This window comes from Uloborus diversus, chromosome 9 (genome assembly GCF_026930045.1).
Source record: "Uloborus diversus isolate 005 chromosome 9, Udiv.v.3.1, whole genome shotgun sequence".
Taxonomy (NCBI): domain Eukaryota; kingdom Metazoa; phylum Arthropoda; class Arachnida; order Araneae; family Uloboridae; genus Uloborus; species Uloborus diversus.
In genome coordinates this window covers 102,227,844-102,372,022 of record NC_072739.1, presented here as the reverse complement: position 1 = coordinate 102,372,022, position 144,179 = coordinate 102,227,844, and the positions used below count along the sequence as shown (strand labels likewise).

The following is a 144,179-nucleotide window of genomic DNA, read 5'->3' as shown; positions in this document are numbered from 1 at the left end:
TTTGTTGTGATGAGTGTATCAGAGCTACAACAGGCCGTAACTTTTAACATCTGCTCTTAGTATTTCTTAAAAACTAAAATGTTGGGTAAAATCATCTTTGTGTAACAAATTTGTGACTTGTTTTGCATCCATTAGTTTCTGGCTTAGTGTGCATGTAGCGCGTCAGCGACCGTAAGTTCATTATGATTCTTTGCTTGTTATCCTCCCCTCGCACACCCCTTTGATTTTTGCTCCAAAGCTTGGATTCACTCTGTAAGCATGCATGTATATTAGGGGATATACCCGTGTACACGTATATGTACAGATATATACTAAATGTACGTATATACGTCTATACTGGTACATTATCGTGCTTACACGTAAACATACGTAAAAAATCGTTGCTTCTATATGTATGTACGTAAGTAGACATGTACAAATACGCACTGGATATATCCACGAAATAATTCGTGTATACCCGTATATGTAAGTATGTACTCTTTTCTATGCGTATATACGTCTACTATACACGCATATACTCAGGTATGCATGTATATACTGGAGATACAAGTGCATACATGCATATGATATGTGTTTATACGCGTATATACTCGTACATACACGTGACACGTATATACTCGTGTAAACACGTATACTGTAGGTAATCACGTATACATATTTATATACACGTGTGTACACGTATATACTTGAGTAGGCCCGTGCATGCATGTATCTGATGTATACATGTATCTACTTATATATGAACGTGTATATTCATGTTTACACGGCGCGTATATACTCGTGTATACCCGCATATACTCGTGGATATACTTGTAACTATACAAAAAACCGAAACATACATATATTATGGTTATTTGTGACGATTTTGCATCCATTTTAAACTATGACCACTTTACCCCATGCTATGACCACTTTCCCCCACCCCATGGGGTAAAGTGATCATAAATACATAGGGAAATGAAAGTGTTATAAAACTACTTAAATCAATATTTTTTTTTCCTGAAATTCAATGTACCGTGTTCTTTAATAATGCAATGTAAAATAACAACAAAAAAAGTTGACGTGTTTAAAGAATTTATTGTATATATTATTCTCATAAGTTGAAAACCTACGATTTTACGACCACTTTACCCCACCAGGTCCTAGATCGTTAAATAACTAAAAATTAAATGCAAGAAACCAGGGGTTCTCAAACTGGGTGAATTGGGGGCAAGAGTCAGGGCCCGATCAAGCCAAAGTGGTGCCCAGGTCCTGGTAAAATTTGATGCCCTACGCACCAGAAAATTCGCAGATTTTTAAAGAAGTAGTTCCGAAAAAAAGAAGGGGGGGGGGGGCAAGAAAGAAATTTACCATTTCTTAAAGCCTTTAAAATTATGGTGCTCAGGTCCAAGGATCCGTAGGACCGTGCCTTAATCAGGCCCCGGCAAAAGTATGGGGGCCGCAAGAATTGGCAAGTGCTGTTAAAACTACAGGATGCATTCGGCACCTTTCAGGGGAGAAACGCTTGTTCACCAGCGGCACCCAATACGGAGCCGAAATCGGACCTCTAAATAGGGTGAAAAACAGGCACCTTTTAAAAACTAGACAGCCGGAGTGAAAAAAAGGAACCTTCGGAGAGAGAAATGGCACCCCTTACTATAGATCCTCCTCCCCCCCTCCCCCGTATTGTGTGCGTTTTTGAATACAGTTGTGTATTTTTTTTTCTTTTTTTAAGTTTTGTTTTGATTTATGTTATTCTACGTTTTGGACATTTTCACATTGAACTCGGTATTGGGAATGATTAAAACATGTAATTACAGCATTTGATCATATTTCAGAGCTTTCAACATAGTTAAGAAGTGCTCATAGCTTTAATTCATCTGATCGGGCTCTAACTCAGTGTTTTTCAACCTTTTTTGACCCACGGGAGCGGTAAAAGCAAATGAAAAACTTTGCGGACCGGTGAAATCTTTATTGTTTTCTTAAAAATTCATAAAATAAATAATATGAATAATAACTCTGGGGCCGTTAAAAAACATGTGAAAAAATTCAGGGTTCTGATGGTTTTTTTTTAACAAAAAGTAATGTTGAAAATTAATAAAACAATAAATATCTACCCCTCCACTTGGTATCAAAGATCTGTCACAAATACGTTATAATTTAAAAACGAGTAATTATTTAAAACATGTGAGAAATTACACATTTACTAAAACATGACGTATTCCGAAAATGAAACATAACTGTACTTATGGATTATTTACATGATGAGCCAAAAATATTCAGGGATATTACAATTACGGAAGAACAAAATCGTTTCATAAACGTAAATCAAGAGTAACAAAGTAAAATGTACATAAAGTTTTTCAACCAGTTAAATAAAAAACCAAAAGGAATTTCTAACGCTATCGAGCATCAACCGCTAACAGGAAATGATTCTAACACTTGAATGAGAAAGCAAAAAAAAAAGAGCTAGACTGAGAGATATTTTTTTTTCTCGCTAGCTTTCTGTTACAATTACGAAGCAGAAGAAACATTTTTATTAAGGTTATTTTGGTGATTAATAAAAGCTGCTTATCGAGTATTCAAGAAAGTAATGACAGATATTTTTAGTAGTGTTTTGAATGATGGAAATTTCGCGATAGTAACGGTAAACGGGAACTAGAAGACTAACGGTTTCTGAAAAGCAATAAATGCACTTTTAAACACTTAACTATGCTTGAAAGCCCTAAAAGCTACAAAAGGATCAAAAGCTGTACTTACTTGTAATTTCGGATAATTAATCCTAGAAAAGTTGTATTTTAATCCAATAGTGTATTTCATTCAATGTGAGAGACACACAAACGTAATCGTTATTTGTCCGCCATATTGAGGTGGTTGAATGTATGTCTAAGGCAAAAAGCGCATGCGCAATGAGTCTTTCTGCAATTGCATGCTGTTTTGGCTCCTCTGCTCTATTTTCTGGCCTGCATTGCTCCTTCAGGCACTATGCTTTCACCTTAGAGGGAATATTTTCACTCGTTTGGAACCCCTGGTTCTAACAGTGTGGTGACGCGAAGTGGCCAGGTTTTCCAGAGGCGGCGATTAGAACTTACAAGTAGGGGGAAGGCAGGGGGGGGGGACGGCAAAAAAAAAAGGCCATAGGACTTTTAGCGACAGTATAAAAGACGGGGGGGGGGGGGGAAGAAAAATAAATAAATTTTTGGCACGGCTGGTTTGGAGAGCAGATAAGTGGTAATTGTTATAAATCTAACTATACTTAACTCACGTCTTTCTTAAAACACTTAGATATGAATTAGACTTATTTACCCCCAAAGTATTTTGAGGTGTCACAAACACTTGGTAATAATTTCATTGACCATGTGAAGCTTGTTTAAGTAAAACAATTGATTTACTAATGTCTAAATAATGAATACACAAGCTAAAAGTTACTACTTGTGCTAAATAATGTTTCGTAAACAGATACACAAATTAAAACAAAATAATTATATTCTGAAATTTTTGACATTTCTTTTTTTTTTTTTTTTTAAATAATTTCTAGTTTTGGTTCCTAAATTCGGAAATAAAACTAATAAATTAACCATTAAAAGTGGAGGGGAGTCGTCCCCCGAATCGCCGTCACTGGGGTTTTGTGCAAATTCCCTCTAGGGCTTGGAAGGTTTATTAAAACAAACATATTACAGCAACAACGTTACCTTTACTGGAGCAAGAAGTTTTGTTTTCCAAATATTCGATATGTGAACCTTTCGTAACTCGCAGATACACTGTAAAAAAAATCCGAAACGTTACTGGTTATTTCCGTGGAACGTTTCGGGATTTCAGAGGTTTTCACTTATTTCCTCGCAAAATCAAGTCTCTCGCAAAAAAGTTTCGTGAATTGCTAAAATATGCACGAATGCAGACTTTTCACTGGTGTGAAATTTTTTTTGCTACCAGTTTAAAGGTTGACTAAGCGTGTTTATTAAGAGTATCGGCATTAGGTTAATTACGGCTTGTCTGGATTGACTAAGCTGTCAATGGGAGCAAATAAGGCACTGCTTCGCGGCAGCCCTGTGAGGCAGGAATCGCAGGCAAGGAATATGTTTGGTTCTTGCTTGCGATTATTCGCGTAGCTTTGGCCATGGTTGCGCTAATGCTAAGCTTTCTTGGTAAACTGGGAAGGTTCTAATCAAATACATTAAACCTATTTAATTTTTGAAGAAGGTTCACGACTGGCTTTAACAGGGGAGATTTCCCAGTATTTCTAGACGGTTACTCAATTTTATCGGAAAACGCTCCTGGGTTTTATAAAATATGTTACTGGTTGAAATTGGACACATCAGCTGCCTATTATTTTCCAGGAACGTTTCTGAATCGCAGTATACCAAGTCTTCTGACTAATTCTGTCACTCGCTATCAGTGCCGTCCGAAGAGCTGACGGCGCCCGGGGCGAAAGTTTCCTCGCTCCATGGTTGCCCATATGCAAAATTTTAAAAGCAGGGGGGGGGGGGGGGAGGCTGAGAAATTTTCCCCATGGTTTAGCAGAATATTTCCCCCATGGAAATCGATTTCAGTACAGATTAGAGATATTAAAATTTGACATTTTTAATAACTTATTCATTAATGGCTGGAAAGGAAATTTTTTTGCATTTTTGCACAGCAAAAAGCACTAAAAGCAAGGAAGTTCTAATTTCTAAGGGGGGAGGGGGCTTGAGCCCGCACTTTCCCCCTTATATGGGCACCCTCCTCGCGCCCTCCCCCCATACACAAAGAAAAATCAAGTTAGTTTAACATCAGTGCATAATACCATTATACATATGAACGCGTTATACTTTTTACATATTAATGAACAGGACTATGCATAATACGTAAAGCATTTGATGATAAGTTCAGTAAAATGTCCCTTAGATAACTTAGTTGACAAATTCAACAAAAAAGTATCAGGAAATGTTTACTGTAATGAACCTCATTTCCACATCTTCTTTTTTTTTAATATTTATTAATTAAATCTTTTTCCTTTACAGAACAAAATAATCAAACATCAATCAGGCAACACAGCTAAAGCTTGGCCACCAGTTTTCTGCAACGAGGCTTTTGAAAAAATACTAGTCTTGTCCCTTGACAATTAAAAATCAAAATGTCAGATAAGTCAGCTCCCCTCATTAGTGACCTTAATTCCAGATTTTACCCGGCTTTTACCGAGAAGATTCTGAATTCTTCACATTCTTGGATAGTTTTAGGAAGGCTACTGACTTTTCGTGGGAAATATTCCTGTTTTTTGCAAAGATATGTTCCTGGCAGAAACTGAGCAGATAAGCTGCCTATTATTTTCCAGGAACATTTCTAAATGGTTCTTACACTTTGTGTTTACTCTTAATCATAGCGATAAGTAACATCAACCTACTTCAATCATACAAAAATTTAAGGTGATGATGCATTATTAGTGCTTTAAGAGTGAGAGATAAATTTCGTTTTTACTGACAATCAGTGTCATTCACCTGTTATCCTACGTTTAAATGACTCTTCACAATAGAAACGCCCAAGCAGAGTTCTCTCTGTCTAAATATTTGCTGTTAGTTATTCGATTCAAATCAATCGATTAGGTTTCCTTCTTATAATTCCCCTTTTAATTCAATATATATATATATATTTTATTCACTATTGAATGATAACAAACTTCTATCAAGATTCAGAATGCATAAATTAAAATTTTTGTAAGAGTCGGTTATTTACGAGTTTTCTCTTAGTAATGCTATAATATTTTCGTATCAATAAATGTATCTTTTATAATCTCAAGCTTGATTTTTACCAAAAAACTCATGTTTTTTTTTTTTTTTTTGGAAGGGTACAACTCTCAATTTTAATTTAATAATTTTTATGGAAGAATTACCTTACAAAAATAATACATATAGTAAAAATCCAGACATGCAACTGTTTCCGAATTTTAATCAATTTTCTGTCTCCTGAAAAATCATGTTTGTTACCTTTGTAGTTACTAACCTTTTAAAATGTTGTTGTTTTAGTGTCCAAGGACATTAAATTTTTCCAAAGATATACCTTTTTAAAATAAAACATTCAAATAACATGCCATATGAAGGGGGAAATGACTCAATGTAATTGCAGATACCTCCTTTACACAAAAACCAGTCCGACTCCGATTCTGGAAATTTTAAAACCTCCAACTCCTTTACACAAAAATCATTCCGACTCCGACTCTGGAAAGTTTAAAACCTCCGACTACTTCAAACAAAAATCAGTCTGACTCCGATTCCGAAAATTTTAGAACCTCCGGCTCCTTAACACAAAAATCAACGACTCCGACTCCGCAGCCCTGGAAATTACTACTGTGATATGATTGGGTATAATGTAAAACTAAGACCTCCGTGGGGTGTTTAAACCCTCCCTCCTCACTGCGCCACTGGTCGGGGGGTTTAAGATTAGAAGTAAAAGCCTACAAATGCTCTATTTTCACTAAATTGTTAAAACATCATTTCGATGTTTCTTAACTCAAGTTAAACAGTTTCTGCTACTTGGACAGATAATCAATGCAGGGGTGCCCACATGGGGAAGGGGGGGGGGTTGCTCTTAGCGGGGTGAGCATCCCCTGATCAATGCATTGTATTTCAACAGCAAAATATTGTTATTGTTATTATTATTAATATAATTATTATTTTATAGGGACGATGGAGTGAACTGAAATTTCCCCAGAAAAAGGAAACCGCGAGAAGACTCGTACTATTGAAGCGATATATTTGTGAAACTGAACTATGTATAAAACATGAACTATGTATTATAATGTACTAAAAATATGGAAAAGACATTACGCCACATTTCTGCGACTCATTTGTGTTGTTGTTATATGCATTGTTAAAAAAAATCCGAAACGCCACTGATTACTTCCAGGTAACGTTTCGGGATTTCAAGGGTTTGCACTAGTTTCCTGGGAAAAACAAGTCGTTTTACGAAAAAGTTTCCTGAATCGAAACAAGTTCCGTGAATGTCGATTTTACACTGTGGTTGAAACCATTTTTGTCTACCAGTGTAAAAATACATTAGATGTCTTTATTAGGTGCTTCTCCTACTTTAATGGAGCCCCTCCGAATTGATTCAGTCCCAGTCAACAGCAAAATTCAGTCTGCGATGATTATTGTAGCTTTAAAGGAATTGCTTGCATTAGCTCCGGTCTTATTTGTTTTCGTAGCTTTCCTGGTAAATCAGGAATGTGCCGAATTATCATTATTTAAAATTTTTCATTGAAGGTTCCTGAGTTATTCCAGAAACATGAGTGGCTTTGATTGGGAAGGTTTCTGAATTTTTCAGAAAGATTCAAGGTTAATTTTAGGAAAATTACTAACTTTTCTCCGTGTTACTGGTAACAATTAGGCGCATTAGCTACCTAACTTCTTTTACAAAACTTCCTTTTTTTCTTTTTTCTTTCTCTTTTTTACTTTTTTTTTTACAAAAAATGGAAGTATTGTATTCGCGAAAAAAATTTCACTCAAAAATCGACCTTAATTTCCATTTTACTCACCCCCGAATGAATATTGAGTTTTTTTTCGAGTCGACCAAACGCGGATAAGTGCCTAAGAACGTATAGACACGCGAAATAGCCATAATGACGATTCCCAAATTAATCACAACGAATTTTCTCGTGACGTCTGTATGTACGTATGTATGTATGTGCGTATATATGTCGCATAACTCAAGAATGGTAAGTCCTAGAAAGTTGAAATTTGGAACGTAGACTCCTAGTGGGTCTAGTTGTGCACCTCTCCTTTTAGTTGATTTCGGGTGTTTCTAAAAAGATCTTTTGCCTTTTTTTTTTGAGGGGAAATCACTGTTAATTTCGATGTAAAATCAAGTGGTGTTATAATTTGACGGACACTTGGCGATATATCGCCAGTCTTTTGGTCGCCAAGTTTTGTCGCCAACTTGGTGACAAATTTGGCCATTTTTTTTAATTTGTTTCAATCTGACCACTGTTGGTGATATTTAGAGAGTAAACTATTGAATCACATTATAATTGAAAGTAATGGGGAAATGACATGAAATTGGAGAAAAGGGAGTCGTGTAATGCACACATCAGCTCGTTTTCGGAACATTTCGGAATTTTTTTTTTTTTTTTCGATGTGAGCCACTCGGATCACCGAGCCAGAGAAATGCTACCAAATTCAAAGCCAAATTAGCGTCTTACGTTTTATGTGAGCACAGCATGGGGGGAGAGGGGGGAAATGCTACTTTCAACTGAGACAGCACATGAGAGATGGAAGCTCCTTGTATTAACATTTGGAAAGTTTCAACCCAGACCAGGGGCTAAACCGCTTGTGACCAGAGAGTCCCGGGTTCAATCCTAGTCGGTCGAAGATCCACCGTCTTCATTAATGGTGACTAGGGAACGTTAAATATGCTCGTGATCACAACGTCCTCCAATTGAAACGATACCTCTGGGGGTGCTGGCCCAGGGATTGCTTAGTTTCTGATCTGGATCAGAAAATCAGAGCTGTCTTCGGGTTCCCATCCAACACATTAAAGCACAAGTAGTGGTAGGTACGGAGGACCCTGGAGTGAAAAGTAAGGAGTGGGACCCTAAAAAACTTAGTGGCCCCGACAGTTTTAACGTGCACTAGTCACCCTTAGCATACACGGAGGGTTTTCGGTCGGCCAGTATCGAACCCGCAAACTTTCAGTCACGAGCCCGGCGTTTAATCGATCAGGCTACCTTGGCTCTTGACTCATTCTTATGACCGTGCATGTTACTAAAATTTTTAAATGTACGTATTAAGTGATTAGCGTAATGTAGGCAGTTATTATATGCATCAAATATTCAACATTAGGTATTTCATCTGACTGTCCTTGAGTTTTAAATGCAATGTATCGATCAGACGAAAGGAACTACATAATCAAAGGTCCCCCCCCTTCTTTTAGAATCGACTCTGCAACATTGCTTAGCAGCTGCATTATATTTTTACTATTTACTTGTAAACTACTATTGCATTAAAACTTAAGGGGGGAAGCATAAAATTAATTGGAAAAATACAGGGGGTCCATTGATGAATCAAGAGGTTTTAAAAAATCACGTTAACGGTATGAGTTCGTACTTTTCAAGAAATCAGTAACTCATCAAAATTTATGCACACCAGTTTTAGTTTGTTTTAAGCGAGAAGTGACGTTCAGAATTTAATAAATGGTAGTGTCCAGTGTGACACGTTACAGTACGTTTTCTCTTAGTTGATATTCGGGCGATGGGTCTTGTCTACTTTCAGACAAATGCAGATTCACCCCACTTCAGATTTCACGTATGAGAAATATTAGATACTAGTGGCACCCGCACGGCTTTGCCTGTAGTAGAAAATTAAAAGGTCTTTCGGTTCGTCTGTACATTTACAAATAACGTAGGGTGAATTTCTCGCCAGTTGGCTTGCCCATTTAACGGTTCCACGTTATGATAACTTGGTAATTTACTCGCCCATCTTATAATAATTTCGCTCGGGAAAATGTTCTTAAAATTGGAACAGAAAAAGAACAAAATCGAATTTTCGAAAAATCGCTTCGAGGTGCACACCCTTATGCTACAAACTAATTCTGTGCCAAATTTCATGAAAATCGGCCGAACGGTCGAGGCGCTATGCGCGTCACAGACAGACAGAGATCTGGACAGAGAGAGGTCTAGACAGAGACTTTCAGCTTTATTATTAGCAAAGATTCTTTGATTTGGCAACGAGTGTATTGGAAAGGCATTGTCCAATTTCTTGGCCTTCAAGAAACCTGGATCGAATTCCATTGAGCAATGGTCAGGCCCGGATCTATACATTTTGCCCACCCCATCCGCAAAAAATCAGCTGGGACCCTTAACCGTGCTCAGGATTGCTGTACTCCCTCCCCCCGCAAAAAATAAACGATTTTTTTTCTTTAACGAACGATTGTTGTATGCTTTTAACTGCTTCAATAATTCTACTTAAATTTTGGATTCATTTCTTCTTATATTTTATCCATTTAATTATTATTGTTTTAAGGTTTTTAACGTACTTGTTTGAAACGCTTCTGGCTAGCTGTGTGGTCTTTATTTATCCTGAGTTTTTGAATTAACTTATATTTCAGCAAGAAAACAAGTCTCTCGTAACTTTACATTCTACCTTCCCCCCCCCCCTTTTATGTGCTTAAGTAGTATATGCGCTGAGTGTCAGTTTTCCCTCACATTTTAACCCAGATTTTTAATTCCCCCCCCCCCCTTTTCAACCTTGAGCCAGTAAGAGACACGTGCCTCCCCACACCGCGGGGTCTGCGGGTACGTAGATCTGGGCCTGGCAGGGGTCATAGTCCATTTTCGGTGTCAAATAGTAGAAAATTTTCACAAAAAAGTAGAAAAAGTAGGACAATTTTACAGAACAGTAGGAAAAAGTAGTATTGGTATTTTCTTTTTAAAACAAGAATATAATGTAACGGATTCGGTGCGACTTCCACTTTCTTGAAAAGAAAACACAGTTCTTGATAAAAACACAGTTCTTGATAAAAACACAGGAAATTTATTTACACTATGTACAGGAAAGATCTTCAACAACTGCTAAATTATTCATCAGCAATTAAGCAATTATCACACAACACCGTAAACTCAACGTTTACACACGTATTTACTTCCAAATACGAAAACAACACAGCGAAATGCCTCGCTATAAACAGAGCAAAATGCTCTCCGTTTGAAATATCAATCGAAACTCACTGTTTATCCATCGCTAACGGCTTTTATAAACATCCAAGAATTTTCCACAACATTCTTTCTGCTTCGAGAAATGCGTAGACCGTTATCAAATTTTATCAATGAAAATAAAAAGAATAGGGGGTTGTATACTTTAGCCATATGTTAAGGGGTTGTATATTCATTACGGGAAATTATTTACAGGTTACGTTACTACAATAATTACTATTTACAGGATTTGTAACAAAAATTTAAAAAAAATAATAATAATCAGGTAAACACGAGCTTTAGGCCATGACTTACAAAAAAGAAAAGAAAAAAAGCCTGTAGCAGAATTTTTATGAATTTTTTGATGCAGAATCGCAAAACGAAAACTATTTTGTTCAATTCTAAAAAATGGTTCTACACCATTGGAATTTAAAATTCTTCAACTTGAGTACTTTCAGCCCAGGGAAAATATACCAGAGCTGCGGAATCCGAGTCGGAGTCAAGTTGATTTTGGGAAAAAGGAGTCGGAATTCGGAGTCGAAGGTTTAAAATTCTAAGAGTCTGAGTCTGTCATTTCCTCTCCAAGTTCAGTTCGCAATTCTGCCAGTGCTTGATGAGGAGCCAGAGTCGGAGTCGGATTGATTTTGGGGTAAATAAGTCGGAGTCGGAGACTTAAAATTGTCGGTATCGGTAATTTCCCCTCGGACTGCGATGTCCTGAAATATACTAGTTGGAATAAATTGTTTTTTAAATTTTTAGGTTTTGCTTTTTTAGTGTAGTTCTGGCGTTAATTTCACTCCTCGCACGCGACGTCTTGTGTTTAAATAAAAACTGGTTCAGTAAAAATCGACTTGATCTGTCCTAACTAAACTTGTTATAATTTTGATGAATAATTATTGGTATTCAAGTGAAGAGTTAAGATAATTTTCTGGTAAAGTTAATGATTTCGTATCAAGATGGCATTATAAAATGCTAAATAATATTGATGAATGTTGGTGGCGTCATCTAGTAACAATCAAATTCACTATACTAATATATGGGCGTTTGTAAGAATTTTTGTTCTTCAAATAAGCGACATCAACACCTTAGTATTAAGTAAATAAAAAATAGGCAAAAATAGAAAATACGATTTATAAAGAGAACGGTAAGGAAATTTCCTTTTTTGAAGATGTTCTATATTTTTGAAATTATCTTTTCAGAAAAGTTGGAATCATACAGAGCGAAAGTATAGTTCATACTTTTACAATTATTTCATATTTTAACGTTTACACTTTTAAAAGATAATTTCGTCTTTAGAATTGAAGGACAAACAATGTAAATAATATTTGACTGCCGAATTATCTACTAATTTCAAACAGGTATTGAATCTAACAGTATTATTTATTACCAATTTATAGCAAACTTTACGATATATCGTGAAGTATACATATTGTAACGGATTCGGTGCGACTTCCACTTTCTTGAAATGAAGACACAGTTCTTGATAAAAACACAGGAAATTTATTTACCCTATGTACAGGAAAGATCTTCAACAACTGCTAAATTATTCATCAGCAATTAAGCAATTATCACACAACACCGTAAACTCAACGTTTACACACGTATTTACTTCCAAATACGAAAACAACACAGCGAAAGGCCTCGCTATAAACAGAGCAAAAATCTTCTCAGTTCCAAATATCAATCGAAACTAACTGTTTATCCATCGCTAACGGCTTAAATACACCGAAAAGAAATTTCTCAAATATTCCACACGCTTCTGTAAAGTAGTAGACCGTTATCAATGAAAAGAAAGAAAATAGGGGTCGTATACTTTAGCCGAATGAAAAAAGGGGTTGTATATTCATTACGGGAAACTATTTACAGGTTACGTTCCTACAATAATTACTATTTACAGAATTTGTAACATTACCCCCTTCCCAAGGACTGCACGTCCCGGGCAGTACAATCCCCAGAAAGGGTGCCAAACTTCTATCACAAGTTTACAAATATACACATTAATTAATAACTAACAGATACAGAAAACACAATAATAACAAGAAATATTACTAAACATTAAAAGCAAAAATTATCTACAACTTTTATGTTATCAACCATGGGTGTTTACGTAATACTCATGAACTATGGCCATAGTATGGGGCTAACCGATCATAATGTACAACCCTAGGTTTTGTATTAGGTGATTTTTGGATCCTCACTACGACGTCATTTAGTCGGTTAACGACTTTGTAGGGTCCATCCCAATGCGACTGCAATTTGGGTGAAAGACCTTTCCGTCGGATGGGATTCCATAACCAAACCTTGTCGCCTTCGTTGAATTCATGTCCAGTAGACCTTGTGTCGTATCGGGTCTTCATCTTCTCCGCCGCGATGTTGATTCGCTCTCGTGCGAAGTTATGAACGTCTTCCAACCGGGCCTGGAGATCCTGGATGTACTCCTCAGGCGATGAAGGCGCATCCGGAGGACGACCGAAGACGAGATCACAAGGTAGCCGAAGCTCTCGTCCGAAGAGCATCTGAGATGGGGCATATCCGGTAGTCTCGTGGACAGCACTGCGGAAGGCCAGCAGGAACAAAGGTAGCTTCTTGTCCCAATCCTGTTGATTTCTGGATACCATAAGTGAGAGATTATTCAGGATTGTGCGGTTAAATCTCTCCACCATGCCGTCCGATTGTGGGTGTAGTGGTGTTGTCCTAGTTTTCTCAATTCCGAAAATTTGACATAGGCCCTTAAATACAGCAGAGATGAAATTCCTCCCTTGATCGGAATGAATCTGCAAAGGTGTTCCGTATCTCGAGATCCAATGTTGGACTAGAGTCTCTGCTACGGTAGTAGCCTCTTGATCTGGAATGGGATATGCTTCCGGCCATTTGGTGAAGTAGTCGATGGAAACAAGAATGTATTTGTTCCCATCAGCAGTTCTTGGTAGAGGACCCAGGATGTCGATCCCAATTCGTTCGAAAGGAGCTCCAACGTTGTACAGATGTAGCTTCCCTCTGCTTCTCTTCTTCGGTCCTTTACGAGCAGCACAGGCGTCACAAGAATGGCACCACTTCTCCACGTCATCCTTCGCCTTGCTCCAGAAGAAGCGCTCCCGAACTTTATTGAGAGTTTTCAAGACACCAAAATGTCCTCCAGTCGCACTACTATGTATTTCTTTCAGAACATCTGAAATCCTGGATCGAGGAAGTAGTAACTGCCACCTAGATGTCTTGCCGTCGTCAGATTCCCATTTCCGGTGTAGCACGCCGTTCCGTAAATGGAGTGAGTTATATAAAGCCCAGTATCTTTTTGTTGCAGGACTGAAGATGGAAACGTCCTGCCAGCTAGGGCGTCGACTGTCACTTTCCATGAACTCTAAAATTGGTTTAATGTCGGGGTCTTCAAGTTGATCTTTTCGAACTTGGTCATCACTCCATGGATCAGGTTCTGATGATGTTGGAGTCACTGTCACCTGATAGGCGGTAGGGCTAGTCGTTCCATACTGTTTCTCGATTCGGGAACAATAGTGGCAGTTCTCAGGACAGGGTCTCCTTGATAAAGCGTCAGCATTACCGTGAGATAACCCTTTTCGATGCTTGATCTCCATGTCATATTCCTGGAGCCGCTGTATCCATCTGGCTATCTGGCCTTCTGGATTCTTGAAGTTCAAAAGCCAAGTTAACGAGGCATGATCTGTCCGAAGCAGAAATTTTCGGCCGTAGAGGTAATGATGGAAGTGTTCTACAGCTTTCACTATGGCCAGTAACTCCTTTCTGGTGACGCAGTAATTTCGCTCCGACTTTGATAAGCATTTGCTCCAGTAAGCGATGACATGTTCATTTCCGTCAATTTCTTGGGATAAAACAGCTCCGATGCCCTCGTTGCTCGCATCAGTGTCCAGGATGAAGGATTTTTCAGGCTGAGGATAGGCGAGGATAGGCGTTGATGTTAAAGCCTCCTTCAGTCGTAGAAATGCATCTTCGCATTCTTTGGACCATTCAAACTTTTGCTTGCTCTCCGTCAGCTTATGCAAAGGTCGTGCAATGTTGGAAAAACCCTTCACAAACTTCCTGTAGTACGTGCAGAGCCCCAGGAAACTTCGCAACTGATGGATGTTTTCGGGACGACTCCAACTCCTGACCGCAGATACCTTCTCTGGATCGGTTTGCACACCCTCAGAAGAGATGATGTGACCAAGGTAGTTCACTTCCCGGCGGAACAAATTACATTTGGACGGGCTTAACTTCAGATTGGCTTCCTTAAGCTTTTGCAGCACCTTCCTAAGATTTGCCAGATGTTCTTCGAAGCTGCGTCCCACGATGATGATATCGTCTAAGTAGACCAGACAGGATTCGTAAGAGAGTCCTCTTAACACTGTCTCCATAAGACGCTCGAACGTAGCTGGTGCATTGCAGAGGCCGAAGGGCATAACTTTGAACTGCCATAAGCCTTGTCCAGTTGTAAACGCTGTCTTCTCTTGGTCATCAGGGTGTATCTCAACCTGCCAGTAGCCGCTCTTCAAGTCCAGGGTCGAAAACCACTTGTGTCCGGAAAGAGTGTCCAAGGTGTCGTCTATCCGTGGAAGAGGGTAACTGTCTTTCTTGGTGATTTCATTCAGTCGTCGGTAATCGACACAAAATCTGGTGGAGCCATCTTTCTTTCGGACCAAGACGATGGGAGAGGCCCAGGGACTGGATGACGGTTCGATTACATCATTCTCCTTCATCTCTTTCAGGAGGGTCTCAACCTCTTCCTTCTTGGCGAACGGTAGTCGTCTTGGATGCTGTTTAATAGGGAGGTGTTCTCCAGTGTAAATCCTATGCTGCGTTAAATTCGTACGGCCAACATCCTCCGATGTAGATGAAAACAGATGCTTGAAGTCGTCCACCAATTGTTCCGCAGCAGTTCTTTCATCTTTCGATAATGGCGCACTCCCAATTAACTTCGACGTCAAGGACTCAGAAGACACAGTCTCAGGGGAATTGATTCTTCTAATGATGCAGTTTACTGGAGTACAAGTTGCCAACACTTCACCTTTTCGGATATTCCTTGGCCTTTCACTCACGTTGGCGACTCTCACAGGAATTACATCCTTAGAAAGGTCCACAAGCGTAGATGCTACCAGTACTCCTTTTAGGCTATTGCTTAGGTTAGGGTATTCAATGAGTCCAAATCGAAAACTATTGCTTTCTTCAAGGGAGCCAGGTATTAATGATTCTGACCTTGAGGGAATCGATAAATCTGTTTGAGCTATTATTTGATGAGCGGATTTTACATCACTCTCTGCAGAGAAAACGGCTATGTCTTCTCTCATCGAGTGCAGCTCATTAGTCTTGAAGTCGAGAGTGAAGTCATATTTCTTCAAAAAGTCCAATCCGAGAATGAAGGGGTCCGTGATATTAGCGACGAATGCCGTATGATGGTAGGTGGCATTCCCAAACACTATTTCCAAGTCCAGTTTACCGTCAATCTCAATTTTGTCACCTGTCACAGTCTGGAGACTTACGCGTGGCGATGTCCACAGCAGTTTCAATCCAAATTCACGAGCAACATCTGTCCTAATGATTGTCACATTGGCTCCAGTGTCGACAATCAGTCTGCAGGGGTTCCCATTTACATGTGCGTGAATGAAAAGTCCATCACTGCCACTACTAGAAGAGGAAATCTGCAGAGCTCTAGTGGTGGTGATTTCCTTCCCTCGCGTAGCTTGGCGAGCCGGACAACTCCTTCGCAGGTGTCCTTCACTACCGCATTTCCAGCACTTCTGTTCTTGTTTCTTTTGGGCTGTTATGCTGTTCAGATGTCTTGCCAAGTCACCGAGTTGTCTCTCAAGTTCAGCGAGATGGGTCGACCTGGAATCAGACTCATCAGCTTCCTGAGTCCGGATTAGATGGCGATCCACACGGGTTGCTTCTTGGGTGGCCTCGTATCTCATCGCATATATCAAAGCGGATTTCAAGTCGTTTACATTCGCCATCCGGAGGGCCTTCTGGATCTCAGGATTCCGAACTCCGTCGATGAAGTAGTTGAGTGCCAGGTTGTCTCGAACATCCGCAGGACAGTCGCAAAAAGCAAGATGAGACAGTCTCTCGACGTCCGCCGCTAGCTCTTGCAGGGTTTCCCCGGTTTTCTGGAAACGGGACTTCAACTGGAGTCGGCTGAAATCTTTCTGGCACTTCTCACCGAAGCGAAGCTCCAACGCAGATGTGAGGGCGGCGAAATCCAGGCGCTGGCTGTCCGGAAGGGTCTGGAGAATGTCCGTTGCGTCACCTCTCAGGGATGCTGCAAGATGACAGGCCTTGGTAGCAGAGTCCCATCCGTTCGCTTCCGCCACTATCATGAATTGAGTTTTGTAAACCTGCCACGAAGTTTTCCCATCAAATGTGGCAAGTTTAATGGACGGTCGAGCAACCGATGTGGGAGCGCCAAACTGTACAGAGCTGCTTTCCGCGGTCGCCAATCTCCTTTCCACGTCCTTAAAGATCTCTTCTTTAAGTAGATGAAATCTTCTATCTTCATCTTCAAATTTATTTTCTACAGCATTGAATCGGCTTTCAACGGTATTAAATTTTTCTTCAATAGCATCAACTCGATGCTCTATGTCATTAAATTTATTTTCCATCACAGTCTTTACCGAAATAAGGTCGTTTTTAATTTCTTCTTGGTTAGACGTTAAGTCCTTTTTCAGCACCGTTAAATCGCTTTTTAACTGGTCTTGATTTGCCAACATACTTGCAGTCAGATCATTTTTTAATTGTTCTTGATTAGCCGCCATATCATTTTTTAATTGTTCTTGATTAGCCGCCATATCATTTTTTAATTGTTCTTGATTAGCCGCCATATTACTCTTCACAGAGGTGATTGCGTCAAGAAGTTGTTTTAATTGTTCATCCATTGCGCGAGTAATCACCATAAAAATAAAGTCCTAATTCAAAAAAAAGTCTTTATGAAAAAAATGTCCAAAGTCACTTACTCCAAGAAAGTCCAGAAGAAGCCCCACGTTGGGCGCCAAATTGTAACGGATTCGGTGCGACTTCCACTTTCTTGAAATGAAGACACAGTTCTTGATAAAAACACAGGAAATTTATTTACACTATGTACAGGAAAGATCTTCAACAACTGCTAAATTATTCATCAGCAATTAAGCAATTATCACACAACACCGTAAACTCAACGTTTACACACGTATTTACTTCCAAATACGAAAACAACACAGCGAAAGGCCTCGCTATAAACAGAGCAAAAATCTTCTCAGTTCCAAATATCAATCGAAACTAACTGTTTATCCATCGCTAACGGCTTAAATACACCGAAAAGAAATTTCTCAAATATTCTACACGCTTCTGTAAAGTAGTAGACCGTTATCAATGAAAAGAAAGAAAATAGGGGTCGTATACTTTAGCCGAATGAAAAAAGGGGTTGTATATTCATTACGGGAAACTATTTACAGGTTACGTTCTTACAATAATTACTATTTACAGAATTTGTAACAATATATATATATATATATATATATATATATATATATATATATATATATATATATATATATATACCTCACTATATATCGTATATCGAAGTAGTATATATATATGAAACTCGCGCCACGGTATGATAATTTGATAATATGTTTCGGTTACATTTAACATGCAGGGAAATGCTTTATCGTGACAAGGCTGAACTGGATCCGGTGACTTAACTGTTTTACTGGTGGCCGTAAAAATTGGTCAACAATGACCGCTTTCTACTGGAGTTAATGTTTAATCCACTGGAATAAGAGTTAAACTGCCAAATTTAACTTAAACTACCAAAATCTCACCAAACAGGCAATCGCTGCGTTCAAATGTACATAGAAGCAAATTTTCACCCATCCTACTATGACGGGCGACTTTCCATTAATTTCATAAAAACGAAAAAAAAAAAAAAAAAAACTACTTCCCCCAATTAATTCTAATTTTAATTCCGAAACTTTGAATTCAAATTATGTTTTTCGCAATCACGAGTTGCGACAAGACTACTGATTAGAGTTATTGTTTCTAGAAACGGCTCCCCCCCCCCAAGCATGGCCCTCCTCCTGGGTGGTTACGTGTGTATAGTTGTGTGTGTAGGCTTACGTGTGTGCACGTAGGCGTGTGTATGTGTGTAAAGGCGTGCGCACGTAGTAGTCCAGTTGCTTACTTAAGGTAAAAGACACTCCGTGGGAAATTTCGTGAGGAAATTATGAGACCAATTCTAATACATTCCTTATGGCCTATATAACTATACCTCACCGGGTGTTTTGTTTGAATTCGTGTCAGACGGCCTGTGTGACGTCATTAATCCAAGATGGCGGCTGCACTAGATATTGATGAAAGTTCTCGGTTTTAACACATTTTTGAGGCCTATTTATGATTTTTTTTTCAACTTGTATTACATATTTAATATTTTAATGCGATTACTTTTCAAATTTAAAAACAAATTGCCCATATAGAATAAGTTTTTTTTTTTCTTTCGTTATTTGTGATTTTCGATTCAGATTTTATGAACTTTTTTAGTTACCAATAGCAGTTAAAAATATTTTGGAAAGCTTTCCTCTTAAACCTGCCAAATCATGATGTTTACTCTTTAACATTTCATTTAATCCAATCATTGCTTTAGTTTTATCAGAAAGCCTTGCCAGCTCTGGAGAGGTCAAAAAATAAAAAAATAAAAAAAAAATCGCGCTTAAGTATTTTTCTTTTGAGTTATATTTACTATTCCACAATTACGTTCATTCTCCTATTCTCTTGCTCTAAAGCTTCATATGACCCTAAAGCACAAAATGGTACAGAAGACTTTTTAACAACCCAATTTCCTTCCATAAATTCATTCCAAAGATTTGGATGCTTAACTTTAAGACGCTTCATATCAATCAGGTACCATGATATCATACTTGCATAATTTGTTAAATCCAAAGCGAAGAAATAGGGAACGAAAGCTTCCAATGAAGAAATGTGTAATTCCCAATTTCCTGACCTAACAGACCGTACAAAAAGTAGCATAATATCAACCATATGCATATATAACAAAGCAAGTTTAAATATTGGTCTTCCACTTGATTCTGTATCCTCAAAACCTTTCATTTTTTTCATGTATTTTAAAATCTATTAATATCTGCATTACATTTGAGTGAAGTACTTTTGCTTCACCATACTTTTTTTCTTGAAAGCAATTGATTAGTTTTTGCACTTTATAATCGCTTTGAAATTTAATTTCTTCATTGTGTGTATAAAAGGCATCGAGATAACATTTGAATAGTGCAACCCTTAACGTAGAATGTGCTTCTATAGCCTGTCTAACACACTTTCCTGCAAGAATTTTTTACACTACAGTTTCACTGTATAACTCAGTCTAAGTGGAGTCGAGACCTGTACCATCTAAATATAACCCAATTGCTCGCAGCATAGCCATAATCGTATGTAATTCACCAGGCCTAATAATCCAATTATGGGACAAGTTTTTGTTTGCCACAGCAAGTTTTAAAACTGGTTTGTATAACCCAATATCCATGGTGACTACTGTCGGTGAATTTTCTCCTAAAATATGTTTAGTTACGTCTTCCAGTTTCTGCATGAAAGTAAGCTGTGTTGATGAAAAACTTGAGCTGCTATCGATGAGATGTAATACACAAACACGCGTTTCAGTGATATGCTGTTTTTTAACTATAGAGTTGTACGCAGACAAGTTTGGAATTTGGATAACAGGTTCAGGGCTTGATGCACTTCCATCATCTACTTCACTTTCAGATTCATGTGAATCATCATTAACAGATTCATGTTTTATTTGCTGAACGCGGGCCATCATTCAAAAAATATCCTCTAAGTGGAACTGATTTAATATCTTACTTTCTGTTTTCTTATCTTCTAATACTTCTCCAAATGCTGAACATTTGGGCTTACTTGTCTTTGCAATTTTATAAGACGTTATTTCAGTCAAGGACTGAGGTAATGTCGAAAGGGAACTGAAGGCTGCTGAAGGTGTGGTAAGAGAAAGTGAAATTTGTCTATCCGAGTCTTTTTTCTGTTGATAAAGTACCATTACTGTGCCACGCAAAGTAACTTTTCCATAAGATGTGCCTTCAAGGAAATCAATGTTATCTGCAGCACAAAACAGAAATCTTGCCTTTATCAGATCAGGAGGAATATAAATCCCGCCACTCTCATCCATGCGCCTTGTTACCTCATTCGCTATCTGTGTTTCCAAACATAGAACTTTACACTGTTATAACCAGAGGTTCCAGACGAGTGAATATATTCCCCCTAAGGTGAAAGCATGGTGACCAAGGGTGCCATACTGGCCAGGAAGTAAAGCAGAGGTGCGAAAGTAGCAGACAGTCGTAGACAGGGGTGCCAAAACAGCGAGCAATCGCTAAATGACTTGCTGGCGCATGCGCTTCCGGCATACATTCACCATTCAACCACTTCAATATGGCGGACGAATGATAGGTTGCTCTACGCGTGGCTTCTACGTCTTTCACATTGAATGAAGTACACTATTGGATTAAATCTCAACTTTTGTAGGATAATTCTTTAAAATAACAAGTAAGTACAGCTTTTGATCACTTTGTAGCTTTTAGGGCTTTCAAACATAGTTAAAAGTACGTTTAATGCTTTTCAGTTACCGTTAGTCCGTTACGATACCGTAGTACCGTTAGTTGTTTATTTTCAGGTTACCGTTACTATCGTGAAAATTCCATCATTCACACAAAACGCTACTAAATGTATCTATCATTATTTTCTTGAGTACTCGATAAGCAACATTTAATCACCGAAATAGTAACCGCAATGATATTTTCAATAACCAACAAGTGAGAACCGAAATAAAAATGATTCTTGTGCTTCCTGTAGCGAGCGCAAAAAATAAAAAAGAAATCTCTCTCCGTCTATCTTTTTCTTTTGCTTTTTCGTTCAAGTGTTTGAATCATTTCCTGTTAGCGGTTATTCGATAGTGTTAGGAGTTTCTTTAAATTTTTAACTGTCGAAAAATTTTATGCGCATTTTATTTTATTGTTATTTTGATTGAAATGTTGAACGTTTGAGAAACGATTTTGTTTTATCGTAACTTTAATATCCCAGAATATTTTTGGCTGTTCATGTAAATAATTCATAAGTACATTTACACTTTACTTTCGGTGCGGTTATTTCTCACAAATGATCATTAACTTAACTATGATTATTCAAATAATTACTCGTCTTTAACTTTAAATATATTTGTGACAACTCTTTGATACCAAATAAAGTCTGTAGATATTTATTGTTTTATTCATCTTTAATATTACTTTGTAAAAAAAAAAAACTCATCAGTACGCAGAATTTTTTCACAAGTTTTTTACCGACCCGTGGGTCAAAAGAGGTTGAGAAACACTGATGTAGAGAACGATCAGATGAATTAAAGCAATGTGCACTTCTTAACTATGTTGAAAACTCTGAAATATGGTCAAATGCTGTAATTACAAGTTTTAATCATTTCCAGTACTGAATTCATGCAATGTGAAAAGTGTGCAAAACGTAGACTATCATGAATCAAAACAAAACTATTAAAAAAAGAAAAATACACAACTGTATTCAAAAACGCACACAATACGGGGGAGGGGGGGGGAGGATCTACAGTAAGGGTGCCATTTCTCTCTCCGAAGGTTCATTCTTTTCACCCCGGCTGCCTACTTTTTGAAAGGTGCCTGTTTTTCACCCTAGTTAGAGGTGAAATTTCGGCTCCGTATTGGGTGCCGCTGGTGAACAAGCGTTTCACCCCTGAAAGGTGCCGAATGCAACCTGTAGTTTTAACCAGGGCTGTGGAGTCGGAGTCGGAGTCGGAGTCGAAGAGTCGGAGTCGGACTGATTTTGAGGTTAAGGAGTCGGAGTCGGAGTTGTTAGAAAACATGCCGACTCCGACTCCGACTCCGGGCTTCTTTTTTTCTTTCCCTTTCGCTGACTCTCCTTGCATTTTTTAAAAACTGACTTCCAATTGGTTCGATTACATGCATGAAAAGATACTAATGAGAAAATAACTGCCATTATGGCAATCAGCTAGCTTGAGTGCTTACAGAACTTTCTGTAGCCGTCCCCTAGTTTGCTTGCTTTTTAACTTAACTAATAGCAACTGTCAGCAAACGGTTTTGTTGCCTAACATTTTCAAGTAATCACTTACAAATAAAAATAGAAATATAGTGTTTGTTCGATCTCAGTTGTAAAATAGTAAAAGAAACGTAACAAATTAGTAAGTTGAGGCCTGTAGCTAATGTTGAAACGTTTAAGGGTGAACGGCAAATTCAAAAAAGTTCTGGCGCGAAAGCACGAATCCAAAAGATCCGACGAAATAATCTAATGGTTTTTTCTTTATTAAGACTATTTATAAGCTTGATTCTCACTAAAAAGTATGGAACAAAATAAGTGTAAATGATTTCTTGATTACAACACTCAATAATTGCAGTTAATCTTAAAATCTTCATATTAAGGTTAACTCTAAAGCAGCAAATAAAATTTAAATTAAAAATTTTGCGAATGAGAAAAATAGGTATAGTAAAAGCTATTCGTACAAATTTGTACACCGCCGCATTTTGCGTAAAATTAGCTCCTGATGTATATGCGCCCTATTTTCGTTGCAATTTTATTGATGAAATATAATTTAAAATATATTCGCGAAAATTTTCAGAATTAAAGTATTTATATTTTTTTATAAACTCTGAAATTAACTTTGGTTACCATCTACCAGATGGGTGTCACCCGGGGCAAACCACCCCCTCTCAAGAACTTGAATTTAGAAAAAAAGGTTTTTGTTTTCCCTTCAAAAATTAAAAGCACACGATTTGATCAATGTCTATTTGTTAAACATTAAAGGGGAGCAAATTACAGATAATCCTTTTCAAATTTTTTAAAAGGGATTTTTAAGTCATCTCACTTTTTAACTCGTAACTATTGGAAAATTTGATTTTTAAATTGAATTTCTGACGTTGTATGCGTCTTGGGTTTACAATAAAAAACAAAATGCGAAATTTTCATAAAAAGGAATTAATACTTCAATCTCTGTTTAGAGGATTTCCCCCTTCCCCTGAAGGGAGAGAGGGAGTTGAAAAAATACAATTTAAAAAAAATCCGGAGTCGGAGTTGGAGTCGGAGTCGGGCGTTTCAAAATCCAGGAGTCGGAGTCGGGGTCGGAGTCGGCCATTTTCCTTCCGACTCCGCAGCCCTGGTTTTAACAGTGTAGCATAATCAATCGAAACTCCTATTTTACGTAAAAAATCAATTATAAATTTGCTTCGGGTAGCAGAGTGCATTGTAAGGCCAACACCAACTTGCAAAGGCATGTCTCGGGTGTGTCGATGAACAGTTTCTTTTGAAGCTTGGTACGGAGACAGTATTTCATACATGAATATGTGTGACAGTCTTTTGCTTTGTTTAGCACGGTATTGTCCTGCACCTCAGAAGTAGAATTAATTTCAAATTTTCCGTTGCAGTGCCATTTAAAAAACTGGTCAACTTCAGTTGGAACGGCATCAACTATCTGATTCTGATCAAGAGATCCTGTAAATATCCATTTCTGATGAGATAAAACTGCTTTGCGTAAAGTGTTTGCTGCTTCAAAGATAGTTCTCATGTTTTTCCAATGTCTATAAAATCATCTTCTGCATTAGCTAGGTAAATGTCTACAGTTGCCTTTAAAGACACGCGTTGCGACTCATTTTACTCTTTTTGGATTACTAAATATAGCGTCATCCATTTCTTCTTGAATGAGATTTTTAATTTATTTTCGCGTTTTATTTTTTCCTTCATTTTTTTTTTTTTTTTGAAATTGACTGATAATTCATTTCAAGTTCTGCTATTGTAGTAACATTTCCCTCAACAAGAAAATCATTTAATGCACACAGAAATTCTACGTCTGTTGCTTCATTAGAAATGTCTTGCGACTTTGTTACTGCATCAGGATCGCGATGTTTTCGTAAAACATTATGTACATGTTTTGCCCAGCAAGATTTGTGGTATAAAATGAGGGTCTCCTGGATCCGTACAGTCACCGAGTTTAATTTTGAAAGTTTCATTTTTGGAAATTTCAATTGTTTTTTGTAATTGCTGACCTGCAGAACCTGTTTTTATCACCACCAATGGTTTTTTTACACTCCCATTTTCGAAGCAGAAAACGCTTATTTTTGTCACCAACGACAATTTCGAATCTCGTTGTGTAGCCTACAAAATTGTCTTCATGAATGGAAGTAGAACAAGGTGGTTCATTCTTATCCATTTCGTGTAATCTCTTACTTCTGTCCATACTTGCTTCATTAGTGCACTTCATGTAGCATTCTGCATGCCATGATGCGTTTTCATTTTTCAATTCTTCTACGGTCACATTCGTTAATCTTATCCTTAAGTAATGCATACTCTTTGTCATTCCATTCTGCTCTCTTCTTGATACATTCTAACACTGTATCATAACCAATGGGTTTAACTAATCGGTCTTTCTTAATCAGACAAAAAATACACAGCTTGTAATTAATTTGTAGCCTTGCTTTTTTTGAAGATGGAGGCAAAGAAACTTGTAAATGAGTTTCTGGGATAGAAGACATCGTGAATAAAACAGCAGAAATAGGTTAAGGAAAAAATAACCGTACTTGTAGATCAGATTATTCACCAACGAACCGGCAAACAATACTTTCTCTACTCAGAAGCTTTTTCTTCTACTCTCCCTACGAATTCCTTAAGAGCACCCCTGATCTAATACGATATTCACATCCGGCCAAAGAGGTCAAGGGTGAGGGTCAGAAAATCGTCCTGCACGGGACTGTTTTGCGTTACTGGGACGCGTTCTAAAGGATGTAAGAAAAGCTCCTCGTAAGGCGCAATTATACAGGTTATTAAGTATTCTGTTAAACGATTACACATTCGAACATCGTTAAAACGTACTCAAAGGGACATTCAAAGTAAATTTGTCTCAACAGTAGCTCGTTTCATCTGAAAAACAATAGTGATGAGTGTGTTAAGTGATTTTCAACAGAAAGACTGTGCCCGCAAATGTAGTTCGCTTTAGCAGTACTTCGTTATAATCGTGTTCGAATTAACGAGGTTCAATTGTACTAATGTTTAGAGATCTTAGCCTGAAAAATGAAAATATTTTTAACTGCGAAAGCTCACCCAAGATACTTTTAAGTTGCTAATTAGAGTGTGGCAAGGTAAAAAAATAGCATTTATCAGAATTTTCTTTAAAAATGAGTCAATAAACAAATAAATCAAATATTTTGTTTTTAATTTATAATAAGAAGGTGAATAAAATATTAATCCAGTAAATTCACCAGAAAATTATCACAAAATACCCAAAAATAAGCTTATAATTTCAAAAACTCATCAAAGCCGCCATCTTGGATTGATGACGTCATACAAGCCGTCTGACACGAATTCAAGCAAAACACCCGGTGAGGCATAGTTATATAGACCATAAGGAATATATTAAAATTGGTCTCACAATTTCCTCACGAAATTTCCCACGGAATGTAGTATGCCCCCCTACTATAGGGGAGTGTGTATGAGCATGCGTGTGTAGGACATGGACGCCACCGCCCAGCAAAAGTGGATTCCGGTGGACAGTGCTCAGGACCAGCCGCGCCGCCGCCGGTGGACGGTGGTGCTGCAGCCCTGGTCCAAGCTGAAAAAGGAACCGTAACGTCAAGGACAGTCAAATGAAAGCAATAAGCAATCGTGATTGCTCAAAAAAAAAAAAAAAAATAAATAAAATAAAAAAAAAAAAATAAAATAAAATAAAAGCACACGACTTTTTCACAAAAGTTAAAATAATCCAATTGAAATCATTTTCAACAAAAGAAAAGGATTTGGATCGCAAAATGAAGAACGTTTTTAAAAATGTTTAAAAAAAAAAACAATGATAAGGGGGGGGGGGAATTAAACGATCAAGGGAGAAAAAGACGTAACCACGACAACATACAAAAGTTGATTTCCGTTTCGAAACTAATTTCCATTCAATTTTTAATTTTATTTCCGAGCTTAAAGTTTCTGGAAAATAATGGGCAGCTGATTTGCCCAAATTCTTGTATCAGGAACCTTCGACGAAAATATCGCAGGTTTAGTGTATATCATTGGAACCTACCAGTTTTGCCGATTAAGTTCCAGGTGCATTAATGCCATCCCTTTACATGTAATTTTCTCCTATTTAACAGCAACTATCCAGGCGACTTACTCACTCTTATTGGGAGCGTACTAATTAGCCGTGCCGAGATCTGAGTTGGAGACGAAGCATTTAATAAACACTTAGTCAATTTTTAAACTGGTGGTTAAAAATAATTTTCAAAGTTTATTCTTTCAATTTCCAGCAATTTAAGAAACTTGATTCAAGTAAGTATATTATAATTAGTAAAGATACTTGATTTTACGGAAAAATAGATGAAATAAACCTGTGAAATCCCGAAACGTTAAGCAAGTAACATTTCGGAATTTTTTTACAGTGTATTATTAGTAAAAATTACACCGTTATTCAAAGGCGCCCATATGGGGAGGCAAGTGGGGGCTCAAGCCCCCCCCCCCCCTTTGTTTGAAATTAGAACTTCCTTGCTTTTAGTACTTTTTTCTTTGCAAAAATGTAAAAACTTTTCTTCTCCAGCAATTAATGAATAAGTTATTAAAAATGTCAAATTTTAATAACTCTAATCTGTACTAAAATCGGTTTCTAGGGGGAAAATATCCTGCTAAACCATGGGGAAAATATCTGAGCCCCTTCCTTAAAATTTTGTTTTTTTAGATCTCCACTACTCAAAGTTACATTTAAAAAAAGATTCTTCTTGAAAATAAAAAAAAAATTGTGTCATAAAGACACACGACGGTATCGTTTCTTTCTTTCTTTCTTTTTTTTTCTATTTTAACTGTCATTTCAGCCGCACGCTTTCTCTCACGCCAAGTTCTTGTTCTTTCTGTCCCTGATTGGGCATAGTCACAACAAAATTGTGTATTTTAATGAAGAAAATAGATTATAAACAACGAGAAAACTAAACAATACTCGAACTCCAATCTTTAATTGTTGCCAAAAAAAATGAAAAATAATGGTCATTATAAAGTTAATTTTGTAATAAAAGTTAACTAATGTCAAGGTTAAACAACCCTTGAAATTAGTTCTTTTTTTTTTTTTTTTTTTTGAGCAATGTGGATTACGTTTTTGAACTGACTTAATTTCAATCAAAGAAATACTTGAAAACCTGAATTATTTGAAAAGTTGAAATTGCCCAAAATACAAATTTATACTTAAGTTCAGCTTTAAAATTAGTTTGCTGAATTTGTTAACAAAACTAACTTTATAATTACTGTTATTTTTCATTGTTTTTTGCAAAAATTATCTGAATTTCGGAGACCTCGCAAAAAAAGTTTCACTGCGATTAAAAACTCATCATCAGTCTACAAATAAAATTTTTCGCTTCTCTGAAAAAATGGAAAGTGACAGGTAAAACTATTTTTCTCCAGATAATGGCACTCTTGCCTAAAAAGCTTGGCCACGCCTGATCAATATCAATGAATCTATATTAACCAACAACAACAAAAAAAAAAAAAGAAGGGGGTTGCAAAATGGTTGAATGTGGTTGTTTATGAAAACAAGTGAAAATTATACTTTAATAATTTAAACTGATCGTTGGCCGATCTCAATTTCAGCTCTTTTCTAAACAAGGAGTGCCCCCCCCCCGTATGAGCAAGGGCGTCCCCCCCCCCAAAAAAAAATATGCCGAAGACCCCTCAAGAGCAAGAGTCTACTCCCCGACAAAAGAGAACAAATACTCATCAAAACAACCTCCTTAAAATTTCAATGGCGCAGTCTGACCCATGACCCCCCCCCCCCCCCCCCCCGCTCTCCTCTTACGAGGGCACCCCTATCCAAACGTTCTAATTCTAACTCTTGGTTTTTCAAAGCTTGCCTTTATCCTCTTATCGCCCACTTTGGGGCGATATTCGTTTTGTGCAACATGGGTTTGTATCTTTAACAAAGGAGGGGGGAAAAAAACGAATATTTTCTTTCATTCCATTAACCGCAATTAACAGCGGACGATGACCTTAGAAATAATTAAACAACAATGACAGTTTCACACACACAGTTCTAAAGCAGTTATTCTTTAAGAAAATTATTTCGCTAAACTTTCAAACAGATTCAATAACTATACGAAACGCTAGTTAAAAGAAAAACAAAACAGATCATGTAAACAGTGACATATGTGCATTCCATTGCTGCGTTCATTTCCCCCGATATTCAAAACCTAAACAATGAACGGCAGGAAGGTTACGCCTCTATCACTCAGCTTGCCAATTCTTATGGTGAAAATGTCAGCGCCCTCACACGGGACGCGCCGCCGTCCGTTTGTTTTCCTTTCCTCTTTTCCCAGCTCGTTCACAGAATTTTCCAGAAAAAAAAAAGGCAACAAAAAACTGAAAAATTTGAATACGAATGACAGTTTTTCATGGTCACAAGTTTTAGAGGTCATCTGTATTTTTTTTTTTTTTTTTCATTTTCAGTAGCCGAAAGAGATACAGACAGTATATAAGTTTCTACTCTACGAATTTTTCCAATTAACGAATGAACTTTCATTTACAGATAAATGCTGCCCTGGATGTTTTCTGCAGGGTTCAGTTCTGAGTTTCTGTTTTCTAAAAAGCTCTTTTAGGGGTTCAAACCACTCCAGAGTAAATTATTTTTTAACACGCTTTTATTAGCTTCACCTGTATGTATGTATGTATGTATGTATCTTGTAATGGAATCCTGCAGCTCAAATTTCGCCCACTTCCTGCGATCGGATTCTTTTGAAATTTGGCACGCGATCTCAGACCCGATGACAATGCAATATTCTATAATCAAATTAATTAATTAACCCTTTTAATTGTTAGTTTCCTCCAATTTTAATCAATATTTTGGCATAAATCCAACAATGTGAAAAAGGAAAAATTTAAAAAAATACATCAAAAAATGCTCGCAAAAAATTATTTAAAAATATCTACAAAAACCTTTAATTTTTCTGCATCAGACAAAATTTGTTCCACTGTTCCAAGGTAATTAGAACATGAAATATAATTGTTTTTAACTAATTTCATGCCAAAATTTAGGTGAGCCTTCAATTGGAAATTCATTGCTGATCAGACCATTGTTGAACAAAACTTTTATTCAAATGCATCTCAAATTTTCAAAGTAATATAAATATGATTTCTGCAAACAGACATCGATGACTCACAGTAGCTTCCCATCGGGGTGCCCTTGTCTTAACTTTAAGATATTACCTTGCACTCGTTTTATAAATAATTTCGTCGCTTGATAATTCTCCAACATAAGACTAAAAAGCAGAAAAAAAAAAATAATAGTTTAAAAAACTAAAAAAACACGCTTTCGTAGCAAAATGAACTAAAAAGTGAAAAATAATCTTTGGATGATAGTAGTTGACCAATCACTTAATTTTAATGTAATACAAAAAAGCGTGGGGGGCTTCTTATGAATTGCCTTGAATTCCTTCCATTTGTTGTCCAAGCAAAAATGTAAATAGACAGCACCCCACGCTTTTTTGTATTACATTAAAATTAAGTGATTGGTCAACTACTATCATCCAAAGATTATTTTTCACTTTTTAGTTCATTTTGCTACGAAAGCGTGTTTTTTTAGTTTTTTAAACTATTATTTTATTTTGAGCAATCACGATTGCTTATTGCTTTCATTTGACTGTTTTGATGTCCTATGATTTTATTTTCTCGCCAGCACCCTCTGCAGCATCACCGTCGACCGGCTTCTCACGATGCTGCTCCTATAGCGAAAACCGTCTTCAGGTTGCATCCATATGCTACACACACGCGCATACATACACAACTACACACACACGCACACACACATACACCACACAAACACATACACCTACACACACATACACACATGCATACATACAGACGCCTACACATACACACACACAAACACATACACACAACTACCCACACATTCATGCCTGCACACAGACACAAACACATATGCCTACACACACATACACACACACAAACACATACACACACAAACACATACACACACATACACCTACACACACATACACAAACACATACACACATTTCGCTCCTATAGCGAAAACCGTCTTCAGGTTGCATCCATATGCTAAACACACGCGCATACATACACAACTACACACACACGCACACACACACATACACCACACAAACACATACACCGACACACACATACACCACACAAACACATACACCTACACACACATACACAAACACATACACACATGCATACATACAGACGCCTACACATACACACACACAAACACATACACACAACTACCCACACATTCATGCCTGCACACAGACACAAACACATATGCCTACACACATACACACACACAAACACATACACACACATACACCTACACACACATACACAAACACATACACACACAAACACATACACACATGCATACATACAGACGCCTACACATATACACACACAAACACATACACACAACTACCCACACATTCATGCCTGCACACAGACACAAACACATATGCCTACACACATACACACACACAAACACATACACACACATACACCTACACACACATACACAAACACATACACACACAAACACATACACACATGCATACATACAGACGCCTACACATATACACACACAAACACATACACACAACTACCCACACATTCATGCCTGCACACAGACACAAACACATATGCCTACTCACACATACACATACCCCGCCCCCACGCACACAAACACTCATACACACCACAACTACCAACACTCATGCCTGCACACAGATACAAACACACATGCCTACACACACATGCACATACCCCCTACACACAAACACACATACTCCCCCCCACACACACAAACACACACGCCTACATACACACACACACTCGTGATTGCGAAACACATAATTTGAATTCAAGATAACAAAACTCAAATTAATTAATTAATTAATTTTTTTCCCCCGAGTAAATTAGTAAAACTTGCGTGGATCGGTGCAATTTCCTCCCAATTCTTTTTGCTTAAAAAATCACATCTTCTCTTCAGAAAACTACGAAACTGAGTCTGAAACTTTTGTTCATGAAACACATAATATTGGTTAAAATATTGCTGCTGTTGTTTTTTTAAGTTTTGAACTGAGAGTTTTTAAAATTGGTAAAGTTAAGTCGAAGCGGTGACTTGATTAAATCACCGCTAATTAAATTGATTAATCGTATTTTGTTCATCACATACTTGACGCTCAATAGACTATTGCCCCCCCCCCCCAAAGAGAAATAAACAAAAGGACGCTTCTTTCATTTTTGTTTACAACGCAGAAAATCCGTCAAATGAGAGAAAAGAAAAAACAGTATGTCTGAACAAAGTGACGGGCGTTTTATCACCATTGAAACTGCATCCAATAGCTCTGAATTTAAAAAAAAAAAAGTAAACAAAACAGAGTTTTTTTTCAGTAATCACAAATTGGTTATTATCCTCGCATGACCAAAGATGATGTTGCTCTGATTTTTCAGCGAACCATAATGATGAGAATAAGCTAACTCGTTGTTTTAATATTTATTAAGCGGACAAATTTCCGTCGCCATGGTTACAAATTGATTATATTCATTCAAAGCTTAATTTGAGCAGATTTTGCCTTCAAGAAAGAAGAGGGGGGGGGGGGAGTGTTAAATCACGTTATTTCAGGAAAAACATCAACATAGATGAACAAAAAAAGCAAAACATCATCTGAATACAAAATTTCCAGATAACTACATCCCATCATTTAAGAAATAAAATTACATAACGTTACACCATGTAAATAATCTTTGCGATAAGTCTAGTAGTGGATATCGGCCATAAAATCTTTATTACCGCATTCAAATCATCATTCCTTTTTGCATGGATATGCCTAGTATTACCAATTCTCGAAAATCTCCTGTCATAATATGACTGGTGCAATTTCTTGACCATTTCCATTTCATTCCATTTGAAGAAACAAGAAACTCAACTAGTATGGTCCTATTGCAATTCGTGATTGCCAAACACACAATTTGAGTTCAAAAAATGAGTACAGTCAAGTGTCGCAACCATAGACTAATAATAAGAGTAGACCAAGCTTTCCCAGACTTACTGATGAAAACATTGGTTCATGGATACATCATGTGACTGGTGGGAGGCTTGGCGTAAACTTTGGCAGCATGGTTGCTAGATGGCAACATTATTTATAATTTGGCACTCGACATGTATTTTAAGACGTAATGTGTTTTCATAATATTTTTTTTCCAGGTGCAGAGATTGAACTGTTTTTCTTTTAGTAATGCATTATTTTGACATAAGTAATTAATTTTTGATCACAGCTTTCAGTAAGTTTTATTTCATTTGGAACTGCTACGTCAGCGTTGGCGTGAACGTAATGGCGTAAACGTTTTGCGTTAACGCAAAAATGTACTAATCGGTATCTTAAATTGAAATTGTAGGTAAAAATCTTACCGTTTGCCGATCTTTTTTTTGGGCGCTTGCATCTTTAATTGCTTAGAGAGTTATCGAAATTGAATAAAGAAAATGCACAATACTATCTAAACGAAAAACTCACTATATTAACTAAATATTTACAACTTGGAATAACAAATTTACAAATCGGACTCCATAAAAGATCATTCTTCCGTGTTCCATCAATTCAATTTATTTTATTTCTCGCGGGCGTAGATCGTCTGCTACGATCAACGCCCGCTGTTGCAAGGATTCGGAACTCCAGCGCTCGAATACGCTACCTTGCGGTGATTTACAAAACTGCAAATGAAACTAAAACATTGCCACGTTGCGTTCCACGTGTGTCTGTTGACGTAAACACAGGCAGTTTGTTCTGAGTATTTATTAACGCAATCGATGTGTCTTAGTTTGCTTTCAGCTACAGAAATTAATTCGTCCCTTAGTAGTATTCTTGAGCTTCTCAAAATAATGTTAGTTTTCATTATTTCCTTAATAATTGGTGAAAGCGAAAATTCTGGATTAACAAACTTGGATAACGTTATACAAGGTAAAATTTTTTATTGTTTTGTATGAATTTGTAAGAATATGGGTTTTTTTTAAATCTTAAATTAATTAAACTTACCATATTTAACAGCAGTATTTAGTTGGAATGGACAGTATGCAAAATATTTTCTTGAATATATTATCGTAGAACAAAATGAATAACCGAGAAAGAATTTACTTTATTCCTTTTATTCTCAGCTGAAAGGTTTCGCCAAATTTGTTTAGGGTTATAGTTTTAGTATAGTGCGAGCAAAGTAGCCTTGGCGAGATTTCGCGTTTTTAGTTAAACCATTTTTAATTTTTATCATGAGTGGAATAAAATGGTAGTAAGATTACAGAATTCGATAAGTGAAAAGAAATATTGGTCAATCAACTGAAAAGAAAACTACCACCGTATATCCGTGAGAATTTTGTTGATGATTTGCATAACATGACACAATTAAATCGTAACTCAGAAATTAGAAAAATCGAAACAGAAAATTTTTAAATTAACCGATTCGGGAATTCGAGAGAAATAACTCAGCTACAAATGGAAAACAATAAGCGCTAGCCAAGCAAGGCAAAAAAGTATCATCTTCTTTCGATAGCAATTTGTAATGTCATATTGAATTTTCTAGCATTAATTGTTATTCTTGTCAGGCCACAATTATTATTTAGTTTTATCAAGAATTGATAAATATCGAATTCAACATCGTGGAAATAGCTGCTTAGAACTACGAACTACGTAGTTTGCATTAATCTTTGACGTTTAGTAATGCTTCTTGAATTCTCATTTCTTTCTACGTCGGCCAGAATATCCACCAGACTTTGAAAATTAATTTAAAAAGAATAAAGCGAAAAAATCATACGTACGAACAAAAATCACAACACTTTTAGCATTTTCTTCGTTACCATGTGCGTTTGTTTTAGTTTTTAAGTCCGCCATTAGACAGTGACTTCAGTGCCCCCTATAGTTCGTTGGAGTTGCGAATTGGGATTGTCGTCAAGTTTTGGCGCGTGTAATGTTGTTTTTGTTGGGAATATTGCTTCCTCGTCAAGCATAGGGAGGGATCAGAATCATAAGAAAGATATAGAAGGAAGTTTCGTGATGTGATGGCCACAACATACTAGTTTACTTTGGCAAACCTATATTTTCAGGAAATTATTGTTCAATTCAGGGCCGTCCTAAGAGGGGGACGAGCCGGGCAATCGCCCCGGACGCCACGAAATGAGGGGGCGCCGCAAAGTGCCACTCGTTTCAACGGAACACGACGACATTCACACGAAATGAGGGGCGGGGCAAGGCGCCCCTCATCGTATAAAATGCCCCGATTGCATAAAATTAGGGGCGCCTTGCGGCGCCCCCTCATTTTATGTATCATAGATACACAGTCGAAAACACAAAATACAGAATCATTGCAATGATTCTCTATTTTTTTTTTTTTCTAGAGCACGAAAATATTCCTCTCTATCTCCAAAACATTAGTTTCTTTTGTGCCATTGAAGCAGATACAATTTCTGAGAATATAACTGTTTCGAATCAAACAAAAGGCACTTCTCCTTTATCTAGTTCCCACCAAATTTTCTTGAATTCTGCCCCTGCTTGCATTGACGTAACCAGAAAAAATTTTAAGGGGGAACATTGAAAAAACAAAAAACAGAATTCTTTTTTTTTTTTTTTGATCTGATAGGATAAAAGGTCAAAAGGTGTCCAGTCAAAAGTTTGAAAGTTCTAGTTTTGAAAACCCAATTTTAGCTTTAAAAACGCGACTATAGGCCATGTTTATTGACGTTAGGGAGGGAGCTCAGAAACTGTTTCCGATTATTTTTTTGAATAGATTGAAATCAATTCCTTCTCCCCCTACAAGTTTTCGAAATTGAAGTTTCAAAAACGCAACTTTAGACGAACTTTGAAGATTTTATAGACGGGAGAATCTGGAGCATTTCCCAAGAAAATTGTTTAAAATTATTATTCAAAAACTTTAAGGCCTGTTTTACATTCAGGGCGAATTCCACTTAAATTTTTTGTAAGTGTTGTTTAAAAAACTCATTTTTTGTGATATTAAAGAAAGGCGGCATGGGGACCCTTGCACGAATATTTTTTTAAACTTAAGTCTTAAAACGCAATTTGTAAGGCCATATTTTGTAATATTATGACCAGTGATTTTTCGAAATTAGAGCTCCAAAACGCAATTCTGAGCGATTTTCGATGTTGTTGAGTATTTGTGTGCTTCTCCTTAAAACTTACAATTATTTGATGCAAAAGAATAACATCTTTGTTTATAACACATATGAAAGTTGGTATTAAGTTGGTACAAGTAAAACCACAAAAAACTCATGAAAAGAATCATTGGATGAGTCCATATCGAAATCAAATTTTGATGTAATTTACTTCGATAAATACATTTTCTATTTACAATCAGCAACTTATTTATTTGTGTTCTTAGTCTGATCAATATGAATAACCAATTCAGTTTTAATTGTTAGTTTTTTATCAAGTGCGATAACATTTTACTAGATAAATATTTGGATTTTTAACATTTCCATTTTTCGAAAAGTTTTCGGAGCATGTTTCACAAATGTTAGAAACATGTTCATTGCTTGTCTTTTAATTTGCACTATGCATTGCCCTCTGATTGTTCTGTTCATTAATATGTAAGAGATTCAAGTATGCATTAGGCACTAATGTTATAGCTAACTTAATTTTTCTGTGTGTAGGGGGGGGGGGGGGGGGCGCCAGGAAACTTTCGCCCCGGGCGCCGTCAGAGCTTCGGACGGCCCTGGTTCAATTCAAAGGTATGAAAAATTATCTACTTTGATCAGAAAAAGGACCTTGACTAAAGAATTTTCACCCCCAACGCTCCTGTGTTTTTTTTTTTTTTTCAACGATCTGTTCATTAATTTTTTTTCTTCCGTGATATTCGCCCCTAGGCCACTGTCCTAGGATAGCCTAATGGCTAATCCGGGCTCACGGGAAGTCACTGCAGGGCAGGGGTGATGGAGGACTACTCAAGTAAAATTTTCTGAAAATTGTGAAATTTTCGGAAATTCTTCAAATATGCATGCAAAAATTATTGAAAAAAAAAATAAATAAAAATTTTTTAATTGGTCAGTTTTAGAATGTGCTGTCAGCCCAAAATTTTCGGAAATTTCGGATCATAAACACCCCTACAGTCACTCTGACCTCTTAAAAAGTTTTTAATCGGCAAATTTGGAGGCAATATTGCAACCCTGATCTTTTCCCCTCCTTTCTTAATTTTTTTAAATTTGTTTTTTTAATAATTCCTAATATTCCTTCTCAATCGATGTTATGCGTGTACGATATACGTGCATGCTCATATTTTATCATTCGGTATAGTTCAGGGGTGATTGTGAGTTCATCAAAAAATACCTGAAAGTTTTAAAGCGAGAACGGGGGGGGGGGGTAATCTTTGGCCCCTATTACTTAAGTCACCTTTCCCATAGTATTAAATGTAATAAATAGTTCTGAGTCAAAATATTGTGTGTACATTTGGTTAAATTTTTAATGGGTTACAAAGTTACTTTTGAGCTGGTGTTGTACAAATTATCTTGACATTTGTCCATCTTAAGGGATAGGTGTCCATTTTAAGGCTCTTGCAGGTATATTTGATGAGTATTATATAATTTAAAAAGATTGCGGAGGTATAGGGAGATAAAAGCATAACAAAAAAAAAACACATAATTCCGGTATTTTCGGACATAAAAATACCGGAAATACGTCCGAAAATACCGGAAATTCGATAAAATACCGGAACACAATATCACCCCTGTAATAGTTGGAATTTCATTCGTCAAATTGAGAATTTTACCCTTCCCAAAATTTCAGTTCGAGGTGCCCCTGCCTTCGCTATCCCGGCAAATTTCGAAATGACTTGCTTGCAGGGGCGCCCTGATAGAAGGTCACTGTGACCTCCCAAAAAGTTCCTTATTCGGCAATTTTTTCTGACGATTTGCCAAAATTTTCATCATTCGGAGAAATTTGTTGTTCCATTCGACAAAATTTGGAATTCCATTCTTTGAAATTTGGAGTTCTATTAGGCAAAATTATCATCATTCGGGATAATTAGGAGTTCCATTCCGCAAAATTATCTTCGTTCGGCAAAATTTGTTTTCGTTTGGCAAATTGAGACTTTTCGCCCTCCCAAGAATGTAAGTTTGGGGGGCCCTTGCGGGCTTGTTTAGAGCACTTTAGAAATAAACGGTTTCAAAACAAGATTGTTCATTTCACTTTCGCTTCTTAATTCTCTTATTGAACATTCTAAATTGAATCTTCATTTAAAATTTATTATAACAACACAATATCTCTCAACTGGAATTTATTTCTCACCAACGTAAATTGTCGACGAACAGCATAGCGGGAACATATGCTCGGCAAAAATTCACAAATTCCCAATTAGCCAAAATGCTAACATATGGTTTGGAATTCTTCAGGAAAGTAACAGATGGCTCCAAGTAGTAAATCGAATTTTGTTTAACGAAGAGGAACAGAATCCCCCGTGCCTGAGCGAAATCCTTTTCCGACTGCTAACGAATAAATTCCCGCGCGGTGATTACAACATTCCCCCGCTAGGTGTCGCTGACCCGAGAAGGAGAAAGAACAGGCAATCCGGACGGGTTTCAAAAAGTTTCTGAAAGTCAATTTTGTTTTTATTTGCACAAGTTGTCGCGCGGTTCTGTTTTGGAATGGATTTATCGTAGCTCTCTTCAGATAACCAGGATGAGATGGATGCTGGCCGCAATATTATTGTGGATTTTTCAGGACCATTGTCAGGTAAGGATGTTTTTTTTACACTTTGACCTTACTCTCTTCGTTTGTTACAACGTTTTAATTTAACTAACTGCTACAAGGTTTTTTTTTTTTTTTTTTTTTTTTTCAATTTTTACCCACAAAAATTGAGCTCTATATCCCTGAAAAAAGAAAAAAAAAATGTGACGAATGTTTCCACTACAGAAAAATAATTTTTGTCTGAAATAATATTTTTTTTTTTTTTTTTTTTTTATTTCATTCACTTGTGACTGAATTATGCGAAAAAAAGGATTTTTTTTTTTTTTTGGCTTTCAATGTAGGTATTCTCAACCAGTGGTGCCGATCCGCGAAAACCCTTGACTGGTCTTTAAATTTTTGGCTCCGCTTTGAGAATTTTCTGATTCAAAAAACAAATGATCTCATAATAATAATAATAATTTAAAAACAAATTGCGATATGTTTTTCATTGATGCTATTGTTCTGGGAACTGGAATAAAAAATGGGGTTGTTTCCGAAATTTTAAAAGTTTTTATTTCTGAAAGAGCATGCACATGACGTCACTAGTGATGAAATGCCATTCACAGATGCCATTAGCGCACAGCGCTAATTATCATAACCTGGCAACGCGGTTGGCAGCAAAGCGTAAACATTTAGCTCAGCAATGGAGTAGCGCGCCAAAGTATATCACTTGTGACGTCATAAAAACCACGCCTTGTTTCTAAAATCGTATTTTAAAAAAAAATTAAATAAAAAATGACTGTTCGGAAAATTAAAATTTTTTTTTGGCTCCGTAATTTTTTTTGCTTATTCTATCAATTTCAGGGATTAAAAGTAATACTTTGACTGAAGGAAACAACCCCATTGTATCTTGGAAAGTTGGCGACACCGCAAAATTGTACAAAAATTTGTCATTTCTTACGTCTAGCATTTTTAAAAACCCGTTCGTAAATTGTGATTATTTTTAATAATTTTCTGTGATTTTTTTTTGTTAGCTTATTTACTAACAAATAATAAATCCTTTAATTGCTTGTCTTTAAGGTTTAAACATTGATGTAGGGAATAATTAAACTTATTTAACATATTTTTAACGCCATGTAAAATCTTTTGAAAAGAAAAAAAAGCAGAGCTTTTTTTTGAACCTCAAATGCAACCTATTGCATTAGTTTTCAAAGTTTTAGGAAATAGGTTTTGTTTAAAAACACATTTTGCACATTGCAGATTAATTCTCATAGAATATCACCTTCTGCACTTATTTTTTTTTTTCAGCAAACTTTTAGAAATTTAGATAGTAAGTAGCGGAGCTTATCGATATTGCGCTCCGGAGCCCCCATTGTGAACCCTACTCTTGCAGTCTACTAACTACAAAGTCTACTAACTACAACTTCTAGTTGAAAGTAAACAAAGGTTTTTTAAATAGTATGTTTTGAAAGTTTTGGGAAAAATATATAATTTTTATTCTGTTTTATTGCATAAATCCAACATTTATGGCAGTAAATGCAGGACATTTTTTTAAAGCAATTTTTGCTTTAAAAAAAATAAACAAAATAAACTCACGAAACTAGAGGGTTTTTTCTGCAAAAGATTGTTTTTTTTTTTGAAATAAATTAATAAAAGTTAGAGTTTCTAAAAATTTTATGAAAATGTTTTTTATGGATTTCAGCTGTGTAATCTATTTTATTAAATGTAAAAAAGTTACTGTGTTTTCTGAAACTGCACATCCCTTCATGTTTCCACATTCATCAAAAGACACTTAATTTTTTTTTCAAACCATCAGAAAAATGATTATTCTTGTAATCGTATAGTTTGGGAATTTTTTTTTCTCGGAAACTTCAAGTCACATATCAAATTAAAGTATGTACGTGCAATTTTCTTTCGAATGAGCTATTGTAAAACTTTATAGTTCCCATGGAACTTGAATTATAACATTTTAAAGCATTGCTAGCAAGGGAAAAAAACGGTACTTTCTAACGAATTTCAAGAATTAACTACTCATCAATTTTGATACATAGATTTAAAAAATATACACATAAATTAAGAAAGAAGAAAGAAGTGAAAGAATATTTCTGAAAGTTCTATTAAAATTTCAGATAATCAGGTTGAATTCCCTATACGCCAGTTTAGGAAACTTTTCGAAACTAAAGTCATAAAAATGTAACTAAGTTATCTTCAGTAATAAAAAGGAGGCACTTGGGAGTCCAGGCGTCCTCCACTAAAAATTTTCCGAAGTTAAAGGACTAAAAAAAAAAAGGCTTTTTTTAATTTTGTCAACTAGGGTTATAAACAGGGCTACCAAAACTTCGATTTTCCCGCTATATCTTTGGGTATTCAATATTGATCTTGAATTCTTGGGATTTTGTTTGAAATTTTCGGATTTTTTGAGTTTAGTGATGGAAAAAGATGCATTATATATTTCAACAAAAAACCTTATTATTTTCAATAAAATATAATTTTTTGACTTAGCAATCTAAAATGGAGGTTTTTTTTTTTTTCATGTACTACATGTTGTAAAAGCGTGTCCCGTTTGAGATGCAAGACCTTTGTTTTCACAACCGTTAGTCCTAGATCGCAACTTCCTATGAGGTTGTTTTCTTCAGTCAAAAGTCCTACTTTTAGTCACTGAAATTAATAGAATAAGCAAAAGAAAAAAAAGGACCCAGAAAATACTTTTATTTTCCCAACAGTTATTTTTTAATTATTTTTTTTAAATGTCCGATTTTTCGAACAAGGCGTGGTCTTTATGACGTCCCAAATGATGCACTTTTGCTTATCTTTCTAACACGTTTCCATGTTATGATAAGCAAGAAGCGAATTAAATGTTGCGCTCTACGCTTGCAATCAACCATAAAGTTGCCAATACACGTGAGTAAAGATGCGAATTAAATATTTTGCTCTGTGAATGGCGACAGTGACATTTCATCATTTGTGATGTCATCGGCAGAAGCGTAAACAATGAAAACGCACTGATTAAAGTAATTTTTTAAAAATATTAAAATTGAACAAAGTGTTTAAAAATGGTCAAATCCTATGTGTTTAAACATGCTCTTTCAGAAAAAAATACTTTTAAAATTTTGGAAACGACCCCATTGCAAAATGGTCCAAATAAGATGCAGAGATAATATAAAACAACGGTTCCCAACCTTTTCCCCCTTGCGAATCCCTTCCAATTTTCGAAAGAAAATGGCGAACCTCTTGGCTATTAAGTAATAAGCAAAAAGCAAAAGAAAAAAAAAAAAAACGCACAAACACACTCACACACACACATAGACCATAAATTTGGGAGTTTTTTTTTGTTTGTTTGTTTGATGCTGCTCCATAGTTAATAACAATAGAGAAAACATAATTGCAAAATATATAGAATTACAAATATTGCTGCGAACTGAAATGATCGCTAAAAAACGAATGCAAAACAAATTCACCAAAAAAATAAACACTGATTATTCTGTGTTGAGCTTCAATCAACTTTTAAAAAATTTTGAAAATGGGATATTTGTGGAACAAAGAGGCTCAAAAAAAAAAAAAAAAGTTTGGCTGAAATTTTTCTGACACAAGGGTACATTTAACTCTATTTTCACTAAATGAGAAGTCAATTAAAGAATGATCTTTAAAATACCTTTCAGGGAACTGTCTCAGATTAACTAAATGAACTTTTTTCTTACAGTAAAATGCGAAAGATCTCTAGGTTTAGGTCTTCTTGAAAAGGATTACGAGCTTAGCTGTTTGATAAAGATATACTGCGTACATTAATCGTTTGATTGCTGAAGAATTTTTTGTAATTATGCTATAAGTGCGAAGTAAAATGCGTGTATTGAAAAATATTAGAAGTGTATATTTTCAAAATACGCATTTACTCTAACTTTTACACAAAAGGTAATTTTTAACAAAACAAATATTTTTAAGCTCATTTACCACAAAAGAAATTTTCTACACAAATTTCTTTCATTCTTATTTACATATAGCGCAAATTAAGTTGCATAATTAAATTACTTTGATTTTTTTTTATTACTGCGTAAACCTCACACCGCTAAACTTTCATCCACAAAAATGTTCTATAGTAATTAATTTTTCATACTCCCTGTAGGATTTTTGGGTTGATAACCATTTTTTCTCTTTTTCGACAATAAAGCTCGAAGTGAATTGTTCTCTATGTAGTGTGAAAATTGTGAAAATTATAGAAACAAGCAGCAGCGTGATCTCATGTCTATGCATTTTTGACTCAACGCAAGAGAAAAGCGATAGCTCTTCGTAAGACTCAAATTAATGGTAAAGAAACTAAACTTCAAAATATTTTAGACGCTCGCATATGCTCTAGTTAATGTTTTCATCAAGTTTAATCAAGCCTTCTGATCAAAAGCTTCAGAGGAAAAGAATGCCGTCAAATTCTTTCATCTGAGGAATGTATTCATTAATCATTAGTAGAGCTTTTTCAGCACGACTTCATTCTCAATGGAAGTTCTAAAACCGGCCCTTTGCAATTACAGACTGAATTATTTAAATGTAAAATATGCCACAGGAAGTATGCAAATATTTTAAGTATTGAATGTACGAGAGACAAATGAGTAAAAAGGGAGCAAAATTTTCTTGAAACCGATTGAACATGAGACTTCATCAGACACAGGCATATTAAAACTCCGACATTACAATATATTTTTCGCTAACCCCTGAAAACCTCTCACGAACACCACACACAGGGGTTCGCGAATCACCGATTTCTACAGCTGACTTTCTCTTTTCGCCTAAGTGTGCTTTTAGTACAGTAAAAATAGGGGCCGGACCCAAACATCCAAAAAAAAAAAAAAGCTAAACCTGGTGCAAATTGTTTATTACCCTCCCAATAAGAACAGGTAAAAAGTCCCACCCCATTGTGCGTCGGGTTTCGGAATGGGGGGCATCTGAAAATTGCTGTTTTGGGTATTTTTCCACAATTTTTAGAGTAAATTTAAAGTGAGGATATTATGTCATACTAAATTTAAAAGCATACAATTAAAGGTGTTTGACCCCCAAGAGGGATGACATAACCCACCAATGCTACAGAGCCCCCTCTCCCCGTAAAACGAAGCAGTACCCCCAAACCCCCCCTCCATACATTTCATATGGAAATATTATTTTATGCAAAGTTAAAGTTAGAAATCAAGTGTGTCCATCCTCCAAGTGCGATGGTGCACTTACTCCCAAATCTACAGCACCTCAACTCCGCCAAATAAAATAATACCTCAACCCCCCCCCCCCCCCCTTCCATTTCAAGTAGAAGTATTATTTCATGCAAATCTAAAATGCATTAAATCAGGACTGTCCACCCCATAAGAACAGTAGCTCACCTAACAAAACAAACTTATATACTAAAAGAACCCCCCTCTGATGGCGCACATTTGATTAAATGGTCAAAAAATTGAACTGTTTTTTTGCTTTTAAATGATTTCTCCTAAGCTTGTAACAAAAAGTCTTCGTTATCAAGATCTTTTTTGGAATCTAGATCCTCAGCAAAATCGTTATTGTTGCAGCTATGTCTAACACAGTTTGTGCACATAATTGAGCACTTCAGTCCACTTTCAGACTTTTCAAACATTCACTATATCCAATGAACCCCTCAGAGCAAGCACAAGATATGAGGCGCAGAAAGTGTTCTAGAGCAGAAGGCTTGGCTGTTGTAATAGGACGCAGATTATATTTCGGTGGTGCTTTCTATGTACCCATCAAAAATGACACTAGTTTTCCAGTACTTACAAGTGGCCTATACACTACATTGCTGGGATATTTCCTTGAAGCTTGCAGATCATTACCAAAAAATATGATCGAGCGGGTATCTTCCATCTATTACATATGAGACAGTGAGAAGCAAAGGGACGTATGTGACAAAATTAAAAATTTGGAAATGACCAGTACAAATGGTAGGTGAACCTCTCCTCTGATCTTGGTGCAAAAGATGGTACTAGTAGACCTGGTAGTTGCTGCTGCTATACAGCATGATTTAAATAAAAAAAAATCAATGAAAGCCTACCTAGGAGCTAATCTTTTAACACGTTTTACTCAAAACTTGAAAATGTCCACTTACACCCCTTTGTTTCTCACTGCCTCATATATGACACCAGCTGTTCGTTCTGTGATGGTGTATGAATCTTTTGCTTCAGATAATAGCACTTTAACGATACAGGATTTTATTTTTCCTTCTGAAACCAGATTCATCGAATACTGATGGAGGATCAGCGCATAAATTATACTAGAACTTTTTAGCAATTTGTTTATTCCATCTTTACTGTTCATATCATTCGGTGTAAAAGATGGTTTGGGCTTACACATCTTTACAGATAGTCACTACTCCCGTAACAGAAGCTAAAGACATAACTGCTTACCTTCTTTACAAAGAAATGCCACCAAATTGTTTGCCTTCCATATCCTTTAATGTTACTACCGCAACGTTAAAGGCAACGTCACAACTCACCTTATTATCAGCGACCGACCAGTATCAGCGAGCAATACCACTACCAACTTGAGTCAATACACATAGAGAGGGGAGAAACTTCTGGTGGCTTTAGAAACGGATTGTGATCTCCAAACTGAGAGACAAAAAGGTGTAAATATTTAGCATTCTACTGTTGTGTTGCTCATTGCTCTCATCAAGACTTGTTCCACCGTTGAATCACTACAGGTTCTGGACCACCTGAATTTGTCCCTTCGTTAGATCGTTGGATAACTGATGTTTTAGCTGATGTTTGAAGTGATATATATTTTTTTTAATTACGTAATGTACTCTAAAGTTTCAGATAGTGTTGGAAGTACATGTGAACATATTTAGCATAATTCACATAACCTGCTGTGTAAAAGAGAGACAGCTTGGTGTTTGCAAATGAGAACCCCTACCGACTTAGAGGGTGCAGAATTGCAGCATTTATCGTCTCACTATTGGCAATTTCGGTTTGTCCCCCTTACGGTGATGGCAAAAGATTGTAGAAAAAATGAAGTAAATTATTCAAGAAATAGAGAAACTTTAGTCAATTTGGACTTTTTTTTTATGCTGCACAGGAATTTGGTTTTCCAGCGCTCTAAACAGTTTAATAACTCCAGTCACAAATAATTTGGTTACTGAGCTCACTTAGATCTTTTAGAATTATCCTTCTGACATTACTATATCATTGTGTGGCATTTTGTACTTCGGAAAAGTTGAAATCAGGGAAATTTTTTCGTAAACTTAACTGCAATCGTTGATTTTAGAATGCAAATTCAGGGTCCACCCCCCCCCCCCCCAAAAAAAAAAGCGATGGCGCACCCCTTAAGTGTGAAGGAGTATCCATCTAGAATAAAAGCCCTCAAAAAAGAAAGAAATGCCCCTTGGAAAAACTGCCTTAAAAATTCCAATGACGCAAATCTGCTACATGGACCCCTCTCCACATCCCCCCCCCCACCTGTGCACTCCTGTTAATTAGAGTTTTTTTTTCAGTGAGAGCTTATTATTTTACTATTATAGACTGGTTTCTGCGTGGTTTGAGATTTTTTTTTAAGTAACAGAAATTATTTTTAATTAAATAGAGGGTTTTTTCGCCCCCCCCTTCCCCCCAAAACCCGACGCGCAAAGTGCTGGGACTTTTTGCCCCTTCTTGTTGGAAGGGTAAAAAGTAATTTGCAACATGTTTCACATTTTTTTTTTTTTTTTTTGGATGTTTGGGTTTGGCCATTTTTTGGCCTAATTTTACTGTACTATTAGTGAAATTTCTGGCCGTTACTATATTCAAGGTTATACATTTAATATATAAGCTCAGGTAGTCTTTAAACTGGTAGCTAAAAATATTTTTCACAAGAGTGAAAAGCAAGTACCTTATAGCAATCCAGGAAACTTTTGACCAAGATATTTGATTTTCACAGGAAATTGATGAAAACCTGTGAATTCCTGAAACGTTGCCCAGAACTACTCGGTGACGGTTCGAAACTTTTTAATAGCATAACGGTTGCGATCTATACAGGTTGTCTAGCAAAGGACTCCTTGGTTTCAAAATTAAATATCTCGAAAACAAAGGACGATATTAGAGTAAAATGAACGGTATGTTTATTGTGAAATCCATAAAAATCATTTACATGAACTTGGAAATTAGTTTACAAAGTTGCGAACAGGTGGCGCTGCACGCTGTAATTGTAATAGAAGTCTCGGATATGCTTACATAGACGTTAAAAATTATTGTCAAACCTATAGCAGCACTATTTATGAAGATTTCTATTGCAATTATTTCGTGCAGCGCCACCTGTAGGCAACTTTTCAAACTAATTTGAAAGTTCTGTATATGATTTTTATGTGTTTCACAATAAACGTACCGTTTTACTTTATTCCAATTTCGTCCTTTGTTTTCAACGTATTTAATTTGAAACCAGGGAGTCCTTTGCTGGACACCCTGTAAGTCGACGTGGATTGTATACAATCGAAAGCAAAAAAAAAACTGATTAACTTAAAGAATACGTTTACAAAGTCAGAAAAAAATCAAGCCAAGGCAAGTAAATCACGCCGTTCCATACAGTTCCATATCGCATAAGTTCTTTTTTCACGATAAATTGATAAAATTCTGAAAAGGTAAACTGAAATTTAAGCAAAATTATAACTTTTAGAAACACAGAGTAATCTCTTTTTTGAATTCTTGATTGTAAAAATTTTCCTTTGTTCGAGATATTCAATTTGTCTTTTTTTATTTTTATCATTGCAAAGTCACCTCCCCCCCCCCTTTACATCACTTAGAATTAATTGGGAGCACCCCTTTGACAACGTCCCTGTATTTAAATATAAACTGGTGCACGCAAAGTTGTCTTCAAAAATGTGATATAATATCTGTCCTGTACCAGTTCCCATTTCACATAGTTAGCTTTTAATCTGACGAATTGTGATGAAAACACTGATAAAATACAGTCGAACCTCGATTTAACGAAATCATAACCGAACTTTTATACGTTAAATCGGGGTTATTCGTAATATTGGGGTGCAAAAAAAAAAATCATTTGTATTATTAGAAAGTGTAGACTTTTTATGCAGCATTCCGTGACTTATAACATACTAGTTAATTCGAAACTTTTAAGTAGTGACTAATAAGTGTTTGACAAATTCCTTGATAATTGACTTGAAATAGTTCTCTTTCAACTCTTTTTAGAGGAAAAAAATACTGTGTCATCTACAGCCTGCTTCATGAGATATGATTTTACAGTTTCCTTTCCATGTAAAGCCTTAGAAAAGGAAGGTTTAATGGGAGTTTCATCTTCGCTTTCTGCAGCATAATCGCTATTCATTGGTAGCCCCCCCCCCCCCCCCTCGCCAGTCAAAATTAGCTGATTCCAAAAAAAAAAAAAAGTCTTCTTCTGCTTCGGACACGATGGATGTATCATTTGGAAAACAATCCAGTATTTCCAAACTCAAATTAACAAAAAAATTCTTTTCGACTGTTAAAATAATTCATTAATTCGGGGTTTATTATTCGTTAAATAGAGATTTTTGCTTTCATTTTACTCGGGCAAAAAGAAAAATTTGCTAAATTGTGAAATTTGTTAAGTAGAGGTTTGTTAAATCGGGGTCCGACTGAATTATAACGGATACGGATCATGATTTTTCTTCGGTGGAGAGCGTGAGCTCTTTTGCCGGGTATGAGGGTATAGGGTCATAACATGGAACAGATCATTGATGGTATGAGGGGGAGGAGGAAAATATATATATATATAAAAGGAATCTTTTCAGGGCCACTTGAGTATATACAATATTTACAAGCACATGTGAAATAATTGACAAGTATGAAAAACGAAGGATAAATATGAGCAGATAAATAAGGATTATTTACAATATGTACAGCGAAAATCAAATGGAAGATCAGTGCGGGTAAGGCCTGTCCTACCCGCAAGGAGAGTTCGGAAGTCGAACCATCTGCCGAAATGGCAGAGAAGAGATTTAGCCGTCGGAGACGGCAGGGGGAGTGCGCCTGGGGCGCTTTTCCCCCTTGAGTTGGTAAGTAATGAACATTGTGTCCGAAGGGAAGCCTGTGTCTCCCTTATTGTATGTGTATTGTATTTGGTCTTGTATCAGTGGGTTGGGGTGGTAGGTGAGTCGAGTGAAGAAATTTGTTGCCATGTCAATAATGAAATCTGTTAGATACACAATGTGGGAATCATTATGGATCGTATCATTGGAGACAAACCAAGGGGCATTAAAGACCTTTCTCAGTATTTTGTTTTGGATGACTTGGAGCCCCATCATGTTGGTTTTTGCAGCATGACCCAAAACCGGGATGCTGTAAACCATTGCTGGGCGGATGATGGTAGTATATATGGCGAGTTTGTTCTTAGTGCTTAATGAGTTGGTCTTGCTTAGTAGACAGTACATGTAGCCAATTTTTCTTTTAGCTTTTTTAATGGTCTCTCGAATGTGATATTTGAAGGTGAGTTTTCTGTCTAAGCTGACGCCCAAGTACTTAACATATTTAGAGTACTTGATGTTTTCATTGTTGACAGAGAGGGGTTTGGGAGCATAATTGAGGTCATTTTTGGAGAAGTAAATGGCCTGTGTTTTACCAGGATTGATAGCAATTCTCCATTTGTTGAGGTATGAAGTGACATTATTTACGTATTTTTGTAATCTTAACTGAGCAAAGTTCCTATTCCAGTCACTAGCCATGAGACTGGTGTCATCTGCAAATAAGCAAGTTAAGTGTGGATCAATATTGGGGAAATCACTAATATAAATGTTATACAATGTTGGGCCAATCGCAGAGCCCTGGGGCACGCCGGCCAAGATGTTGTGTTTGCTAGATAGATAATCACCAATGCGCACTTGAAACGTGCGTTTGTGGAGATAGTGGTGAATAATTTGGATTATGTATCTGGGGAAATTTAGTTTAATGAGTTTGTAGATAAGACCTTCGTGCCATACGCGATCGAAGGCCTTACTGATGTCAAAGAAAATGCCGATGGTGATTTTTCCGTCTTGCATATTTTTTGTGATGTAGTTAACCATCCAAAGTAATTGGTGGGTAGTGGCATGAGCTTCTTTGAACCCAAATTGAAAATTAGGAATCAGTTGGTGCTGGGTAATGTGGTTTTTTGTCTGGTTTAGGATAATCCGCTCAGTGAGCTTTGAAAGGGAACTGAAGAGGCTGATAGGCCTGCAGTTGTTAGGCTGTGAGAGGTCAGCATTTGGTTTGGGGATTGGGATTACGATCGCATTTTTCCAGAGATTGGGAAAGTAGCCGTAAGCCATTATCTTATTGATAATTTTTGTGATTGTAGAGATGGAGCTGAGAGGGAGATGTTTTAAGTGTATGTTCTTGATGTTGTCCTCTCCACCCGCTTTTCTTTCTTTTAGTTTTTTGATCTCGATCATTATCTCAAGTGGGGAGACAGCAGGAGGGGGGGGGGGTGGAGGGAGAGGGGTGAGTGAAGAAGTCACTGACCTCCTTATTAACAATAGAGATAGTTTGGTCATCATAGGCGTCAGCATTTAGCTGGAAGTTATCCTCGAGAGCTCCAGCAAGTACACTGGTCTTATCATTGATGGAGTAGACCAGGTCCCCTTGTTTGTTGCAGAGAGAGGGAATAGGCTGAGTTTTTTTGGAAAATTTGCGAACAAGTGTGTAGAAAGCTTTTGAATTGTTTTCAAGAGACTCAAGGTAATTGTTGAATGTCTTGGACTTGTGGTCCGAAATGATTTTTTTGATGTTATTTGTCATACTATTTAGTGTATTTTTCAAGCTAGGGTCTCTGGTGAGGTGCCAAAGCTTTTTGATTTTGTTCTTTTCCTTGATTTGGTTGGTAATTGTTTTGGGGAGACGGACATAATCGTCAGGAAGAATTTTAGTGCATTTTGCCCTCTCAAGAGCAAAATTTATGTCGTCGGTGACTTTGGTGATGCAAGTATCAATGTCATTGGGATTATTGATAACAGGATTGTCCTTTGATCTGTCATGTAGCACTTGGGTGAAATAATTCCAGTTAATGGTGGTAGTGGTGTTGAATTTTTTGGGAAGTGCGGTCTTGAGACCAATGTCCAGTACGATAGGGCAGTGATCAGAGCTTAAAGCAGTGATAGCTTCGATTCGACAGTTGTTGGAGAGGTTATTCAGGAGAGCCAAGTCAAGGGTGGTATTTGTGAACTTGGTGTAATGGGTTGGGGAGTCAGGGGCAACTAATGCAATGTCATTATCAATGATGTAGTTGGTGAGAATTTTGCCATTTTTGTTAGGGAGACCATTGCTCCAAATTTCATGCTTACAGTTGAAGTCACCGATAATGGGGGACTGATTATTTATGGAGAATAAAGATGTGAGATCATTGACTAATAACTTGGAGCTCGGAGGCAGGTAGATTGAAGATATAGTATGTGGGGAACCATTAATAACACAGACAATGGTAGTGTTTTCAATATTATGAGTTTGAACGGGGCGTTCAAAATGAGGAATGCAATATTTGACAAGTATGGCCGTGCCACCGCCTCTGGTGTGCGTTCGGTCATTGCGATAGATTTTATAGTTTGAGAAAAACAGTTTATGGGAGCCAGATAAGTGTGTTTCTGACTGAATTATAATGAATATTTGAAGCGTCATATAGTAGCAAACGGATTCACGATACTGGTAGGCTGTTTGTTATATGAACTCAGAATTTTCAGTGTTGTTCGTATTAGTAGCACCTAAGCACAAAATGAATAAACAAATTTAAATAAAATTTTAATAAAATCGAGAATAAATTTGTAATTATTTCAAAAAATATATTATTTTTGAAGATAGCTTTTTAGAAAAGTAAGCCCCAAGGAGAGAAAATTAGTGATTTTAGTTTTGTCTTTTGAATCTATTCACATTTCTAAAAGAAATTTTCGAGTTTACAACTGACAATTAATCTTTGTAAACAATATTTGAATGATCAATTACTAATTCACTACTTATTTCTAAATGCGCATTAAATCTACCAGTATTATTTATTACCTATGTTGTATGAATTGCTAAAGCTGTATCATCTTTACGTGTTTCACTTGGAATTTTCCGCCATAGAAAATTTCTGGAACGCCTGCTTTTAAGTGAGCGATGGTAACAAAGAATATCTTCTTAATCTACTCTTACTTACACTTACACCCATAAACCGAGGGCCAGTCAAACTTTCGAGATGTGGAAAGTTCCCGCCGCCTTCTCAAGAATTTGGTACTAAACGAAAACGTTGAGGTAAATAAATGTTCGGGTTATCGACACTTGACTATATTGCGAATGGTCGAATGTAAGGCACCACTTTGGCGCAGAGTTCAGCTGGGTTATGACATGAATGATGTTCTACCGATGTTTATGTACTGTGAAGGTTCTTGAGACTTCAAAGCAACTGTGTACCCCATTCAACATAACTGACGTAATGTTGAAGACAAATAGAACGTGCGCCCCCTTTTGTATCATTCTGTACATGAAAAGCATAAAAAGCACAAGATGGGGCAGACAAACGAAATAATCTGTTTTACCAATTTAAGAGCATTTTCGCTTAAATCGATATTTTAGTTTTAGAGACACATAAAAATAATTTAGTATACATATACTCACAGCAGCCAGAACTTACCCTCTGGGGCTATTGGCATAAGAAACCTTACCTGCATATAAACTACCATTTTAGGATTGGCAAAATGCGTAAAATCAAGAGCTGCGCACTGTAAGAAAATTTCGAAACGTCGCAGGTTAGTTTCGGGTAACGTTCCAGGATTTCACAGGTTTTAATCAATTTCTTGTGAAAATCGAGTATTTTTGTCAAAAAGTTTCCTGAACTGCTGCAAGTTGCACGAATACAGACTTCTCACAGTTGCGAAAAATATTTTTAGCTACCAGTTTAAAGCTTAACTGAGCGTATTTTTTTATGTGCATTGCCTTCAGCTCGACTACGGTTCTTCTAGATTGATGTTTGAATCTTCGTATGAGAGCGAAATGCATGTCTCTGGATTCCGTAGCTTAGCAAGAATTGTTGGCAAGTAAGATGGTTGAGACTAACTTGCAGTTCTGTCTCGGTGTTGGCAGTGATACTTTAGTAGCTTTCCTGATAAATGAGGAAGTCGTCGAACGATTATATTACACGTACTTAGAACCCCTGAAAAGGACAGGCCGACATTTTGGTTCCAAGACGGCATTGGATCCAGCCTTGTTTCTAGTTACTTTTCTCCGCACACACCCCACCTCTTAGCCGTAGGCCTTAGGTTCCATCTCACGGGGGGTCCGCATTTATAAATACGGTATATAAATACCAGTATTTATAAATACGATATAACATTCGTTGGTTGGTATGTCGTAAAACAATTGATGACAAGTTGAGTAAAATGTCACTTAAATTGAATCTTTCACATCTTATTTGTTTCAAATTTGTATTAAATCTTCTTTATTTACGGAATAAAATAATCAAACATCAATCGGGCAACACATGCAAAACTTGGGCACCAGTTTTCTGCAACGAGGCTTTTGTACAAAGACTAATTTTGTCCTCCGATCGCTTTAGAACCAAAATGTCGGATGAGTCAGTTCCCCCTTATATAGAAGCCTTACACCGACCTATGCGTTTATGGGGTCATGCTGCAAAAACCAACATGATGGGGCTCCAAGTCATCCAAAACAAAATACTGAGAAAGGTCTTTAATGCCCCTTTGTTTGTCTCCAATGATACGATCCATAATGATTCCCACATTGTGTATCTAACAGATTTCATTATTGACATGGCAACAAATTTCTTCACTCGACTCACCTACCACCCCAACCCACTGATACAAGACCAAATACAATACACATACAATAAGGGAGACACAGGCTTCCCTTCGGACACAATGTTCATTACTTACCAACTCAAGGGGAAAAAGCGCCCCAGGCGCATTCCCCCTGCCGTCACCGACGGCTAAATCTCTTCTCTGCCATTCCGGCAGATGGTTCGGCTCCCGAACTCTCCTTGCGGGTAGGACAGGCCTAACCCGCACTGATCTTCCATTGGATTTTCGCTGTACATATTGTAAATAGTCCTTATTTATCCACTTATATTTATCCTTCGTTCTTCATACTTGTCAATTAGTTCACATGTGCTTGTAAATATTGTATATACACAAGTGGCCCTGAAAAGATTCCTTTTTTATATATATTTTCCTCCTCCCCCTCATACCATCAATGATCTGTTCCATGCTATGACCCTATACCCTCACACCCGGCAAAAGAGCTCACGCTCTCCACCGAAGAAAAATCATGATCCGTATCCTATGCGTTTCCCCAGAAGGTTCCCGATTTGTTCCACAGACATGACTGCCTTTTTACCAAGATGTTTTTCCGAATTCTTCAGAACGATTCCAGGATAATTTTCGGAAGATTGCTGACTTTTAGCGGCAAACGTTCCTGTTGTTTGTTCCGAATATCTTACCAGCAGAAACTGGGCACATTAGCTGCCCAGTATTTTCCAGGAACGTTTCCGAATTGTTTTTACAGTGTGGGAGGAGGGACGACTCACCAACCTCAGCGCCAATGATTCCCAACTATAACTGCATTTGAACACCCTGCTACGATTAGATCGTAAGTCGCGTTGTTTTCGAAATTTTAAAAGCATTTTTTTCTGAAAGAGCATGCTTAAGAGCATAGGATTCAACAAATTTACAAGTAATTTGACAAATTTTGATGTCTTTTAACAATAATTTTAATCGGTGCGCATATTCAATTTCATTTTTTACGCTTCTGCACATGACATCACAAGTGATGAAATGCCATTCACTGTTGCCATTAGCGCAGAGCGCAATATTTAATTCGCTTCTTAATTATCATGTCCTGGAAACGCGATAGACAGCAAGCGTAAACATTCAGCGCACCAAAGTACGTCACTTGTGTCGTCATTAAGACCACGCCTTATTTCCAAAATCAGACATTTAAAAAAATGTATTAAAAATTAAGCGTTGGGAAAAAATAAAAGTTTTTCTTCGCTCCATGTTTTTTTTTGCTTATACTACCAATTTCAGTGATTAAAATTAGTACTTTTCTCTGAAGGAAACAACCCCATTACCAAAAAAATATCCTGCAATATAAAATTTCGAATTTGAAAGAGTTAAAAAAAATGACGATGAATTAAAGTTTAAGTTTTTAATTAGGAACTGGTGCTAATTTGAAGAAAAATGTGTTGAATAATTATCCTTTATTGCATAACAAAAACAGAGAGAGAGAAGATCTTCTCAATCGTTGCCAAATAAAACTAAATAAATGAATAAATAGTGACAAATAAAACAACATTTTTCATCTCGACAATCATTCATGTTAAACGTAAAACCTTCCTTTTGCGCAAAAGTGATGCGTTTCGAAGTTCAACAAACTGATAGAGAAACGTTATAGCCTCTGATCTAAAAAATACATCACTAAAAAAGAGGAAAAGAAAAGAATAGAAAAAGGAATTAGACCGTCCATTAAATTAGTTAACTACTTTGGTGAACATCTACAACAAAAATTGTTCCGAATTTCATGCACAACATTTTTCTGTTTCCTAAAGCAAAATACTAGGGATAAATTCAGAATTTTTCATGAGTCATGACCCGCTATGGGGCATGTTAGAACAGTGTGTCGATAGTTGCAGTAACGTTCGTGATTTTCCTACGTAAAGTTTTTTTTTTTTCTTTTCAGTAAATATTTGATTTAAAAATTTTAACTGAGCATTCGTAGCTATAATATAAACTTGAACCAGGGGCGTGCACAGGGGAGTGGGGGGAGAAGGGACACCTGTTGGCCTGGGCTCGAGCCTGAAGAGGGCCCAATATGTTTAAAATTAGGTGTGAAATATACGGATAAACAAAATGGAAGGAGTTCGGAAAAGTCTTTTGTGACGGGCCCAAAATTTCTGTGCACGCCCCTGACCTGAACCAATATTCTTTATTAACTAAGTTACAGACCAAATTCGGCCAATTTCGTCTGACTATTCGGCAAAATTTTCGTCATTCAGCAAAACTTGGAGTGCTATTCGGCAATATGATCATCATTCTGTTAAATTTGAAGTCCATTCGGCGAAATTATCATCATTCGGCAAACATTAGAGTTCTATTCTTCAAATTGAAAATTTCAACCCTCCAAAAAATTTGAGTTCGGGGCGCCCCAGTCTAAGCGTGTTCCAACGAGCTCCGCTCTCTCCTACTATTTCAGCACATCGCTCGCATAGAACGTAACCTTGTGGACACTGATTTTTCTTTTGACCACAAAGTGAAGAAATGACTGCAAAACTCCGTAAACTGACGTCCACGAAGACGTCAAACGCTGCAGGTGTCTGTCAATTAATTGGAACATGTGATGCAAACATTATGGCATTTCCCGCCATACATTCAATACAGAATTTATAACATGTATTGCATTCATTTTCCCTAAACCTGACAGCAAAAACTCGTTTCCACTAATTAGGATTCGCAGGTGTAGACCAGTTTTAAAGTGGTTAATAAATCTTCACTCCTTCCTTGCTTCTGGGAGGGAGGTAAAGAAAGTGATTATTTAAATGGCTTACGAAAGCTATTTGGAAGAGGCAAAGGGCTAATGAATTGCTTGTTGTGGGTTGTAATTATCAGTGCAGAAGCGAGATTTGTCTGTTGCTCTCAAGAGCACAAAATAATAACAATAATAATAATAATAATAATAATAATAATAATAAATAAAATAAGATAATAATTTTGACGCCATGACTTCAAGTTACAGTACCTATAACCTCGATTTAACGATTTCCTCAATTTAATGATACATTTCACTGGTCTGGATTTGACTGCCTTGAATGTGTAAGCATCTCGATTTAACGATATCCTTGATTTAACGATAACTTTTTCCATTCCCTTGCCAATCGTTAAATGGGGGTTATACTGTATGTAATAATCCCGATTTAACGATTGTAAAGGGATGGAAAAAGTTGTCGTTAGATCAAGGATATCGTTAAATCGAGGTGCTTACACATTCAAGGCAGTCAAATCCAGACCAGTGAAATGTATCATTAAATTGAGGAAATCGTTAAATTGGGTATCGTTAAATAAAAGTTGTACTGTATTTTGAAATCACAAATTGCGATAGGGTCCTACACGTTGAGTTTCTTGTTTTTACAAGTGGACTAGAAGAGAAATAAAGAAGAAGCATCCGTCATATTATAACTGGTGGTTTTCTAGCATTACTTAATACGAGACAATCATCAATAAAAACAATAAGTGGTGATTCTGATGTGGTGATAGATAAATACCTTGGGGCCGATATCCATCAGTACACTTATAATAAAGATTATTTACAATTGCTTAAAAATTAATATTACATATTGCTTTTAAATTCAAGCGTACAAACCTGCAATATTAAGAGCAGATTGATGGCAAATATATGTTTCGGAGACGATTTTGAAGGATGTGCCCAAAAAAGACTTTCAGCAAATATTTGAAGACAGGAGAAAAAAAAAAGCGACGAGTACATTCATTACGTCAACATTTGAAAGATTATTTATTGCACATACATATTTTTTATTAATTTGTGATCACTATTTACTGATCAGCCTTGGTATACGAACATAGCTGAACTATAAATTCGACATAACAAAATTTCTCCATTGCAAAATAACTTCACTGGCCCTAGTCCCGTTGACTTCGTTATAACAAAATTCGCCTGCAGATAGCGACAAAGAAATATTGCATCGAAATTTCTATTAATAGAAAGTAGTGCAATTTTGAACAGCAAAGCTCTTATCCAAATCGATATTTTACAGTAATCGACCGAAAATATCAAAGAAACCGACAACGTCTGCCCATTCTTTTATCGTGATATATCAATCGCACAAAATTCATATATTGGAAAAGGAAGAAGAGACAGCAGGATAACGACCTGTGGATGAATAAGCATTTGCAGAAGAGAAATAGATTTCCGAAACAACTATAACGTTTTTTTTTCTTGGAACGTGCTAAAATGGATAGGTTGGAACAATGGATTGTCATTGGAGACACGTGGCAGGAAGACAAAGGAATTGATGCGAGAAAAGGCAATGTTTTTGCGGAACTGAAATATTTTCCTTTTCTGGAGTGTAAAGAGTTGAAGCGTTAGTTTAAGGAGAATATGTAAGAACAATGGCGGCTTCTGCCTAAAGTGAGGGGCCAGATCATATGGGTACACTCCCCCCCCCCCCCGGTTTTTGAAAAAAAAATATTTTTTTAATATTTAAACTTTTTAAAAATAATAATTTGTCTTAAATAAATAAAAATTAAACTCATTTTAAACACAGGACAAGCTACAAAATACTTTAACTACTAAGTAAATCACGAAAGATATTAATATCATGTTTATGTCCATGATTGCCGGCAGGGTGGTTCACTTTTACCCCCTGAATTTAAAAAATAAAATTCAATTAATCAGATTGGGAAAAGCTACAAAATACCTCCCTTTCAATCTCTGTCTTTTCAAAATAAATAAATAAATTTTAAAAAGCAATATTAATCTAATATTTTAATAGTAATACTATTTTTAAACTTTTAATAACTAATAATTTTGAATGAGTAACGTTAATTTTATCTTAAGTTAGGCCAAATTACAAAAGTGCAAAAATATTGTGATCAGAGAAATATGTAAAAATTATAAATTAATTAACTTTAACAAAGATGAAACTACATTTTAGTATTCACTTTAAAATAAATAAAATAATAACAGATCAACTAAATTAAAAAAAATATATATATAAGGATGAATGAATTAAAAATTTAGTAAAATTTTTTTAGCGATTTACATGCGGATGTACCGCATGCATATGAATCTGCCGCGCCCATGGGTCAGATTCAGAATTTTTCTGCAAAAAAAGAAAAAAAAAATCGAACTATTTTTATTTCCTTCAAATCATTGATAACTGGCCACATTTTCTTTAAAACCACATGAGCAGTAATTTAAATTAAAATGATAATTTCTGTGCAACAATGGGAAGAGATTTTTTGAATAAAAAAAAATCTTGTAAAGATACACACATGTACATACAACACAGCACACAACAGTGGCGCAACTAAAAAATAATTTTTAGGGGGGGGGGCACAATAGGAAAAAAAAATCTGATCAATTTGATTTGCTCATCAAATCGCTCATATTTGAAATTTGTAGTTTTAAAAACGCAATTTTAGACGGTCTTTGGTGATGTTAGGGGAAAGAACGGTTCAGGGGACAAATGTTTAGAAATATAAGATTTAAAGCGCGGTTAAATGAATATTTATTGACCTTTAGGGTAAGGGATGGAGCTCCGAGACTTTCCCCTTTTGAGTAACCGAATTGTTATGATCACCCCTCTAATTCAATGATGAGCCCCGCTTTGTCTTTAATATTGCATGGATTCATTTTGGCTTGGACTCTATGACAAATTGGTGGGGGTAGGGGTATGAGGAATTTGGGACCATTTGCGATGGGATGGACGGCACTTTCCAATTCCTTAGGTTTTAAAGGTACTGAATCCAGGTGCCCGATGTCTCCTTCAATCTCAACACACAGATTCTGAATTAGATTGAGATCTGAAGTTGCTGAAGTACTAAGCACGGTAATGTCTGCCATATTCTTAGCACCATTTGTGGACCTTACCAGCTGTATGACTGGGTGCAGAGTATCGCTGAAATTGTCCATCTTCGGCAGGGTGCATTATGAACAAAAAAGGATGCACTTGACCCGCGATAACATTTAAGTGCTCTTGGAAATTTAGACGTTTTTCCACGCGGATCAAAGAATCCATACATTGCCTATAGCACATACAAGCCAAATCATAGTCCTCGAATAGCTTGACGATGCAGTGGAAGTCGTTGTTTTCATGCTGTTTTATCCACAGTTACAATACTTGCTACTTGCATGATGGTGCATGTGAAAATGTGATTCATGGAATCACATGACCCTTATCAACTATCTTCTGTCCAATCTTTGCATTCTTTTGCAAATTGGAGTGTCTGATTTTGTTCAAGGCATATAGTACAAACTTTTGAACAGGTCATCTGCTTCCAAAGCCTATTTGGTGTAATGTGGAACGAACACTTCATTCAGAGACTTTCGTAGCTGTTCCTACTGGCAATTTGAAGTACTGTTGCTGTTTTGCTGGACTGGACAACTCTGGCAAGACACCTTTTGACTCGCGCACTAAGTAGCCAGTGACGACCACACATCTGACATAAGTCATGGTTTTTTTCCCAAGTAGTTCACTTTCTGTAAACATTAATAACTGCTGTTCTCAAACACTTCTTAAGTGTTACCATTTACTGATTCCGATGCTCCAAGAGTCTACCATCACCCCCTGTTCAAACTTTGTTAAACCACGGAGCTGAGTTCCCGCAAGCTCCCAAATTAATTTTAAATACATTAAAATGCAGACATTTTTTTAAATACTAATTTTACTGAAGCTCACCATTCCACTTTCTTCTTACAGATATTTTTTTCCAAAAATTTAGCAAATGGTATGCATGAAAAATTCTGAGCAGGATTGTATCTGAAAGAAAGAAAGAAGAGAGAGAGAGAGAGAGAGAAAAAAAAAAAAACCTGTGCTATTCCAACGGTAAATAGTCGAGCACAGCATGCATTCCATGCTTTATTCAAATTTTACTTTCTCAGTATCCATTGACTTTCAGGATTTCCGGTCGGACGAACGGATGAAGCGCCATCGAACTAGTTGTGCAATCTCCCACCCCCCATTCGAATCCTTTTTATTACGAAAGATAAACAAAGATAGCGATTTCACGAGAGCAATTCTCGTTTTAGCGCTTGTTCTGTGGTGTGGAACCCGTTTTCTATCGTCTGCCCGGAAAACATGACAATAATTGGCTTCCTCCAACCATTTTGTTTATGATTCGTGGATATGCGCCATTTTTTCCCCCGATTCCTGTATCTATTTATTGTTTGGAATAGCCGTGTGCCGGCATTCTTTTGATGTCTATGAAAAACAGGTTGAAAGTTTGTTGCGACGTCAGTTGTTGCATTGGTGACGCAATTTCTGTATTGGCTTCTCGTTAGGTTCAACATCCGACAACCATAGGTGTGAAATCGAGAGCTGTTTTGTCGATTTCAATGATGACCTTGAATCTTTTAAGTGAGAAAATTCCATTGTCACTATCACATGGCTCCTACTCAAATTCAAAGCATATTATTATACTCCAAATCAAAAACGGATTTTGTTAGTCTGTCGCTTTCTACTCAAAAACTGAAGTGGCGGACGAAGAAAGATTGCTGCCCACTTGACGGAAACTGCGTGAACTCAAGAATACTTAATTCGATTAAAATTTATGATTTATTACTTTCAAAAATCTGGCCATTCTTTTTGAAATACCCTATGCTTTATTTCACACTTCATAGTCCCTCGTTCCTACCACTATTTGGACACATATCAATTGCACATAGTATGAACGAACTGCTCCAGCCTGGGTAGTTATTTGAAAAAAAAAAAAAATCTTACTTTTGCGTCTATCAAATCAGAGGTGCCTACCCCCTTAAGAGATAGGGTTCACTCCTCCTAAATTTCATTAAGAGCCCCCCAGAAGCAAGAGTCCCCCTAAAAATGAGAAAAAAATACCCCTCAAAGCACCCCCTAAGCATTTCAATGGCGCAGTCTGCGCCATGACCCCTCCTAGGTGGGCACCCCTGATTAAATAATACATATTTTTTAAATAAGTAAAAAATCACTAACAAGGAAACACTTTACATATTTTCTTCACTAGTTTGTGGCGAACCGATGCAAAAAAGTGTTTTACAGAGATTAATTTTCCCTATATCGACAATTTTAACGTGATTCAATGGATAATTCTCCAAATATCGCCAAATTGAACTCAGATTTGAAAAAAAAAAAAAAAAAAATCAGAAAATTTTCGCTAACTTTGCGATTAAAAGCTTGATGATATATCGCCAAATTATAACATCACTTGAGTTTGCATTGAAATTTGCACCAAGCGTGCTTCACTGTAAAAAAAAAAATCCGAAATGTTACTGTTTATTTCCGTGGAACGTTTTGGGTTTCCATAGGTTTTCATCTATTTACCCGCAAAATCAAGTATCTTTGCAAAAAAAGTTTCCTGAACTGCTGCAAGTTGCACAAATTTAGACGATTAACTGTTGTAAAAAATATTTTTAACTACTAGTTTAGAGATTGGTTGAGCGTGTTTATTAAGTGTAATCGGCTTTAGTTTGAGCACGACACGTCAAAATCGACTAAGCTCTCAGTGAGTGCGAATAAGTCACTAGATAGCTACAGTCTTATGCAAGGCATGCAATTGTACGCAAGGGATATGCTTGGTTCCTACATGCAATTCTCTCGTAGTTTTGGCCATGGTTGCCTTAATGTTTTTGGAGATTTCTTGGTAAATCTGGAAGGGTCTAACAATTACATGAAACATACTTAAATTTTCTTGAAGGTTCTTGAGATATGACTGGTTCTAACAGGGGAGGTTTCCCTATTCTTCAGAAAGTTTCAGGGATAATTTCAGAAAAGTTACTGACTTTTAGCGGAAATTGTTCCTGGTTTTTGCATGATATGTTACTGGCAGAAATTGAGCACATCAACTGCGTATTATTTTCCAGGAACGTTTCTGAACTGTTTTTACAGTGTTTAAACACTGGAGGTTCCGTGTTCGAATGACCACCTAACTGGAACATCTGCCTTCGCACCCCAGAGCCCTCGGTCAAGAGAACTGAGTTGAGAGTAGTAGGCTTTGTCCTCCGCGTAGTGTTATAATACCGATATTTAGCGATGTGAATACAAAAATTTGGCTCTATATAGAAACAAATTACCACAACTAAGAACAAATTAGCTCTTTATTCTAGAAAGTTTGCCGATCCCTACACTAAAAAGAAATTTCGAACACGAGTTTTTTGGAGTGAAATTTTAAAATGATAAAACGTTTAGATATTTTAGGTAACAATATTAACTTACCAGGAGCTAGGCTCGTTCAAAATTGCTTACGTTCTGTTTTTGAAGTCCTACATGTTAATTTGACATTTCCTATCTTTCTTTTCTTTTTAGTGTTACCCATCAATGCAGTTCCCAATATTTGAAAGCGATGATCAAGAATATGGTAAGTTTCTTGAAGCATTATTTATCGTCAAAGCAAACTTTAAAAAAATAATAAATAAAATTTAAAAAAAAAAAAAAAAGAAAGGAAGAAAAAGAAAAAAAAAGACTTTAAATGTTTCTGTATTGTAATCATATAATATTTCAAAAAAAGTGATATAATTTTTTCTGCAACCACAGCTTTCAATTTATTCCATTAGAAGTATTTGTGCCACCCCCCTTCCCCTCTCCAGATGTTAAATATTAGTAAAAATTAGAAACTTAGAAGTAGGATTTTTTCGCATATATTGAATAAATAGAAAAATGTTAATCATTTGTTCCCTTTTGGTTTTTATATTTTTTCCGGAACTCTATTCGAATGTAATGTTTCTTATTATGCAGTTTAGACATTATTCAGACGGTATCTCTAATATATTCCTAAAGAAATAAAATATTGCAAATTATCACACCTTTCCTGATGATATTGATGAAATTCAGGAGTGAAATATGATTAAAATTCTTGGAGAACCAACTTTTCACCAGAGTCGACCATCAAAAACGTATTTAAATCAAGTTAAAATCCTCAAAAGAACTAGGTGTGTTGAACATTATAAAAAATTACGGTTATTTAGGATGCATCAGTTTTTTTTAATTATGACCACTTTACCTCAAACCAGGTCATTAACACACATGAAAAAGAAAACGCCATTAAACTACTTAAATCAAATTTTTTCTTCCGAAAATTCAGTGCAGCATGTGCTTTATTAATGTAATGTAAAATAACGACAGAAAAATGTAAAGTTTTGAAATAAATTCCTGCATTTATTCTTTATCGTTGAAAAACCTGCATTTTATAACCACTTTACCCCACCAGACCCTAATTTGCATGATGTTCTGTATCTTTCCACAGATGCACAAGAAATCGTCTACCCAAAGCTCATCACACCTGTATCTTTGCACGAAACCATTCTGAAATCGAACGAAACCCCAGTGGCTGTAATAAAAACGTTGAAGCATACTTTCTATATCAAGCTGCAACCCAACTCAGACCTTTTGCGGCAGAATACAGCATCCAGGAACAGTTCAACCAATGGGTCATGTCATTATTATGGAACTGTCTTGTCCCACCATCAAGGTCGCGCTGCTTTATCAATGTGTGGAAGTGGACTCAAAATGGTAAGACAACTTTTTTGGGTGTTAAATACAGGGTTCGGACAACATAACGTTCTTATTTCCAAACGCCGATTCTGTAAAATGAAGGGAAACAGTTTGACGAACTTTTATACAGTCAATGTTACTCAACTGATATTCTCCACAATTCTTTTTGGTGCTTTTGTTGAATTTTAGTTACATCCAGTGGCACAAGCAATGAGACCAGGGGCGGATACAGATTACCATTTTAAAGGGTAGGCAATGCTGAGGAATTGGCCCCCGTCCTCCTCCCCTGCGAACGAATTTACGGTTTTGGTTGAGAAAAATTTCTGAAACTGCTTGGGTGCGAATGGATGTAGTGCACTAAATAGGATGAAAATGTTGCAATGATTTCATAAGCAATGAAAAGAAGTAGTGTTTCAAATACATTCTCTTCTCAAAATTTATAACGAATTTAAAATATTACTGCAGTTGCTTTTATTTTATTCATAAATTGTGTGAACACAATGTGCGTGGATGCATAACTGTGTCATCGGTTTAGGGAGGGGGAAGGTGGTCATGATCCCCATGACCCTGCCCCTGAATCCGCCCCCGCACAGTAAAGCAGTTCCGAAATGTTACTGATTATTTATGTGAAACGTTTCGGGATTTCACAGTTTTTCATCTATTTCCCCATAAAATCAAGTATTTTTGTAAAAAAATTCTCTGAATTGCTACAAGTTGCACAAATGCAGACTTTTTACTGCTGTGAAAAATATTTTTAACTACCGTTTAAGCATTAACTGGACTTGTTTATTTAGTGTATCGGCTGTACCTCGATCACAGTCCGTTCAGGTTGACCGATATAAGTCATTAGATGGCTTCAGTTTTGCAACGCAAGAATTGCAGGTGGGGAAGATGCTTGGATCTTTCTCGCAATTCCGTCTCAGCTCTGACCGTGGTTTCAATAATGCTTCTGGTGCTCCCCTGGTATATCAGGAGGGTTCTAATCAAATGCCTTAAACCTTCTCTAATTTTTCCGGAAGGTTCCCGTCACATGTCTGGCTTTAACCGGGGGACTTTCTAAATTCTTCAGACAGGTTATTGACATTTAACAGAAAACGTTCCTGGTTTTTGCAATATATGTTATTGGCAGAAATTGGGCATATCAGCTGCCCATTTTGTACCAAGAACGTTTTTGAATTGTTATTTCAGTGTGAGTGAGACACTGAACTCCTGCATTGTTGGTACAGTCATAGAAAAAAAAAACGAAACTTTTAATTATTAGGCCATTATACATGCTAGAAAGGAAAAAAAGGTGTTTTCCGACTTGGTTTGAAGTCTTCTTTAAAACTACGTAGGTAAAATTTTGATGAGGGACCATATACAAAGCAAAATGAGCACCAAATCTTGATTTTCAACTGGGAACCCCTATTTTTTTGCTACATAATTATGTTTAGACAGCAAAATACAGGCAGGGTACGAAATTTCACTGCATTCCGTGCAGTAGAACATGAGTTATTAACGAATAACACTTTTGGGACCGTCACCACATTGAAAATGCTTCTTTCAAGGTCTCGGCTTATGCAGCAACGGAATGTAAACAAAGAAAAGATCGAGATTATCTAACTCAATTCAAGATTTTTTGAAGTTCTCTTTTTTTCCGCAATACGATACTTTTTGGCCGATAATGTTGCGCCAAAAAGCGATTTACGGTCGAAAACTTTTTTTTTTTTTTGAAAAAAAAGTTAAAATATTTACTAATTTTTGTCTGTCTGGATTAACCTAAGAAAGACGGATGGGTTTTGGCTGGTCCATCGCAAAGCTTATTGTTTAATAAATCGAATAATGACAAATTAAAAGTAATGGAACTTTTTGCCTTTTCTAATATGATCCTATTGGATTGCTTATATAATCATTCAGCAATTTAGCCACATAGAAATGTAAATATCCAAGCTTATGCCTAGAATTATGATGTGAATATGTTTGATAAATGTATTGTACCTATGTTACAGGTTTATTTTGGAATGAATAAAAATTCTTTTGATGTGAAATGAAATTGCGCGCTTTTAATTTCGCAGAACATCGGCAGAAGTTTGGGCCATGACACACAAAAATATAAAAAATGTACCGCACAAAGTGGGAAGACGCAGCGTTAAATAGATTGGAGACTTGAGCGAAGCAAGGTCCATTTGTTCCGTGAAAATTTGCTCTAAATGCATAAAATAAACCAAGTATCAATCTAAAAAATAAAACAGAAACAGGAGAATATAAATACCCGTTAATGAGCAAACTGTTCATACTCGAACTTTATTCGGGAGCGTTTGGCTATTTGAATTAACACACTGCACAGACAGAGTAGTTGTTCTAGGGGCTTAATTTTAATCGACAAACGACAATTTGTTTTAAATCCAAATTCGATGAAAAAAAGATCACAATGCGTGGTATTATTAAAAAAGCATAACACAATCGGCGGTTTTGGTTGAACATGTAATGTCGCTTAAAAGCAATTTATGTAAGTAATTTCCCCAATGCTGTTTTAGCAACGAGATTCGAGATGGATCCAACACGTAACTAAAATTCGGAAGTTACTTTAACTTAAATCAAGGTGAACCGAAATCAGACCGTCTTTCTCGGATTTCGTAACTTTGCACTTAAAAACAAAGCTTAGCATTCTTTGATTTTGTTTTGCGCACCCATATACTTGTTTGTGAACATTATCCTTAATATCAGGCAATAGGCTGTCGCACCTATCGCAAAACTACGCGCAGCATACCGACAACCGGGTGAGTCTATCCAGAGGCCGTAATTTCGTCCCTGTTGTGGACTTGAGAGTCGGGGTTTGGAGCTAATCGTGCAAGAGGCAGAAGTCATGTCATTGAAACTGAGAGTGCGAACAAACTGGTAGGTAAAGTAAATTAATCTGCTGTATTATTACGGCCTCTAGACGGTGAGATAAATTTTCTTTATCCACCAGTTTGTTGGAACTCTCAAGCCTCAATGACATGACATCTGCTTCCTTGCTCGGTTAATCCCAGTTCAGGGTTGTGCTGCCAATTAATAGGAAGAATCTGATAGTCTTTGGCAATTAATGCAGCGGTAACGTTCAGCTCCGCCACACTGGTCCGTGTGGCCCGTTCATTGTGTAAAGTGAAAGATCAGAGTCCAATTTTCAGAAATTCGTTTCTGAAAAACATGCATATAATAAAATAGGCATCCAGTTGTTGATAACAATTATTTTTATTATAACTTTCTTTCATTTTCCATAATTTTCCATGTTATTCAAAAAAGAAGAAAAATTTTGAAAATTTATCTTTGGCTCAAGAAAAGATTTTAATGTGAAATGCACGGACAATGACAGAAAAAGTAAATAGAAAAATAGTATTTAAATTACAATTAAAAATAGACAAAAACTCTACTTAATCTTACGCCCAAATTAATGTTTTGTTAAATCTTTGACGAAGTCGAAAAAAATAAATAAACAAATAAAATAAAATAAAATAAAATAAAATACAGTTGGCTCTCTGTTTAACGACTTTCAAGGGACGACAAAAAAATCGTCCTTAAGTAGAAATCGTTCTTAAATAAAATGCTTTTAAAACTAAAGCGCACTATCTGGGACCGCGAAAAGCCGTCGTTAAATAGAGAAAGTCGTTAAATAGAGGGTTGTTAAACAGAGAGCCAACTGTAAAATAAAAAGTTCACAATTAGCCACAACTACTACTTAGTGTGCCGAATTTGGTCTCAAAGCACGTGGGTCACCACTGCCACTCTGGCGACTGACATGTCCTCTCCAAGATCTTAATACATTGAAAAGAATTCAAGCACTTTACATAATAATAATAATAATAATAATAATAATAATAATAATAATAATAATAATAATAATAATCCGTAGAAATCAGCAAACTGATCTAAGAGTAAATATCATTTACTGACCCATATGGATAGCGTTAAAGGAGAAATTTCACGCTGTCGGCTATTTTTCGAGTGCTTTTCCCCGATTTAGACATTGCAATAATTTTCCCTTTTAGCAAATTATCATTTAGACGAGCCATTCTACACTGCCTATTGCAACATGACAAGCAAGACAATGAGGTTTATTGTAGGTCTGTGTGAAAGAGTTGTGTATGTTAATTTTTTTTGAAAATTATTTTTTTACAAAAAGCATTGAACGACGCAGAAAAAAAAAAAAAAAAAAGAAAAAAAAAAAACAGAAATATTTTACGTGTAGCTTTTAGTTTAAAATGTTCTGTAAAATATTCTTTTATTAGGCAATGAAATAGTATTTCACATTATTTACATATTGACGTTTAAACGATATCCACAAAAAACTGACGATTGCAATATTGTGTTATTCTTCTGCAGAGACAGCGAATAAATTTATACAATAAAAAAATTCATAGACGTAATTCTAACGTAGAAAAACCACGTTATAATTGGCTTGCTCATTTTGTTGAACAATTTTGTTCTTTTTTTCCGAGGAAACTTACTTTCATAATTTCTGTTTTAAAAAGGTATACGGTCCCCTAAAGTGGGAAAAAATGAACTTTTAAGCATAGCGCGAAAACTACTGAATATTTTGAGCTCAAATTTTGGATTCCCGCATGAAAGCTCATCTAGATTGTTTTTCTATTAAAATTTAATGTAGTTTCAGATCATATTTTTTTCAAAAAATATTATCATAATTCATAAAAAAATCTAAATTTATATTTTAGTTGTTGTAAATGATGTTTTTAGTATTGGGCCGATTCATATTTTAATATAAAAAGCAATATTTGCCGTTCCTAGTCTAGTTTATGTGTTATGTGTAACAATATCAAAAAACGTTTTAACATTACGAGAAGGATTTTTCAAAACTCAATTCTGAAGTAACGGCTGTATCAAATTAAACAAAATTTTGTATACAAAGTTAAAAATGAATGCTAATTGCAAATATGTGATAAAAAAGGAGGGTTCCCATTGAAAATTTTGAAGTTGATGCTCGTTTTAATACGAAGACGACCCCTTAACAACAATTTATCAACATAATTATGTAGAACACATTATTCCTGAAAAAATAACACCTTACACTTGTCTCTAGTGTCAATAGTCTTCGAATACGAACGAGTGTTTCGTTTTTTTTTCTATGACTGTATAACAAGACTCCCGGATTGTTGGTCTGACTTTGATGGATGCTACTGATCGGAATAGTCTTTCTTCTGTTCATTTCCTTATGATTTGGAATCCAGCTTAAGCCGTAGGTCCCCCATCGACTCTTCAAAGCAATTACTTAAAAAATAAAAGAAAAGAAAAGAGAATGACAGTTGAAATATTTATCTTTGTGCAACAAGTTAAAACTTTATGACAACATTAATGTTTCACAATGAGCAATAAGAATCGACACGGGCTTCAGAGTAACAAGGAACCCTTTTTGAACGAAAAGAAATTAGCTTATGAATGAAAAGGCACTGACTAAAAAAAGCCAAGTTTTTGAATTGAAAAACAGGTTCCTTGAAGTCTAGAAACTGGCGTCTGAAATTCGTACTGCTAATTGTGCAGTATTTGTCATATTTCAAGATTTTAACAGAATAAATCGCTTAAATCTAAAAATTTTCAAACTTCACAAAGATAAGAGTTTGTTTTTGCAAAATACATATTGTATAGTATTAAGAATAAAAATAACTTTTCTTGGTAATTAAATAATTGAAACAGAATAAATCGCTTAAATCTAAAAATTTTCAAACTTCACAAAGATAAGAGTTTGTTTTTGCAGAATACATATTGTATAGTATTAAGAATAAAAATAACTTTTCTTGGTAATTAAATAATTGAAATGCTGATATAGCAGTTATTAGCAACAGCTACAATTTTTCGAAACTACATATCATGCATGGAAACAAATCATTCTAACAAATGAAAGTTCCTTTAAAGACATTTCTCCCAATCCTGTCCCACTAAAAGCAATTGCACACGGAAGTGGGCTTAGTAGCTCTTTCAAAGCAAGGATCAATGATCCCTTTACTTCATACAGAAGCACCTTAAATGTCGACGCTTTGTCGTTCACTGTATTTTATTGCCAATTGCTTGGCGACAGAATAATTGCGATGTTTAAGACATTTATGACAAGTGATGTATGGAATTGGTGCTTTCTTTTAAGAATCTATGCAACGAATTTTATTGTCAGAAATGGACAACATATGCAAAACCATGAAAATTTTCATGCGGATGGCATTTTGCGAACTGCTGTAGAATAAAAGCCAACAAAAGATTAAAAACCTGTTTATGTTATGTTAGTCAAGGAAAATTGCTGAACCCTTATTGCTTTCAATGGGATTTCTTTTCCTCAGAAAATAAAAATTCGTTTAATAATTAAAGATTTTTCATTATCTTTATTAATCACTTGACTTTTTGCTCTTAATGTAGCCCACAGAATGGCCAATATTGCAATTTTCACACCAAACTTAAGTCTTTCTTTGGTTTTGTTCAAGGGCAATTCCATATTTGATGGAATGACATATTTTATGGCTTGCCCATGCCGGAATTGAATCAAGAATCATGGTGCGTGGAGCATTCTGCTCTATCTATCGCCTATGCCAGTTGTGCTCAACCTTTTTCTACCTGGAAGGCACACCTCATATTGAAATCATTTCCGCGGACCAGAACGCGAATAAACTTTCAAAATAGCTCATTCAATTCTGAAAGATTACAAACCAATGATTGTTGTTAACCATTACTTGATGCTTATTTTATTAATTGCATCTGTTTTTCAGAAACCAATTTTTGAATACTTGTTTCCAAGTTTGTGTCATTTTCAATAATCATGCTTTTCAATTTGTAACATGGAAAAAACAACGAGTCATACGGATCAGCTTCACAGGTCGGATGTTGCCCGTGTGCCGTAGGTTGGGCACCTCTGGCCTATGAAATTGAGCATCTAATCTATAAAATGTTGCAAAATGTCATTGAAGGTAACTAGTGCAGTGGCATTTTCATAGGGAGGGCAACGGGGAAAGTTACCCCATCCAGGAATGGGATTTTTTTTTTTTTTCAATTTTTAATTAAGTAATACGTTTTTAGTATACTTTTTTGTTAAAAGTTTTTGAAAAGCATAAACGAATTGTTCAGTATCACTTAAAAACATCGCTTAGAACAAACATGGTTAGCAATGAATTGATTATTTCAAAATACGCTGAGAAATGTAAAATTTTATGTAAAGGTTGCCTTTACGTCCAAACCTAATAACCTTTGAGGGAATAGTTCTTTTTGGACCAAACTAGTTTCAAGCTGTTAGGCAGGACTCGCTATTTAGCAATTTTTTGCTGAACAGTTGAAAGAACTTCAGGTTAGAGCACACGGATAAATTGGAATTCTTTGTGAATCCACATCTGATATGAATTGCTTTAGATAAAACTTTGGCAGGTAGATCCGAAGATATTTTATCTTCTGATATAAGAAATGTTTAAAAAAGAAACTGTGGTATTGATGATATTTATATAATTTCCACATTTTATTTTAATTTCACTTTATGTTAAACTTTCAGACATTCATACCCTTTCGAAATTATAAATGAACTTTAAGTCCAGGACCGCCCTTGAACTGGCACCACAAGCGTCCCGAATGGGCACACATGCACACATTTACTTGATTGAAAAGCGAATACTTGTTGGAAGTTTCATGATAGAAAATTTTCTGTCTATTTCAGAGTGGAGTCATCATGTTGGAGAACGACACATACGTCGTTCGCCCGCTGGAAGGTGACAAGAGCACATTTCCTGGGAGCCATGCGAACAGTACTTATGCGGATAATGCTCATGTTCTTAGAAAAATGGAAACCCCTACAGCCTCTCATTGTGGAGTGAATCATGAAAGTAAGATAGTTGATTTCAGTTGGCAGCTATTGAAGCTATCCTCTCTTAGAAAATCTTACCATTTATCCATTCATCTTTACTAGCTATAAGGTTGTAAAAATGAATGCTATCTTATAGATACTATCCTACCATCTTGAAAAGATATCAGTATACGAGGGCAACTTGGAAATTAAAGAACATTTCCGTCTCACGTCGCCAGGGGCGCGTCGATTAATTATATTTTGGTGTCCACGTGCTCAGCACCTCAGTCGCCACCCAGCCCTCACAACGGGAACATCTCCACACTGCCTGTTTTTTCCGATATTCAAATTTAAAATGTGCTAAAAAAAATCCATTGAGTTGTGAGGAGCGTTCTGTGATTCGGTTTTGTTGGCAAAAAAACTAACACTTATAAAAAAAAAATATCGGCTACTGTATGGAGAGTACGGAAACAGCGTAATAAATGAAAGTACCGTCCGAAAATAATGCAGTTTGAAAATGGCCTAACTAGCATTCACGATGAAGGAAGGTTGATGATGATAGATTTTCCCCCATCCGCTCTATAGTCCCGATTTTGTTTCCGAGAATAAAAACCGGCTAGCAACACAGCGCTTTGACGACGAGGAGGAGGAGGTTTGGTTGCGCATCACTGAGTGGCTGAGATCACTGGCTGCAGAACTTAACAAAGAAAAAATTTCAAAGCTTATTCATCTCTTTGATAAGTGCCTCAATTTGTGTGGTGACTATGTAGCCAGTCAATGAATGCTCAAAACAGGGGTGTAGCCTGCATGGAATATGCGATAATTTTTAACTTAAGAATATTGTTATGGGTAATTAGTAAGTAAACATACTAAAAGTTCCCGACCCTAGGGAGTGAGCTAAAGTTGTAAGGGAGGGGGGAAGAAAATTTTGGGTGTTTCGAGAAAATGCCGGAAACGGTGGGAAAAATGCGTTTAAAATATAAATTCAAGCTAAATAAACTTCCTAAGAAACTGTCTCCACACATATTTGTCAAATTTCCAATAATTTTCTGGGTATATGTTATGAAAAATCGATATTTTTTGGAAAAATTCTCTCATTTTGTTAGATATTTGCTCCTAGGGCCTCCCAGGATCAGTACTCATGAAAACTTTCAATAACAAAGTTGTAGAGCTTTAAATTTCCTTCAATTTGATGTGCTGTTTTGTTATATTTTATTCAACCAATCAAAAGTTACAGAACTTCAAACACTCACTTTCATGGAAAAAAATGGAACACTTGCCTTTCACAAATTTCAAACTGACTCGAAAGGATCGCGCACTATCTCTTTCTTCATTGAATTTGACAATGCAGATCTATAATAAATAAATATTTGTGGATTACTTCAACACAAATGATGTTTGGGGGGGGGGGAGGGTCCTGAAATTGTGACTTTGTGACAAGGGGGAAGGAAAGAGTAAAAAGTGTGACGACATCAAGCATTTTTTCATGTGAATATATTTATGAAAAGTAGCTTGCAAAACGAACTTTGTGACAAGGGGGTTCAAAAGGGGGGAGGGAGTCAAAAATGTTGAAGGAAAAAAAATGTAACATCATTTAAGGACAGCCCCTTACCAAGAAATTGGACAGAGATTTGCAGTACTACGTATATGCAGTTTAAATTAGCTCCATGCCCATGGCATTGTTTAACGAAAGTGAACTGAGGAAGTGCAGAAAGCCAGCACTTCCTCAGTAAGAAATTTGTTAGAAGTAATTAATATGTAAACATACTGAAAGTCCCCGACCCTAGGGAGGGGGAGTTAAATGTGGGAAGGGGGAGCTGAATTTTGTGGTTTTCGATTATATCTCGGAAACGGCAGGAAAAATGTGTTTCCGAATAAAAATGAAAGTTAACTAAATTTGTTGTGAAATTTTTCATACATATATGTCACATTTTCAGTGGTTATTTAGGTATAAGTTCTTGAAAACCAATACTTTTCGAGAAAAAAAAAGAATTATCTCGTTCTTATTGTCTTAGTGTGTCTGTGCCAAGCAGGCGCTCAAAGGATCTTGTGCAGCAATCATGTGACAAGGACCCTGACGGTTTTCTGTGTCTTGAAAATCCACCAACCGAACACTTGAACTGCAGATTCAAACCTGATACCAAAGAAATACGAAGCCTATTCCCAATCACCGCGACACCCAGCTGACAAGCAATCAAAAACTGTAAAGTTCTAGCCTGTACTCAATTTCGTTATTCTTACTGAAATGAATATGTGACGCTATGGCATGATAATGAAAATTTTAGTAATAGAAATAAGGTAAATTTAGCTGACCGGCAGAAAATGGAATTTGGATTGACAGTAATTAGAAAATGAAAAGATCATCTTCAAGGTGACATCTTGGTTTTATTCTGAAACAGAGGGATCATATCACCAGCAGTGGAAAAGTTGTTCTAAGAAATTGGTAATGTATTGATTCGTCGTCCCCTTCGTCCTGGATAAATATTTTGATTCCGTTGTTGCCACTGCCCGTGCAATGTAAGCTTGGGACAGATTAGTTTAACGATGGGGCCGTGGTAGCCTGATCGGTAGGGCGTTGGACTCGGGGCCGGAGGGGCTCGGGTTCGATCCCCGCTGGTCGAAGACCCGCCGTCGTCATTAAAGGGGACTGGGCGACGCTAAATATGCTCGTGGTCTCAATGTCCTCCAAGTGAAACGATACCTCTGGGGGTGCTAGTTCCAGGTAGCTATTAGCTCTTGGACTAGTTCTAAATTCTCATTAACTGTTCGATCCGGTGATGGTGCTGCCATCTATCGGTATATAAAATAATGGAGGCAAGGCACTAGTATGCAGACCTCGACATAAATACAGTTGAAGTCAGTTGTGACTCTTGAATAGAAATAGAAATAGTTTAACGATGTTTCCGGTCACTTGTAGAAAATCATCAAGTCAATCATCAAGCTTCAATTTTCATTGTTCTAAAGGGCTTGAAAAATCAACACAACCGCAAATACGATAACTGTAAATCTTTTGCAGTCTCAGATCAAGTTCGACTGGATTAACGAATTAACGTTATCACTAACAGAATCCTATCGAAATTGCTCTGATGTATTTTGATTCTTGCAACCTTATTTTGTAGAATGAACGTGTCATTGTCGCTTGTGAATGGATATGTTTCTGTGAAAGTCCAAAATCTGGTAAAGGAATATCAACATTAACCAATGAATATCAATATCAGCCGACGAACATCAGCATACCAAAGACATGAGCGAAAAATGAATATTTCCGATGAATCACCAGTGTATGTCAACATTCTCCTATTTTTGTCTTTCACAGTAACATATATATTTAATCAACCATCAATTATTAAAGATTAGTTGCATACAAACGAAAAATTTTGTTTTCGATTCTAATTTTTCGGTTGCACAACTGCTTCAATTCTTCGCTCCGAAGCCCAGTAAGTTTTAAGTTGTTTGTTTTAGTCATTGTTGCTTCTCTGGGAAGCGTAATATTTTGAGTTGATTGCAGTCTGTTGAACAAAAGGTCTTAGAAGTAATTTATGGCTCATTTGTTTTCTCAGGCTGAATAATGTCTTTTCTTTAAAAATCCGCTTTCGAAATATGAAGTCATCCTTTAATTGTCTCTTCACTTACATGTCAACTGGATTATTTAATAGTGTCTATTTCATTATGAATGTGAGCTTTTTTTTAAAATCGGTAAAAAAAAGAAAAGAAAAGAAAAGAAATAGAAGAAAGAAGAAGAAGAAAAAAAAAAGGAAATGGGGGGGGGGGGGGAATAAACATTTCCCATCTTTCGGTTCCCTCTTATAGTGATGTTTCGATTTGTCTCAATTGTACATTTCAAATCTAAGTAATTTTTAAAATTATTTCAATTTTTTTTTCATTTCAGCTTCAATTCGCACTCATTTTATAAATTAAATGGACTTAACTTTTTTAGTACACGAAAAAAGCATCCAATCATGATTCCGTTTGAATAATTTTAAAAGCCCTTAAAATCATTTAATGGCTCTAAACCAATCACTGGGTGATTGACAGCTTACTAAACCAAAAAAATGTTTCTTTATTGGTTGGAGTGACTTCAGAGCTTTCCACTATACTTTCTTGAAAGTCCATAGAATAAAATGAGTCACTGTGATAAAATAAATATTTTTATGTCCAAAATTCGGGTAATTCCTGTTAACGCACAGTTACTTTTGAAAATTATTAATACTTTTAAGTTTTGAATGTAATGTTTACTTTTACTTTAAAAAGAAAAAACCCTTAAATGTTTATTTTAATTCGATGTCTCACTTAAAACTAAACACATGTACATTACACATATATAAACGTTGATTTTGTTTTCTTTTTTTAAATCTAGATGTTCTCAATCATGGAGACGAAAATTACCTCAGCAAGAAGGAAATGCGATTTCGCAGATCAGAAACTTCCGCCCGAAAAACAATCGAAATAGCAGTCTTTGTGGACAACAAACTGTACGATAAGTTCATCGAAGAGAGGAAGCAACCAGTGTCTCAATTAAAAGACACCGTGTTGGCTATACTCAACGAAGTAAGGAAGTTTAAAAATTAGCATAGTTATTCAAATTTAAAAAAAAATTCACGGCTTAGCACATGCGCAAACAACTTCTGCCGTAGCCTACTGGGATGCAAACAGCCGTTCCATGCTCTGCTAGTATCAATGGTTAAATCCTCGTAGGCTACGTTTCGCCCGTTAACTTTAAGTTGTGTAGCTGTTGTCCGTTTTTCACAAGAAGGCACTTGACTCCTCCCTCGTCACGTGGTATCCGATGATTCTATTTCGCTGTTTTCGGCAGTAGGTATATTCGGATCATAGCATTTTGTTGTAAAAGCAGCAGTTTTTAAAATGTAAGAATAACTTAAATGACTACAGACAAGTAAAGCAAGTGAATTAAAGGACACTAGAACTTTTTTGCACATTAAAATGCACGCCCAGGTTAAGGCTGTCTGGTTGTCTCCTTTAGAAGCGCGTGGATTGCGCAACGATCACCCCCGCGTAAAATAGAACTCTGCGTTCGAAGGGGCGTGGCGAAGTGCCTTCTCCTGAAAAACGGACAATAGTTATGTAAGATCTACGATTTGACCCTTGCTTGCATGTCAGACAGTGGTTACTTACCAGATGGCGCCACAGAAGTTAACACTTGGTTAATTTGGAAGTTACCGGCTCTACCTATGAAATAATTCACTAACTTAATAATCGAAACGCTTCCTGCACTATTACCATCAATGGCATGTTTTTCAATGCAGAATTACTGTGAAGGTCTGTCTTCTTGTCACCATGTTGCGGGCGTGACCTCAAATCATTAATTTTGAAGTACAAGAAAACTTTTTAGGAAGTTGATACATCATAATATCATACGTAATAGTTCCTTGTAGAAGGTGTTTTTTTAGAAGTAGAGAACTTTAGGTTCAAATAAAACACAGTTAAATGTCGTTAATTGCCATGAATGTTGCTTTATTCGGAAGATGATTCTTTGCCATTTTTATTTAAATATGATTTCTGGCATATGGCCACCTCGGCTGGCTCGGAGAAAGTCCAATTGGAAAGTCCAATTTTCTCACTTTTTGCAGCAATACAGGCCGTATGTCAGTAATAAGGTGGCCAATGTTCTCTTCAAAGGCGTCAATCGTCTGTGGCTTATCGGTGCAGACCAGAGACTCCACATAGCCCCACAAAAAGTAGTCCAGCGGTGTTAAATCGCATGATCTTGTAGGCCAATTCACGGGTCCATTACGCGAAATTATTCGTTCACCGAACGTTTCTTTCAATAAATCAATTGTGACACGCGCTGTGTGACATATTGCACCGCCCTATTGTCTATTTATGATGAAATGGCAAACCAAACTGAACGCAAAACAAGTGACAGCTAACAAAATGGCACACATATCAAACAGTGTTGCCAACTTAAATTTCTACACCTCTAAAAAAACATTCATCAATATTAAAAGCCAAAGTAAAAATTCCGGGAATGAAGAGCCAGTAAATGCGTAAAAATGTCAAACCCACGCTAACGGATTGACCAAGGTTTAACTCTACTAACTACATATAAAACTTAGTTTTAATAAATCTTGGCTCAAGTTTTAATAAATCTTGGCTCGAAATTTCATTATACAGGAATTAATATTGAATTTAACATTTTTAAAAACACCGACTCAAATGTATCATGGCAAAGATCACTCTCGACCAACTCATCTTTTGAAAGATAAGACTCAAAATCGGTTCTTCCCTTTTTAGAGCTATGTTGCCTAAAGCCCTGTATCCGTCTCTTAAGTGGCGACACACTTTGATCTATGCACTGCGTGCCGCTTTCGACTGCGATTGGAAGTGGGCAATCACGTGGGCTCAGTCCGCCATTTTGTGTCGCTGCCTGTGTGATTTCACTGTGCGGAATACCAGATATTTTCTCTTTGCTATTCGTAATTTTCATCAAAAGCTATTTTAAATGTGACGATGCCTTGGTGTAGTGCATTTGGATGTTCAAGCAGTTCAAAATCGGGTCACAAGTTGTATCGATTACCTATGGGTAAATGAAATGAAGTGCCGCCTCACACATTATGTAAATATTTTATCATAAAGAACTGACATCTATTTGGTATTTCAAATTAATTTTAATATATCTACCTACTCCATGTATGTATCATGTACTTTTCGCACATTGCTTAACGTAAAAAATAGTTTGTGTGTAACATCATTTCAAATTTCAAACACTTTTCCACTAATAGTGAAATACTGTTGCAAATACAGATATATTCTGTTTTTCAATTCAATTCTGTGCAATTTCAGATACTTTTTGAAACTATTGTTGAAATCGTAATACTTTTTACTTTTCATGAAAATGTCGGTTAGTTTGTTGATTTTTTTGGTATGATAAGGATATTCACTAAAATTATATATAGTTCCTTCAAGTATTGTAAAGCTTAACTATGTAACGGCTCCAAATAAATTGCTAGCAGCGGTAAAATATTTGCCCAGTTTTTAAAACTGATAGTTCTGAGTTTAAGAGAACAAAGCCGTCAAAATTTAAATATGCTAATTATTTTTATTTATTTCTAGTGTAAATTTTCTATTGTTTAGTTAGTTTCAAAATGTCTCAATAACTGTAGCAAAATTGTTTTAAGAAAACATAGTTTTGCTTTTAATTGTGTCATAGGCATGAGTTTCAGTGTGTTGCCAAGTTAATTATTCATCTATTTTGTGCTAAAATCTCAAGATATTAAAAATGCGAAATTATTTATTAAAAAAATTAAGCTTCTTTGAGATTGCAGTAACATATAACTCAAGTCAATTTATACAATTATATAAAGATTTTTTTTTTTTTTTGGTCCGGAAAAATGCTGTTTTCGTTTAATTATTACTTCGACGTGAAAATTTTTCAATAAAAAAAATATATATATGGTTTATTCTAGTGTCTGTTGATTTATTAAAATTCATTATTTCAATTTATAACAGTTCGTCAAAGATGTAATCTGCACTCTTTTATTTGAATTCCTATTGGTATCAAATGATTCAATTAATATTATTTTTTTAATATTGATTTAAAACTGGTTAAAACACTTTATTATGATTTTGTTGATTTTTTAAGAACTAGTAGTATCTTTAAAAATTTGGTTTAAATGAAAGGCATTTTTTAATGTAAAATCGTCATGAGAAACAAGCAAGTGTTGGTAAAATGCAAAAAAAAAAAAAAAAAAAAAAAAAAAAAAAAAAAAAAAAAAAAAAAAAATTAAGAGTCCTGCTGAAAATAAACCTTATTAGTTAAGGCAAAAAGAAATTTTGCAATTTTTTAGATGTGAATAATTTTCTATAAGAAAACTACACACATCTATATATATAATTCTCTTACGTGCCGGCAAATGAAGGGGTGAATTTCTAAACCTCTGTTGGCAACACTTCGCCGATAAATCATGTAAACAAACTTCTACGTTGTTTTGAAATCTTGAATCACAGAATACTCAACGAACTTTTTTTTTTTTTTTGAGATGAGTTTGAGTCGGGCTGTGGCCCATTTCAACCTTAATCAGCAAAGAAAAGCTCAAAGAAGGCAGGAAACCGTTCTTGAATCCAATTTAAGACGAGCCATTTCCAGAGTTGTATTCTCTGATTCGCTGCCGATAATTTTTAGCGGCTGGGGAATTTTCAGTCAGCAGTTCCTTCAACAGATCAGGTGCGTCACACAATGCCGGTAACCGCACCTTTCCGTCATGGCAACATTTAGTATATTTATTTGCAGTATTACGCTCTTTCTGCCAATAAAGAGCACCACAAAATTCGCATTCTTCACACATTGCTCCACAATCATGTTCATCGGCAATGTTGTTTTGAACGCGTAGGCGCTTTGAGCGTCGTCTATTCTCTGCTTCAGTACGACAGTTCAGTTCAAAATGAATAACCGAGAAAGAATTTACTTTATTCCTTTTATTCTCAGCTGAAAGGTTTCGCCAAATTTGTTTAGGGTTATAGTAGTTTTAGTATTGTGCAAGCAAAGTAGCCTTGGCGAGTTTTCGCGTTTTTAGTTAAACCATTTTTTGTTCGTGACGTGGCAAGGATTCAGAATAACAACAAGAAGGACAAACGTTTGAGAAAATATGTTTGGTGCTCTCTGAGCCTGTTTTTAGTCATGGCCAGCTCTATGTGGCATTATCAAGAACAAGATCTTTTGAAGCAGTGTCAGTTGTGGCTCCCAAACGGGACATTTTTAATTGTGTATATGAGGAAGTTTTCTCAGATTAGAATATATAAGAGTGTAAATATGTAAATATATAAGAGTGTAAATAATGTAAATACATCCCTCGGGGGAGCCTGTAACCCCTAGAGGGCGCGTCCCCAGGTGGCGGATAGGGGAATGCCTTCATTGGTTTTCCAATGGGTGGTAGAAGGGAAATAAAATACCTTCCGCGGACCAACAGGTAGAAGTGCAATCTCTCCAAAGCAATGACAGACACTTTTGTATCTATAATGGTAAAGTTGTGCACATTGCCAAGGCAGTCATCTTACATACAGCAAAGTTAAACTGTCGAAAATCTGGCTAAAGCAGACAAATTAACATTATGAACGTAATTTTCATATTGGTTAAATGGATGGTGACCTAAATGCAATTACCAACTTTAATTTTTACGGAAAATTTTAGCTAGGCTAATGTATTGGCATACAGCGAGCGAGCGAAGCGAGCATGGATCGCGAAGCGATCCACAGGGAACTGCGTAAGCAGTTCCGGGGGTTGGCGAGCGATAGCGAGCAGGAGGCGATAGCCCCCTAGTTAGTAATATAAATGATACATGAATAAGTTATAACTCTTGCCCAAGTTACAAACAATTCATAACGTAGTTAATTTAGCTCACTACTTTTCTACTACACCAAATTTCTAATAATAAATCGCATATTCAAAACACTTCAGATAATTTGTAACTCAGAAGGTCTTTATGGTAGAAAAAAAAAAGAAATTACTCTTAAAAATATCGAAAATTCCTTCGAAAGACATTTTTACTAATATGCGGTTTAATAATAAAAAATACATTTTACTAAGATAAAATTCAACATTTTTGTACGTATATTGTCAGTTACATAAGTTACCCTTAAAAACCTGCAAACATTCGTTGATAAAAAGATACTTTTCAATGAGCGAAACTCAGTATTTTTCTACTATTGAGATAGGGAGAAAGTTGCGGAACGACACAAAATGGCGGACGCTGGAGCGTGTCGCCACTTAAGAGACGGATCGAGGGCTTTAATGTTGCCCACAGACAAATACCTTTTTGTTCTGGGAGTTAAAAACGATTGCCAGAATAAATAAATAAACAAAACTACAAGCAGGTTTTTTTTCCCATTTTTATGTTTTCTACAGGATATTTTCCCAATGGGTCTAAACTTATATTACATCTCAAAGAAGTGATTAATGATAATATATTTACAAATAAAAATATGACAAGCCATGTTGCGTCAAATATTACAAACAGTATGCCTTCAGCCTAAACCACGAATTGTATGGAATTGGCAAACGTCCAGTTAAGAGGAGTCTATCTGAATGAGTGGGAAAAGTAAAATTTTGAGACGCGAGTTCCGCTCATTTGAGTGAGACTCTGCTTAATTAAGAGGTTAAGTATACGTCTGCAAAAGCTGACATCTTCTGAAACTAATAGATATGTCCATTTCCGCACGTAAACCGGATGTTTGCCTTTCCATACAATCCGTGGTCAGACAGTTTTTATATGAAAGGTTATTTTACTCAAAAAATAACTAACAACCAACGAGAACGCAGTTATCAAAATGAAGGTCTGACATTTAAGTACAGTCATAGGTATTTTTTGCAATACCGTCTGTATTTAGAATCAATTATGCGGAAGGTGAGAGTGTTCAGAAAGATGTTAAATTTCATCAAAAAAAGCAGTTTAACTCCATTTCATTTTGTGTATCTTCATCCCTTACAAGGCCATATCAAACACAGAGAGCAACAGTTTTTTTTCGTTTACTATGTGATATGAGCGTCAAATCTAATATTTTATATATCTCTTGCAGGTTGAGCTCATTTACAATTATCAGTCACTCAAGACTAAATTCAAACTAGTAGTTGTCAAGCTGGAAATTCTTGCTTTCAGCAAAGTAAGTATAGTTTAAAAATTATTATATAGACATATTACTCTCTTCCGAGGTCTCACGAACTAAAGCCCTGAATCGTAGAATAAGTAGCGACACGTCCACCACGTGGGGGCTAAACGATGCCTTCACTGTAAAAACGATTCAGAAACATTCCTGGAAAATAATGGGCAGCTATAGTCCGACCACGGATTGTATAGAATTTTCAAACGTCCAGATAAGACAAATCTATCTAAATGAGGGAGGAAAGTAAAAATTTGATACCGGTATTCCGCTCATTTGAATGAGACTCTGTTTTTGCAAAAGCTGGCATCGCTAAAAAATAATAGATTCGTCCATTTCCGGCCGTAAAACGGATGTTTGTGTTTCCATACAATCCGTGGTCAGACAGTAATGTTACCAATTTCTTCCAGTAGCATATCATGCAAAAACCAGAAACGTTTTCCGCTAAAAGACAGTGACCTTCCTGAAATTATCATTGAACTTTTCTGAAGAATTTGGAAATATCCCTGGCTGAAGCCAGCCTGGGACCTTTAAGGGAAATTACGTACGTTTAACGAATTGTTAGAACCCTCCTGATTAATTGAGAAAGCGCCAAAAGCAACCATGAACCAAGCATCTACTTTGCCTTGCAAATCTACAGCTGTTCGAAGACTTATCCGCTCTCATTGGGAGCTTAGTCAATCTGGATGGGCCGTCATCGAACTAAAGCCGATATACTTGTTAAAGACGCTCATTCAATCTTTAAGCCGGTAGTTAAAAATATTTTTCACAATGACTGCGTTCGTCCAAATTTCAGCAATTCAGGAAATGGTTTTGCAAAGATACTTGATTTTACGGGGAAATAGATGAAAACCCGTGAAATCCCGAAACGTTCCTCGGAAATAGTGACGTTTCGGAATTTTTTTAGTGTTCTTCCTATGTCTGCTATGGCGAAGTAGCGTGTTTATCTTCTTAATTGTGGTTTCTTATTAACTCCGTATTAATCCACAATCAAGAAGGAAAACACGCTACCTCATTATAGCAGATAAAGGAAAAAAAAGCGGCATTTAGCCCCAAGATGGCGGACGTGTCGCTGCTTAAGCTTCAATCTGGGGTTTTACCCTGAACCTACATGTGGTCTAACCGGTTGGATAGGGCCCTGAAGACAACTCATTTTTTGATCTAGACCAGGCGTCGAACAACCCCTATTGTATTGACTTGAAATGGGAACTTACACGACTTTGTGGCCAAAACAATTTCAACAAGCACCAGTTACCATTACCGATCTCCGACCAACAGGCAGTTAGCCCGTGATACTTCTTATTAATGCCGACTGTTTGCTGTAAAGGGTGTCTCAGTTATTAACCATGTAAGAACTTCGGGGAGGAGTACATGGTGAATCCTGTCGGCTCGGAAGCAACTAGCAATGAAAAGTCGGAAATGCTTTCCTGACTCTGTGGTGTTTACATAAACAACGGATGTAAAAAGACATCACATTAGCTAATATTGATTTGGTGATACATTTAGAGGACCATGGGTCAAGAATTGTGTTGGAACTTTCCTTCAGAAAAGCATTTCCAAGCTTTTATTGCTACATTATTCTGAAACATTGAGATTCCAAATCCCTTAACACGCGAAAATCTGCAACGATTAATTGGGACATCATGTAGAAGTATCTATTGAATATGTAGGACGTGTCACAATTCTCTCCTGTGTTTGGAAGTTTAATTAAAACAGATATATTACAAATACAGCAATAGCATTGACTTAGCTGGTGAAAGGAACTGTACAAGTTTTGTTTCCAAAAGTTTCGATCCATGCGTACCTTTCGGAACGCTTCAGGTATCAAGTCTGAAGTCTAATTCTTGTCTTACTCGCATAACATGTCACGATCAATGGTCGCTCAGTTTCCAATGAAATGGAGCAGCCCCCCCCCCCTGCCCACGTCCGACAGACGATATTTTTTATGGGGTTACTATATCAAAGATCATGTGCTGGTGTCCCATGTGCCACGTGATTTACAAGATTTAAGCCAAGGGATCCGAATTGAACTTGCTACCATTAATCGTAATATATTAAAGCGTGTGAATTAGACTCTAGACTTGACATCTGCTGCATTACGAGAGGTTCACATATCGTGCACTTTGGAACCAAAACTTATGCAAATTACTTCTCCAGTAAAGTCAAGTTGTTGCTGTATTGGTTATACAGCGTTTTCTTAATTTGTGTTCCGTGAAAGCCCAGGGTTTCGTGAAGATCAATCAAGGGTATCGCGTTTTTTTTAAAATTCACTAGGGGGTTCTGCCCCCTGCTCACTAACGCTCCCCAATCCCCGAAGATTGCTTCGCAATCTTATTTGATTCGCAAAGATATAAATCGTCAATTAGAAAGAAACAGATTGAAAATGCATTATGAGCTCCCTTTGGAACAAAAAGCACCCCTTCCACGGGTTTCAAAATAATTTGTACCAACTTGCAGAGTGATAAGGGCTAGGAGACTCTTGAGCATTGCAAAACTGCAGTTGTGTAAGTTTGAAAAGTTTCTTTCATATTCCTGGTCTCTAGTATTATATTTTGCTTTTTAGCTCGAGGATTGAATTAAGTTGAGCCTAAGATTTTCTGTTAAAATCGAAACCCTTAAAATTTGTGAATAAGAAAGACGAATCGAAAAGACGTAACTATGGCAACGCCAAGTAAAGCATCTATCAAACTTGAATGGAAATGAGAGTTTTCGAACTTGATTAAAACTGCTTGTAACTTTTTTTCTTTGGATATAGATGCTAAGTTTTTTGACCATAAGTCGAGTTATATCTAGAGTAAAAAAAGCCGCTATTTCTAGTGATGTCAACAAGAAAACTGTGGGACAATTCCTTCACTTTTTACTGATAGATTTAATGAAGAAAGTAATGCCTAAATTTTACCTAAGCATAAAAAAAGTTCGAGCTAAAACGCAAATAACTTCCGCCGTATTTAAATTAGAGCATTGAAACAAATTGCGTAGAACGCGAAAAATTCTACCTTTTCCAACGATATATAATATTAATATATGCAAGTAATTTTTCACCACTTTAATAGGTAATAATGTCCAATTTACGCGAAGTTTGAGGCTTAAAAAATTAATTTAAAGAAACTAATTTGAATTTTAAAAAACAAAACCCTAAGTGCAAACCACCGGGGCTCGAATTAGTTTAGTACAAAATTTCAAAGCTGTAGGTGCTATGGGGTCTCCTGGACGCAGGCCTGCCACAGACTTTCTTCCAGAATTTCTTTGAAAGCTTACTTTTATTTAGTGTAAAGAGAAAATACTCACTGAAAAAAATCGATCGAAATATGTTTCGAGTTTATTCTATCAATATTTTTTGAATGAATAGCAGAGAAAAAAATCAAAACGCATTGCTAATTATAAACACAATTATTGTCAATTTATGACCGTCAACTTTGTTAGCACAAAAATACGAAATGTTTATTGAAATGACATTTATTGCAATAATAATAATAAAAAAAACTGCTACTTTTTGATCATAATAATTGGAACATTTTTCGGATAAAATTGCAAGTAAGTCATTCCTGGGCAACTCATTTAAACTCTAGTAATGAGGACAAACCAGGGGTTTCGTGAAGAAATGGGACATTGAAAAAGGATTCCACTTTAAAAGAAATTAAGAAACGTTAGGCTATAGGTTTGTTTTAATAATTCTTCCAAATCCCGGAAGAAATTGTGACACAACTTGTACACACGGAAACGGTTTTGATTCAGATATCAGATTTCAACAAAATATTTTTCTATTTTTGAATATCAACTTAAAAAAATAGCAGCAAATTTGAAAAAGCGTATTGAAAAAGTGTGGCTTTGTAAGTCAAAAATTAAGAGCACATATGGGCAGCTAGTTTACTTGATAGTTCAGTTGAATCAAAGCCAAGTGTGCCTACATAGGTGTGTGTGTGTGGGGGGGGGGGCATGGCGTGGTCTGCGGCATTAAAATTTTTAAAGGGAGGGTGTTGAGGGGTAGTTTTACTTTTCTGACGAACTTTGGGTTTTGGGGGGTCTTTGCAATTTTTGGTGGAGAGCGCGCATGTTCTTAGGGGAGTGGGCGCCCCTGCCAAAACAATCCGCTTACGTAGAACTTTTTTTTTCCAGATTTGTAGCTAAGCAGTGGGAAAATCTAAGGATAAGCATAATTATTGCACGTGTTAAGTTTTTTTTTAAAATCTATAATTCTCTTTTTACAAATATTTAAATTGTATGTAGCTGGAAATCTGTACCATGTTTTCGTGTTTTGACAGCTTAGTAGTGTCTAAAATTAGAGCATGCATAGACAAATTATTAATACTGATAGTTTAGTAGTGTCTCAAATCGTTAGAACTAATCATGATTTTTATTCATTTGTGGTAGATGTGCAAACACTTTATTTTAATAGCTATGTAGCTTCAAAAATTAAGAGGGTATTTTTCAAGTATAACTCAATTTTATATGTATTCATTTGGTGAGCTTATAAAACTCAAATAATAAACGTGCGTAGCACTTTCATTCATTTTGAAAAATAATTAAGAGTAAAAAAAAACACGCCGAACTCAAATGCTTTAGTAATCTTGATCGCTTTTGGTGTCAAAAGTGTTAAACTTCATGCATCTGAAAAAATCTTTCCACTTGCTTTCAGCGCAAACAATGCAAGCAAAACAGCAAAACAATGAATTCATCATCAAAAAATACTATTTCTGTGAACTTTTCCATAAAAGAGACGAAACTAAATAAATAAACTAATCTATCTACGCACAGAAAAACACAATGGTGAGTTTTGTTGCTTAATTGTTTTTCATTCATAATCAAACGTTCGAATTCTTTCAACCATCATAAAATTGTTACAATAAATCTTGCGTGATAAAGCACTAAAACTTCCACTATTTTACAAGGCTTTCTGCGAGTGTTTATTATGCGTCATCGCATTGAATAGAATAGATAAAAAATGTAAGACCTTCGAACAAGTTAACTGAATGCTCATAGTTACAGTTACGGTCTGTTTAGTTTTTGCAGACCAGTGAAAACGTTGAATTACTCTTCTTCTTTAAGTTTATTACTAGTCGACCCGTGCGGAACTCCGCACTGTACTTCGAATCGTTTCATAAGGCATTTCGCTCTTTAAAAATTTCAAAGAAAGAATATTATGAAGAAAAACCGAAAAAAGTAAACGGAAAAAAGTAAGCGCACAAGAGAAGGCATGTAATTTGAAGACATCAGTAAAAAAAAACCTCGTTAAATACAACGTTTTGATAATTTGATCATCGCTCCCCTTTTGGTTGTACGTATCTTCAATGCAAATATAAATATCATTAAAAGTGTGGCTGAGTGACCCGTGAAAAATCAGTAATTTTGCATGTGAAAAAACAGGTTGTGGCAAATACAGTCCTGCCCATGTGAGCATCTGACGGGAAAAAAAGAAACATTAAAGAGATATTTAGTGGCACGGATTCGAACTGGCACCATTCTGATTAACAGTACGACGCTCCAACAAACCTAGCAACTGTGCTTTTCGAATGCTATTCATTGAAGAAATGCGTAATAAAACACAGTAAAAATGTTTTTTGCCAAAAAAAATATTATAAGATCATGCGTCTATGTTTTGTCATTAGTCAGCATGATACGATTTAAAATTATTCGTCAAACAATGCAGAATTTGATTAAAGAATGAGGAAGATCTCACGTAGCGATTGAAATAAACATTCTAGAGAAGTAATAAATTCGGTTGAAAAAATAAGTGTTTTTATTTTAGAATATTCAACAATTTCCCATAGCAGGCTTCTTTAACCTGTACTGCTTAAAAGCCCGCACTTGTTTTTCTTTTATTTAAACACTTAAAATTCAAAACCAAAACCAGTTGAACTGAGTCCGTTTTTTAAGTGTAATTTTTCGAACGTGGACAAAATGTTTTTTTTTTCTCCAGCCGAAAGCAGAGGAGTAGAAAATGATTTCTTACTAATGAAGTTGATAATAATTTTAATGTTTTATATCGTATTCGAATAAATAATTAAAGATTTACTGATTGAAACTCGTAGTTTTAATTTGGCGTAGTATTTTTTCATTTGTACAAAAGTTCGAACACTGCTATTAGAAAAATCTACATTTCAGCATACAATGAAAATGTTTTTCTGCACAAAAAGGATTCCCTTGAGGTATATCTAATACTTTTTTTATGCTTACATTATGCTCAGTGGTGTGGACGGAGTCAAAGCTTTAAAAAAAAGGGGGGAAGAACACCCTTCGATTAGCAGTCAACTTATCTGAATGATAACTGTAACCTGCATAAAGGAGTCGAAACACAAAATAGCATTCCCACTGCATTTATTTTATTACCTGTGTTATCTGTTGTACGTTATGAGTACATGTAATCCGTAATATTACTGTAAATTTGCTATTATGTCGGACAGCCCGAACTGGCCCGAAGTTCAAATAGTTTATAGCCAAACGCTCTACCGAAAAAAAAAAAAAAAAACCCCACAGGTAATTTTAAATTTTTTTTCTTGCCGAGAAATGTTTTTATCATTGAATTTTTTTTTTTTTACAATTTGTTATCGCTGGCTGTTTGAACCGTTATGACTTAGATGGCAGCACGTGTTCATCATTTAACAGCACGGTTAAAATACAAAATAATTTGAACTAAGTTCTTTTTTAAGCGTAGCTTTTCAAATGTAGTAAAAATGTGATACGCTATTTATTTATTATTTTTTTTTTTTTGCAAAAAGAAGAAAAATATATATATTACCCTTTAAATTGAGGTAGTATTTTTTTTTATTTGTACAAAGAGTCAAAAACTCATTAGAAGAATCTATATTTCAACATACGATTTATTATATTTTACTGAACAAAAAACAATTCCAATGTAGTCTGAAATCTTAAACCTGATACTTATATTTTCGCTTACATTATGCTTTAATTTTTCTTCTCAGAGCCAAAGCTTAAAAAAAAAAAAAAACCTTACAATTGAGTGTCAATTTAGCTCCGTTTTGCATCAAGTTTTCATAACAGCTAGGAGCGTTTCTACCTCATGTATTCCCTCATTTTTGTTATTCATTGTTCATGTAATGCGCGATATTTTTCTAATTTTTTAATACAGATTGTCCGGACGTGGGCCCGAACACGCATTCTCCTGTTTACCAGTCGAACGCTCTGCCGATCATGCCATTCAGCACTGTCGGTAACAGTGCAAGTTAAAGTTATAAATTTAAACGAAAACCTCATTCTGGTTCTTTAAAACAGGTTTTTTTGCCCGAAAAAACAATTTTTAGACCGTGGGTCTATTTTTCGTCAGTAGCCTGCACGATAAGCTTTAAAATAAGATGTAAATCAAAGAAATCGACCAAGAATTGAGGAAAATCTCGCGTAGAAACCAAAGACAGGCTACAGAAATAATATATAAGGATTTTATAAATTAAAAAAAAGGGCTAAGTAGAAGTTTTGATATCACTCATAAGGGTAACCAAAGTCTGAACAATCAAACTTTCTCACTTTTCTTCAATTAATGCTGTCAAGAATAGGTTCATTCCATGTGACGGAACGGGACATTTTGAGTAGTTTTAAAAGTAGATTTTTTTTTTCCATAAGCACTAATAAAACAAGCTAGAAATGTTATTTTTGATAGCAATAGTAAATGTTTGGCATAAGAGTTACGAGGAACATTGAAAGTTATTGTTTTTAGACAAAATATTTGCAGAATATGTAATAAAATGCCCGTGACGCGTCGCAGGCATTACATATATTGCATATTGTTCAGCTATTTTCTTCAAATGATTAACTTTTAATGTACTACATCAGCGGTACTCAACCTTTTTGCACCTAAGAGCCAATGGCGTACATGGCATCCCAGCACCCACCGAAGTGAGAGGGGGGTGCGCAAGAGGTGTGAGGGCGCATGCTGTAAAAAAATAACACTATGTTAAAAATATATACAAAAAAATCTTACGGGGAGGGGCGCAAGAGATGTGAGGGCGCATTCTCTGAAAAAATAACACTGTATTCCTATTCAGAGTCACAACTGACTACAACTGTATTTATGTTGAGGACTGCATACTAAGTGCCTTGCCTCCATTATTTTATATACCGATAGATGGCAGCACCATCACCGTATCGAACAGTTAATGAGAATTTAGAACTAGTCCAGGAGCTAATAGCTACCTAGTACTAGCACCCCCAGAGGTATCGTTTCACTTGGAGGACATTGAGACCACGAGCATATTTAACGTCACCCAGTCCCCTTTAATGACGACGGTGGGTCTTCGACCATCGAGGTTCGAACCCAGGACCCTCCGGCCCCGAATCCGACACTCTACCGATCGGGCTACCACGGCCCTAACACTGTATTAAAATTATAAATAAAAAATTCTTGCTGGGGGGGGGGGGCGCACGGACGTCTGTATGCGTTACTGCTGAGCAGCGTGCACATAGTAGAATGCGTGCATACAATGAGGTAAAAGATCAAGTAATCCTCTTATATATAACAGCCGATGATCGAGTAACCCACGTGTTTCAACAATGAAACTCGCGCCACGGCATAATTTCATAATATGTTTCGGTAATGTTTAACATTGCAGGGAAAGGTTTTATCGTGACAAGGCTGAACTCGATCCGGTCACAATTGTTTCACTGGCAAGACTGTGTCATTTCAGGGTGATGAAGAAACGAAAAAATGGTCAGCAATGAACGCTACCCACTGGAGTTTAGGGTTAACCCATTGGAGTTAGGGTTACAATTTCAACTATCAAAATTTCACCAAACAGACAATATCTTCGTTCAAATGTAGAAGCAATTTTCATCCGTCATACCTTGACGGGCGACTTTCTAGTTTTTAAATAATTTCTAAAAGAGGATTTCAAAAAATTCTTACATGTAAAATAAGTAACTACTAAATAATGAAAGCATGAAAGCAAACTGTACAAAATCCGAAACATAAAACGTGTAAAGTTCAAAATCAACATGATTTTTCTTTGAATCCTTAACATTTCTTTTATACATATATCAGTCACGGTATGAACCGATTAGTGACTTGTAGTGATTAGCGATGAAAACTAATCATCACCAGTTCACGAAGGGTAAATATATGTACTTCGGTAGATTTCATGAGTTACGTTTTGTGTCGGAGCAACCACAAATGTTCGCTCAAAAAAACAGACATTTTTCAAAAATAGTGAATGGGCTCAGCAATTAGCAAACCTTAAAACCTGTAAATTTGTCAAAATTCAAAAATGTTCTCTAGTCCAATATTTTATTCTACATTTTGAAGCTAAAAGTAAGTAAAATCGAGCAAATGTATTTGAGAAAAAAATAACTCCCATGTATCAAGAATTTTCTTTCTTTTCTCCTCTTTTTTTTTTTTTTTGAAGTGAAAACTTTTTTAGGCACGTTGAGCACTTTTGAGGTGGGAAAAAAAACAGCCTTTTCACGACACCGAAAAGCCGTCCCCTTACCAACACCGGAATATAGCGCATGCGCGTCTTCTCTCTGCTCCTTTACGTGCGATTTTGTCAAGATTACGAGGCTCAATGGCACGAACGGCAGCGCATCAGTCTCAAGAATCGAATAAGCTACCCATCGTGAGTTCGGTCCTCACCCTCATATAATATTTTTGAGATGAGAAAAACAATGTTTCTGATATCGATGAGACATTGTGCTTGCCGTTGCCACTCCGAAAATGGACAACTAATTGTTATGGTTGAGGTTTATATTTCACTGGATAAGTCTTCAAGCGCTTTACGAGAATTTCTGAATGAAAATTTATTTATTTATTCCAAAGACGCTTTTGCATTACTTCAAGATAAAATTGGGTAGAGCTTTGATGATTTGTCACTGAATTTGGGTGGGGATTTCACCATCAGCAGATGATAAAAATCTACCATTAATTGAATATGTAAATGGAGAATTTAATTTAACGATGTTCGATTACTGCAATCTTAGCATAACGAGTTATAAAAGTGCAGTTGATGCAGTCTTTAAACGATATTTAAACATATTCGAATAAAAGTTTTTTATTTCCTATTTTGGCTAGCATAAACCTATTATATCAGTTTTGGAATATAATTATGATGATGATGATAATCATGGCATAAGAAAATCATGATATTGAATATGACTGATGTACATAAATTTGAAAAAAATAAAAAAATGGAATTTTTTTTATTTAAATCATATTTTTTTAAATGAATTAATTATTTTTTTGAAATGAACGCCGAATTATCTGGCATGCTTCAAAATTCGAATTTTCCGGCATACTGGTCAATCTCACGGCATATCGGCTTATCCGCCAAGTCAGCTAAAGAGGGTTAATGCAGTAAATTGATTACGTGTAGGGATTGCAATACCGGTATACCGAATATCGGGATTTCGAGCAATTTTGCAATTTCATAATACCGGTATTTGCTGAGGTAAAATACCGGTATTTTCAGTATTAGCTGAAAGTAATTAGTTTAAATTATAGATTTTACAGTTTAACTCATTAAATAGCCACTTATATTTCAAATGTACATTTCTTTTTCCATAAAAATTGGGCTTCAAAAGCACGAACTAATAGAATATCATTAAACAAACTTAGCGGAAAGATTACAAAATGATATTGTCATTACTAGATGGTGAGCTGAATCGCATTTTCGTACGCTTTTGTGCATCATACTTTTATTTTTACTTTCTTCTATATCTAATATATAGAAGAAAGTATTGGATTCGTGCAAATTTTCGAATTTCGAATTTTGACGGATTCCAACGTTTTGAGGTGTGCTGAGTCCATTTCGACCATTTTTGGAAAATGTCTGTCTGTCTGTATGTGTGTGTGTATGTGTGTGTGTGTGTATGTGTGTCACGTCTGTGTGTGACCAGTTTTTTGTGGCCGCTCTACAACAAAAACTACCGCATGAAATCGAACGAAATTTAGTACACGTATGTGCCCCTATGTGAACTTGTGCCCATTAGTTTTTGGCGCGAATTCCTCCAAGGGGGGTGGAGCAATGGGACGCTTTTCCAGTTACGCATGCTTGCTATTCCTCGGGAAGTAACTGGCGGAATCAAACAAAATTTGGTCCATATGTTGGTATTAACAGGAGCAGGTGCTGATTCAATTTTGGTGTCAATAACTCAAACGGGGGTTGAGCTATAGAACGTTTTTTGTCGTCAATTGTGACTGCTGTATCTCAAGAAATAATGAACGGAATGAAAGAAAAATTTATCGGCAAGTAGCCCTTAGTGGGTATAAGAACAGATTTTATTTTTGTGTCAACAGCTAAAAAGGGGGTAGCGCAATCACCCGTTCTTTTTTTCCATTTTGAGTGCCCTATCTCAAGAAGTAATGCTACGTTCTGGTTGAAATTTGGAATATATGTGAATCCATATGTAAACAGGCTTTGGTTCAATTTTGGCGCCAATCGCGCCAAGAGGTGCTGATTTATTTTTATTATCATTATTTTTTAGCGAATAAAAATAGTTTTATTAATGCAACAATAAGAAAGATAAATCGTAATAGATTGTCGTCTGCGTATTTCTCGTGATTTTAATTGAATGGAAATGATCGGAAATATTATCTCAATGATTTAAAATTTTTAAATATTGCCATCTTATGTTTGTTAATAAATAAAATATTTGTAATTAATTCAAGCAAGGCTTTTAAAATAACTTTCAATTTTCGCTCTTTGCTTTGCTTTTGCTATAATTCAGACAGTGGGATGGTCGTCAAGTTTTTTCATGTGAAATTTTGTTTTTGTTGGGAATATTGCTTCCTCATCAAGCATGGGGAGGGATCAGAAAAAAAAAAAAAATATAGAAGAAAGTTTCGTGATGGCCACAACATACTAGTTTCCATTTTATTTTGATCACTTTCCCTTTTGTGAAAGTTAATTTCAAGTGTAATTTTGAATGCATTTTTCCTATGAACAATTTCTTATAACTATCAGTTGCAGTAATACTTTATGATTTTCATTAAAATATTTGTCTCAACTGTACTAAATTTTGACAAAAGGTTTTTCTTGTTAGCATAACGAATGGTAATTTGTTGTCACCAGCATTGGTTTGTTGTCCTGTCTCGCCTTATATAGTGCCTTGAAAATTTGCATAGAGGTAACGCATAATCAATTGAAACATATTTTGAGATATTCACATAATTATAACTGTAAAAATTTTTTGAAAAGAAAGTGAAAACGAATATAAGATAAACTAACAAGATCAAATTTAGTCAAGTTTATCGTAAATTTCAAACCAAAGGGCTACTAATAAAAAGCAAAACACAAACAACTCCTGCTCAAGCACGCTCAAGAGGAAATCATGTTAATATAGGAAAAGTATCGTCTTTCGGAAAGAAATTACAACTAGCTATAAATTAACAACTTACAATAATAATTCACACATTACAATACACACACACGCAAAAGGAGTTATCCGAAAATTACATAAGAGACCAACTTACTTGAAGATGAAGGACTTCTAGATAATTAGAGGAGGTGTATCGCACATTGTTAGCACTACCACCGACCTGCGTCAATTCAGAAAGAGTATTTTTAACTGTAGGAAAGTTCAGCACTAAAATGAGTTCCAGGTGAGACAATTCGATAGATGCGTTATGTTTTTTACTATTATTGATTTTTTATTATGACATTTTTGTTCCTTCACAATATGTTTACGTAAATTATACAATTTTTGTACAATATTACGAAATGTGGCAAAAAAAAAAAAAAAGTTTCAAGCATTTTTTTGAGAAATTTCAAATACTGGCATTCCGGAATCACGTTTTAAAAATACCGAATACCTGTACTGAGTTTTTGGTCCGGCATTGCAATCCCTAATTGCTTGGAAAGTTCAGTATGTGTATTGTTTGTTATTTTTATGCATGGAAAACTGAATATGCAAATATAGGAAATATTATTTTATAATATTTCCTATATTTGCATCAATATTTACTTTGTAAACGAACAGAAATAGGCCAACCAAAATGTATATAATTGATGCTCGCATTGCTGATAAACGTTAAAATTAGACTGCAGCTGATATTTTGAATCTACAAATTATAAAACTTTAATTTTTGAAACTACAATTAGTTATAAATGAAAATTAAACACACACCACACACGCGCGTACAATCATACCAAATTTTTTTGGTATTACTAAATTTTCACTTCTGTCAGCCGTCCCATGAATACATGAAATACACTGCCAGCTCAGTCAATTCCAGCCGAGGAATGCAGTTTCGTGCTCATTAGCACTCATCAGCTCGGCATAGGAAAATGTCTGAGTGGGAGGTGGAAAACCTCTTAAGGAAGCCAAGAGTGCCCAACAAACTGGTAGCTAATACAGACTTAGCACTGACTAATAAGCACGAAACTGCAGTCCTCGGCTGGAATTGACTGGCGATGTATTTCTGCCTGTTAGCATTGCTATAGGGTGGTGACTTACTGAATATAGTTCCATGACTGCCTATTTTCTTTCTTTTTTTTTAACTAGAAAATCGTCCATCAAGGTATAACGGGTGAAAATTGCTTCTACATTTGAAAGAAGCAATTGCTTGTTTGGTGATACTTTGATCTTTGAAATTTTAGCCCGAACTGCAGTGGATGAACCCTAAACTCCAGTAGATAGCGTTCAATGTTGACCACTTTTTCATTTCTTCATTCCCCTAAAATGACTGTCTTACCAGTAAAGCAGTTAAGTTACCAGAATTACAAATAGCTTACTAATTTTTTGGTGCCTCAACAATGAAATAATGCCGTCACGCATGCTATGGCGCGAGTTTCATTGCTGGTGACGTCAGAGCGCTACTCGATCAGTGATTTTGGCTATTAAATATGTGTAGATTTCACCCATCAGCTCATAGAATTTTATCATCGTTGAGTTCAAAACATTAATTCCTTTAACTAACTAGATTATTTCCCCCGCACAGGACACTCCAGATCCTGCAGATGGGAATATTGACGTGTATCTGGACAACTTTTGTTTGTGGCAGTCGACAAAGAATCCCCCAGAATCCTCCTCTCAGCATTGGGACCACGCTATAATGATGACAGGGTAAAGTATTGCTACGTTAATTCGTGAAACCTTTCCGGAACTCTCCCGGAAATTCGAATCTCTTAATTGAGAAATCCAGGGAGTTCTTGGCTTTTTGATTGTCAAATCATTGTATTTCTAATTTTTTCATGGACAAATATCAGAATCCCTCGGGGTTTTTATTGACAAATCCTGGAAATTACTAGTTATTTTACTTGACAAATCAAGGTACTTCTTCTTTCTTTTTTTTCATGAACAAACCCCGGGTTCTCTTGGTTTTTTAATTGACAAATCATTGTATTTCTAATTTTTTCATTGACAAATATCAGAATTCCTGGGTTTTTTTATTGACAAATCCAGGAAATTACTTGTTCTTTTACTTGACAAATCAAGGTATTTCTAATTTTCTCATGGACAAACCCCGAGATTTTTTGTTTTTTTAACTGACAAATCATTGTATTTCTAATTTTTTTCATTGACAAATATCAGAATGAATGGTTTTTTTTTATTGACAAATCCCCGAAATTATTAGTTTTTTTTTTAATTTACAGATAAGGGTATTCCTTATTTTTTCATTTATAAACCCCGGGAAATAATGGTTTTGTTATGAACAAATCTTTGTAGCACTAATTTTTTCATTGGAAAGTCTCAAAGTTCCTGTTCTTTTTTGACAAATCCCAGAATTCCTGTTTTTTAATTGATAAGCCTTAGGTATACTAGTTTTTTTTAATTGACAAATCCCAGAGTCCTTTGTTTTTCAATTAACAAATGCCTGAATTTCGTGTTTTTTAATTGACAAATCACAGTATTTCAAGTTCCTATCTGACAAATCGCTGCATTTCAAGTTTTTATATGTCAAATTCTGGAGCAGATATTGGCTGGCAGAAATTGGGCACACCGGCTGCCCATTATTTTTCAGGAACGTTTCTGAATTGCTTTTACAGTAAATCAACTGTGTTACCACATGCATGGTGTTCAAATAAAGGAGCGGGGGGGGGGGGGGACTCTCACTTTTGGATCACTCTGTACAGCTTTGTACGAATAGCTTTTACTATGCCAATTATATTCCCACTTGTCTCAATTTTTAATTTAAATTTAATTGATTACTTTAGAATTAACCAGGGAGAAAAAAGGGAAGACTTTAACATTAGCTGCAATTTTTGACTGTTGTAAACAAAAAAAAAAAAAAAAACTATATAAATATTTTATTTCATACTTCTTAGTTCAAGTCAACCTTATTGAAATAGTCTTAAGAAAATTTTTAAAATTAAATTTATCATAGCATTTGTTCCTTCTTTTTATATTTGTTCACAACAAATTTTCATTATTTATGCAATTTTTGCGTAAAGGTTTGAAATATGACAACGAAACAAGTGTGTTTTTGATCTTTTTCTGAGAAATGTTTAACATCGATATCAATACTGGTATTCCAGTATCACGTTTAAAAAAAAAAAAATCCGAATACTTGGTATTGCATTTTTTTTATCCGGTATTGCAATCACTAGTGATGAGAAAGACGCCAAATACAGACACCACCCTCTTCCTCTCCTTTACTTGACCCCTTCACCGCTACTTTTACTTCATGAAAACAGCAGATTTTTACCTCTGCTAAAACACGCACTTTACTAGTATAACAACTGCATGGTTTCAACGATTCGAACACACGGAGTCGCAACATCCAAAATGGGCCGAAAAATCGTTTTAGTGTTGATTCTATCGCAAGTCCGCATGAACGGTTCTTTTTCTAATTTTTTATCACATTAATGAAACCTGGAAGAGGCTGTCAATAAATGCTGTCACACTATTTTTCCCAAAAATTTGACCCCCCCCCCCCGCTGCGTCACAAAGTGTCACACTTCGCCGTATCCCTTCCCCATTTGTCACGTGTCACTGTTTTTTACATTGTTATAAAAATGCATGATGTCCCACTTCTTGTTACCTCTCCCTTCCCTTATCACAAACTGTCACAATTTTACGCCCCCCCCCCCTTCTCAGTCTCAAAGCGTAAAGCTATTTGTGAAAGGCTCCGAAGTCAAAAAGTGGACTTTTGTTTTTACGAGCATTCCAAACATATTTATAAATGCACTTCAGAAACGATGGCGTGTTTGTTTACTCAGGGAGACATTAAATATGTTGAAAGAAATGTTCATCAAAGTGATCTGCAGTTCATTAATAGCTTTTCAAAAAATAAAATAACCTAATATCTCTAAAAAATAAAGTTGAGTCACAGCCGCAAATTTAGGGGCCATTTCTGTAGCCAAGCCAATGTATGTTAAACCCGAGTAAAAATAAAAGAATTCTGTAAAACTATCTTCTTTGCAAGTGCAGTGTCAGTGCACAAAAAACAACTTGTCTTCGTATAGTACTGGCAGGATAAGTACCGGAGAATGCTCGGCATTTAAAACTTTATATATTCGAAATTGTTGCACGTCTTTAGATAAGTGTTCCAAGAAATTAAAGAAAATATGAAGTGATTTTTTTTTCGGTTACAAAAGAAGCACCTAGTTACAAAGGGGTGTGTGGGCCAGAATTGAAAATTAATTGATAGCTAGTACAGATGGTATAAAAAACCATTTTCTGTTTCGGGGTAAGAGATGGTACTGGTAGCCATGATGGATTTTTTACAATTTATTAAGGGGGGGGGGAGAGAAAGAGATTTTCTAAAGAGTTTGCAGCATGACTATTCTGTAAAACACCACCTATCTTCCTTACAGTTTATTTCAAGTCGAATAATTGCAATGCTATTTTACAAAATAAATTTCACTGCACGTCTTTTCTTTCCAAATGTCACAATGTGTACAACTTTCTTCTACAACTAGTTTATGCTATGAACTTTAAAATAAATGTGTCTTGCTAGCATATTTTGCTGTGGCGAAAAAAAAATATATATATATAAAAAAAAATAAAATAAAATAAAAAAAAAAACAAAATCACTGGCTTAATGTTCTATGTACTGTTTAATACCTTAGTAATATTTAGTCTCGCGAAGTATCCACAATATAAATGTGTATAATATAATAGAACTAGACTAGGGTGTCGCGCGAAAACTCTAAGTCTTCAAATTGTCCCTCGAATTGGAAAAGTTTGGGAACCCCTGCTGTATAGTATTTAGCTATATCTGAAGTGTTCCATAACAGTTTTTTGGCTCAGATAAGTATGAAAGGTTTAAAAAAGATTAAAATTTTCGAACCAAAATTACATTCAGAGATTTGAAGAGCGAAATATGTTCACAGAAGGTTAGAGTTAGACGATAAAAGTCACGGCCTAAGAATCTACTCGATAGCTAATAAGGTCACAATTTTACGACCCCCCCCCCCTTCTCTCTCTCAAAGCGTATTGCTATTTGTGGAAGGCTCCAAAGTCAAAAAATGGACTTTTTTTTTACGAGCATTTCAAACATATTTATAAATGCACTTCAGAAACGATGGCGTGCTTGTTTACTCAGGGAGACATTAAATATGTTGAAAGAAATGTTCATCAAAGTGATTTGCAGTTCATTAATAGCTTTTCAAAAAATAAAATAACCTAATATCTCTAAAAAATAAAGTTGAGTCACAGTCGCAAATTTAGGGGCCATTTCTGTAGCCAAGCCAATGTATGTTAAACCCGAGTAAAAATAAAAGAATTCTGTAAAACTATCTTCTTTGGAAGTGCAGTGTTAGTGCACGAAAAAAAACTTGTCTTCGTATAGTACTGGCAGGATAAGTACTGGAGAATGCTCGGCTTTTAAAACTTTATGTTTTCGAAACTGTTGCACGTCTTTAGATAAATGTTCCAAGAAATTAAAGAAATTATCAAGTGATTTTTTTCAGTTACAAAAGAAGCACCTAGTTACAAAGGGGTGTGTGGGCCAGAATTGAAAATTAATTGATAGCTAGTACAGATGGTATAAAAAACCATTTTCTGTTCCGGAGTAAGAGATGGTACTTGTAGTCCTGATGGCTTTTTTACAACTTATTTTTGAGGGAGGGAGAGAAAGAGATTTTTTAAAAAGTTTGCAGCATGACTATTCTGTAAAACACCAGCCATCTTCTTTACAGTTTATTTCAAATAGAATCATTGCAATGCTATTTTACAAAATAAATTTCACTGCACGTCTTTTCTTTCCAAATGTCACGATGTGTACAACTTTCTTCTGCAACTAGTTTATGCTATGAACTTTAAAATAAATGTGTCTTGCTAGCATATTTTGCTGTGGCGAAAAAAAATACTAAAAAATAAATAAATAAATAAATAAATAAATAAAATGAATAAAAAAAATCACTGGCTCAATGTTCTGTGTAATATTTAATGCCTTAGTAATATTTAGTCTCGCGAAGTATCCACAATATAAATGTGTATAATATAATAGAACTAGACTAGGGTGTCGCGTGAAAACTCTTAGGTCTTCAAATTGTGCCTCGAATTGGAAAAGTTTGGGAACCCCGGCTGTATAGTATTTAGCTATATCTGAAGTGTTCCATAACAGTTTTTTGTCTCAGATAAGTATGAAAGGTTAAAAAATGATTAAAATTTTCGAACCAAAATTACATTCAGAGCTTTTGAAGAGCGAAATATGTTCACATAAGGTTAGAGTTAGACGACAAATGTCACGGCCTAAGAATCTACTTGGTAGCTAATCAGGAGTCTCAAAACGATTCTGTGGTCTCTACTGTATAATAAATTGCTTAGTGTGTTCATTAAATGAGCGATACATTTTTAACGTAAGAAAGAGCAATATGATTTGGTTCAGAGACCATTACAGACGTTCTCTTGTTAAAGAGTTTGGGTTTTGCTGGTCAAAATGCACAAAATCTTGCAGTCACAGAAACGACGGATATGATATACCAAATGTGTGTGACCATGTTTTTCTAACAAATTTGCAAAAAAAAAAAAAAAAATATTTTTGCTGTTTTGAATAATTTAAATTGTGCTTTTCCCAATCACGAGTGTATATGTGTGTGTGTGTGTGTGGTGGTGTTTGTGCAGGCGTGTGTGTATGTAGGAGGGGGTGTGTATTAAGGCTTGCGTGCGTCTGTCTGTACATGTTATGTGTTATGTATTAAGGCATGCGTGTGTTTGTGTATATGTGTTAAGTCCTGCGTGTGTGTGTAGGTTATGGACAGAACATGGAGACGGTGCTCGCTGGATGGAGCAGCATCGGGAGGGGACGGCTGACCTGGAGTCCCACCAAAAATCCACCATTTGGTGGCAAAAATAAGATCAAAGGACGAACGGACGGACGCTTAAAATGGACAAGTGAGCAAGTGAGAACAATAAGCAACTCGTGATTGCTGGAAAAAAAAACCGGCTGATTTTTGGCGAGTTTTGATTAATATCTTTGGTAATGAAAGTCCTACAAAGACGAGACAGTTAAGAACATTCGATCAGGTCTCTTATCCTAAAAAAAAAGAAAAAGAATATCTATCAAACCCCCCTCCTCCCTCCCTCCCCCCTTCCTTTTTCTCGACGCAAAGAGATCTAAAGACGAGTGTGAAGAAGTGAAGTGAAGAATAAGATGTTCGTCCTACAGCAAAAGACTCACATCGTGAACATTTATAAAACCCACCCCCCCCCCCCCAAAAAAAAAAAAAACTTAAATACTTGGAATATTTTTCTTTGATCTCTTGCATCAGTTATTTTAATATATGTAATAGTTTCGAAAATATAAATTTTGGGAATCCATTCGTTCTTCTCCATTTAATGCTGTATTTTTCACTCGCTCTATTTTTTTTTTTTTTTTTAGCAGCATACATAAGGTAACGGCACCAGAAAGAGACAAGGGTCCAGTAACAGACAGTCTTAAGTTTGGATTTAAATAATAAGCAATTTAGGCGGGTAAAGCTGATCTTGCTGCGACCCATGAATACGGTGCAACCATCTAGTGTTTTCAGAGTTAATTTTATGAGCCAATTGATATTTTCAAGGCAATAGTGGAAGGTTATGAACAGGCACCACGAGGTCTGCCGGTGTTTCATGTTCATTTGAATTTAATAAGGTTTTAGATTTAAAAATAAGGAACTTTTGCACATCTTGAAGTGAAAATGGGAATTCTGTCCGTTACCCATCCTTTCCTCATCTTATCTGCTACTGGGTATCATCAGAATTGTCGGTGTCTGTTACTGGGGGTCGGGCCTTTTTTTCTAAATTGAGCAAATGAAAATAGCATTAACTAATTCAGAGGATCCAGAAGCAGCCAAACGTTAGATGAGTTGTATTAGCATGAGGGAAAAATAGTTTAAAAAGCCTAAATACATTAAAAGGCTCAGAAAATTGATTTAACCTGAGAGCGATGGCTTAAGCATGTCTGCTACTGGTGTCGTTACCCCACTTCTTCTCTAATTCAAGAAATCATATTTTAATACATCTAATCGATACTTTGTAGTCTTTGAGTCGGGACTGTATTCTTTTTCATTCGTAATTAAAGTATTATTCTTATTTTATTTTGTTGTTATTATTTTTTTTTAGATATGATCTTCATAAAGTGATACATGGCAATGAAAAAAATCCAAAAGTTTTAGGTACGTTTTCTTTTTGTTTTTCTTTCCATTTATTTTTTTCTGTTTAAAAATATTTTGTGAAAAATCCAATTCGCAGCTGCCCTCACCCCCGTCAAGAAAAGAACTTCATTTTCAACTTAAAACTCACTTTTACTTCCTCACTAAAAAAATTCCGAAACTTTACTAAGGATTTTCATGTAACGTTTCGGAATTTCAATCCGTTTTTATCCCCTTCCTGGAAATATCAAATATCAATGTCAAAAAGTTTCCTGGATTGCTACAAGTTGCTCAAATGTAGACTCTGTCGTAAAAAATATTTTTAGCTCCCAGTTTAAAGATTAACTGAGAGAATTTATAACGTGTATTGGCTTCAGTTCGATTACGGTTCGTACAGACTGATTAAGTTCCCAAAGGTAGGGAATAAGTCGCTCTGCAAGAATTGCAATCAAGAGAGATGCTTGAAACTTACTTGTAATTCTGGCTTAGCTTTGGCCATGTTTGCAACACTGCTTTTGGAACAGTCTCGATAAATCAAGAAGGTGCCAAAACTGTAATGTTATCCCTCTCTGTCGTTCCAGAGACACGACTGGGTTTAAATGGGTAGATTTCTGGATTTTTCAGAACAATTTCAGGAAGGTTACTGAATTTTAGCAGAAAACGTTCCTGGTTTTTTGCGAGATATGTTACTGGCAGAAATTGGGCACATTAGCTGCCTATAATTTTCTGGGAACGTTTCTGAAGCGTTTTTACAGTGCTTGAACGAAGTAAAGGAAGTTTTGTTATCAAGCAATACAGTCGCGCTTGTTAGTAGTGAAGCCGTTTTTAGCAAATTTGTGACTATAACGTAACAGCTTTAATTCCTTTTCACGTTTTACAGTGACAGTTTTCGTGTTATTCAACTTTTTATAACGAAATTATGACTTTAACAAACTTTTTATTTGGTTCTTTCGACTTCGTTATAAAAGGGTACGATTTCAATTTCCACCCAAGTTTCGGCCTATTTTTGTAGACCATTTCGCGCAGCCCTGAGTGAGTGTTGATTAGTTTTCCGGCATGGCCGTATACCTGCATATGTTTCTACTATAGCGCACTCAGGGAGAAGTGAGAGCGAAAATAAGCAAAGAGGGTTGCTGTTTGATATCAACATTTCCCACTTTCATGAATTACTCGTCGGATTGACGAGTCTACTAATCGCTTATCTGATTGGATTTGTTTTCAATCATCTCAGGGTCAAGCAGACAACCGTATCGCAAAGTATCTCGTGGCTTTATGTACTTCCACTATCACTTTTCGCTGAATGTACTACAGTTCCTACTTATGCATGGACAGCAGATAGATCTATTTTGACCATCCCCGCATTATGCTTTCTGCTTACTTCTGTTTGTGTGTATGTCGCAACTAACTCAGACCAATGTAACGTTGAAGGTTGAAATTTTGTATTTCAGGTCTGCGTACAGCAGGGTTAGCCAATCTTTCTGATAAAAGAGCCACTAGGGTAACGGCACCAGTAACAGACATTGCTCTCAGGTTAACTCAATTTTCTGAACTTTTAATGAATTTATCATTTTTAAAATAATTTTCTCTCATGCAACTACACTTTCTCTAACGTTTGGCTGCTTCTGGAGCCTCTGAATTAGTTAATTCTATTTTTATTTGCTCAATTTCAAAAAAAAAAAAAGGTCCGACGCTCAGTAACAGACACCGAAAAAGCTGATGAAACCCAGTAACAGATAGGATGTGGAAAGGATAAGTAATGGACAGACTTCCCCTTTTCTCTATCAAAATGTGCAAAAATTCCTTGTTTTAGATCTAAAACCTAATTAAATTCAAATGAACATGAAACACCGGCAGACCTCGTGGAAGCTGTTCATAACCTTCCACCACTACATTGTAAATACCAACTCGCTCATAAAATTCACTATGATAACACTTGGGGGTTGCACCGTATTCATGAGCCACAGCAACATCAGTTTTACCCGTCTAAAATTCGCGATTTTTGAATGCAAACTTACAAATGTCTGTTACTGGACCCTTGTCTGTTACTGGTGCTGTTACCCTGGTTGGTGAAAAGTATGCCACAATAATTTTTCGTGCCACCATAAAGACATACATATAAATGTCTGTTACTGGACCCTTGTCTGTTACTGGTGCCGTTACCCTATTTGGTGAAAAGTATGCCACAATAATTTTTCGTTCCACCATAAAGACATACATATAAATGTCTGTTACTGGACCCTTGTCTGTTACTAGTGCCGTTACCCTATTTGGTGAAAAGTATGCCACAATAATTTTTCGTTCCACCATAAAGACATACATATAAATGTCTGTTACTGGACCCTTGTCTGTTACTGGTGCCGTTACCCTATGTGGTGAAAAGTGTGCCACAATAATTTTTTGTGCCACCATAATTTTCCTATCATACTTAACCAGTGTATAGTGGCCATCACGAAACTTCCTTCTGCATCTTTCTTATGAATACGTATCTTTTGTATAGAATACTTTGGTCAAGTGAGGATAGTAAGCAATTCGTGATTGCTCAGAATTGCTAATGATTTTTTTTTTTTTTTTTTTTACATTCCAAATTCAATACAAAGGAATAAATAACTTTTTTCTTAAATTCAAAAAAAATGAAACATCAATAGAAATTATTCAGTAAGTTACCGCCCTATAGCCAGGGCTAAGGCAGAAATACATGAAATAGGGAGGTAACTTACTGAATATAACTGCCTTGCCTGCAATATTTGAGTTGAACCGAACCATTGTTTCGGTCACTCGTCTGGTCAGTGCTAATTCTATGTTAGCTACCAGTTTGTTTGGCACTCTTGGCTTCCTTAAAAGGTTTTCCACGTGCAGCGCAGTTAGTTCTATGCCGGGCTGATGAATGCTAATAAGCACGAAACTGCAGTCTTCGGCTGGAATTGACTGAGCTGGCTGTGTATTTCATGTATCAGTAGAAATTGTCTGGAATAATTTTGTAACATCTTCCAAAATGTCCGCCCCAAAAATACTGAAACTGAGTTATTTAATAACTAATGCGAATCAATTAGTCAAATTCGTTTCATTTTTCCAAGTTGATATCATGCACATGCATATGCACAAAGAGAGAGAGAAAGTTTAGAAGAAAAAAGGAAATATAATACATAATAAATGTTTTCTCTAGTACACTTACTTCCAACGTAATTGCATAGAAGAATTGCAAAAATTATATTTACAACTCAAATCATGGTTAAGTTTCAGATATTATTCATTATTTATAAAAATTACAAACATTTCTAGCGACTTGAAATAATACATACTAAGTACCAACATATTTTAAGTAAAATTATAGTTATATGATTCAACGACTCATTAAGAGCGTGGGACATTAATATAGATTCATATGTCTCAGAGGAAATATGTAATGAAAAAAAACTCATGTTTATGTTTGGGAAAAACTTTAGAAATATGCAATATTCTTTTTTAACTGTGTGCTTGAAAAAAAGGATAGTTTAGTTTTCTGCAATAAACAGGTATTTCAACTCCTAAAGAAAACTAACAGTATAAAACTCTTTTTAAAAGGATAGATCTTGCAATAACTAGTTAATAATAAAGCTTTCATCTTAACTGCAAAGACATTAACATTTTTTTTTCAAATATTGATAGTAAAATAAAATAATCGTTTAAAAAACTAAAAAAAAAAAAAAAAAAAACACGCTTTCGTAGCAAAATGAACTAAAAAGTGAAAAATAATCTTTGGATGATAGTAGTTGACCAATCACTTAATTTTAATGTAATACAAAAAAGCGTGGGGTGCTGTCTATTTACATTTTTGCTTGGACCCCCCCCCCCCCCCACGCTTTTTTGTATTACATTAAAATTAAGTGATTGGTCAACTACTATCATCCAAAGATTATTTTTCACTTTTCAGTTCATTTTTCTACGAAAGCGTGTTTTTTTTTTTTTTTTTTATAGTTTTTTAAACTATTATTTTATTTTTCTGTTTTTTAGTCTTATGTTGGAAAATTATCAGGCGACGAAATTATTTATAAAACGAGTGCGAGGTAATATCTTAAAGTTAAGACAAGGGCACCCTGATGGGAAGCTACTGTGAGTCGTCGATGTATGTTTGCGGAAATTATATTTATATTACTTTGAAAATTTGAGATGCATTTGAATAAAAGTTTTGTTCAACAATGGTCTGATCAGCAATGAATTTCCAATTGAAGGCTCACCTAAATTTTGGCATGAAATTAGTTAAAAACAATTATATTTCATGTTCTGATTACCTTGGAACATTGGAACAAATTTTGTCTGATGCAGAAAAATGAAAGGTTGTTTATGCACCTTGGCTCAATTTCTAACCCGAGGAGCAAGATCTTGGGAGTTTACCAGTTTTTTTCCTATTCAGGACCTTCTGATGGCGCTAACCCAAGAGAAAAATCTTTAAAATTTACCAGTTATTTTCTTATTCAGGGCCTCATGATGGCCCGAACCCAAAGAGAAAGATTTTCGGAATTTACCAGTTATTTTCCTATTTCGGGCCTCCTCATGACCCTTACCCAAAAAGAAAGAGCTTAGGAATTTACATAAAATACACCGCCAGCTCAAGGAATTTGCCAGTTATTTTCCTATTCAGGACCTCCTGATAGCCCTAACCCAAGGAGAAAAAACTTGGAAATTTACCAGTTATTTTCCTCTTCAGGGCCAAAGAGGAGTTTACTACATATTTATTTTCTTCTTCAGGGCCTCGTAATGTTCTTAACTTTAGGAGAAAGATCTTAGGAATTTATTGGTTTTTTTCCTCTTTAGGACTTGCTTGGGTGAGTGGAATGTGCAGACCAAAGCACAGCTGCACGCTGAACGAAGGATCGAGCTTCGAAGCTGCTTTTGTAATAGCCCATGAAATGGGTCACAGGTAAGATTTGGTATAAAACTAGATTTCGGCAAAATGGATAAATAATTGATAAAATATAGGTATATTTGTGTGCAAGGACTTATGTTATTATTTGTTACATTTGGTTTAAGTACGATTAGTTGATAAACAAGCCGCATTAAAGCACTCTAATCTAATCATATTACATGTATCCTTCGACTATAGAAGGCCGATGTAACAGCAATTCAGACAGGAAATTTTTCTTTATTTTTCTGTCTTCTTGTTTAAGCCTAGTTTCACGGGAAGTTGCATCTATCTTCATTTAACCGATCTGATTATTGTTATTGTTATGAATTTATTTTTAAACTTATACTTTTTGTGCGATGAAGGTAAAATTTTAAATAAAACCAAGGATGAATGCAAACAAAGTAATGTTAGAATTTGGCTACATAACCAGGGCCGATCCTAGGGTGTCGGCCGCCCGTGTGCAAAGATCTAATGTGCCGCCCCTCAAGAATAATTTGAATATTTTGACTAATCTTTGACGTCCATATAAATATTTCTTCAGATTTCTATATCAAGTTCTAATTTAAAAAAGAAAAAAAAAAAAAAAAAAACAAGAACGATGAACTTATAAAAAGGAAGAAAAGTTTTATAGTAAGAAACTCCTTAGGTATAATTTATATCTTTGAAGAAAGTAATAGATACTAAAATTTACTAGTCGTAAAAACGGATTTATAGTCTGTCTTCGGTGACATCAGAGAAAGGACGGAGGAGGGGGAACCAGGGGAGGGGGATCGTTCCCAGAAAATTTTCGAAATTAGCGTACGAAAAATTGTTTTAGTAATCTTTGGTTGTGTTTGGTTGCAAGGAGAAAAGAGTCGGGTATATTAAAGGTGCACGGAGAAATTTTCGAAATTGACATTTGTTACGAGAATTTTAGGAACTTTTTCGAGACTTTTTTGGAAAAGTAATGTTGGAGTTCTCTCCTAAAATTCTTTCAAAATTGAAATCAGTTCGAAGCTATTTTTTGTGACCATAGCTTAGGAAAGATCGGCGCTCTTCCCAAAAATTTTCCGAAACTGAAGTTTTAAACAAACAGGTTTGGGTTATTTTGGTTGACGCTTCTAGAGGGAGGGAGAGTAAATCATCTCCTATCGAAAGTTTTCGAAATTTAAGTTTAAAACGCAAATTTATTCTGTCTTTGGTGACGGTAGGGGATCTGGCGGCTTTCCTCCGGTAATTTCTGTGCACTATTGTTTCAAAAACCCATTTTTGGCTATATTTGAAAACGATAGGGAAAACGTGAAAACATTCCGAACCAAAATATTTTGCGGAACTAAAATCCATTTTAGGCTATTTTTGGGAAGGAAGGGTTTTGAAGCTCCCAAGTGGATATTTCTAAAAACGCAATTTTATGCTATCTTTGGTGACGTTAACAAAACTGGGAATCTTCGGCGGATCTTTCGAATATTTTTCGATATTAATATCTGAAAAACACAACTATAGATTTTTGTCCATCTCACTTCAACACGATTGATGGGTATATGCCCTAGCGCCGTAAACAGTTACATAAGACAGGCAGTTCTCCTCCATAGTTTTTTAGATAATCGTATTTTACGCATTGTTTGATAACGATGAGACAAAGAGCGGGCGGGGGTTCAGGGTGCCCTCACGAACTGTTTTTTGAAACTGAAGTTAATTTAAAACTGAGGGGTTGGGATAGGGGCCTCTCTAAAGACGCTAATTGAGACTATCTTTGGTAGTAATGTTTGGGAATGGATTTCGGGGCCCTCCATCGCAAAAATTTCGAAAAAGAAATACGAAAAATATCATTAAGCAAATTTTGATGACATTAAGAAGGGCTGTCCTCTGAAAACACATTTTGGATTTTAAAGCCAACATTTTCAGGCTATGTTTGATTAAGTTAAGGTGGAAGGGGGGTGAATCAGAGATTTAATTGGGTCCTTAAGATCGGTGGTTCAAACAGCAAAATTAGTCCTAAAAAAACGGAATTTTAAGTCTTCTTTAGTCTCGTCAAGGAGGTCATGGCATCGTTTTGGAGCCACGTTTAAATTTACTACCCGAAGCAAGAGCCCTGATCTGAAACCGGGCAGTTCATTCGCGATTTTAATTCGAAAAAAAATGCTGTAAAGGGGGAAAATTACAAAATTTTTAGAATCGTCATTCCTATGTTTGACTCTCAGGGGAGTCGTAATTTTCCACCGTCTCTCCACGCACTTGCGATTGTAGAAAACAGAATTTGTTGATTGAAATGCTTGCGAGAGTATCTAATCAGTACAGCTTTTTTTTTTTTAAATATAATATATAAAATATGTCTTCATTGTTTAGGTCTATAAAAGCTTGGGGGATAAACATTAGTGACCGCCCTGGGCCCTGAATGCTCCTTTTAGAAGGCACCCTTTCTTGCTTCAGGAGGGGGCCATTTCCCTCATCTCCCCTCCCCTGTATCCATGCCTGATTACTGCTTCTGTCACAAATTTTGCAACCAAATGAAAACATGTGTGTAAAGAGTAGATATTAATGGACAATAAACCAACACAATGTTCCCTAACAATCTATTTTTTCTTAAACTATGCTATGCTGTCGGGAAATCGACACTTACTTTGATAATTGAATATTTAAAATTCAGCTTATTTATTTTGACTTATTATAAGTTATCTCGTGAGAAATTCTTGAAAAAATTTTGCTTGATTAAAAGAATTATATGATGCGGCATGCAGCCGCCCCTTGCTTTGGCCGCCCTTGTGCGGTGCACACCCTGCACACCTGCTAGGATCGGCACTGTACATAACGGCGATACGCCAAGTTTTACGCCGAAATTGGAATGCCTGGCGTCAATTTGGCTAGTTTTTCATAGAATGTAGTTTTTGATTAGCAGCACTTTGTATGTAAACACAATATTATGTAACTCAGTTTTCCATTATGGCCACTTAATTGACTATCACTTTTTGATCATTCATATTATATTCATTAAAAATGTCAAACTTGAATAACTCTAATCCGTACTGAAGTTGGTTTCTATGGGAAAATATCCTGCTAAACCATGAGGAAAAATATCTGAGCCCCCCCCCCTTAAAATTTTGCATATGGGCGCCCTTGATACCTTGGGACACATCTTGTTGTACTATGAGGAAGTCTTCGTGATTCAGGAAGCAGTCATATACTTGAACCAATTTTGCAGCAAAAAAAAAATATTTCTTTTCATGGTGGTGAATTAAATTATAAAAGATGAATTATGAATTATTATCCTAACATTAAATGTGTTTAAAAGACTACATAAGATTAGAGCTTTGTTCCATGTCCCTAAACACATCTTAATTATTAAGAATCATGCATATGTTGTACCTTGGGACGTGTCCTAAGGTACATCATGTTTGCCTGTCCCAAGGTACAATCACCACGTTGTTTAAGAAAAACCAAAATGGTGGTCAATATAGATGCGCTATCATTATTTTCTCGTAAACAAAATATTTAAAGTACTTCTCTTTTATAACAAAATAAAATTCAGTTGCTTAATTTTACAAATACAGAGACAGAAAATGAAATAAAAATGAAGAAAATATTTACTTTGGAGTCGTGAATTTTTCTTTCTCTCACAAAATCGTCAATTTTAGTCATCTGATGTTGATTTTTACTATGGCACCATTTAGTGGTGAAGGTTACTGTTAGAGAATACAAAAACATGGCTGCTAAAATAGATTCTTAGAAATTAGCAGTGTCCCAAGGTACAAACGTCCCCAGGTAAAATACCCTCCCCTATTATTTGTTTTCTTTTTTTTTATTAACTTAATGCAAACAAACGTTCTTTTTTTATCATCGTTTTTTTCTGAATCATCATTTTCTTACGCTTTACCTTTTTTTTTTCAATACGATTTTTACGATCATTCTGCTTTTAATCATCATTTCTTTTTACCCTAATCATCATTATTTTACATTTATCCCCTGTATGCCCCACTCTGATTTCGATAATAACTTTATTTCTTTCTTTTTTTTTGTTTACATTAGTTTAGGCATGATGCACGACGGCAGGGGGAATAACTGTGACCCATCGGCATTTCTCATGGCAGAGAAGACAGGACCGGGCAGGACCACGTGGTCTTCTTGCAGCAACGACTATCTGGATAAATTCTTCGAGTAAGTTAATAAGTAAAGTTATATTTTTTTTCTATTCTTTAAATGTGCGTTGAACTATCTCTGATAGCTTCAATTTCAATTCGTTTAGAAACGTTCAAAATAAATCGTGATGGGTTATCCCTTCCCAATACTATGATAGGGGTGCTCGGCCTGCTCATCCGACATTTTTCTTTACGTGAAATATTTCTCGTAGAAGCTATTGTCAACGTTAACAAATCACTTAACTTGTTAGATTTGTTCAAAATGTGATTTATTCAACTTATCACCAGTTATTTTTATGACATTGCAACCAAGGACTATAATAATTTCTAAAGACGTGAATCCAAAATGTCGGATAGGTCGACCCGTCCTCTAAAGGGTCTCCTTGTACAGTCATAGAAAAAAAAAAACGAAACACTCGATCGTATTCAAAGACTATTGATACTAGAGACACGTGTAAGGTGTCATTGTATCAGGAATAAAAAGTTCTACATAATTATGGTAAAAAATTGTTGTTAAGGGGTCGTCTTCATATTAAAACGAGCATCAACTTCAAATTTTTCAATGAGAACCCCCTTTTTTTATCACATATTTGTAATCAGCATCTTTTTTTAACTTTGTATACAAAGTTTTGTTTAATTCGATCCAGCCGTTACTTCAGAATCGAGTTTTGAAAAATTCCTCTCGTAATGTTAAAACGTATTTTGATATTTTTACTCATAACACAAAAACTAGATTAGGCACGGCAAAGATTGTTTTTTTGTATCAAAATATGAATCGACCCAATAATAAAAACATAATTTATAACGCCCAAAATGTAATTTTAGTTTTTTTATGAATTATTTTAATATTTTTTGAAAAAAATATGATCTGAAACCATATTAAATTTTAACAGAAAAACAATCTAGAAGAGCTTTTATGAGGGAATCCAAAATTTGAGCTCAAAATATTCAGTAGTTTTTGCGCTATGCTTAAAAATTCCTTTTTTCCTACTTTAGGGGACCGTATACTTTTTTAAAACAGAAATTATGAAAGTTGGTTTCTTCGTAAAAAAAGAAAAAAATTGTTCAACAAACTAAGCAAACCAATTATAACGTGGTTTTTCTACATTAGAGTTACGCCTATGAATTTTTTAAATGCATAAATTTATTCGCTGCCTCTGCAGAAGAACAACACAATATTGCAACCGTCAGTTTTTTGTGGATATCATTCAAACGTCAATGTGTAAATAATGCGAAACACTACTTCATTGTCTAATAAAAGAATATATTATAGAACTTTTTAAATCAAAAGCTATACTTTAAATACTTCTGTTTTTTTTTTTATTTATTTATTTATTTTTTTTTAATTTATTTTTTTTTTCTGCACTTAGCCATTGCCTTTTGTAAAACAATAATATATATATATATATATATATATATATATATATATATATATATATATATATATATATATATATATATATATATATATATATATATATATATATATATATATATATATATATATATATTAATTTGAATTTTTGGCATCTTGAATTCAAATAATGTTTTTCGCAATTACGAGCCGTCTATGTGTATGTATGTGCGTGTGTGTTTGTGTAAGCGCATCTGTGTACGTGTTGTGTATGCAGTGCTGTGTGTGTACGCGCGTGTGTGTGTAGGCGTTCGTGTATGTGTGTGTACGCGCGGGTGCGTGTAGATGTTCGTGTATGTGTGTGTACACGCGTGTGCGTGTAGGCGTTCGTATGTGTGTGTACGCGCGTAATTGTAGGCTTTCATGTGTGTGTGTGTTTGTGTAAGCGCATGCGTGTGGGTGCGTGTGTGTGTATGTATGCATCTGCGTGCGTGTAGGCGTTCGTGTGTGTGTGTGTATGTAGGCATGAGTGTTTGTGTCTGTGCAGACATGAGTGTGTGTATGTGTGTGTGTAGGAGTGCGTGTATGTGTGTGTGTAGGAGTGCGTGTATGTGTGTGTGTAGGAGTGCGTGTATGTGTGTGTGTAGGAGTGCGTGTATGTGTGTGTGTAGGAGCGCGTGTATGTGTGTGTGTAGGATATTGACGCGACCTGGAGACGGTTTTCGCCAGAGGAGAAGCATCGTGAGGCGGCCGGCCGACGATGGTGCTGCGGAGGGTGCTGGTGGGAAAATAAAATGATATCACATTAAAACAGTCAAATGAAAGCAATAAGCAATCGTGATTGCTCAAAAAAATTAGCATGCACAACTTTTTCACAGAAACATACAACAAAACCCCAGTGTCTTGCCAGTCATGTTGCAATAGAGTGTAGAATTAGTGGCTCTTCCCGGTGATAATTTGCTAAAAGGAAAAATTATTGCCTTGTCTAATTCGGGAAAAAGTACTCGAAAAATAGCCGACAGTGTGAAGTTTCTCCTTTAACAGTATCCAAATGGGTCAAAAAGTAATAATTGCTCTTAGATAAGTTTACTGGTTTTTAGGAATTAATTTTTTTTGTATAGAGTTTGAATAATTTTCAATGTGTTAGGATCTAGGAGAGGAAATCTCAATCGCATTAGTGGGCCGCGTGCTTTGAGCTGTATTCAGCACAAAAGTAGTAGTTGTGGCTAATTGTGAACTTTTTTTTTTTTTTTTTTTTTGACTTCGTCAAAGATTTAACAAAACATTAATTTGCGTGTTAGGTTAAGTTGGGTTTTTGTCTATTCTTAATTATAATTTAAATACTATTTTTCTATTTACTTTCTCGGTCATTGGCGTGCATTTCACATTAAAATAATTCTCGCAAGACAATGATAAAATTTCAAAATATTTTCTTCTCTTTTGAACAACATGGAAAAATATCGTCAAAGAAAGTGAAAAAAATATTGTTATCAACTAATGGGTGCCTATTTTATTAAATGCATCTTTTTCAGAATCCAATATCTGGATATTCGGCTCCAACTTTGTGACACTGGAACTAATTCTACTTCCTGTTCTTATTCTTTAAACACACAACGGGCCACATGGACCAACGTCGCGGGCTGAATGCGGCCCGCGTCTTCACTGCGAATTGGTTTTCCCATTCCATGGCTGCTGTGAGTCCTAATATTGAACACAACAGCCCTGAACTAGATTTAACCGAACAATGAAGCAGGTGTCACGTCATTGAAGCCGAGAGTGCCTAAAAACTGGTGGATGAAGAAAATTTATCTCACCAGTGAGATGCCGTAAACATACAGCAGATAAATTTACTTTGCCTACCAGTTTATTCGCACTCTCAGCTTCAATAAGATAACTTCCGCATCCCACACGCTTAGTTCCGATTCCAGTCTGCGAAATATGCAGCGAGGACGAAATCGTAGCCTCTGATAGTTCAACCCGCCTGTAGGGTATGCTGCTTATAGTATTGCTATAGGTGCGCCAGCCTGATGCTGTAGACAATGCTAGTGTGCAAGTATATAGTGCGCGAAACAATATCAAATAAAGCTAAGTTTTGTTTGTAATGTTACAAAATCGGAGAAATGACAAGAAGTCAGATTTCGGTTCACCTTGGTTAAAATTGAAATGACTTTTTTTTTTTTTTTTAAATTACGGGTTGAACCATCTCAAATCTCGTTGCTAGAAACAGCATTGGGAAATTACTTTCCTAAATTGGTTTTAAGAGATGTTACATGTTTAACTAAAACCGCCGATTGTGTTATGTCTTTTTAATAATACCACGCATTATGATCTTTCGCATAAATTAGGATTTGAAACAAATTCTCTTTTTTTGATTACAAAAAAGCCTCTAGAACAATTACTGTGTTTGTCCACTGGGTTAATTCAAATAACCAAATTTTTCCCAAATAAAGTTCGAGTATAAAGGGTTTGCTCATTAACGGGTATTTATATTCTCCGGTTTCTGCTTTATTTTTTAGATTGATACTTCGTTCATTTTATGTATTTAGAGCAAGTTTTCACGGAATAAATGGACCTTGCTTCGCTCGAGTCTCCAATCTATTTAATGCTGCGTCTTCCCACGTTGTGCGGTATATTTTTTATATTTTTGTGTGCGATGGCTCAAACTTCTGCCGATGTTCTGCGAAATTAAAAACGCGCAATTCCATTTTACAATCAAAGACTTTTTATTCATTCCAAAATAAACCTGTAACATAGGTGCAACATTTATCAAACATATTCACATCATGTTTCTAGGTATAAGGTTGAATATTTACATTTCTATGAGGCTTGAATAATTATATGAGAAATCCAATAGGTTTATATTAGAAAAGTCAAAAAGTTCCATTACTTTTAATTTGTCATTATTCGGTTTACTAAAGAACGATCTATACAATGGACCAGCCAAACCTCATCCGTCTTTCTTAGGTTAATGCAGATAGACAAAAATCAGTAAATATTTTTACTTTTTTTTTTTTTTTTTTCAAAAAAAAAAAAAAAAAAGACCGTAAATCGCTTTTTGCCGCAACATAATCGGCTAAAAAGTATCGGATTACGGAAGAAAAGAGAACTTCAAAAAAGCATGAGTTGAGCTGGATAATCTCGATCTTTTCATTGTTCACCTTCCGTTACGGATAAACCGTGACCTTGAAAGAAGCGCTTTCAATGTGGTGATGGTCCCTAAAACGTTTTTCGTTAATAACTCCTGTTCTACTGCACGGAATGCAGTGAAATTTCGTATCCTGGCTGTATTTTGCGGTCTAAACATAATTATGTAGCAAAAATTAGGGGTTCCCATTTGAAAATCAAGAGTTGGTGCTCATTTTGCTTTGTATATTGTCCCTTATCAAAATTTTACCTACGTAGTTTTAAAGAAGACTTTAAACTAAGTCGGATGACATCTTTCTTTCCTTTCTAGCATGAAAAATGGCCGAATAATTAAAAGTGTTTCGTTTTTTTTTTTCTATGACTGTACCTATGCAGGAAAAAAAATGAATGAAAAAGAGAAAACAATTTATGGGTTCTTCGACTAAATACAATTTCAGCATTTTTTGGAACAAAATGTTTTGGAACAAATGTCTGTCCTCTAAAAGAAAAATTCCCATTCCCTACGTAAAACTTTTGGGGTTCTTTAACCAAGTTCAATTTCAGCATTTTTTAAGTGTGGTAACCCAAATGAGGCAACATTTTGAAACCACGCTGAACCATAACTCTGCAAATAAAAGCATTTTCACATCCTTTTATACAGCTTAATACAGCACTTACAGCGAAGTGCGATGCTGTCAATTATGCCCTCTAACAGTTCCATAGGAAGCGAGAGCCATATCTCTTGCAAAGCATTTGCTAGCGTGGCAAGGGTGTGAGGACGAGGATTGAGAGTAGCTATACTTCTTCTTAAAGCATCCCAAACGGGCTCGATAAGATTCAAGTCCGGGGATCGAGCTGGCCACTCCATGCGCCTGTTGAAGATATTCATCTACGATGCGAGCACTGTGTGGTCTTGCGTTTTCGTCCTGTGACAGCAAAGCATCACCTATTGCCCCTGCATATGGGCGAACATAAGCATCAAGAATGTCAACTCTATATACCTGAGCATTCACGGTTCCCCTTGGAAAGACAAAAAGAATTCTGTACGTCCACCCAAAGAGATGCCACCCCAAACACAGGCACTACCTTTTCCGTATGCATCTCTTTCACAGATGTTTGGTGGATGATAACTTATTCCAGGTTCACTCCATATCAAATAACGCCTAATATCGCTTTTTAGACTAAACCTGGGCTCATCTACAAAGGGAACAGCCCTCCATTGATCGAACGTCCAGTGGATATATTGTCGTCTTTCCTATGGCGGGATGTGAGCGGCATACAAATGGTTGGTCACCTCGAATGCAGAAACCTTCTACTCACGGTAGACGTTGACACAGACCTGTGGCTGCAGCAAGGGAGGATCTGAGATGAGTTCGAGTAGTGATTCTGTTCCTGCGTGCACATAACGTCAAATACCGATCATCGGTGCTCATCGTAACTGTTGGCAATCTCTGGCTGAAGCTCCTGGACGTCGAATCTATGGTTTGAAATTGACTCATTGAAAGTCTATGAACTCCCATCTGAAGGACACCCGTCTTGCCATCAGGTCACTTCTGTTTGACTTTGTCCTGCCTCTAGTCTCCTAATAGCTCTCCGTCGTTGTTTTGCAAGCAAATAGTGCCTGCAGGTCTTTGTTACGAATAAGCTGTATCAGGTTTCTAAAGTCAATATCACAGCTAAATTTGTAGACTTGCTGTCAAAGATGGACTTTTATGTTCTTCGCAGATGATGGATCCCGATTGCAGCGCCACTTTTATGCAGTTTCACGAAGTAACTCTTACTTGACAACATATTCAAATTTTACACGGTTTGTCTTATTTTTGAAGGTGTTATAGCTATTTTTATGATTTTTTCCTTCATTTTGATAACCAGTGCAATTACTGCAGGACTGACGTCATATTCACGTCATAAGTATATCCATAAGTTAAGATTTATTGCAGTTTGAAGATTATCTCTGAAGCAAAATTGGCCTCCCTTTTGAACCGAATTCTGATCAAAGACCCCTATAATCATAAAAACTTAACAAACTTTGGTTTAGATTATGCTGTTTAATCCCGCTGTTTAAGAATACTAAAAAGTTAAATATTTTGCCATTTCTTTTCAGTTTCAACTGTTGTCTCTATTTAAAACACTCGAAATGCAAAAATACTATATGATTTCTTTTTATTTCATTAAATTTGTTTTGCTATATTCAACAACAATAACGTAATTACTTTCATTTTCACCTGACCTGGTTTCGATACCACTATTTCAGTCAAGAATTTTCCATTCAAGGTCTTTTAATGTTATTCTCTCTTTCTTCACTTTTTTCAGTTGTTTTTTCTACGCTGCGAAATTTATTCTCCTATAATACAATACTATTTTATGTGCTGACAATGTAAGGATGACGAAATCAGTCAAAAGTACTCAGAAATTTTAAGGATGTGAAGTTCAATCCTAACTTAAATAAACACTTATTCAAGCTTTTTGGTTTTGAAGGATATTATTTTTTTGTGATTCACCATGTGAACTCTGGTTCTATGTGTCTCTTATAACTTTTGGTGGGCGGGAGATTACATTTTTGCCCGTTTAGCTCACCGGATTTATAACTAATGTAACCCATAAAAATGCGCCTCCTGATGGTGAAATTTTTAACTATTTTTTTGTTCTCTCAAACAAATTCCCCTCCTTCCTTGTATTGCACACACAAGTTTCGAAGCTAGAAACTTCAAAGTAGGGTCGTTTGATTATGGACACCCTGTATTTGCATATTATGTTTCATTCCCGGAGTTTTAAACTATGGTTTTTAATTGCAATATATTTAAATATAAGGAACCATTACGTATCATAATATCGTCGCCCCAGAGCAACAGTATGATATCTTACTGTTATTCCTGGGTTTCGATATCTTACTGTTGCTCTGATGCGACGATATGAAGTATCAATTTTCTAAAACGTTTTCTTGCATTTTAAAAATAATTATTTGTACTTGCTGCGGGCGTGATCCCCTTCACATCCGCAACATTTACAAATCATAATTTTCAGGTACAAAAATCTTTTTTACAAAGTTGATATTTTATATTATGATACATAATGGCTCCTTATATTCATAGATATCACATATCACAATTAGGAGCCAACAATTAAAATTTCGTGGGAAAAGTGCAATTATATGCATAAAAATGTCATACTCGTGTAAATGGATTGAGCTCTATATAGCCCATCTACGCAACTTGTTTCGCAGTTTGAAAACGAGGCATTTAGTACTAAAATCAGCTCAGTCCCTTTCTTAAAATTTTACAGAAGAAGAGGGAAAAAAAGTTTTACCGATTAAGCTTTTTTTTTTTTTTTTTTTAACAAAACCGGTTCTTGAAGGTAGTTTTCGACTAGATTGAGCCGAAAGTGTTTCAAATCAAGAAGTAAAAAATTACGGGGATCTGTCTATTTATTTTAATTTATTTTGAAAATTGAAGCATTGAGCTGGGTTTGACGCTAAACGCCTCAAACGTAGAATTTTCCTTTGTGACAAGTTTAGTACTTAAGATAAATAAATACCTTTGTGCAGAACAGTAAAGTAAGACAAAACAACGTTAGAAGAAGCACAAATTTGTAAAATACAGCAGACACGTGTTTCGGCGTTATAGGGAGACGTCTTTTCATCCATAAGCTCATTATTTTTTGCATTGAAAAAGGCGTTCCCTGTAACGCCGAAACATGTGTCTGCTGTATTTTACAAATTTGTGCTTCTTCTACCGTTGTTTTGTCTTACTTTAAAGTTTAGTACTTCTTTGAATGCTACAAATCTTTACTTAATTTCAAAAGGCGGGGCCGTGGACATTGTCTGGAAGAAGACAACTCCTTTGCCCTCCCAGATGCGGATGAAAAATTTACAGAAAAATTGCCAGGACAAAGGTTTAACCTGGAGTACCAATGCAAACTATCATTGGGCGAAGAATTCAAACCTCATATAGTTCCTAAGGCTCCCTTCAACGTAAGTTCCGATCCTGGATTTTAAAATTTTATAAATTACTTTGAGATAAAATAATAAATTTTAGATCAACTTCTCTATGGGTATGTTCGAATAACGTAACCGATTAACCCGGGCGTTGATTTTACGACATTTGATGACGTCTGCGGCGGTGAATGTTCATTGAATGTTTCGTGTACGATCAGCTAACCAAGAGGTTCCCAAACTTTTCTAATTCGCGGCACCCTTTGATGAATTAGAATTTTCATACGGCACCCTATTCTATCTCAATTATACATATATATATATTGATACCATGGTTACTTAGTGGCACCCCTTGTCTCTTCTTGCGGTACCTAGTTTTGGAACCTCTGGGCTAACCGGTAAGCCGGTAAGCTATTAGAACACTCCTAGTTAGTCATTGGTGAGCCCAGGTTAAGCGGTTGCTCTATTCTAACATACCCTTTACTGACCATCTCCTGTAAAGCTGTATGTTGACCAGTGCAAAATGTATGGATTGTTGCTCACAACACTTTTTTCTATTTTCTTGAAAAATCCCTTCATGTATTCGATTTCCTGAAACTTTTTTATCCTTTATCCCCCCTTCCCCTTCTCCAGGTATGTCACATGAGAGTGACTGGTAGTCCTTTTTTTTTCTACTCATGTAGTCAAGAAAAAGTATATTTGGTTCCACTTGCACATAGTATGGCCCTCACCACTTCCTTCGTTTTCTCTCAAATTTTATTGGATAATTTCCAAGTAATCTGACTCAGAGAAGTACGCAATGCTCTCATACTGAAGAAGAGAGTTAATTTGCGCAGATTTCTTGACAGCAGCAGTCAAAGAATTTCGGTGGCAAAGCAAATTTTGAAGATTTTGTTTTAATGGACAACGACTTGCGAGCTGGTCCATTACCTCACTAATAAATATAGGAATATTGGAGGAGATTTTTTTCAGCATCACTGCTCAGCAAAAAATTTCGGGAAACTGATGACGAAAAGGAAATACTACGAGACCGACAAGCAGACGATTCTAAAAGAGAAAGTCATTAAATATATGCTGATACCGATGCAACTAAAGTTATTTGCGGCATAAAACTGCTGAGGTATGCTAAATGGTATAGTGCGTGAGGAGAGTGCCCTCTGTATATAGTTAAGTCAAACAAAACTCAGAGAAACTCTTTTTCTTTCAAAAATTGTAAATTAATATCAATATTTAAATTTCAAATGCAGTGTATGATGACGCTGTAAAAGTACGGCTAAAACCTTTTGCATTATTAATGGGGTGGTTTCCGTCAGTCAAAAGTACTACTCTTAGTCATTAAAATGGATAGAATGAGCAAAAAAAAAAAAAAAATCATGGGCCCAGAAAATACTTTCATTTTCCCAGCAGTTTTTTTTTATAACTAATTTCTTAAAATGCCCGATTTTTCAAACAAGGCGTGGTCTTTATGACGTCACAAATGATGCTTTTTGGTGCATCTTTCTACTACGTTTGCATGTTATGATAATCAAGCAGCGAATTAAAATTGCACTCTACGCATGCTATCAACCATATCGTTGCCAATACACGTGAGTAAAGATGCGAATTAAATATTTAGCTCTGTGAGTGGCAACACAGAATGACATTTCATCATTTGTGATGTCATCGCCAAGAAATGTAAACAATGAAAGCTCACCGATTTAAGTATTTTTTTAAAAATATTAAACTTACACAAATTATTTAAAAAATGGTCAGATCCTATGTTTTTAAGCATGCTCTTTCAGAAAAAAATTCTTTTGAAATTTTGGAAACGACTCCATTCTATACGTTGACGACCCCCATATGTTGATTAGTTGAATAAAGTCCCTTAGGTTGTCAGCTTATTGAGGTTGTACCGCATTACGATTCTTTCCTAATTTTTCCTTTTGTCTTCATTTTAAAGTTATTGTAATGTCAATACGAATTTTGGAATTATTAATTATTTTTAAGCAAGTGATATAAATGAATAATTAATGAGTCAAAGAAACTGATTGGTTAAATATATTTCGTAATATTCTCTTATCATAAATGAATAAATAGGAAAGCAATAGTTTTTGAACTTTAAAACCTCTCCCAGAGAAATTTTCCATCTGCGTCACTCACTGCTAAAACGTATAGTTAACCTCTAAATTCTAGATTATACAGCAGAACACAAGGCGCAAAATGTACCTTTCATGCTGGTAAGTGTAGGCGTTTTAGCTCAAGGGCTCAAAACGCACTATGCATCTCTTCAACGGTGGATTTTCGAGATTCATAGCCCACGTCGCATTATTATGCGGCATGCAGACGCTCCATTTGACTCAGACACTCATACACATTTAAAACTACAGGATGCATTCGGCACCTTTCAAGGGAGAAACGCTTGTTCACCAGCGGCACCCAATACGGAGCCGAAATGGCACCTCTAAATAGGGTGAAAAACTGGCACCTTTTAAAAAATAGACAGCCAGAGTGAAAAAAAAGGAACTTTCGGAGAGAGAAATGGCACCCTTACTACAGATCCTCCCCCCTCCCTCGTATTGTGTGCATTTTTGAATACAGTTGTGTATTTTTTTTTATTTATTTTATTTTTTTTTAATTTTTTAATTTTGTTTTGATTTATGATATTCTACCTTTTGGATATTTTTCACATTGAATTCGGTACTGGAAATGATTAAAACATGTAATTACAGCATTTGATCATATTTCAGAGGTTTCACATAGTTAAGGAGTGCTCTCATTGCTTTAATTCATCTGATCGTGATCTGACTCAGTGTTTCTCAACCTCTTTTGCCTTGAGCGCAGTAACAGCAAATGAAAAACTTTGCGGACCAGTGAAATCTTTATCGTTTTCTTAAAAATTCATAAAATAAATAATATTATTAATAATAACTCTGGGGCCGTGAAAAACATGTAATGTTAAAAATTAATAAAACAATAAATGTCTACCCCTTTACTTGGTATCAAAGATCTGTCACAAATACGTTATAATTTAAAGACGAGTAATTATTTAAATAATGTGAGAAATTATACATTTACTAAAACATGACGCATTCCGAAAATGAAGCATAACTGTACTTATGGATTATTTACATGAAGAGCCAAAAATATTCAGGGATATTGCAGTTACGGAAAAACAAAATCGTTTCATAAACGTTAATCAAGATCAACAAAATAAAATGCACATAAAGTTTTTCGACACTTAAAAAAACAAAAGAAATTTCTAACGCTATCGAGACATTAACCGCTAACGAGAAATGATTCTAACACTTGAATGAAAAAGCAAAAACAAAAAAAGACAGAGAGAGAGAGCTGAGACTGAGAGATTTTTTTTTTCTCGCTAGCTTTCTGTTATAATCTACGAAGCACAAGAATCATTTTTATTAAGGTTCTCACTTGCTGATTATTGATAACTTTTTTCCTGGTGCTTTTTTTTTTTTTTTTTTTTTTTTTTTGTGAATAATAAAAGCTGCTTGTCGAGTACTCAAGAAAATAATGAGAGATATTTTGAGTACGACAGTAACAATAAACTGAAACTAAACGACAGTAACGGTAACTGAAAAGCAGTGAATGCACTTTTAAATACTTTTAACAATGTTTGAAAGCCCTAAAAGCTACAAAGTGATCAAAAGCTGTACTTACTTGTAATTTCGGATAATTAATCCTAGAAAAGTTGTTTTAATCCAATAGTGTACTTCATTCAATGTGAAAGACACACAAACGCAATCATCATTTGTCCGCCATATTGTGGTGGTTGAATGTATGTTTAAGGCACTAGCGCATTCGCAATAAGTCTTTCTGAGATTGCATGCTGTTTCGGCTCCTCTGCTCTATTTCCTGGCCTGAGTTGCACCTACAGGAACCATGCTTTCACCTTAGAGGGAATATATTCACTCGTCTGGAACCCCTGATTATAACAGTGTAGCCAAATTGAAGTCCTAGTGAAATTGTGCATCGTCAGAGCCCAGGTACCTCCATTTAGTAGTAAACTATGCGTCGAAATCTTAATAAGTGCCAAAAAGGAAATAAAGGATATAAAGTGCCAATGGAAATCCGCGCCACAATGGTGACCTACGAAAAGATTTGGTTCCAGTTCTGGGGATCGTACGGCGAGGTGCGATATGCAGCGCAATTGGCACTCTTCTTGAAATAGGAAATAAAAATTACCTTCTTTTTGCGCAATATAAAATCTTTTTCTTATTATTTAGTAGCATTCATTTTCAACCATATGCTGAAAATGAAATAATTTGAAAGTATTATAACATATTAGTTGAAGAAAAATCACAAAAGTAGTGAGGTAAAGGCGTCAGGTGACCTGTAAATCAGGTGAACAAGATCTGAAAAACCAATCTCTAGTTAGAGAATTGAGACAGCCTTTAGATCAATGAGTCAATGTGTAAGGGGTCATTCATTAATTACGTAAGGGTCCCGAGGGGGAGGGGGTTGGAAAAATCTCTACATACTCTTACTTGGGGGGGAGGGGAGGGGTATTACTCTTACGTAATGTTTTCCAAGTCGATATTTTATATTAGAAATCGTGTGGCCAAGTGGTTTGGCAGGGATCATGTTTCATTTGCTTCTGGAAGGTAAAAAACGTATTAGGATGAGCTGTTTCTTACTTGTTTTTTAAGGAATGAATAGTGTAAAATATAACAAAAAAGAATCGAACTGTGTATGGCGTGTTTTATTTGATATTACTATCGGATTATTTTCAAAAAGAATTTGTTAGTCAGTCTAGATTCCTTTTGGTAAATATTTCATTGCACCAAAAAGTTTTTTAAAAAATATATGAAAAAGTGAGTTTAATAACGATTCTAGTGATATAAAAATTTTATTATTTTGAAAAACGAAATGGAATCTTACGTAAGATAAGGGGGGGGGGAATCTTACGTTCCCTTACATGGGGAAATGGGGTAAAAAATGGCCATAATCATCCTAACGTAATTAATGAACTGCCCCTAAGAAGTAAGAACTTCCCGAGAAGTGGATAGCGCTCTTACAGATCCTTTCTGCCACAGCAGAAAGGACGAAGATGAAAACTCGTTATCACGTGTTCTAGTATTTTTGGGTCACTTGGTAAACTGAGAGACAGTCGTTTCAGAATTTTATTAGCTTTTATTATATTCTTTTATTGAGAATATAATTAGTTATATTAGATTGAAAAAAAAAAAAAAAATCCTGTGACGATCTATTTTAACTACACTACACAACTTTTTCGGAAATCTTCATTTGCTTTTCAGTAGACTTACGTTTTCGAAGTTACGCTGAACGTGCTATACTTTGTTACTCAGATCATTTAATTTTTCTCTAACTGTTGTAATATGTCTATTGATTTTTTAGAATGTCTGCAGGGAGCTGTGGTGTGTATCTGGTCTTTGGGCGTCTGTTGCTCATCCTGCTTTGGAAGGAAGCACTTGTGGACAAGGAAAGGTTTGTGTTTAGTATGCAACATTTGCGTTGATACGTAAATCAGTTTTGTATCGTTTGAGGCGGGAAAAGGAATGAGAAACGTAACAAATTTATTTTACAGTAAAGACCTAATTGTAAATTGTGTAAGACTAGTTTGAAAAGAACATTTTGTGACTGATCCACTCTGTTTGGGTGTGTGTTTGTAAATAAAAAATAATTAGTAAGCACTTTTTTTTTTGCCGTGTTCCATTATCTATAACTGAAACCTGGACTGTATGCACTAAAAAATCATTAAAAAAAAAAAAAAAAACGTGAAAGTTTGAACCAACATATATTTTTTTTTTCGTAAGGAAAAGCTGCTATACATCTAAAGAAGGAATGATTACCTTTTCTATTTTTGTATTTTTTATTTAGGTGATACTAAGACAAATGTAGACCGACCAGTGAATTTACACCCCCCAAAGAGAGTTCGTCTCGTAATTTTTCTGAAGAACTGAGGTTTTAAAACATTTATCTTAGATGAATTGGCAATAGTAAGTCATTCTTTACGTTGCCAGATGGAAAACAACAAGAAAATGTTGTGTTTGTTTAGGGGTTGTAATGTTCATTTGTCAGGTTGGGGAGTTTTTTTTTTTCATTTCAATCCTATAAAAAACCGGGCGCAGAAGTATAAAGTTCTCCTCAATTTTTAAAAATAACTACGTAATATATATTATTTAAAATGTTTTAGCTGTCGTCGGCCAAATCCTTTAACGATGTTATAACTTTTTGAAAATGTAATCGTTCATTCACTGATCAGCCCAGCCTTCTTACTTACTTTTATTGCAATAAATCATAATGCATTTTTCTTGATTTTCTACCCCCAGTTCAACATAACCATCTGTAACTTAATATCCTTTAAACTTCTGAGGGTAGAGTAGATGGGTGCACATTTACGCAGTGCCCTTTTTTCAAAACGAATTAAGAAAGAAAAAATGTTTAAAAACTAGCAGAATTTTATTCTTTTATGAGAATTGTATTTGCATGAACTGAAATGTTTGAAAAAAAAAAAAAAAAAAACGTTAAAAATAAATCTAAACTTGGTGACGGGGCAAGTTTACGCGTTGACGTCTGAGCAACTATATGGACGTTCTTACTGTGTCTTACTTTTAAACGTGCCCTGACGCTTTTTTCGCTAAAAACTATCTCAAAACGTTTTAGTATATTCAAACTATTTAGTTTTGAAAATTAACATTTAATTTTTAATTGAATTAAAAATTCGTATCTTATAGCTTTACAAACATGTAGTGCTTGCCTTCATGCCCGTTCAGCTTTTACTTTATACACTACTAGCAAAAATATCCGGCGTTGCCTGGGTCAGTAATAATTATGTGAAACAATCGTTACTTGCCCTTGTTTTCTGTTTTAAGCGAAAGAATTTAAAACAAACCTTTTTGACGTGATTAAAAATCAAGCTTCTTCCTTACTCATTAAACTAAAATAGCAATAAGTATGAAGAACAAAATAGTATTCAATTAGAAACGAAAGCACGACATTTAAATATATACAAATTTGAAGAATTTCCGAAATATGAAATTAAACTTTACATGTTTAAAAAGATTTATCTGTTAGTACTTTTTTTTTTTTTTTTTTAATCTAAAACCTTCTCTGTATGGCTATTGATGTACGAACTGTTTTAAAAAATGTAGCCGCCCATGTTCCCCTTACACTTGCTTTAGTTATTTTTGGAAATTTCAATTTTTGTGGGCACTTGGTGCGGTTTAAAATATTACCAAATTTCCGAGAATCATTTTGGGACACTTTCGATAATGCTCCCCCTCCTTACTAATTTTTATTATAGAAATATTGTTGTCAGATGCTGAGATACTTTTGGTCAAAATAAGATGGCGTAAACGGTTTCATCCGAAATGTTTCCAAAATAAGTAGTAAAATTTGGCGATTGTTTGAAATCGTGCAAAAAGAAAAATTAATGGAAGTTTTTGTGCGGTTTATGGATTTGCCTAATTTAGTTGTTGAATTATTTTACACAGTATTTTTTTTTAAGTATCTTTGGCAATATTTTGTTTATATGGTGAAAGCTGAGAAACATTATTACGTTGTCTTTGGGCTCAAAAACAGCGACAGTGGAAAAAACTGCCAAATGCATCAGCTACTGAAATCTTTCTGAAAAAATTCTGGCGATATTTCTGCTGGTTGATTGGATATAGTGAGCAAGTATCCAATCAGCATAAATAATAATAATAAACCATTAATTACATAAGTTCCGTTTAAAAGTAAAATGATCAGCCAAATCCATTTATTTTTAGCCAATCTTCTGGAAAAACGTTACTTTAAGATTTGACTTGAGAAAAGCCTCAAAAAGTCAGACGAAACGCAAAAATATTCAACAATACAACAATTCTTGGGAATTGAGATGACACACTAAATAATGATTTGGGTTGATGAAAGCCTTTGAACAGGGAACAAAAAAGCTCATAACTCGTTTTTTATACAACTTAGAAACTTCGAACAGATGCTATCTTCAGCAGAAAAATTGGCGCTTTCGATGGACATATAATGTTAATATGTGCACGTTTTTTCCCACCGCCATATTGGGACATTTATGCGAAAATTGTTACTAAAATTGGAATAAAAAGGGAACTATCAATCGGATTTTTTTCGAACTGGTCTACAAACCTCCCCGGTACCAAAAAGAACAAACGGTGAAAGTTTCAGCCAAATTTGCCGGGTAGTTTCTGAGATCTTAGGGAACAAATTTACCAAACTCCATTTTTATATATAGACTAATAAATTCGCTTTATTTTAACGATGGTAAGACATTATGTTCAAAACATTAACAGAACCACGTTAGGTGTCAAAATAAATATGCGTAAACGTGCCGCGTGTCCGGGGTAAGTTTACGCAACCGGCTTGAACTTAAAAATAATTTTTTTAACGGTTAAAAACAGACTGAGCTACAACTGAATATACCAATTTTGACTCCAATAACTGCTTCATAAAACCACAATGTCTAAAATGTCCTGAGTTAAAACAAAAAATTTCGCGGACTCTTTTTCTTTCTTAAAGTTTCTTTCTTTCAATATGCCATTTGTCTAAAAAAAGTTATTAATGAAAATTGCATTAACTTTACGCATACTTACAACTTTTTTTTTCTTTTTGGTGAGGGGGGGGGAGTGACACCACAAATTACCACTCCGGTTGTCTCACCCATGCTAGGAACATACACACCCACGCGCGCGCGCGCGTGTGTGTGTGTGAAAATTTAGTTAATATGTCTGATTTAAATAAGTGCAAAGCAAAAGTGAAGAAAACTTACGGACTAAGAAGAAAATCTTATCGTTTTACTAATTGCCTCATCAACCTTGTGGAATTTTCGAAACAGGATGACCACCCGCTATTCGAAGAAAATGGCGAGAAAGATAGTGCTTGTGTATATATTAAGGAGTCAAACACCCTCAAAAGAGTTTTGCGAATTCATGTTAAAAAAACTCACGCATTGAAATAGCAATTAAATTATACTGGGGACAAGCAAAATCAGAGAGAATGGATCGGTTTACATGCTCTTAAAGATTGCTTGAGTCCCTTAAATATTGTTAAGAGTTCGTGATACAACTTCAAACTTTCTTGAATGACGACACAGTTCTTGAGAAAACACGGGAGATTTATTTACACTATGTACAAGAAAGATCATTAACAACTGCTAAATTCACCATAGCAATTAGGCAAATATCAATTAACACCGTATACTCACGATGGCACACGTATTTACATCCAAATACGCAAAACAACACAGCGAAATGCCTCGCAATAAACAGAGCTAATACACTCTCAGTACAACTTCTCAATCGAGACTGACTTTTTATCAGGCGGCACTGCTATTTATGGACATCGAAAGAGAAGTTTCCACAAAGTTCGAAATGCTTCTGGATTTTCTTTTTTTTTTTTAATTCATTCACGAATCTTATCAATGAAAAATAGGGGGAACGTATACTTCAGTCGAATGTTAGGGGGCTGTATGTAAATTACAAGAAACTATTTACAGGTTACACGTTACTACAACAAGTTTAAATGAAAGATAATGGAATAAACGCCCAATTTAGCCAGATTCCAACAAATTAATCATAAAAATAATTACTATTTACAGAATTTGCAACAATATGACTAAATAAAAAATGTTGAGATTTTGGTAATAATTGATTAGGGCATGTGCACCAAATAAGGCCAACGTGGACATGGCCTAGTATCTCTCTCATTAACGATTCAACTATAGTTGGGGTAAATCTAACCTGGCAGCTTTCTGAAGTTATGCAGATCCTAATCACAGTATTACGACGGTGCCAGGGTAGGTTTGCCTCAACTATAGGATCTAAATTTTGCACATTCATCACATGATTCGCAAAAAATAAAAAAAAAAACATAATTTCAAGTTAAAATTTGAACCTTATTTACGTTTTTCCGAGGTTTTAACAAAGAAACTCTGTCAACTCTGAAAAAATGACAAAAAATACCATGAAACAAACAAATTGAAATAATCATATTAAACTACATTTGAGGCAATGAGGGGGCAAGGGATGCAAATGCCAAAATTAAAAATTTGGAGATAACCAGAACGAGTGGTAGGTGAACCTCTCTAGGGGTACCCATCCACCCCACCCCCCACGTTCAATGGTGAAAATCCCCCCCCCCTTTTAAAAAAATCGTCAATCTTCTTTCTCTTTTTTATTATTATTATTTTTTTTAGATATTTTTTACTTATTTATTTTCAATTATTATTATTAATATTTTATGAGAAGAGTAGTTTGCAAATGATACACACGCAAACATACACATACGAACTAAATAAATAAATGAATTAGAATATAAACAGAATAAAATGAAAGAAGTAATTTAGAATAAAAATAAATCAATCAATAAATTTAAATAAATAAATAAATAAATGTGACCCCCCCCCCCCAAAAAAAAAATTTAGGGCGCCATAATCCTAACCACGTGGGCACCCCAGTGGCGTAGCTAGGGAGGGGCGGAGGGGGCGGTCCGCCCCGGGCGGCACTTTTTTGGGGGCGGCAATTTCACACTTTTGATGCGAAAAAATTAAACGCATTTTCCTAATAAGGAAATCATACTTTTGATCTATTCCTGGAGGCAAAAAAGAAAAAAAAGTTCTTCGAATTGTAAGGTTTTAGTACGACTTAGATAATAAAATTACTCAATACGAAACATGAGTTTTTCTTGTTGACATCTCAGCACCATTGTCTGTTTTTTCTCTTCTTTCGTCTGAAATTAGACTGAGGGAGACGGTAGTGTAAAGTCAAGGGATCTTTTTTTTTTCTTTTTGCTGTTAAGGTAAACTAATACGGAGAAAGCAATAAATGTCATAACCTTTCGTTATATGATGAAGCTACCACTTGATTTTAAGTAATTTCCATCATATTTTTTAAAAAAATCTGTGACCCCCCCCCCCCCCCACTTCCCCCAATCAACTCTAATTTTAATTTTGAAACTTTGAATTCAAATTATGTTTTTCGCAATCACGAGTTGCGACAAAACCCTACTCATTGGAGTTATTGTTTCTAGAAACGGTTCCTCCCCCCCCCCCCCAAGCTTATCCCTCCTCCTGGTTGGTTAAGGGTGTAAAGTTGAGTGTGCGTGTGTAGGCTTACGTGTGTGCACGTAGGTGTGTGTGTGTAAAGGCCTGCGTGAGTGTGAATGTGTATGAGCATGCTTGTGTAGGACATGGACGCCACCGTCTAGCAGAAGTGAATTCTGGGGGACAGTGCTCAGGACGAAAGGAGCCGCGCCGGTGGGCGGTGGTGCTGCAGAGGCCCCTGGTCCAAGCTGAAAAAGGAACCACAACATCAAGGACGGTCAAGTGAGAACAATAAGCAATCGTGATTGCTCAAAAAAAACCTATTTTTTTAAAAGGAAAGTGACAATTAGAGAAAAAGGAGAGTGGTCTCAAATGGTGGGCGATTCCTTGCTCATTTACAGGGTAGCATCATCTTTTTCAATAATTGCTTTGATTGGCCACTGACTACAAAGTTTTCACTAAGAGAGAATGAATTTTATGTTCATTTTATTAAAAAAAAATATTCACAACTCGAATAATAATTGCTTGTACTACTGCATTATATCAACTAATTCCTTTATACAATGAATATCACATTTAGTCATTCATTTTAAGGAAAGGTGTTCAATTAGTAAAATGATCTTTAGGCAAAGCCTTTCACATTTCGACCTCTACTAGTAAAACAGAATCCTTCAAATTTGATCTTGAAACATTTTCAAGGGATAACGCCTACCCATCTCTTTACATTTCATCTTTTAGCCTTATATTGATTATTGAGTTTTTATAACTTCAATACCAACAAATTCTTGAGGGCGGTAAAGTCCTGACCCTTATTGTATAATGATTAAAGATAGCCAACAGTGTGTATTTAGGACATCAACTTCGAACTTGAAAATCCCTATCTCATCCAATGTCTCCAAAAGTAGCTTAAAGTTGGAATTTTGAAACTTAAACTTCAGAAAAATTCTATGGTATTATCCAGATGTGCACGAAATCACCTAACGTCATCACAGTTGGCTTCAAATTTCGTTTTTAGAAATTTTTGAGGGAAGACCGCGAATCCTTTTTTTCTCAGTGGTGAAAAACTTAAAATAAGCAACAGTTTTTTTTTTTTTTTTTTTTTTTTTTAAAAAAGGTTTCGAGTCGGAAACCCCGTCCGTCAAACAACGGCTAAAGTCGCGTTTTTAAGACGTCATTTTCAAAAATTTTCTAGGGGAGACAGAAAACCCATCTGACTTCCCAACATTTTTGGAAAAATTTGGAAACGTATGCCGCCAAAGATAGCCCACAATTGCGTTTTTGAAACTTCGGCATCGAAAAGTTTCCAGAGAGCTCCTGAACGTTCCCCATTCTCTTTAACGTCAAAGGTAGATTTAAACGGATTTCAAGTTGGAAAATATTTCGGGAGGAAAATAAGGTGTTTGTTGGAGTTAGGGGAGACCCTTACACCGGTAGATACAACTACATTTACGGTTTTTTTTTTTTTTTCAATTTTGTTGAGCAGCTTTCAGGACAGCACCCCCCGAACCTTCTCAATATCTTCCCGTATACAAAGATAACCTAAAATTGCTTATTTAACATTTCAGTTTTGGAAGATTTCCTTGAGAAGTCCTGATACCCTAACGTCACCAAAGAATGCATGAAACTAATTTTAATTTTGAAAAAAAAAATGGAGGGAGTTCCAAGCATTTTTTCTATAAGCGTTACTGAAAATTGCCAAACATTCCGAATTTTGACTCAACTTTTGAAATGTTTCGGTGGGGTTCTGAATTATTTTTTTTTTTCCTGCAAGAGAAAGGTGAAGGGAAAAATCAAATTTCTTTTCTTTTCTTTTAAAAATCTTATTAAAATTCTTTTGGCTCTTGAATGTATCAACTATTACCTATTAAGAAGGGCGGCAAATTGAGAAACCGCCCCGGGCGCAGAAAGTGTAGCTACGCCACCGGGGCACCCCTACCTTTCCTTATTTTATATGCAAGAGATACTACGTGTAGCCTCGGTAGATGCTGCTATACAGCATAATTTAGAAAAAAAAATCAATGAAAGCCTACCTAGGACCGCATCTTTAAATGCGTTTTACTCAAAACTTGAAAATGTCCAGTTAAAGCTTGACTACAGTTAGATAGCGGATAACCTTGAAGCAAAACATCATTTGTATCATTCGTAATAGGTAGAATCTGCCGAATAGTAAGAGGTACGGTCTCGCTAATCCTATCTATTCCAAAATAATACCAAAAAACCCATTACAAATGAAATGATACAAATGAAGCAGTGTGAAGCAAAAGAATGTAAGTGAACATTTTCAAGTTTTGAGTAAAATGCGTTTAAAGTTGCAGTCCTAGGTAGACTTTCATAGAAAAGTTTTTCTAAATCAAGCTGTACAGCAGCACCTACTAGAGCTCCTAGTACCATCTCTTGCCCCAAGACAGAGGAGAGGCTCGCCTACCATTAGTACTGGTTATCTCTAAATTTTTAATTTTGCCACTTACATCCCTTTGCTTCTCACTGCCTCAAACGATGTTTTTGCTTCAAGGTCATCCGCCTTCTTTTGGTGGTTAAGCTATACATCATTTTGCTTCTCAGTGCTGCATTTGACAAACTCAAAAAACGTTATCAAAAATTCCATATTCACTTCAATGGAAAGGAGAAAAATTGATTGCCACTTGTGGGGCACTGATAAAATGTTATTTTCTGGTGTTTTTGGTCACTCCTGCTCCCAGCTCCTGCCCCAGTGTTTATATGTTTAGCATATGCAACAGAAGATCATATCATCGTTTCTCTCGTTAAAAATGCATTCTAAAAATTGCCTCTTCTCTTAGTGTGATCAGTAGGGTCAGTTCTGAAAATACACTCTATCACCAAACTGGTGGTGATTTTTGAAACTTAACTAGTGGTGAGTGAATACTAGGCAATGGGGTTGTTTCCTTCAGTCAAAAGTACTACTTTTAGTCACTGAAATATATAGCATGAGAAAAAAAAATAATAATAATAACATGGAGCGAGAAAAAACTTTAATTTTCCCAACGTTTAATTTGTAATTATTTTTTTTAATGTCTGATTTTGGAAATAAGGCGTGGTCTTTATGACGCCACAAATGATGAACTTTGGCGCGCTACTCCACTGGCGCTCTAAATGCTTTCGCTTGCTGTCTTCCGTGTTTCCTGATCATGATAATGTAGGAAGTGATTTAAATACTTCGCTCTATGCTTGCTACCAACCTATGAAATCCTGAAACGTTAGTGGAAATAATCAGTGACATTTCGTTTTTTTTTTTTTTTTTTTTACAGTGCATTTACTCAAACTGACTCTACTGCTTTTAATTTACTAATGATCTTTGTATTTCTTTTCGGTTTAGCAATGCATTCAAGGAGCCTGTACTGTTGTAGCAAAATCGGCAGCCCTCGCATCGAATAAAGAAGTTGTGGACGACATGAAAAGTGCCGTTGCGGAATTTCTGGAGAAGCTCTCAAAAAGTTTCCATCTTCTTCTCAGTTAAACATCCCATTGTTGTTCATCTTGTAAAATAAAATCATTTAGTTTTTTAAATGCTGAATTTCTTACCTGATTCGATGTGATGCTACTATATAAGTGCAGAGAGCACGTGATACCATTAGTAAGGTAAAAGCACCAAATGCTGATCCGCTTTTATTTTCCTCACCAACAGCTGACATGATTAGGGAAGAAATAATATAGTTGAGCGAAAAATAAATTCAGGATGCTGGAATTACGATCATATCAGTTTAAAACCAAGAAATAAAAATGAATCTGAAAATTTCAGTTATGAAAAACATCCGGAATTCATGAAATACACCGCCAGTTCAGTCAATTCCAGCCGAGGACTGCAATTTCGTGGTTTTTTGCACTTTGCAGCCGGGCATAGGAGTAACTGAGTCAGAGGTGAATAACCTCTTAAGGAAGTCAAGATTGCCAAACAAACTGGTAACTAATACAGAATTAGCAATAACCAGACGAGTGATCTAAGCAATGGTTCGGTTCATCTCGAAAATTGATGGCAAGGAGGCTCCCTGGCCGCCCTGGCTATAGGGCGGTGACTTATTGAATACAGTCGACTCCCGCTACAACGCGATCCGACTTACGCGAAATGGCTATAACGCGAATTTTTCACGAGTAACGAATTTTAGAGCTAACGCGAATTTTTCGCCCACAACATGAATTTTTTTTAGAAGGAAGTATTAGCTTCGTTATTGGCTACTAAATATTGATTTCGTGAATGTTATTACGTCCCTTTGAGCATTATTGGCAGCCAAAGTTCCCAAGCTAAACTAGTCTAGTGCATCAAATAACCATAATGGCACCATAGTGTCACCTTCATCTAAAGTTTGAATATGTGAAGGAAAAGTAAGTTTCTGATAAAAAAATTTAAAAAGGCTAAGATTCTCGATATGCTTCAACAATTACAAAGCGTCGAATGTAGCGCGACAATAAGTATGAGTGAATCTCCCATATGTACAATTAGAAGTCAAAACAAAAAGATGTTCGTGAAAGTTTAGAGCTTAGTTTCAATATTGAAGCTTGCAGAGCAGTCTAGCAAAGTAAAAATTATGAAAATGGAAGCTACGCGCGCTCTTGCATTGTGGATTAATAAAAAGATCAGGTAGAGGAGATGTAGCCACAAATTGAAACGTTTTAAATAAAAGTTGAAGCGTATTTAAAAATGTATTAGATAAGAATAACGATCTGATCTTGGAGCATAAATCATCACTAGTATCCTCATTTTTTAACTCGTAAATATTGTTACTGTATCTACTGTACAGTACTATTTTGTGCATCATTTTAATTTTGCTGCATTCAGTGCTTACCGTGTTGTTTTATTTTATATCTTTTATTCCCATTGGTCATTCATTTTGTGCATCTTAAGTATTTCATGTTGAATAACAGTTTTTATCTTTTAAATACAGTAAAAGTTCAGTTCTTTATGGAAGAAACTGTGATAGTTAAGGAATGCTTTAGAGCAGTTTGAGGGGTGTTTATAAGGACCTAAAAGTATTTGGTGTGCTTCAGTGGAACACACAGGAATTTTGTAAGGGGAGGGTCCAGGATCGAAAGTCCCATTCTCATATCACATTTTAACACGACGTCCAACATATTCATTTGATTTATCGATTAGTGAAAACAAAACACAGTGAAAAATGAATTATTGAATAAATAATTAACATAATTATTAGGAAAAATATCATAATTATCTGCAATTGCAAAACTAAAAACATGATTATTATGGTGTATTCATTTATAGCCACCAGTCTGCTTCTATAGGCTTACAAAACATCATACAATGAAATAAAGTTCTCTAAGTTTTTCTTTCGATTTCATTTATAACTTCTTCAGAGTGTGATTCCGCAGTGCAAGACCATTTAAACATTCATCACAAACGGTACCACCTAATTATGTTTTTAGCCTCCTCGAGATCAAGAAAGATCTCTCACTCGTGCAATTCGCTTTCGGAAAATCGCACAGTTAAAATATATATATATATATATATATATATATATATATATATATATATATATATATATATATATATATATATATATATATATATATATATATATATATATATATATATATATATATATATATTAAGATAATTTTATTTTTTCTCCCACTGAAATTTTTGTAATCTTTGTTTGGAGTTATTGTACGAACAAAATACATAGAATCAAAATCAATCGAAAATAATACAAGAGCTCAAGGGAGGGGTCCGGCCCCCTGGACCCCTCCCTTGTGTGCTTTAAAAAATTTGTATGCATATATTTTTCTACAACGCGAAATTTCAAATTACGCGAGGAGTCTTGGAACGCATCCCTCGCGTAAGTCGGGACTCGATTGTATCCGGAATTGGTTTGTTTGCACGGGATATCTCCTATTATGGGGTACCACAAGAACAACATTGGGAAACAACATGAAATACACCGCCAGCTCAGTCATTTCCAGCCGAGGACTGCAGTTTCGTGCTTATTAGCACTCATCAGCCCGGCATAGGAAAGTGACTGAGTTAGAGATGTTTGGCACTCTTGGCTTTCTTATGAGGTTTTCCATCTCCAGCTCAGTCACTTTCCTATGCCGTGTTGATTTGTGCTAATAAGAACGAAATTGCAGTCCTCGGCTGGAAATGACTGAGCTGGCGATGTATTTCATGTATTTCTGCTTTAGCCCAGGCTATTGGGTGGTAATTTACTGAATATTGGGAAACAAGTTTCATAAATCATCTATATGCGCTTGAGGCAAATGATTTTTTTTTTCGATTAATAACGAATCTATATGAGCCTATTTGAAGCATTTTGCACTCCAAACCTACTAAGAATTGATCAAATACTTTTGTGCACGAATAGCAAAATACGAGGTTCGATACAAAAGTAAAGTTCCCATCAATTTTACAAACGTACAGCACTGTCTATTCTCGTTGAAATTTACATCGTTGGAAAGAAAAAACTTTTCTCTATTTTCATACATAATCGCCATCTTTTTCTGTGGATTATTGTCGACGGTGCCCTAACTTCTCTAAAGAGTGTTACAGAATTTCACCGCCAACCCGCTGAGGAAGCGTTTCACCCCTTTTTTGACTTCGTAGTCGCTCCGGCAACGTTGGCCTTTAAAGTGTTCCTTAATTTTACGAGTAGGAAACAAGTGGTAATCACTAGACTCGAGTTCCGGACTGCAGGGAGAATGAAACATGACAATCAACAAACTACTCCGTTCTTGGTTGCAGTGACGCTTCCTCAACGGGTTGGCGGTGGAATCTGTGACACTCGATACAGAAGTTAGGACACCGTCGACAATAATGCACAGAAAAAGATGGCAATTATGTATAAAAATAGAGAAATGTTTTTTCTTTCCAACGATGTAAATTTCAATGAGAATAGACAGTGCTGTATATTTGTAAAATTGATGGGAACTTTACTTTCGGATTAACTCTCTTATAAAAAACGACCTTTAGTTGCACAAAATTGCTATAGACACGTGTTTCGATGTTACTAGGAACGCCTTTTTCAATGCAAAAAGAGGAGATCTACCGGGTAAAAAAACCGCCGAAACACGTGTCTGCAGAAATCTGCAATTTTGTGCAACTAAACGTTGTTATTTCTTTTTTTTTTTTATTAAGCCTACTATTCACCCTCTTATCATTTGAAGAGGACCTTGAGCAATAAACACGCATACGCCATCATTTTCATCTCCACTTTTACGACTTCATTCTTCTTTTGAAGAAGAAAAAGAAACTTGTTTCATTGCTTATTTTGCTACCCTACTCTATATCGCGCACTTCTAGAAACTGCTTTTCACTCTTTATCACATGGATTAATCATTAGTACTGAAATCGAATAAATATTGAACAAACACTTACGTAACGTTAACACAAAAGAAATTATGACGTATAAAGTTATGACTACAAGGGCGATGTAATCTGATTATTCTCGGAAAAAATAAGCAGCACCTAATACACAGTCCACGTCTGTAGCTCATATTAGGGTAAGATCTGCCATTTTGTCTACTTTTGATCTAAGTTAGAGGGGGGAAAAATTCAAAAGCAATAGCCAACCCATTAATCGATTTTTTTTCTAAGATTCTGACAGGTAGTGGTTCCGTCTATTAAAACCAGTTGTATAGCATCACCAAGTAAGCCTACACATGTATTCAAGCTTAAATTCACAAAAATATCGCAATTTGTTTTCCGTTAAAAAATATATAGTTTTTAAAAATACGGACTTGTAACGGAATCGAAAATTGTTATCCTATATTTGTCCCCCTCCAATACACCTCCTAAAAGAGGTAACAATGATATATTCAGTAAATTCCCGCCCATTAGCCAGGGCTAAAGCAAAAATACGTGAAATACACCGCCAGCTCAGTCATTTCCAGCAGAGGACTGAAGTTTCGTATTTATTAGCACTCATCAGCCTGGCATAGGAAAGTGAGTGTGCTGGAGATGGAAAATCTCTTAAGGAAGCCAAGAGTGCGAAACAAACTGGTAGCTAATATAGAATTAGCAGACCAGAAATGACTGAGCTGGCGGTGTATTTCACGTATTTTTGCTTTAGCCCTGGCTAATGGGCGGTAATTTACTGAATATACCTTGCCTCGCGTTCAATCTTCGAGTTGAACCGAACCATTGCTTCGGTCACTCGTCTGGTCTGCTAATTCTATATTAGCTACCAGTTTGTTTCGCACTCTTGGCTTCCTTAACACATAGCTTGTTGTTTAATAACTCGGATAATATTTAACGGAACTTAATGGAATTTTCTGACTTTTCATTATATGACACTATTTGAATGCTTGTTTAATCATTCGCCTCATAGTACTGTTAATATTGATATACCTAGAAAGACGGGAGGGGCCACAGTGGCCCCTAAGCATTTTGACAATTAAAAAATTTATTTTTTTCCTTTCTCCTAATTGTTGTTGCATAAAAAAATGCCATTCACTCTAGTTTAACCTGTAACTTCCTCTTTATGCAGCCGATTGGATATCCAAATGCTATAAACAGTACCGACTGCTTACCATCCTAACGGTGGCCATTGCTCTTCGAAAGGAAAACTAATTCAACCTTTTGCCCAGTATAGAGAGAAAAACTAAAAATAATGAAGTACTAAGTTTTTATTTAGTTATGAAAGAAGGTGTATCAGGCATGTGGACTCCCTCAGGAAGAATTTTTAAAAGAATTCACTCCAAAAATGGTAGGGGCCACACTGGCCCCTTCAGTCTTTCTAGGTATACATAAAATGTCAGTCGTTCTAGTGTTAAGAAGTTTTCCATCTATAGCTCAGTCACTTTCCTATGCCGGGCTGATGAGTGCTAATAAGCACGAAACTGCAGTACTCGACTGGAAATGACTGAGCTGGCGGTGTATTTCACGTATTTTTGCTTTAGCTCTGGCTAATGGGCGGTAATTTACTGAATATACCTTGTCTCGCGTTCAATCTTCGAGTTGTACCGAACCATTGCTTCGGTCACTCGTCTGGTCTGCTAATTCTATATTAGCTACCAGTTTGTTTCGCACTCTTGGCTTCCTTAAGAGGTTTTCCATCTCCAGTTCAGTCACTTTCCTATGCCGGGCTGATGAGTGCTAATAAGCACGAAACTGCAGTCCTCGGCTGGAAATGACTAAGCTGGCGGTGTATTTCAGGTAACAATGGGTTGAAAACCAGGTAATACGCGTTTTTTACGAATTAATTTCCTTTTTAGAAATGAAAATATCCTTTCAACTTCTGCTTATTTTTTTGGAAACTATAATAGAAGCATTTAACTTTGTCTAGTATTGACTTTCTCTCTTCTTATGCAATTCAGTTATATTTCCACCTATGATCAACTCTTTTTAGAAATGTAATTTTTCATAGGTTTACATTTATAGCTATATAAAACAAAATTTCTCACGTATTTAATGTTATTATTCCTGTAAAATCAGATGCTTATAACAAGCATATTTTCCATTAACGTACCAAAACGTAGTCTTAAAAACAGTTTCAGTAAATCTTTTATGGTGTTGTAGGGGAGGGTTTCCTTCCCCCGAAGAAATTTTCAAAATTGAAGTCAGAAATTATAAATTTAAGCAATTTTTCTTCAAATTATAGAAAATATAGAATGGGTTGCCGTTCCAAATTTTTTCCTCAATTTAAATAAATTTCAGACTACCTTTGGTGAATTTAGAGAGTCTGGAGGAAAACTTTTGAAATTAAAACATTAAAAGAGCAATTTCGGGTTATCTTTGGTTGTAACGTTAAGGAATTGGTGGAGGTTCGGGGACCCTTCCTTATGAATCATTGAAATTAACGTTCTAAAATCGTACTTTATATACGCCTCCTGTAAACTACTACATAACGTAACTGACTAAGTTTGTTTTTAAAAACCAATTTCGTGTTTAGTTCAATTAGTTTTAACTTAGGATTCGATGGGTAGTCAATTTGGTTAGGTAGTTTATAGGAGGCACCTACTTCAAAAGGTGAAAAAAATTAAGAAGTGGTATATAATTAGTTATGTATTAAAATAATTTATCGAACAGTAATTAAAATCAGTGTTTATTTTATAATTTTATTAGTTGATTTTTAGTCCTGGAATTGTAAAATAAATTTCATTTCTAGGTTTGGGTAGGAAATAGTATGTAAGTGTGTAATAAGTTATTTTTTGATTTTTAGTTCCTATGTGTTTTTTGAGGGCGGATTTTTTTTTAAAGTAATTTATAAAAAACGTTTGAAAACAGAAGAGACTTTTTCACACAAAAACAAATCAGGGACCGAAAAACCAAAAAAAATCCTCACTTGCATTGAGTGGCGTGGCCAGAAAAAAAATAATAAAATTAGAGAGGGATATGATTCATTTTCAAAAATGGATATGAATCGAATCCCAGCCCTTGATTATTGTTTAGTTCATGCTTTCAGTTACTTAGCAGTTCGTATCGAACACTAGACTTTAATGAAGCAAAGCAATAAGTTTAGTTTCTTTTTCGTTTTCAGTTAGTTCCCAATTCAGCGACAATGAATCCGTATGACAATATTGCACCAGTTGTCTGCAGAACAAAACTTCTATCCAAAACGAACAGACCGCAGCCTGTTAAAAAGGTTTTGTCAGGAAACGTATCAGACAATGTCATCAACAGAAATTTTAGGTTTTCTTCTTCGTTTGACGTCGAAATTGGCATTTCTAAGCAAAGTTTATAGATAGTTGATTTGACTTTCAAAGCTTTGTCATGAATACTTCCAGCCTGAATACTCAGTACAAAAAATGCCAATAGCGTTATTACGATGGTAATCACATTGTCTAATAAACTCACCAATGTCATGTTATATGGCTTGAATCGAATGAAAAGTGTGAGTGCGATAAATATGCAGGATATGATGTAACAGTACAAAAAGAGAAGCATAGCTGAAAGAACAAATTCCAACTGGCTGGCACATTTTTCTATTCTTTCCGTGAGCTTTAGGTAATTCTCATACAGGTCTGGCAACGAACGATACTGGTGAAGTTTCTTATCCACAATTTCAATCGCCTGCTTTAAATGTTTGCTCGCAAAATAGGAAACTGTTACCGCATAACCAGGCATTGCATAGATTTGTTGACCAATCAGAATGTTTATAACGATACTCAAAACTCGTTTGATCATCTTCAGTACTTGATAACCAAAGAAGAAATTCATTTCGAGTTTTTTCTGGGAATCGTCTTGAAGCAGCATGGTTTCTGTTTTAATTAGGGTCAAAACTAACTTCACCCAACTAATTGAGAAGCCGAAGATTAAACTGATGTAATTACTGATGTCATGTTTCTTTTGCGATACTTCATTTTCTAAACGTAAAATATCGTGAATTGCCGAAATAATCACCTTTCTTTTGAACATCAAAGTTAATCGAACACAAAGGCTACAAATGTCGCCAGTAAGACTTGTTACCATTAGGCCTAAAGGCATCTTTCCCAGCATTTGATACATAATAAACAAATCATTTCCCGTAAGGTAAACTACAACCACAATGAAAATCAAATCGAATGTTCGAGCAATTTTCAACTTAAAATTTGTTTCTTTCTCATTGTATGGTAAGATAATCAAAACTGTGCAAAACACTCGTGTAATAAACTTCAAGACAGGAAATTTCACTTGTTCTTTTCCAGATTCCATCTTGGCACTGTTCTTGTCTTGAACTCGATTTTTCCTCATTGCAATCAAATTAAGCTGATTTGATTTTTAGAGCGTTGTATTCCTTAACACATCAAACAAATTCTCTTATATACCTTGACGTGTTTACTTTTGATTAAAATCCAGTCATGGGAAAATCGCTTTAAAAGTTTCGAAAACTCACGATGATTCTCCCTGAATTGCAACAAATATTAAATTTTCAGGGAAATTCGAATAAAACATTCGTTACTTTTCTTAGATGAACAGCACTTCACTGGAGCTGTAGAAGCTGCAAAAAAAATTATGCTCGTTATATGATGTATATTTCGCAAAAAGTTTTATTTAACTGGTCAACTGACTACCAATGGGTGATGCTTGTTCCAGAGTTTATTTGGATCATAAATAATTTTGCATTTCCATATTAAACAAAACTTATGCAGATTTGAGGTTGAAAGAACTTGAGAACAAAGATGTTAAAATAAGCGAGTTTTGACTCAACCACTTGGATGAAAAACCAATAACATTAATCACCACACAGTATAATTGAATGTAGATAAATTAGCCAAGGAAGCTATAAATCCAAACTTTGATAATAATGTTACTCTGCTAGATGCTAATGCAACAGCTAAATCTAAATTAAGAGAAAAATTAATTCCAACGAAACATCAGCTCTGCAATATTAATACAGACAGAATCATCACAAAAGCCATTGCCAAGCAAAACGTCTATCATTGCAGAGGCATGAAGATCGACAGGGCGGGTAGGAGAGTCCACAGAAATTATAATAGCTACTCAGATACGCAGCTGACATCGGACCACGTTTTTGACAGCCGATGATGAATAAAAGTGCCGATTTAAGTAGAATAGGAGTTTTGTCATCATCGCGGTAGAACTAAGTATATGCCAGAAAAATGAATGAAATTACACAGACCGTCATCAGCATGACATGACACCCCGAAGTCCCCTGTACCTACCGCTTGCACGGTTTTGACCGTCATCAACACTGAAGGCTATATTTAATACGACTATCATAGAAAAAAAAAGAACAATATACAACATAATGATTTTAAATTGTTTCGAATAAAGTCATAACTTTTCTACTCTATTTCCCAACGCGTAGTGAAAACACGCCTTAGGGGGCGTGGCTTTTGTATCAGGTTTTTCAAACGAACTTTTGCAACATTGAAAAGAAGCCTAACTTTGAAAAATGTCTTTAAAAGAATTATTTTAACGGTTGATTTAAGCAGCTTTGCATTAAGTCCTCTTACTGCAAGAACCCCCGCCACCTCCACATTGTTTCTGCAACTTTATCTAAATTCCAATTATCGATAACCGATATTATCTAAGTTAGTTCCAGTATGATTGATGAGGCATTATTTATAACTGATGAGTGCATTACAAAAAACTGTACCCGCACTTTCAAACGACTCAAAGCCAGTGATACAATAAAATACGACAGAAACAAAGGAACAACCAATAATAATAATAAATAAATAAATTTAAAAAAAGAACATCACATATACGTAGTAATATTTCTGTTATTTATGAAGTAACATCCGTCAAAAAGGTATTTTCAAGAAACTCTATTAGCATTTTCATTTCATCAAACCTGGTCATAATTGAAACTTCGGGTTTGAAAAAATTACAAATCAGTCAGCTATTAATCTGACATTATTGATTGCTAGTAGTGTCGTCAATGCAAGATTCTTCTTTGTTCACTCCATGTTCAGTTTCTGCAACACTATGCATGGTAGTGAAAATAATTCTACCAAATAAAAGGAAAATTTCTTA

The 144,179-nt window shown here is 35.7% G+C and overlaps 1 protein-coding gene across 1 annotated transcript; it reads left to right on the top strand.

Annotated features, from left to right (window-relative positions):
• The first annotated feature begins 38,334 nt into the window (after nt 1-38,334).
• LOC129229921 (A disintegrin and metalloproteinase with thrombospondin motifs adt-1-like) lies at nt 38,335-134,279 on the top strand. The gene is made up of 13 exons (XM_054864300.1): nt 38,335-38,434; nt 62,345-62,396; nt 63,282-63,547; nt 71,187-71,352; nt 75,670-75,860; nt 81,843-81,926; nt 95,803-95,927; nt 102,354-102,406; nt 107,174-107,279; nt 111,267-111,395; nt 119,655-119,823; nt 125,140-125,229; nt 134,130-134,279. Exons 1-13 carry the CDS (start codon nt 38,381-38,383, stop codon nt 134,268-134,270), a joined length of 1,626 nt encoding a protein of 541 aa, XP_054720275.1. The 5' UTR covers nt 38,335-38,380; the 3' UTR covers nt 134,271-134,279.
• Nucleotides 134,280-144,179: the final 9,900 nt, after the last annotated feature.

Coding starts and splice junctions, on each gene's coding strand:
- LOC129229921 (XM_054864300.1), top strand. CDS start 38,381: ATGAGATGGATGCTGGCCGCAATATTATTGTGGATTTTTCAGGACCAT. Junction 62,397..63,281: donor AAGCGATGATCAAGAATATG/GTAAGTTTCTTG, acceptor ATCTTTCCACAG/ATGCACAAGAAATCGTCTAC. Junction 107,280..111,266: donor GCCCATGAAATGGGTCACAG/GTAAGATTTGGT, acceptor TGTTTACATTAG/TTTAGGCATGATGCACGACG.